Source organism: Pteronotus mesoamericanus, unplaced genomic scaffold (genome assembly GCF_021234165.1).
Source record: "Pteronotus mesoamericanus isolate MK-2021 breed Mesoamerican mustached bat unplaced genomic scaffold, CSHL_Meso_final scaffold_507, whole genome shotgun sequence".
NCBI lineage: Eukaryota > Metazoa > Chordata > Mammalia > Chiroptera > Mormoopidae > Pteronotus > Pteronotus mesoamericanus.
In genome coordinates this window covers 4604845-4735967 of record NW_026555319.1, presented here as the reverse complement: position 1 = coordinate 4735967, position 131123 = coordinate 4604845, and the positions used below count along the sequence as shown (strand labels likewise).

Genomic DNA, 131123 nt, shown 5'->3' with positions numbered 1-131123 from the left:
AAATCCCAAGAAGGTTTTTCACATAACCTGACAAACCCACCTTAAAATTCTTATGGCAATGCAAGAGCTAAGAATATAGCCCGGGCAAGTCTGAAGAATTATAAAATTATATAAAGTAATAATAATAATAAAGACAGTGAGGCTGAAGGACAGCCAAATAGGACCAGGGGATAAAATTAAAAGCCTAGAAGCAGATTCATGCAAATATAGAATGGACTCACACAAATAGATGTCACAGCTGGCATTACAAACTAGTGGGGAAAGGAAGCTTTATTTTCAGCCTGGTGCTGGGCCAACTAGCTGTGCATATGGAAAAAAATACAATTAGATCCCTACCCTCACACCATATGTAACAATCAACTCCAAGTGGAATTGCCTGCACACTGTGGATTTAAAGAAAAGAAACTCAACATCTTCCTTTCTATTCCAACAGCATAAAACATCTGAACTAAAAATTATGTCCTTATTAAGCTGATTTTACATGTCTGTTTATTGAAAAATCATCCTAATAGCTCTGGTCGTGTAATGGCCCAGGGTCCCGTTCAGAGCTAGATCAATAGCCAGACCAGGACTGAATTTTCTTGAGTACTCCTGGAATGAAACACCACTTAGCACTTGACAGCTTCCAGGAGATTTAGAAACATTAGCTAATTAGAGTTTCTAGAACTCCACTCCACACTGGCACAAGCTCTTCAGCACACAGCTCTGCTGAGCCCCGGAGAAATTGGCCCCAGGACAAGAACCTGCCTTTCAGTTCTGCATCCTCATTTTTGCAGCCAAGTGTGCAAACCCGACGGCAACGTAAGTCCTCAGAAACAACCACCACGGAATTCAGAGCACCCAACCAGAGACAGAGATATCTCCATCTCTTCCAGATATCACACATTTGACCTGAGAGGCCCCATTTGGCTTTATGCCCATGGGAGCACCCCTTCCTACATCAGCTCCCAGGATTATGAGCCCCAAGGACAGCCATAGGTCTTCCTGTGCTCTCAGAACAACCAAGCCCTCCGGCACCTCCCACCCACCCACCTAAATAAAACTCCACACGCTGGACCCCTTAAAGCCTCAATGAAGAGTGCAGACTGATACTGCAGGTTTTCTTCAGGGGCAGAGCATGGAGGGTTTAATGCCTTACAATCCTTTTTGCTTCTTTCTTTCCCCAAAGTTTCCTTAATTAAAGCAACCGCTCCAGTTTCTATTTTTAATTTCTCTCCTCTCAAACTGCTCATTCATCTTCTCTCACTCATCGCTCACTCTCAGTTTCTGTCTTTTCTCCAGATTTTTCTCCCTCTTTCTCCACTTCTGCACCATCTCTCCCATTTCTTCTTCAAATCTGAGGTTCTCACATTGTGTCTAGTCAGTAAAATACCACTGGGTAACCAAATAAAAAAAGAATTATTTTCCTCCTTTGGTAAGCTGGGGAGATGTGAACACGAGCACTTACATTTTTCTTTTTGTCCCTGTCCAATCATTCACCATCCCCATTGTCATAATGATTCCCTACTACACACCAGCGGCCTCACCAACACGCTCCTCAAAGCTCACATCTGTCACAGCTGTGTCCATTTTACAGACAAGCAAACTGAGCCTCAGGGAGACAGAACAGCTCACCCAAGTTCACTCAACAAGACAGTAACTGAGCATACTTAGGAAGCTGTGTGGGGAAAACATGCACAGTGTGTTAGTCCCACTGCAAAAGCCTTGACTCCAGCCTTAGCTTTTTCTGCTGCCTGTGCTGAGGGCAGGAAAAAAAGAGAATAAGGGTACTTCCAGAAGATGCCATGCATGCAAATCAGAGCCATGGGGGCTGTGTTTGCCATCCTGGCAACCGGTCCCCGAGTTACCATTCTCTCAGCCTTCTGGGAGCCTCTGATTCCTCAGCTCTTGGTTTTCAGGAACCAAAAGATGATTCGGTTGGCCCCCATAGGACAGAAAAATAATAATAATGATGCAGTTTATGGCCTGCTGGCCACAAGCTGAGCTCACTCTGCCCGTTATCTAATTTCCTCCTCGTAACAGTACTTGGAGGTAAGCATTGCCATTTCCTCCCTTTAATAGCTGAGGAAATGGGGTCTCAGAGAGGGTAAGTGACTTGCCCAAGGTCACCTAGCCTGTAAGCAACAGAGCTGGAGGTCAAGTCCTGTTCTATTGATGTCGGGGCTCAAGTTCTGAACTCTGAATGCCGCCCCTTCCCTTTCCCAACTGCCTCGAACTTCTCCACGGGGCTTTGAATTCCCTTCCCAGCCAGTGAGGCGCTGAGCCAGAGGAGAACCCTAAGCCAGCACTCCTTGTGCCCACAGTCCCCAACCACACTCTCCAGAGCTCTGGGAGTCTGGGACAAAGATTCTAGATCCTGCCCTTTGAGGGCTGGGGCTCCAGTCCTCCAACCACAGAAATCTCTGCCGACTAAAGAACTCAGGGCCAGGGGAGCAAAGCTCCCCCACCACAATTAAAGCACTCCCCCACCTGGGAAGCAAGTCTGGCCCTTCTCCCATGACCCTTCTTGCTCTAAATCCTTGGCATCCTTCAGGGTCTTTGGCCAATGTGCCAGGCTTCGGAGACCCTGAGAGGCCCTCTCTCCCAGCCCCCTGCCTCCAAAGCAGCCTAGGAAGGAAACTCTTTCCTCAGGACCGCAGGCTGGGGAGACCTACCATGTGTGTGCCACATCGCTTTTCGTACACACTCACACACATGTATTTGCACATATGTTCACACATACACACACACCTGCACTCACTGTTTGCCTATAAGCCTCTGTACACTCACATGTGTACACGTTTGCACATGCACACACATCTATTCATGAACACTTGCACACAAGCCACAGATTCTCTTGAACACACCTGTGTGCTCACACACATATTTGCACTGTCTGTGTGCATGTGTACATGGGTGAGCATACTATGCAGATACACACTGTGTGTGTGTGTGTGTGTGTGTGTGTGTGTGTGTGTGTGGATGCGCCTGGTTTTCACCTTTCCAGGGTGGGGCAGTGAGGCAAAGGCCCCACCTGGTGGACACTTGGTGTATATGCCAACATCCCTCAGAGCCTGAGTGCCCTAGGACTATGAGGGCTCTGGGCAGACCCCAAGTTGGCTGGCAATAAGCGAGCAAGCCAAAAGCTAGACTTTGGGGCACCCCCTGTCCCTTTAGGGCTCCTTCTCTCCTCCTATCCCCTTTCCTGGGCAGCAATTTCCTGGCCAAAGGCAGGAAAAAAAGCACTGGGTCCAGAGGCAGGGGTTCGAACCACAGGCTCTGCCACTTGCTGGCTTCCCCTCAAGCCTCAGAATGCGCAGCTGTAAAGCGGGGTTAACATTCCCAAGCAGCTGTTTGGAGGAAGCACAAATTCAATTGCTGTGTGTCTGAGGGACAGACGAGTCTGAAGTCAGAGCTGGGTTCAAATGAGGGTGCAGACTCTGGCGCTCCCCTTCTTAGATGTGTGTTCTTGGGCAAGTCACTCTGCACCCCTGAACTTGTCTTGTCTCATCAACTTTCAAATGGGGTAAAGCCCCCAATGGGGTGGTTGGAAGAAGCAACAACATGACGGAGGCAAAGTCAGTTACTCTCTATCTCCATTCTCTCAAACTAAACACGGACATAATTTAGGGGACAAGAAGCAGGGCTGGAGTCAGAGGGACCCCAATTTAAATTCAGATTCAAATCCTGGCTCTGCCACTTTTTAAATGTGACCTTGGGCAAGTCACTCCACCTCTTTGAACCCCATCTGTACAACGGGGACTTCAGTGTTCAGATGAGAATTACACAAGATGACGCGTACACAGACTGCCGTCAGGGAGGGCTCTGCCAACGCTGACTGCTGGCATCGGGCTGTCCACGGGAGACAGTGTTCATGGAGCAGTGAGTGACAGCTGACCCTGTGGAGCCCAACACTAGCGATCATACCATTATAATTTGTTGTAACTTAATCGTGTTCTAAGCACCAAGGATTATCTCATTTAACATCACAACAAACCCATGAAGGAGGCACTATTAGTGTTCCCAGTTTACAGATGAGGCACATGATGATGTCACTTGCCCAGGCTCACAGAGCGAGGGAGTGGATTAAAATCCAGGCAGGCTAACTCCCAGTCCTCTGGATTTCTCCCATCTCTTCTCTTCTGAGCTATTCTATCAGCTCTGACCTCCTGGCCTCTCCTCAGTCTGGAAAAAACTTCCCTAGGGGCTGAAGTCATTTTAAAGGGTAAGCCCCCTGCCCTAAGAATTCCCAAAAGTCCCACCCTTCCTTCTAATCCCCTGAGAGGCAAATGGCACATAAGCAACTTGTGTTTCCCAGAGGGCTATGAAATTAAGATAATCTCAGGGAAGCAACAACTGCAATGAAAAGAACACTAATTAAAGAGCATCTGCTAATCATGGGAGCCTGTGTCAGAAAACTTGCATCTGCTGGAGGTTGCAAAGTGGCACGAAGGTGGAGAGATCTTGGCTGCCAGGCCTCGCCCCACTGCTGAAGCATCGCTGCAGCACGGAGGGACAGATGGTGGCCCAGACAAGAGACAAATGTAAAAGAGAGATTAGGTGCAGGAAATTGTGTGTGCCACATTTTATTTAAAAGTCAGTCACTGGGAAATGGCTGCACGGTGATGCCAGTGAAAGGGGAGTCCAGTTTTGATGTGGCACGGTGTGCAGAAGCCTGGACTTGAGGACTCAACAACTACTGGGTTTGGATTCTGAATCTGTGACTGTCTGGCTGTGTGGCTTAGATGCAGGGGCTTAACCTCTTTGACATCAGCATCCTCCTCTAGCAAATGGGAAGAATAATATCTCCTGTGGTCAGTGGTGTCGTTGGCCCCAATTCTTTATCCTTCCCTCTATTCATGCTCAGTGCCATGGAACTTTACAGTGACCTTCCAACTGCAGGGAGCATACGTTCCTGCCACTGGACCCTGGGTTTCGCTGTAGGCCCTGCTTTGCTCAATAGAATGAGGTGGAAGTGTTGGTGGGCCAGCTCTGAGGCTACATCTCAAGATATGAGTTTCCACCTGCCTTCTTGCACTATTGCCTTTGCCATGGAAAGAGCTTGCCTGGGCTAACCCGCTCGTCTCAGGAGGAGGATGCAGGACACAAGGGTAGGAAGCAGCCAGCTTCCTGGCTCACACACGGAGGACAGCCTCCATCACCCAGGAACACCTGCCAAAGACTTTCCCGTGGCTACAAAACACACATCCTTCATGTTGAGCCACTGTGCACTACAGGCCTATTAGTTACTGCAGCAAGTGGATCTAGTGCTGTGCCACTGGCAGGCTGGACCCTGGACCCCTACCTGAGCCCATCCTGTGCTTTCACCAACCTCATTCCTCCTCTACCCCACAGACACCCAACTTCGACACCATAGGGCTTTTTACTCTCAGCTTGACCTAAGACCATGAGCTGCATGAAATCAGACCTTGGTTCTCCTTGAGACACCTGTAGGCCATTCTTAGGCCATCCAACTGCCCTGAAGGGACACACCTTGGCCCATGAGTGAGGTACCCTGGTCTCTAACCAGTCTTCCTGGTGGCCTCCACCACTGGTTCTGGGGTCTCAGCCAGTCTCGCACCCCAGAGAGCCAGAGTTTTGACACACTGTGGCCTCGAGCAAGTTACCTAGCACCCTCATGGCCTTACATTTCACATCTGTAAAAGGGAAGGGCTACTCCTTTCTTCACCCACACTGGCGGTAGGAAGATCCAGACTCTGCAAATTAGGGGTCCTCCAGAACTAGGAGCTTTCACAAGGTCCATCATTCGATGCTTGCTTTTAAGGGGCTGAGAGAAATAGAGAAGAATCCCACTTCCTTTGTCTTGGCCTCCCCTTAATTCTCACCCTGTTTCCCATCTTTGTTAAGGACTTGAATGTCAACTTCTTTGGCAAGTTGCTGCTTCAGAAGAAACAAAGACTTAAATATTCTAAGAGTGGTTCTGCCTGAAAAGATCCCTTTCTAAAGCTCCATGTGACAGCCCCAAATAGGCAGTTCACAGAAGAGGACACTCAAATGGCCAATAAATACCTGAAAAGCTGCTAGATCTCAATAATGGTTAGGAAAAAATTAAAATTAAAATTAAAATGTGATACCCTTTCACATTCATCAGATTGGCCAAAATTTTATTATTTTTTAAAATTTATTTTGAGAGAAACATCGATTTGTTGGTCCATTTATATCTGCATTCATTGGTTGCTTCTAATAAGTACCCTGAATGGACATTTAACCTCCAATCTTGGCATATTTGGACAATGCTCTAACCAACTGAGCAACCCGGCCAGAGTCAGATTGGCCAAAATTTTAAAGCCTGATAATACCAAGTGTGTACAAGAATGTGGAGCAACTGAAACCCTTATGCACTGCTGCTGGTGGTGTTAACTGGTACCAGTTTTCTAATTAGAGTAGTGACAGAGAGTTTCTTTTACAAAACACTTATTTAAAAAGTGAGCCAGGTTAGAGAAAAATATTAGGTAAATAATAATATATGGCACATAACTATGGCAAAAAATTGCACACCTAAAAGGAAAGGATTGAGAGGATATGTTGAGTGATGATGGCCTTGGCTTTGACATTAGATGTCCCAAGTTTAAATCCAGGCCACACTCACTATGTAAACTTGGGCAAGGTACTGAACTTACCCAAGTCTCAGTTTACTCATCTGTAAAATGGAGATGATAACAAACTTCATAACTCAGTTTATCCAAACTCCTCGGAACCAGATGTATTTTGGATTTAAGAGTTACTCAGATTTTTAGAATACCGTATAACTTATATGTAAGGCCTAGGCAGGACCATGTGACCCAGCCTGTTGCTATTTCTGCAGCAAAATGTATTACTGTTCACATTAAGCTTTTTTCTTTTTTGTTTTTTAAGTCTATACATTGCATAGTCCTGGGCAGATTTTGTAGCAAAATGAGTTTGCCACAAACTTGAAAATAAAAACTTTCATATCCCAGAGCTTTTGGAACAAGACTAGTGATACTTAAGCACCTTAGTCAAGTCCATGCAGTACCAGAGCAAAGAGAGCAAGAAGTGGCCAGAGCCAGGGAGGAAGGGTGAAAGAGACAAAAAGTGAAATGTGCATCAATCCCAAGAGAAATGATAAAGAGGATATTACAAAAGCTCCCCAAGATTTCTCAGGCATCTCCTTCCCTGTGACTCTGTCCCTTCCCTACCATCGCCTCTTCCTCCTCCTCGTCCTCTTCCTCCTCCTCCTCCTCCTCCTTTTTCTTCCTACTCTTCTGGGTGCTGCTCCTTCTCCTATTGTCCTTGCTGGTTATTGCATTGGAGTGAATACGTGACTAAGTTCTAGCCAATGAGATCTTCTTCGAAGATCTGATGAAGTGCTTCTGTGGACTTTTCTGTGCCTAGACCGTAATACCTGGTGCAGTGACAGCCATTAGGGGTCCATGAGGAGAAGCAGGCTGAGAGTAAAGGCCACACAGAGGATGACAGGAGTAGAGAGTTGATGCCATATAGCTACTGATGACACCAAACTCAGACTCACCTACTTCTGCACTTCTTTTGTAAGGTAATCTGTTATAATTTTAGCCACTGTGAATTGGAATTATGTTTCTCATAGCAGAAGGGAATTATTTTTTATATTAAAGGAAAGTATAACTCCAGAAGATTAAAAAACATGGAGAGTTTCAAGTTATAAGATCACATATAAGCAAGGTTGGATTTGAAAGATTTTAATACCAGTTAGATGGCACTATGAGCAGACAGAAGTGAGAGAGCTAGAATGGTGAGGGTGGTATCATGAAGGAGGTTGGAGCTTCCTCAGACTTCATGAAAAACGTCCCAGCTTTAATTCCATATTCTCAGCAGAGGGCAAATTATTCAGCTCACGCCCAGGAGCCCTTAAATTCCTTCCCAGGATCAATAACTGTTTCCTCCACCAGAAAAGAAAGCTGGGCTTCTCAGATCAGGAAGATTCTGAGTAGAAGCACAGCCTTAGCCGTGTTCTGGGCTCGTCTGGCCTTCAACGTGTGATTTCGAGAATTGGAAGCGAGAAGATTATAACTCAGAATGGCACGCGGGTGTGAAGCCGGCTGCCTTGCCAGCTATTTGCCTGTATTTAAAACACATATGGGTGATATTTTTAAATATCTTTGCTGTGTGACTGAAAAACATTGCAGTTGCTACTTCGTGGACGTGGGGTTTTATGCAAACCCAGGGATGAAATGATGAGTGTATGTTGTACCTACGTGGGTTTTGCTGTAGAAAATGTAAGGACAGAATGGCACAGCCTGCATAAATGTCGGGCAGAGAACTGGGGCTGGGCCATTCAACATTTCACTTGGTTTTGAGATCCCTCCCCTCCCCACTTTCCCTCTGAGGGGTTTGAGCAGGGCTGCTTCCCCCAGCTCTGGTAGTGGGCATATGACCCAGGCCTGGCCAATCAAATTATTACAACTCCTTGACCCCAGTGTTTGGTTGAGGGGCAAGCTCACGTCCCAAGGCAAGCCAGTGAGACATGACCTGTGGGACCTTCAGGAAGTACTGGGAAAGGAGCACTTCCTTACCACTCATGTTGCTAAACTGGGAGGGGATAAACCTGGAACTGACCAAGGCCATTTTTTTCACCGTTTGGGGAGAGACTGCTAGGAATAAAGCCAAGGTGGGGGAAAAAGAGCCTGAGAGATGGACAGAATCTTGGATCCAGCCATGCCTGAAATCTACCCCAGATTCCATATTTTTTTTACTTTAAAAATTGTGGTAAAATATACTTAATATAAAATGCCACTTTAACCACTTTGAAATGTACAATTCAATGGCATTACAGTCACAAAGTTGTGTAACTATCATCACTATTTCCAAATATTTCCCTCACCCCAAATGGAAACTTTGTACACATTTAGCAGTAACTACCCATCCTACCTCAGAACTCTTAATTGTATTAAGTTGAAATATACACACAGTAAAATTCACCCTTCTTACTGTGTGGTTCCATGAGTTCTGACAAAGACCTATAGTTGTTTAACCAGCACATCAACCAAGATTCAGAACAGTTCTATCCTGACCCCCCCCCACAAACTCCTCATTCTCCTTTGCAGTCTGCTCCCTTGCCCCGCCTCCACTGCCCCTCAATCCCGTGGCAACCAGTGATCTGCTTTCTGGTTGTAAAATTTTGTCTTTTCCAGAATATCATATAAATGAAATTACACAGTATGTAGCCTTTATGAATCTGACTTTTCACTTAGCATAATGGATTTGAGGTTCATCCCTGTTGTTGGTATATCAGTAATTAGTTCCTTTTTTATTGCTGCATAATAATCATATACTGTAGGATTGTACCTATTTATCCACTCACCTGCTAAAGGACATTTGTCTACTCCCATACTCTGAATGCACTTGAGTCTATGAATTCCTTTTTCTTTTCTTAAGCTGTTTGAGTCAGGTTTCTGTCACTGCAACCAAAATAATCCTCTCTATATCAGAGGAAGCCACTTCCCTGCTCTGAAATTACTTCTTTCATCTATAAAGTAGGAGTGTATTACTCAAGGTGGTTTTGAGTGTGAGAGTCTTGACTCAAAATTGGTTGAAGGAGACAACGTTCTCTCACATACCGGGGAGTGCTGTGGTGGAGACCTCCTGGTGGGTGACTGCGGAGGCTCAAGTTGGTTGCAGGCACTTCCCATCCCCTCTCTCTGTGGTCCTCAAAGCACTGGCCTCAGGGTTTGCTCCTTGAGGCAAAGCAAGATGGCGTCGTGTGTCCCCCAGCTCGAAATTCACACAAGTTTCCAGGTGGGGCTCAGGCATCTTCTCTCAGAAGCCGCGCCCAGCACGTTTTACCTCCCATCTCATTGGCCAGAACTGAGTCACATGCCTGTTTCGGACTGAGGGAAGGGGAGTCATCCTGACTGCAGGGAGACGGCTCAGCTCCACCTGAGGCAAGCAGCTCCACGGAGGAGGAGCAATGGCGCTGGAACCTGAGCAAAATGGGAGCAGGGAGATGGAAAAGGACGCTGGGCCGGCACCACTGTGTCTCCTCCAGAAGATAAGAATAGCTCGGCCACTGAACAGACTGTCGTGAGGGTCCACAGAGGCATCAGCCCCTGATTAGTCATCTGTGGAAATTTAGACACACCCTAAAGCTCTTGAAGACCGCAGGCAAGTGTGGTGCAGACCTTCCCACTGCAGGAATCAAGTGGCAGCTGCCCGAGTGAGAAACACTGGGGCACTTCTGGGAACATTCATAAACGGAAACCTCCTTTAAAATGGATGTTAAAATGGATGCTGGCCTCCTTTAAAATGGGAGTCTAGAGAACGCTCTCCTCCAGGTCACTCCGTACACCCTACTGGCCCCCACAGGAAGAGACCAGCCTCGAGTCCCCCACAGGAAGTGACACTACTTTACTGCTTCAAAAAGGAGGAAGAAAAGATTCCCCTTAGCCCGGTAACAGCTCAGCCAATGGGAGACCGCCACAACTCAGCCAATGAGAACTCACCATAGTTGGAAAGTTCAGTTCCTCCAATAGGCTCCTGATTTACAATAGGTCCTCCCAAGCTCAGGAAAGAGTGACCTTCTCCTTTGTTTCTGTGGATTTTCATCCCTGGTTTGCCATTAGACTGCATATCTACTGCAATTCTTTGTTGTTTGAAATAAACCCATTTTTCTGGAGAAGTATCTGGTTGTCTATTTGTTTGATGTCAACAGTTCTATCCAACGCATTTGAATAAGTCACATGCTTCTGGTTGCAATGATAAGAAACATAAATCAAATTGGCTTAAGTCAAAAATAGTTCACCAGATTATTTAACTGGAAAGTGTAACGATCCTTATGGGCTTCAAGCACAGACGAAGCCTCTGGGGTTGAATTTTAGGCTTTGTTTTTCTCTTTCTCTGGGCTCTGATTTCTTCTGTGCTGGCTTCCTTCTCAGTTAGACTTCTCTCCTCTGGGTGCCAGCAGCCCATACTTCATCCTTCTTTCTTAACATCCTTAGGGAAAAGAGAGCCTCTTCCTGGAGGTTCCATCAGAAATCCTGGGGAAGACTCTCATTGGTCCATGTCAGAGCATATGCCCATGCCAGAACCAATCCTCCTGTCTCTTTGCTAGACCAGGCCCAGGCTGCATATGGAATTCTACAGCTGGGCAGGGTGGTGTTGAGGTGTAAAGCCACAAGAGCATAAGCTAGCTAAAAGAGAACCAAGAGGCTTCTTTCACCAGAAAGGGGAATGGTATGCAGGCCAATGCAGCACTATTTCCTATAGTCCTAATTTTACTAATAGACAAACTCACACCCATAGATGGTAAGACCCTTGCCCAGGGTGTCACAGAAGTGGATCCAAGCCACGAACTCCAGCTCCTGAACTCTTCACCATTACACCAACCCCTAGTGAGAGCCAAGAGGGTGGGTGGGCCTGTGGTTCCCTGTAATGCCTACTCTAAACTCCTTTTCACTCCCTATCCTTCCTCTCCAAGGATTCTTACGCACTCTTCTCATCTTGAGGTTTGGTATACTTTGCAGCTGAAACACAAACTTTTAAGGGACTATTATGGACCAAATTGTGTCCCCCACCCCTGATTCATATGTCGAAGCCCTAATTCCTAGTGTAATGGTATTTGAAATAGTGACTTTGGAAGATAATTAGGTTTAGGTGAGGTCAGAGGGTGGGATTAATGTTCTTATGGGAAGGGACACCAGGCTTCTCTATCTATTTCTATCTCTATCCCTAAGCCAGGGAAAAGTGTGCCCACCAGACCCTGGACATCATGGTAACCTGATTTTGGACTCAGCCTCCAGAACTGTGCAAAAATAAATGTCTGTTATTTAAGCCACCCAATCTATGGTATTTTGTTATGGTGTCCTGAGCAGACTAATCCAGGGACAAATTTAGAGCAACAAGCATTGATTGAACACTTGCTCTCTACCAGACCCTGTGCAGGACACGAAGGTTCATTAGCTGGGTCTGAGACCACAGAGAGTTTGGGATCTAGAAACAATATTAAGACATTAATAAAGAAACCTTGCTAGTTTTTCTGTAAACTTTGAGATCCCTTTTATTTAAGAAAAGAAACTTCCAACTCAACCAATAACCTCCTTGCACTTTCCTCCTCTCTCCATCTGTCTCTGGAGACAGAATAGCATGTAGACCATAGAACTTTGCATCTATCTCTTTAGACTTATTTCAGTGCACACCAAGCCAAAAAAAAAAAAAAAAAGACAGCTATAAAGAGAGATGGCAGATGCTTTTAAGTGCCCTGTGTTCAGAGCTTTCCATGTATAAACTCATTAATTCCACGAGCCAGTCCGTGAGGCAGCCATTATTAGTCCAGTGTCCAAAGGAAGAAGCTGAAAGGCAAAGTGACCTGCCTAATATCATACAGTTGGGAAGTAGAGGTGGGATTTGAACCCAGGTTTCTCTGATTTTAATGCCCAAGCTCTTAACTTCCATTAAATTCTCTTGGCTAATCAGTACCATGGATAAATTCATAACATAGAAACTCATCCAAAGTTTAAACATTACAGTAAAGACAGCCAGCGCTGAGGAAGCTGGCTGTGATGTGGATGGATGCATTAAGAAACTTAGGGATAATAATGACGTTATGTTTGCTATTCACAAGAGCCTAGAGTTTTGAGCCTGTATTCTGTCCAGTCACTCCACAGGTTTTAACTCCTTTCTCTACGCCATCCTGTGAGGTAAGTCCTAGCATCACTCCCAACTTCAAGACAAAAAAACTGAGGCTCAGCAGAGCTAAAGCAATGGGCATGTGGATGAAATTTTAAAATCTCATCACTGTAAATCCTTTGAGAAAGGAGTAAATGTCTCAAATCCTTAAGGCCCTAGAACCTTCTGAGTTCATGTTCAAAGAGAAAGGAGCAAGATGGAAATTTAGAACAAAACTCTCCTCTCACAGAAGGAAGATTATGGCTGTCAACAGAGAGTTCTAAAGAAATGCCTTGAGCTCCTTCCAGGCTCCTGGAGTTCTGCAGTTGGATCTGGGAACCCAGGAAGTTTCCCTGAACAGACTCAGAGCTGGAATTGGGAAAGACCCGGTTTTCAGGTTCTCTCATGGGAAGTGTGACAACAGCAGCGTTGCACCCTCTGAGAACTGCAAACGGTGTCCTCAGTGAGAGGGAACGATGCTCAAGCTGTTCAGCCATGTAAATGTACATGAAGAAAAAAACTTGTATAAAAATGTAATAAAATGTGTCTATGAATTCAGCCTTAAAAATCATGTGCATCTAGGTTTTGCCTTGATGGAAAAAATCCCACTGACCAGTTTAGTGGAGCTGGAGTGGTTAAACACTTATTTGTTATTTGACTTTGCACTTTTCACAAAGATAATATATTATTAAAATTTAAAGCAATGTATCTGTAATGGTGTATCAGTTAGCAATGCTTCTAGATACAGGTAATAGTAAACTTAACCAACATTGGTTTAAAAGACTATTTACTGTTAATTACCAGGAAATCTGAATGTAGGAGGCTCTGGGCTTGGTTTAGGGACTCAATAATATCAACAAGAACTCAGATTTCTTTGCTCTTTCTGCCTTACTCTGCTCAGTATGTTGGTGACATCTCCCCTCATAGTCACGAGATGGCTGCCACAGATCCAGACATCGGGTCCTCATGTCACAGTTACAAGCAGCAAGGAAGGGGGTATGATGAGGCAAAAGAGAACCTTGTCTTCTTTTATTAAAGACAAAGGTCTTTTCCAAAAACTGTCCTCTTCCTCCACAAAGTTGGATGAACCTCTGTCCAAGCCCTAGCACTTCCACTTAATCTCTCTGAGCCTCAATTTCCCCATGCTGGAAATGGGAATAACAGCAGTGCCTTCCTCACAGGGTGTTGTGAGATTTAAATAAGAAAGCACTTAGTGCACAATGAGCACTCAGGAGGTGTGCTGGTATCTTCCATTTGTCTGTCTAAATTCTTCACCTTTGCCCGGCTTGTCCTGTGCCGCCCCAGGACTGCAACAACAGGCTCCTCGGCCTCTGCCCCTGGTTGATTTGGCCGCTGGAAAGCATCCGCAGGAGATCAGGAGGGAGGAGAGGGGCTGTGTAAATAGCCCTCTACCTCCTCTCAGTGGGACTGCCAAGGGAGGCCGAGCTGCCCTGCCAGTGGTCACAGCACCTCTCTCTTTGCCAGCTGCTGTCTCCAGGTCCCAGTAGCCCAGATGGTAACAGCTCCCCCGGTTGCTAGCCCCAGGCAGCTGCAACGTGGCTTTTTCTAAGCCTGCCCTCACCTTAATAAATAGTCTCCTTATTAAACTCATCTCAAAGTGTCAGTTTGAGTGTATCATCTTCTCCTGCAGGAGCCTGACTGATTCAAAACATTAGCTTTCATTTCAAGGTAAATTATTTGCAAACTTCAGTATTTTATTAGCAGTGACAAGTGACTTGTGTCACGCCTCATGATTAAGAATCACCAGTCCACTTGGTCAAAAAGTCGGTCAAGTAGGATGTTTGATTGAGTCGGCTGTCATAATAGTGAATTAATTCTAAAGCCTCGGGCTTCTGGCCATATCCTCAGGCACAATATCTTTTACGTGATAATGATTTGGGGGGGGGGGGAGACACAATTTCACATTCACAAGCCCTGAACTCATGACTGCATATTCTTAACATCCCTCAGTTAAATGGAAAACACCCGGTTTTAAAACTGTATTGATTTCAGCAGGCATATATTATTTTACTGTAAGTACCAATGTCTGTTGTACTTAATATACAATAGATTAATTTAAAATGCATTAGTTTAATAAAAATGCATAAAATAGAATAGAATTGCATTAGCTTCAATAAAAAATTCAATTTCATAAATATTATCTCATGTTAAAATGCATTGATTTCCAGGAAAATATATTGGTCAAAGGTAATTTACATTGGTTTGAATGGAAATGCACAAGTCCCCATACATATGTATTAGTTTAGTCAAACGTATCCAATTGTGTAAAATATTGGTTAGGCTGAAATGGATTCCGACCCTGTTGTTTTCATTGTTGTTGTTGTTATTTTATTCTCTTTGCTGAATAAATATCTCCCATGCTGGCTTTAGCATGGCCCGTTTCGCTTGGCAGGTGGGTGAGCCTGAGGAACATTCTGGTAACCCACGGGTTTGCGAGTGGACATGCTGGCATTGGCTGCAGTTAAGACTCCCTTGGTGGCAGGTGAGGTGTGCTCAACTTCCCCCTGGAGGCTGGGTGAGGGATATGAGCTGGAGATCCAAACAAAGGGCCCAGGAGCAACGCCTCCTGCCCTCATGAGGACTGACTGGAACTGCCCCAGAATAAGAAAATGGGTGTAGGCCTTGACTTGGGCAGGGGGAGCTGGAAGAGAGCTGTGATATGGGGGCAAATGGGGACGAGGACCAATGAGCTAGACCCAGAGCTCAGGGTCCACAGGACACAGGGTCATAGCTAGGTCTCTGGGGTCTAAAAGGCCTGAGTTCAAACCCTGAGCCTGCTACTTCCTGTGTGTCCTTGGCCAAGTCACTTAACCTCTCTGAGCCTCTGTTTCTCCCAGGCATTCTGAGAGACACTGCCCTAAGAGCTTTCCATGTACTGACTCACTTAATTGTCATCACCCCCATGGTCCAGGTAAGTGACTTGTTCCAGATCAAAAAGCTAGCAAGTGGCAGAGCTGGGATTTGAACCTCGAATCCCTCCGTTCGGTCACCAGATTGCCTCCAATAGTTGTGCTGTGGCTCCCCACGCAGGTATATTATGGTAATTAAGGGAGGTATCTAATCCCTGTTCTGCTTCCTAGTGACTTTGGATAAGTGATTTTGCCTCTTTGAGTCTCAGTTCCTTTATCTGTGACATGGGTGCAATGACAGCATCCACCTCCTAAGGCTCTCTGCACACCAGGGGCACAGTAGAGGCTCAAAAAACAATAGCCCCTCACCCCAACAAAAAGCCTTCAACACATGTTTGTGGCTGCAGGACTTTTCAGAACGTTTAATATGCTCTTGTGGGTCCTGAGTCTAAGAGGGAAATGAATAGGCAGGCAGAGCCTACTCAGGAGAGGCTAAGCTGTGGAAGTAAGAATTAAGAAAGGGAAAGAGATGGAGAAATTGTACTAAGTAGTTCCCCAAAGTGTGAGCCCCTCCCTCAGTGATATGTGAGCCGCTTTTACTCTCCGCAGATGGACGTTTTTCAAAACTTTTTATTTGGAAAAAAAATGTAACAGAAGAGTTGTGAGAAGAGTGCAACAAACTCCCTGAACTTCTCCAGATTTGCCAAATGTTGACATTTTGCCACATTTGCGTTATTTCTCTATGTCTAAATGTCTATATATATGGGTGTGTGTATAATATATATAACCCCTCAAACCATTTGCGAGTTAATGCAATCACTACCCTGATCCTTTATACATACAGTTCAGTATGTGTCTCCTAAGAACAAGGTCATTCATCTGTAATAACTGTGCAATTACCACATTCAGGAAACTTAGTATTGGTATAGTTCTATACTTGATCATAGCCAAAAGGCTGAGAAGCAACTATTGGTACAGTTCTAGAATCTGAATTTTTTTAATTGATTTTAGAAACAAAGGAGGGGGTAGAGAGAAGGGGGGAAAACATCAATTTGTTGTTCCAGTTATTTATACATTCATTGGTTGATTCTTGTATGTGCCCTGACCACAACCTTGACTTATTGAGATGATGCTCTAACCAACTGAGCTACCCAGCCAGGGCCTAGAATCCAAATTTTAGATTCCATGTTCAAAATTCACCAATTGGCCTAAAAGTGAACTATATTTTCCAGTCCAGGCTCTAATCCGGGATCACACATTGAAATTAGTCTCTTTTGCTTCCTTTAGGCTGGAAGTGACTATCAGCCTTTCTCTGTCTTTCTTGATCTTGACATTTTTGAAGAGTCCATTTTAGAGGACATCCCTCAGTTTGAATTTGTCTGATGTCCTTGCACTTTTGACAAGAATGCCACTGAAGTATTGCTGTGTCCTCAGTGCATGATATCAGGAGGTGCCTGATGTCATTTTGCCCCATTTCTGGTGTAGCAAACTCTGACCTCTTGGTTGGGGTGGTACCTGCCAGGTTTCCTCACTATAATTTTTCCCTTTGAAATTAGCAAGAAATCTGTGGGGAAGATGCTATAGATAAGACTGTGTCAAGTTGAAAATTAAAACATTTTAAAATTTAGCATTTGTTTATTTATTTTTATGTTATATTCTATAACAACATAAAGTTTCCTTCTCCAAAAAACATATTTAAAGTTATTTTAAAAGTGAGTCAAGCCCTGGCCAATGTGGCTCAGTTGGTTGGAGCATCATCCCATAAATCAAAGGTCACAGGTTCAATTTCCAGTCAGGGCCCATGCCTGAGTTATAGGTTCGGTCCATGATTGGGATGCATGCGAGAGGCAACTGATTGATGTTTCTCTCACATTGATGTTTCTCTCTCTCTCTCCTTCCCCTCCCCTCTCTCTAAAAATCAATGAGCATGTCCTCAGGCGAAGATAAAATATAAAATAAAATAAAATAAAATAAAATAAAATAAGCAAGTCAATTTGAAGAAAAGTATAAAGTGACAATAGGGGTGGTTTGTAGATATGGCAAAATACTATGAAGGATGACACTCAAATGGTGTTTTAGGGACACAGGACAAAGTAAGTTCCCTCGAGTTTTGAAACAGCCATAAGTGCAGAGATGGAACTAAGCTACGGGGGTGGGGAGGGGTGTTCCTGGGGTCCTCAGAGCTTCTGGGCGTCTTCTGTGGGGTCCAGTGTTCCCCTAGGCCTATAGACCCTGCATCCAGCCTCTGCCTGGTCCTGCAGGTCTGGGGAAGTGGGCTTAAGGATGGTCACTTTCTTTGCGGCCTTAGAAAGTTCTTATACTTTTTCAAGCCCTAATTTCATCTGTGCATTTTTTTCGTTTGCTCATTCATTCATTCACTCATACAACACTTACTGAACAATAACTAGGTGCCAAGCAGTGTTTTCAGCACTTTGCTTACGGTAATTTACGTGGCTCCCACAACAACCCTAAATGAGGCAGGTGCTGTTATCATCTTCATTTTATGCATGGGAACCTGTGGCCCAGGGAGAGGAAGTTGCTGCCCAAGTGATGCAGCTGGTGTCAAAATCAGGATTCGAATCTGAGCCATGGGACCCCAGAGTCTATGCTTTTAACATGTGTGGGCCAGGATTCCTCTCTGCAAATTGGGGGTGATGCTAACTCTTACCTCCTACGGTTGTTGTGAAGATTAAATGAGGCCCGGCCTTCGCGCACCTGGCACAATGCCTGGCCCTCGTGGAGAGTTCCCTATAAGGGAGCTGTTATTTACATTTATTATTTTTTCTCTCAATATACCTCTATTCTTTTGCACTTGACTCCCTTCTTTTCCGGCTCACTTCAGATTGTCTTTCAAGACTCCAGTTGAAGAGTCACCTCCACCAGGAAGCCTTCCCTGACTTTGCAAGGTGGGCTAAGTGGCTCTCTGCTGAGTTCCCACTGACATAAAGGCCCATCTGACATAAAGGCAAGGGCAGTGCTTTCCTCTTTGTACTCCTGGCTCCTGGTGTGGCCCTGAATCTTGTGGATGCTTGCTCAGGTCATGGGTACTCAGTTGTTCAATGAAATATTTTGAGCCCTGATAGTACATGTCAGGCTCCAGGGCAATAGCATGTGGGCTTGTTGAATAATTAAAAGACCCCTACCCATGTCTGTGCTCATTTGACCATCTCACTGTGCATGTTACTCCCCTGTACACCTGCTAAGGTGCCACCTTCTGGAGGATCTTCACACCCTCCTGGGAGTAGACCAGGGAAGGTTACAGGCCCGTGCCCTCCGAGTGTGCAACCCCTCCCCAGTTCCAAACGGTTAGCAGCCTGGCTTCTTTCCTGGTGTCTCCCTGAAGCCCCCATGCCTCCCCTGAGCCCAGCCCCTCTTCTAAAATAGAGTTTCTTGTGGCTTCACATTTCATCTCCCCAGAGCACAGTCTCATTTCTCCAATCTGCCACTGGATGCACCAACTCTCTGGGCTAAAAATACCCCTGACATTTTTGAAGGTCTGTTAGGGCTGAAGTTGCTGCTAGGCATTCAAGCTTACATCCTATCCCTCAAAAGTCCTGGTCTAAAGAGCGTACGAGTTTTCCTTTTCCAAAGTTCCAGCACAAATTCTGGAGTGGCTTTTTTCAGCCTGGCTTTGGACTCTGCCCTTTCACGTACCAACCTCTGGGGACAGGGAGGTAAGCTATTCTTATTAGCCAGTCCTAGGTCACGTGTCAATTCTGCAAGCAACTGTTGTAGCCAGAAGGATAGCAAGCTCTGATTGGCCAGGCCTGGCACCAATCATTGCAAGAAAATCGAATGCTCTGATTGGCCAGGTCTGAGTCACATGGCTATCAGGAACCAATCATTGTGTCTAAAAGGATAAAATTCTCTAATTGGTCAGGTCTAAGTTATTTGTCCATCCTTGGAGCCAAGGGTTGAGGTGGGCTTCACCCAAGCGCTTGGCCTATGGCGCGGGTGAGTGAGGGGTGCTGTCGGCAGATGCTGAAATGAAGGGAGGGCAGGTGGAAACAGCTGCCTTGGACTATAGCAACTCAAAGTAGAACAAAGCCCTTTGTCCCTTTCCCCCAAAACATCTCCTACTCAAGGTTGTCCTGGATCATGGCCTTTACCAGACATGACAGCTACAATGGGGGTGGGGGTGTTGGGCGGGGGTGGGGGGCTGTGTCACACCACACGCACAATAAAGATTAAATATTACATCCCTCTATTCTTTTTTTTTTTAAAGATTTTATTTATTTACTTTTAGAGAGAGGGGAAGGGAGGAAGAAAGAGAGGGAGAAAAACAGCAATGTGTGAGAGATACATTGATCGGTTGCATGCCACCAACTGGGGACCTGGCCTGCAACCCAAGCATGTGCCCTGACTAGGAATCTAACTGGTGACCTTTCAGTTTGCAGGCTGCCACTCAACCCACTGAGCCACACCAGCCAGGACCCTCTGTTTTTGTAAACTCTTGAGCCTTTCCCTCCCAGCATCTCAGAATGGCCTCAATCATCTCTCTTCCTCTGGCTTGTCCAAAGCACTAGTATGCTCAGGGACAGGAGACTTGCATTGTCTGTCTTGGGTCTATACCTGCATTCACTGTGTCAAGCCACGCAAAATGGATCCACTAAACAAACTTGCCTCTGCCTTACCCTGTCCCTGGCCTCATCTCCCTTTAGTTTCTCCTTCTGTGCACTGAGCAGCTAGTCGCTTGGCAGGATTCGTCAGTCAAGGCCCATTCACTGTGAGGGTCTCCACAACATGAAAAAGTCCCCTCACATCTTAGAGTGGGGGGCCGGGGTTGGAATCAGAAAGTTCCAAGGGAAATACTCCCACAGACCTTGGGCGAAGCCTCTCCGCTTCTCAAATCAGGCGAGCAGTTGTCTTATTTGATTAGGATTAACAGATTTTCCAAAGATAACCTATTTTAGTTTTATGACTCTATCTCTCCAGGCAGTGTTTACAATATGTATCTGCAGAAACAGAGAGATGTGTGCCAGGGATGAGGCCCTTTCTGGTGCTCACACAGTCTGTCATAAATATCATATTAGGATGATGCCTGAAATTAATGTGAATCATTTCCCAATAAATATAGTCAGTTAGGGAGGTGTTCCAGGACCACTGATGGGAGATATATTTTGGTAAAATATGTTTTTTCTATCAGTTGAAAACTGGAGGTGGGGGTGAGTGGAGGCCATAAATCTCCATGAAAGGAGTATCTTTTATGATTATTCAATTCCACAGTAGCTCTAAAAGCCTAAAGTAGATTCATATTTACTGTTCCTGGAAACACCTGGTTTTATGTACATTGGGGGAAGAATTAGAATCAGCGTCTCCTCGTGGAAAATCACTGACTGCCGTCCTTGGACAGCGGGGAGGAGAGGGGACCTCATGCTGGGGTACTCCGTGGGAATGAATTAATTTCATCTGCATTCAGGCGTGGAGCAAAGGGGGCTGCATGCCAGCAGTCAGACAAGAAGGGGCTGCTGAGAAGGTGGTCCCGGCTGGGCCGGGCCGGGCCGGGCGTAGGAGGCAGACTGCGGGAATATAGGGCAGAGCAGGGATGGGGGTTAGGGCTGCTGGGCTGGAAAAGGAAAAAGTGTGCAAAGGAGAGGGCTGCAGCCAGCTAATGGACAGTGGTGGGTGTGTATGCACCTGTCCCTGAGCGTTCAGGGTTAGTGAAAACATCTGCACCTTATCCCACCTACCCGCGTCCTCACAAAGCCTTGACAAGGAGGAAGGACTCCTGATCTTGTCATCGCCATTAATTTCCCTGCATGAGCCTTATTTATTAAATGCTTAAGTTATCTTTCATGGGTCTTTTCCCCCTTCAAACAAATGTGATACAAGTCCACAGTTCATTAGCCAAAATTCTAAAGTCCAAAAACCTCTGAAAACCGTGAGTTTTTACTGCTAATACATTTGGTGGCAAAATCTGATTTAAGCAGCTATGAGGCTATTTATATTCCTTATCCATCCCACTTTGTGGGAATATCTATACCTTTCACTGCAGAAATATTAATGTGTTTGATTACGGGAGGCTGCCCCAGACCTCGCCAGGAGTGTTAGATAAGGTGCCTGAACCCCGGTGCCTTTCCAGCAGCCAAACAGACTCTGAATTTTGAAACACATTTTCCCCAAGAGTTTCAGATAAAGGATTGTAGACTTGAACTTGCTAGCTGTAATAAAAAAAAGTGAAAGGACATAATGTAGAAAGTGAAGTCTTAAAGAAACGTAAAAGGCTTCCCACTTAAACAAAAAGTAGGCAAAGCATTTAAATATTCACAGGAGAAAAACACCTGGCCACTAAACTGGAAAGAATTCAGCTGCACTTGTAATTGAAGGTGGTACATTGAAACTGTCATAAGCTTTGCCTTTATCAAAATAAAAGGTGGGAGATTATCTGGTGTTGGTTGAGGATATGTGGGAAGATATTCACATTCACATGATCGGTAAATCTGGACAACTTTTTTGGAAGATAATTTGGCAACATCCATCCTCATTTTAAACATGTACACCCTGTGGAATAGCAATCCTGCTTCTGGAAATTTATCTTTTATTTTTAAAGATTTTATTTATTTTTTAGAGAGGGAAAGGAGAGGGAGAAAGAGAGGAAGAGAAAGAAACATCAGTGTGTGAGAGATACATCGATCGGTTGCCTCCCACATGCCCGGTCCAGAGACCTGGCCCACAACCAAGGCATGTGCCCTGACTGGGTATCAAATAGGCAACCTTTCGGTTCACTGGCTGGTGATCAACCCACTGAGCCACACCAGCCAGTACTGGGAATTTATCTTACATCTGTGCAGAGATAACTGTTCAAGGAGATTCATTGAGCCACATTTATAACAGCAAAAAAATAGAAACAACTTAAATGCTAAGTGTCCACAATAGAGGATTGGTTAAATATACTTGGCAATGGAATATCAGGAAGTAGTTACAAAGAATGGCACAGATTCTTATGAACTGACCTGAAAAGAGGCCCATGAAACAGAACTCATGGTCAGAGTGAGCTGAGTAATTCTACAATGCAGTTTTCATTTTCAAAAAGTACTTATATGTGTATTATCTGTTCACATGTGAAAGAATATACCCCAAACTGTGATTACGCTTCTGTAAGTTGTATAGGGGGGTCAGGGCTTTCTCTAGATTGAATATATTTTTGAACATTTTATAATTAAAATAAATTGTCTGAAGTAAGGGAAAGAAGGTAAAAATTTTCTCACAATTCCACCCTCTTACCCAGAGATTAGTTTTGTTTAAAAATGTGGTATTCTTCCCCTGTGTCTTTCAGTATTATTCACAATAGCTAAAGTGTGGAAGCAACCCAGGTGTCTAGCATGGATGAATGGATAAACAAAATGCAGTCTATACATACAGTGGAATATTATTCAGCCTAAAAAAGGAAGGAAATCCTGACATGTGCTACAACATGAATAAAATTTGAGGACATTATGTGAAGTCAAGTAAGTCAGTCACAAAAACAGGAAAACTGTATAGTCCCACTTATATGAGGCATTAGAGTAGTCCCATTCAGAGAGACAGGAAGGAGAACAGCATTGTCAGGGCCTGGGGAAGGGGCGGAGGTTAGCGTTTAATAGGCATAGAGTTTCAGTTTCACAAGACACAAGCATTCTAGAGATGGATGGTAGTGATGGTGGCACAATAGTACAAAATGTATTTAATGCCACTAAACTGTAGATTTAAAATGTTAAGATGGCAGATTTTATAGGTATTTTACCACAATTTAAAAAACTGGTGTTCTTTTAGAATCTCCTCCGTGAATACATCCATATTTACATGCATGCAGATGTGTAATTCTTTTCTATCCACAAGAATGAGCGTGTGCCATCCAAATTCTTCTGCAATTTTCTTTTCCCTCTAAAGCCACACACTGGCCATCTTTCTGTGTCCATGCCCATAGGTCTCCCTCCCTGGCATGCCACCACATGAAGGTATTTTTCTCTCTGTCACCAGCCACCCATTGATGGACATCTGGGCTGGCTCCAACTTGGGGACCTTATGCTTTGGGAGATTTTTGTTAACCAAACTGAATTTATTAAGTAATAATTAATTCGTTTCTCCATTCTTTATTCATCAAAGACACGCAAACTGCAGACCAGGACTTGCGATTAGCAGGAGGCTCTGGGCTGAGAGCACCCAGCCAGGAGCAGAGAGGCTGGGCGTCAGCAGGTGTCTGGGCGGCCTTACGCAAAGCTAGTGTGTGAACTCCCGTTGTGTGTTGGCTTTTTGCTTTTTTAACACAGCAGCAAACCCAGGCTCCAAGCAGACAGGGATGGCAAGAGCACCAGGAGCAAAAAACCGATACAAAGTCACAGAGTAAAGAAAGGTGGTTTAAACTCTGAGCACCTGTTCCCTCATCTGTGTGGTGGGGTAGTCTTTCCTGCCTCCTAGTAGGGTTTTTCTGATTATTCACATAGTGGCACACAGTAGGGCCTCAATAAATTCAACAGATACTAAAGAACAACTGAAAACAAGGCAACGCTGCCAACTGTGTTATTTCAGCGAATGGGTATGGCGCTCGCAGCTGCCTACAGGGAATGTAGAAGCAGCAACACCCAGTTCCTGTGCTCAGAGCTCCCGCTCCAATTGCCTTGTGTGTGAGGAAAGAATGACTCGGACAGGAAAGTGGGGCGTTCCAGAAAGGGATGCTGGGCAGCCCGGGGAGAAGGCAGACTGGAAGTGGCCAGAGGCTGAGGCAGGGGGATGTAGGGGGTGACTGCCTGATGGGTGTAGGTTCCTTTTGGGATGATGAAAATGTTTGGGAATTATGTAAAAGTGGTGGTTGCACAACACGGTGGGTGTGTTCAATGCTACAGAAATGTACACTTCAAAATGGTTCACCTTAACGTGACGTGAATGTCATGTCAATAAATACAAAAATCAACACAAGGCCCCTCAGGGCAAATGCAGGGACTCTGAACCCCAAATTCCTGGGATCAAGTCCCAGCCCCACCCTCCCTAGCTGTGCAAAGAGGGGCATGGTCCTTAACCTCCGGTGCCTCAGTTTCTTCATCTGCCAACTGGGGTTAATAAACCTCCACTTTATAGGGTTGCCAAGAGGATTAAATCAGGTAATAGCTGTGAAGCTATTAGCAGCATCTGGCCCATGGTAAGTGATCAACAAATGGCAGTTGTTGTTATTACTAGGGAGGGGAAAGGTGCCAAAGGCAAGGGGAACAGCGATGGCAAAAGCAGAGTGAAGCAGAAAGCAGAGACACAGCACAGGGCGGAGGTCACAATGTGGGCTGATGGCCGTTGTGTGTGTGAGGAGGCGCGGGGAGGTCAGCCTCCCTCTAGATCCCCGTGAACATGCTGGACGGGAATTCCAGGAGTCCTCAGATCTCACCTGACTATAACATGTATTGCAAAAAATAAATATGTAGTTTCCAGGTCATATTTCTTACCAGACAAGGGAAACAGCCATTCTGCCAGGAACCCAAATGTGCATGATGTTCTAACTGTGACAAGAGTAAGGTTTCAGATCAGTTGCAAATGTCCCATTGTTCCAAGTAACCTTTGGCAGGGCACATGAACTACCTCTATTCTGTCTCTACGGAAAACCAATTATGCATTGTTGTTTGTACAATAAATGAAAGATTTTTAAAAAGTACATATTGATGACTATTTTGTTGTTGAAAAAGGTATTACGATGCCTTTGGCTTCCCCGTCAGCTCCTGGCCTCATGAGGAAAGTTGGCAGAGCTCTTGGTTCGCAGTGCCCCGTGGAGGATATATCGAAGGTGCGCTTAGCCCCCATCGGTTATTTTTTTAATTACAGTTTACATTAGATATTATTTTGTACTACTTTCAGGTGTTCGGCCCCACTGTTTATTCTTAAAGGTAGTCAACTGGTGCTATATTCCTCCTGGGTAGCAGGTCTAGTCCTGCAGGGTGGGATTCAGGAATAGTGTGCACCAGGGGCCCTCAGAGAGAGTCCTCCAGGACACAAAGTGAGTAGGTTAATAATAGATGTTTCACAAGGAAAGAGTTCTTTGGTCAATTAAGCTTGGGTAACAGGGAGATCCACAAAATTCCAAAGGTTTCTTTCATGCAGAAGTTGTCAGAGCCTTTAGTAGTTTAAGGGTCATTTGCCTTTCCCAGAAAGGGATAGAGGATCAGTGTGTCCCAAATTGATTTGCTCAGGGGACCTTTCTCCCCAGAGCAATCTATAGAACTGGGGTTTCAGGGGTTTTACTTTGGGAATCACTTGGTTACAATGTTCTTTTCAAGGTTACTTCCTTAGAAGTGAAAGGGCAGCCTGATCATTCTGATTGGACTTAAATGTGTCAAAATACTGAATGAACCTTTATCATTGACTTACTGTGTTAGTGCTTGGAAGGCAGCCTGGGAAAGATGTAGTCCCTTCCCTCAAGGACAACATAGTCTAATAGGGAGAACACCAGCAATAATAACAACAATAGTAGTAATAACAATAGCCAGTGTCATTTATTGGGCACTTACTATTTCCTAGGCACTGTGCTAAATGGGTATTTAAATACCTCAATAGGCAGATGAGTGTTTTACAGGTGAAGACATGAGGTTCAGAGACAGTAAGCAACTTAGCCAAGGGCACACAGCAAAGAGGTGGCAGAGTGCAGCTGTGGGTCAGATTCTCTGGATACTGAAGCCACTGGCTTCATGTCATGTGCTCTGAGAATACCCTGGCCAGAGAAAAGCACAGGGATTAAACCAGAGCCCAACACATTAAGAAGGGGGTGGGGTAAAAGAGACCTCTGGAAACCTTCTCTAGTTTGTGGGATGAGATGTTCACAGCTTGGAAGGGGCTCTAGGGTGAAAAGGCCCGGAACTGGAGTGAAAACTGGAAGGAGATAGAACTGCGCACACCAACATCTGTAGGGAAAGCGGCAATGGGTGTGGCTTATCCCTGCAGGGGAGAGCTGGAGAAGGAACCGCTAGATGATGGAAAAGAGGAGGCCTGGAGGCACAGTGGCAGGAACGTGGACTGGGGACCCAGGATACCAGCCCATTCTCTGGACCTTGCTCCAACGTCCTGTGCAGCCTTGCATAGGTCACTTAACCTCTCTGTTTATCCAGGTCTCAGCATCACACCACTCTTGTACCAATGCTATAATTATGAATCTCTTCCTGCAAAAGATGGTCCCTTCCAAGAGTGAGCAGAGCCTTCAATTCGCCATCTTATTTCCAGTGTGTGGTGCGGTACCCAGCACATTGTGGGTGCTCCATAAATGTTTGTTGATTGAATGAGTCAATGAGAGAAACAGTAGGTGAAGCTGTAAAAGGAAGAGGTTGGATGTGGTTGATTTAAACTGGCACGGGAGTTGCAGCCCCTGAGACATATTTTCCCAGCTTTCCACTGAAATACCTCAGAAGGCAGTGAGAATGAAAGCTCACAGTGCTGACACCCAAGACTGACAGGCGTCTCATGCCAGAATCTGGGAGGAATTTCCATAAAATATAAGGCAGATGGAGCTGGGTTGAGATAAACAATTGGGAGCCTATTCAAGTTTTATCTCCTGAAACAGGGCACCCCTCCAGGGCAAAAGGAGGTAGGAAAATATTCGACTCCTTCCCCACTTGGAAGCCCAGACAGTACTGAGACTCTGAGCGTGTGTCAACCGGAAAACCAGGGTGGCAGGAGGGGACCGACGGCATATTCTCCACTCTATGGGGGGTAATTCTGTAGGCAAAATACTCCTCCTTCCTGCTGTGGCCTATATACTTTTGCCGTTTAGTTTCCAGAGGGGAATAGGTCAGGGGGCATGGAATGGAGGGAAGATTGTCAAAAGCATTTTGTATCCTTAGGTACAGGTGAGGGAGGACCAGAGACAGAGTGCATGCTGGGAATTGTAGTTTTTAATGTCCTCCCATAGCTCATTACTGCAAGAATCCCTTCTTAGTCTGTTGGATTAGGACAGCTTCTTCGTTCTCGGTTGCTAGCCCTATCAGGAGGTAGGAGAGATCCGTCTTTCTTTCTTCCTTTTAAAAGATTTTATTTACTTATTTTTAGAGAGAGGAGAAGGGTGGGAAGAAGGGAGAGAAAGAAACATCAATGTTAAAGAGAAACATCAATCAGTTACGTAGCATATGCACTCGGACCAGGGACCGAACCCACAGCCCAGACAGGTGCGCTGGTCAGGACATCGAACCAGCAACCTTTCACTTTGCTGCAGTATGCTCAGTCCACTGAGCCACGCCGGTCAGGGAAGGGATCTGTGTCTCTGAGGGGTAGAGGTGGGAGCCAACACTGGCCTCTTAGGCCAGCAGCCACTTATGGGGGGCGAAGGGAGACCCTCATCCCTCTGCCACGCCCACCAGCCTTCTTCTCTGCCTCGCTCCTTCCTCCTGTCTGTTCCTCCATTTTCTCTCCCTTCCCATCTGCCTTCCCTCCTCCCTCTGTCCACTTCTCTTTCTCTTTGTCCCTTTCTCTCTCTTCCAGTCAACAAGCCTGTAGGGAGTGTCGACTGTGTGCACATCACCAGGCCAGGCCCTGAGCGTGACACGATTCACCTGCCTGGAGGCCGCATCCTCTGTCTCCCATTGTCGCTTCCAGATCTGCAGAAATACGGTTTTACAGGAAAGGCATACAACAAGTTTCTGCAAGGCTAATAATTACCCTTCAGATACAATCACACAAAATTAGCTGGAAAACTAATCTGGTCTTTGAACTTTGTGCCTCCTCAGTAATTTTAACTCTGAAATACTGTCATTTACACTTAAGAAAGAGCGGGTGAGCAGGAGCGGCAACATGGCCTTTCAACGGGCCAGCGACAAGTAAGCACCCTCAGAAGAGGCAGCATCAGGCATCAGCTTTGCACGCCTGTTCCCCGTTGCCCTGGAGCTCATCCCTGATCCTGGTTACAGGCCAGGGTTTCCTCTCTCCACCGAGACCATGCAGGCGGCTGGGGCTTCTGTGAAGGAACCATGCTGCTGTTCCAGGACCTTGGGCCATGCCTGCACTTACACCTGTGTCTTTGAATTGGTGATAATAAGAACACCTGCTGTGTAGGATTAAATGAGATGAAGTCTGTAAGACAATATCGTAATGTCTGGGACTCAGTAGGTCCTCGATAAATGAGACTTAGTGTAATTATTTTTATTACCATTTATAATTATTCAGGATAATATTAAACATACCTAAAAGACAGCCAGTAGAGGGAGAGTGAAGAGATGGGAAGGTGATAAGTTCAGTTTTCTTTTTAGCAGAAGCTAAGAGCAAACACATGCTCCACCATATCCTTTTTCATCTGTCTTAAGACCAGTGATGTCCCAGATAGAGGCCATTCCAATGGCCTGGGTCCTAACAAGAGGATGACATGGAACAGAGCCACAACCTGCCTACGACTGACAGGTAACACAAGTGAGAAAGAAATCTGTGTTGATGTAAGCCATTGAGATTTAGGAGATGTTTGTTACTGCAGCATACCCAATCTCTCCTGTTTCAGAAAGCCAGTGAATTTCCCAATGACCCAACTCTGTGATGTCAACAAGGCTAAAGAAGGAAACCCCTACAAGCTCCTCCAGAAAGGCTTACAAATAAGACATGGCTCCAGCCTCTTACATCGTAACCACAATCATAGCCTCAGACTGTAGCACACGCCAAAGGGGATAATTTGGGTGGAGTGAGAAGAGGCTCTGTACCCAGTATTTTACTGTTAAGGGCAAATTTGCCGAGATTTAGAAAATTGGGTGCTGTGTAGAGTAAACACACTGAGCGAGTTTTCAGCTACAACACAGCTGAGCTCAGGGGAATGGGGTTTGATAGTTAGTGTCAGCACAACGGATTTTTTAAAGCATTCCAGAATATCTGCAAAACACTGTCAAGTTAAAAATTGTGCCTGCGGGTTCTTTTTTTTTTTTTTTTTTTACAAGCAATTTTCCTAGCCACTATGGCTAATAATATCTCATTTTGTTAACTCTCAAAGAAGGTCTTTTTAAAAATACTGTAATATTTCATTTCCTAGCTTAAGTTCTTTCAATGACTTCCCATGGCCTTGAATAACAAGTTGAGATTCTTTAACTGCCCTACATGGCTGGGCCCTGCTTACTTGTTCAGCTTCATACTTAGCCGATATCCCTTCCTGTGCTATGATTCCACCACTCAAGGACTGAAAATTCCTATGAACGGCCATGCTCATTCTTCCTCTGAGCCTTTGCATTTGCTCTTCCCTGTTTGGAACATTCTTCTGACCATTGCAAAAAGATTCAGTTCTGCAATTCCCTTCCCCCACCCAGGAAGCCTCCTGTGACTGCCATCCCCCATCAAGTTTAATAGCCTGCTTCTAGGTTACCAGAACCCCTGGTACTTCCTCCAAGGCCACGATGCTCATTTGCTAATTTTTACCTGGAACAGAAATTCCAGGAGGGCAGAGATGGCGTGAGTTACTGCATTTCCAACAATTAGATAAGTGCTGGGCACATAAGAGATGCTCAATAAACGTTTCACTGACTGGTAAAACAAACATGCACTTCTACCCCACTCCAACCCTGGGCAGGTTCCAGTGCCTGATTGGGGGCAAACTGACGTGGCTGGTTGCATTTAGCAATAAGTGTTGATTTGGTCACATTGCAGCATGTATCGGTACTTCTTTTCTTTCTAGGACTGAATCATATCTCACTGAATGGTTATACAGCATTTTGTTTATTTATCATCAGTTAATGGACATTTGGGTTGTTACCACCTTTTGGTGACTGTGAATAATGTTACAATGAACATTGGCATACAAGTTTCTATTTGAATACCTGTTTTTCATTCTTTTGGCTATGTACCTAGCAGTGGAATTACTGGATCATATGGGAATTCTGTTTCCTTTCCCACCCCCTTATTTCAAGTGACAAGGGTGTTGTTTCTGAAGCCCTGGTTTATGCCAGCACCATGTTGGGAACTTTATCTGCATCGACTCATCAGAGCCTCTGGCAACTTCCTGGTATATATGCATTTATTACCCCCGTTTTCTAGTTGGGGAAACTGAAGCCTAGATAGGTTCTGCAACTTTCCCCCATTACACACCTAGTAAGTGGTGGAGCAGGGATTTGAACCCCAGAGCATCTGCTACAAGCAGCCTTCCTCCCAAATCACATGGTGTGGTGGTTGGAGTGGGGAATGGAAGGGAGACAGGTAGGACCCTCCTTCCAAGAGTGTTGTTCATCCATTAATTATCAAGAATAAGGAAAATTCCTTGCTTGGTAATCCCAGAATTTAAATTCCGTTGAAGCTTTAATACTGTTTTGATATGGACAGCACTATTTGACTATTTTATATGAGAGAGGAGATGGCTGGTAGCATCTTATGGTAAGAGCAATGTACGTTACCAAAAACCAAAATGAAAACAAAGCAAACAAGCAAAAAGAAGAAATCTTCTAAATCTGTCTATAAACTCTGATTATTTTCTGGAAATAAATTCCTAGGAATAGAATTGCCTAGTCCAAATAAAACACCTTGCGAGCTTTTGATACTTTCTTAACCATGCATATTTGATTGTCAGGCATAGACACCGACTTGAAGTGACTCAAATAAAAGGTGGTTTATTAAAAGGACATGGGCCTCAGACAGAGTGAAAGCTGAGAACAGGGTTCTCAGCAGCCGAACTACCTGGGCTTTCAGCCCAGTGCTCTCACTGATATGGCTCCATCACCAACGCAGTCTCTGTTTCAGCTTCAGCCCGGTTCTTAAGAACTGGAATCTGCTTGGGGCAGGGAGCTTCACGAGCCAGGCAGAGGCAGGGTAGATCCATCTGGAATTAATACCTTCCTATCACATGAAGCAAATTTAAAAAAAAAAAATCCTCACTGGAGAATATGCTTATTGATTTTAGAGAGAGAAGAAAGAAGAAAGAGAGAGAGAAACATCGATGTGAGAGAGAAGTATCGACATGTCACCTCCCGTACACGCCCTGACTGGGGATCAAACCCCAGCCTTTTGGTGTATGGGATGGCACTCCAACCAACTGACCCACCTGGCCAGGGCTAAAGTGAATCTTAATAACAGTTTAAGAATAGAGACAAACTGGCCTCCTTTTCCTTTGTAAATGGATTGCCATTCTCAGAACATAGATCGATCAGAATTCCTGTGGCTGTGACAGAAGCCCAGCTCACACAGGCCAAAGCAGGAGCTTTGCACCGAAGTGTTAATGGTAATAGCTCCATGTGACTGGCAAGTTCAGGTTGGTCCCTCAATGACCACAGCTGGATCCAAGAATCAACAGTGTCATCAAGACTCTGCCTCCCCTCCTTTCTTCAGCAATAAGGTCACTGCAATAAGGGCTCTCCAGGGTGACGTATGACAGCCGGCCACCAGCAGATCCTGTCCTATATCTTCCCCCCTTGGCAACCCCAACAGGAAGCAGACACCCCTTCCCACCAATTCCAGCCAAAGTTCAAAAGTTTACTCCAGTTGGGCCAACATGATGGACACACTCACCATGGCCAAGGGAAAGGAACATTCTCATTGATCACGTGTGGGTGCTGGGCCTGGCCTGGGGCTGGCAGTGGGACTAGCCTCACCCAAACCAAAAGAAGAGGAGTGGGTGCTGAGCAGGAAATGCCAACCATGTCACCACAGAAACAAAGTGGGGCATTGTTTCTGTTTGTTTTTTGCCGGCAGAGGTGATAGATCCTACTGAACCATCCTGACTCTTTTCCTCATTTCTCCCAATGAGAAATTGGAGGTTTTGAGCTTGTTGAAAGAGGCGGCACTGTCGAGCAGAACTTTCTGTAACTGTGTTGCATTCACTGTCTGTGCTGCCCAGTACAGGAGCCACTAGCCACCATGTTGCCACTGAGCACTTGCAATGTGTCTAGTGGGACCGAGAAAGCAAATGTTAAATTTTAATTACTTTTAATTTAAGTAGCCTCATGAGGCTAATGGCCAGTATAATTGGACAACACAGAATCAAAGCCTGCTAAATTCTTCTCTTAGCATTGTATAGGAACATGAGATCTTCAGTGCATCTTGACTTCAGAAAAAGAAACTCTTGCCCTTGTCTGCTGACAGGGAAACTTTCTGAGTCTCAGGGAGTTTTTCCATGAGAGCAATGGGAGGTCTACGCCGTGTCCAAAAGACTGGCAGCGAATGTGGCGCCTTGTAATGAAATAACTGTAACATCATTGTGACTGTACAATCAAGGGTCTTCCTTCCTTATCTCCAAAGCGCCCATGTTTTACATGAAAAAAGCGTTTCTAATTAATAGGCCAGCCCCTCTTGAGTTTGATAAAAACAGAGGAGAAAGGGATTTGATTAACCCACGATCTTTTCAATTTGGCGTGTTCTGCATGAGTGAAGTGCGTTTTCTGCAATGGAGCCAAGCCCAGCCCGGCCTGGTGCACTGTGATAACATTCTTCCTTTTGTGCCACCAGTGTGCCCCTGCCTGCCAGGGGAGCGGACTAGGAGCAGCTCCTCAGAGGTGATCACCGGTGCAGCCTGCGGGGACAATCTGGATTCTCATACAGACATTGGTCCCCCCGAGGAAGGAAAAGATGACAAAGGCTTCCATTGTCCCCAAGGAAGAGAGTTTGCTCAGTCCTGAGACAGAAGAGGGAGGTTTGGGCTGAGCAGGATTGGGAAGATCATGAGGAAGGGTGGGTGACTCCAAGTCAAAAGGTCAGAGACTGAGATGGGGCAGGAGGGGGAGAGTCAGTTGTAATAATGTCCAGTGTGATGACTGGGCACATGTGGGCTCTCCCAGCTCTGGCTTGTGCCAAAGGATGCCCTTACTGCCTGGGGTAGAAGCAGGTTACAGAACAATATGCTCTGAGCAGGGAACCAACTTTGTTTTTCTCTTTGTCAATACAGGGATGAGAAACTTCTTTCTCCTTCTTGCTTAGAGGGACAGGCTGGGTGGCAGATAAGATCTGTCTAGGTGGGAGATTTGTGGTTCAAAACAAAACTGCGTGGATTCTTAGTTCTCCCACTGAGATGGTAGGCACGGGGTTGGGGGCGGTCCTCTGTTTTTTCTGCTTGAATCTGGAAGGGCTGGGTCTGGAGGAAGTGACACTGTGACTTCTGAGGCTGGGTCATAAAATATCATCAGCTTTCATCTTATTTGCTGGAACCCTCATGCTTAGAGGCTACTAGCCTGAGGTTACCATGCTGGAAAGGTCACATGCTGGAGCTTCGGTTAAGAGGCCTTGGAGGGGGCGCAGCCTTCCAGGCATCTGCAGCAAGACACTGGACATGAGTGTGGACCCTCTGAAAGCTTCTGAGTGTGATCCCTTGTCAGCATCATGTAGAACAGAAGAACCATCCAACTGAGCCCTGCCTACATTGCTGACCCACAGAATCATGCGGTTTAATACAATGTAATATAATGGCTGCTATATTCAGCCTCTAAGTTTTGGGATAGTTTCTTACACAGTGAGAGATAACTGGAACAATGGGAAAATGATGTCTACAGGTTCTTTTATTAGTTGGTCCTGGATGCCAACCACAGAGTCTGAATAAGGTGACTGGATATGTAATACACTTCCTCAAATGACACACTTTGTGCTTGAATTTCAAGGTGTTTTGATTCATAACGTCAAGTTGACGGACAGAAACAGCCAGGTTTCTGGGGCTGGGAAAGTATAATTCTGAGTAATAAAGGTAAGAAGAGAAGAATGGAGCAAAGGGAATGGAAGTTTCTCAAACTTGGTTCCAGTAGTATTATTGTTTATTTGATATTTTTCTTTAAACCTACTTCTTTTATTTTACCAAGCTACTTCTGAAGTCACAGTGCCCTTACTAATTTTGTCAGGGAACTAATGTGCCCAGCTAAAATTGCCTTCTCAGACTCCCATGTAGCTCTGTAGCTAGGAGTCTTCAGGGAACTTAGTTCTGGCCAATGAAATGTAAACGGAAATCTGTTGGGTAAAGTTCCCAGAAAACTCACTGCTCCCCTGATTTAAAAATTGATGATGATGATGATAGGCAGACTCTGCTGGTACAGTCTTTTCCTTCCTCGCTTTTCCCTCTCCCTGTCTGGAATGAGAATACAATGCCTGGAGGACAGCAACCTTCTTAAGGCCATGCGGATAAAAGCCTCATGCCAAAGATGAAAGCAGGACTTTAGAAGGAGCCTGGATCTTTGACAATATCCTTGGATAACTATACCAGATTGGACTGTTGATGGCTGAAAATCTTGTTAACAGAAAAAAATTAACCCCTTGTGTAAAGCCTCTGTTAGTTGAATTTTCAGTCATTGGAAGCCAAATGCATCTACAACTAATACATTTGAGTTTGATGGGCTGCTTATTTTTTTCTAGTTTGATTCAAGAAAACGCACAATTATGCAAATAAAATTGCTTTTGGGCACCATCTGAAATTGACTCATATAAACCAAGAGAGTTTGACACTTTTTAGAAATTCTGATCTTTATGTTGGTTGCACATTTCAGTATTTAATCAGATTTTCTTCCCTCTTCACTACAATTCCATGCAGTAGACAAGAAAACTATTATTGTCCACTTGTTAAACTTGAGGGAATGGAGGGGGCTGAGAGATGTTAAGCAACTTGGTGAGTGGACAAGCCAGGAGAACCTCCACAAATGTTTATTAAGCACCTACTAGGTGCCAGGCACTGTGGATACAATGAAAAATAAGAGTCCCTGCCTCAGGGAGTAACAGAGAAAAGAAACAATTAAATGAGCGACAGTAACCAAATATGAACAACGCTATGTAAGAGGAAATCTAGGGGTCTGAGGAATCACGAAAGAGGGTCTATGTCATAATTTTGGTTACCCTGAAAGCAGACCTGGGGCAAGAACTTGAAAGCAAATAGATTTTGGAGAGGTGACCCAGGAAGTGCCAGCAGAGGAGTGAGGGAATTAGACAGAGGAGGGAATATGTGCTAATAAAAGGTATGGTAACAAGCAAGTTTTACGCTGTGGGCAACTGGGGCTCCGCCCCCCCAGGACCCTCTGGAAAAGCACGTGGAACACAGCTCAGAGCTGCCCTATTAGGGGTGGGGAACTGGGGTATTTATTCACACCCTCCCCTCCCTTGTAGGTTGAGAGTGGCCCCTGGGGTGTTAACTCCCTGGCACTCTAGCCTATCCCATGCCAGGTCCACGCGAGCTTTGGCTTCTAAAGCGAAGCCCCCCGGCGGGCAGGTGGAAGAAAGCCTTGGACAGTATCAGAACTGCGCAGATGACCCCAGTGTGGGCTGAGGAGATGTGCACCCCAACCATGACGGGGACAGGCACCTAATCTTGTGAAGTGGGTTCAGGAGAGGCTGCGGAAGAATGTGACACAAAATCACACCACGTTTTGCCACATAACGCTGCAACGTGACAACATGAGACAGTCTGTAAGAAAGGCTGACTTAATGTAATAAAATGCCTAAATACCTTGCCATTTGACCTGCAGGCTCATCCACAAGGCTGATCTGGGCTGAATGAAAATCCCACCATGAGGCCCACGGTTGAGGCAAAATCAAAACACACCCCTTTCCAGAAGTCTCCTCAGGAACCTGGCCTTCCACGAGGGACCAGGAAACCAGCAATCGGTTTCCAACTTCGCCTGGGCTTCCTGCGGTGTGTGCTTCTGTCCTCGCTGGCAAGCTGAATGTTCTCCCCAAATTATTTCTGAGTTCTCCTGGCAGTGGCTCAGACTCCCCCGCCTCCCCTCCCCACTCCCGTTGGCAGATCTGTGTTATAAAATAAGAGGCTCAGGATTATGTCTGTCTGACAACTGAAGAATGAGCAACGAAGCAGATGCAGAGTCTTACAAATCCCGTGAATTATACATGGCCATCTGCAGCCTCGAGCCGTCCAGGATTTCCACCCCATACCGCGGCATTCCATATGGAGTCATATGTTTTTAGTATCGGAGCCATGCTGTCAACGTCCAGCAATCCGTCATGTGGCACATGTGTGATGCAAACGCCCAAATAAATGTTATATCAGGCCCAGGAGTGCTGAGCAGGGGAGCACAGTGGCTCCCTCAGCCTTGTGTTCTCAGAAGGGCGGCTGCCCGTAGTGTAGAGGTTTTCAAAATTTTAACATTATTAAATCTCTTTGCTATCACTAGCCTGGCAAACCTCACACCCTCCAGCTCACAAGTGCCCTAAGAGAGGCCTGATTTTAAAGTAAAATTTTAAAAGTCACCAGATTTTAGTCAAATGCTGGTGGATGTCAGTGGATTCTTTCGAGATGGGATCCTGGTTCTCACCTTTTTCTGCAGGAGACCTGGGACCCTCCCTATGGCTGGGGCCTGAGATTACATGATCCCATCTTGGCTGGAGTTAATTGGCTTAGGATGAGGCTCCCTGGCTGCAGCTGGACCACTCAAGTTCTCTTGTTTATGAATAGGATTCAAGGGTGCTACTCAGGCTATACTGAGATCTTAAAGAGAAGAAATTGGGGAAGCCTTGTTGGGCCATGTGCATGGGGAGGGGACAGAGTCCGGGCTGCAGAGAGGCCTAGAGAGAGAGAATGAGAGAGAGAAGTGGGGGAAGGAAGAAAGGGAGTATTAATGAATACGAATGAATCACCACCTCTTTGCCAATCCCTGTTCTTAGTCTCCCTCCCTCCTGAGCTACACTCTTGCCGCTGTGTCTAAGTTCTTCTGGCCAGAGGACAGTTTCTTGGCTGAAGGTGTGTGGTGAGAGAGAAGGAACCCATTGGAAGTCTCTTGGTTAACCAGTCAAAAGATGGTGTGCCTGGACAGACTCTCCTTGCCCCCCAGCTGGGATGGAGAGGGTAGAGGCCAATGCTTTCAGGATGCCAAGAAAGGCCGCTGAAGAAAAAATACCTTTGCGTAACCTCCCCTCTAAAACCCCACAGTGCCTAAGAAACTGAGAAGGTGAACAGCTCTTGATTGTTCTATTAACTGGAACATCTGGGTCTTGTGCTGTTTTGCAAATACCAACTTTATATCCACAGGATATAAAAGGTTGTTGCCTGGCCTCCAAGACATGTCTTTTCCCTCCTCTGGTAACAGCACCCTAATTTTCCTTTGGGAGACCACCCCCTCCCACTCTTGGTCCATGTGGGTTAGTTGGTTTAATAATGGTCCTGGGGAGGGACCTTTGATCTAATCTGGACCAATAAGAGTTGGCCTGGGACTGCCGCTGCAACCATTAGGAAAGAAGTGTTCTTTCTCCGCAGTGGTTGCTGGGATGCTAAATTGTTAGCCTGGAGCTGCTGGTGGGCACTTTTGCCATTGCAAAAGGAAAATGAACCAATACAGAAGAAAGGAGAGGAGAGAGATAGGAAGCAGGTAGAGAGATGAGTGAACGACAGTGGGACAGAGATGGCTTCACTCCAGATGACACAGTGTAAAGCCTGGATCCAGCTATGCCTGAAGTCCTTCACACCAGAACTTCTCAGTTACATGAGTCAAAAATCCCCTTTTTGTGTAAGCCATTGAGTGTTAGGGTTCTGCCACTTTGCAACCAGAGGAGTCATGAGTGATGCAGCATCAGATTCACCCTGGACCAGCACCATCTCCTTGAAGCTAATGAAGGGGAGGCTTTTGGAATAACCAGAGGATAGAGGGTTCCCTGAAAAGACCACTGAAGATGGTGGTTGGGGGGATGGGTGGAGAACCAGGCTGGGTCATTGATATGAGACTGAACTCTCCCACATCATCATGCAGTTCTCTTGGGGGCCTTGACCTCTCACAGGTGTGGATAAATGCCCTAAGAGTGTAAAGGCAGGTTCTCATGGCCCTGAGGAATATCAGTTGCTATGACAGCAACAGCCAAGAAGACAGAAAAAGGCCCATGTAGTTTTCTCAAGACCCAGGACAGGGCCTCGGAGGCCTCAAGCCTTGTGGTTGAGGCAGGCCTGGATTGGAATCTCAGTCCTACCACTTCTCAGCCCTCTTCCCTAGGCAAGTCCCTTCACCCCTCTGAGCCTCAGTTCCCACATCTGTAGAATGGGGATGATGAGGGAACCCACCTTACGGAGACATGGTGAGGTACAATGGAGATAAAGTATTATCACCCTGGCTATATACATAATTAGGGGGTGGACAGAGATCTATGGTTTTTATTTTGTTTTAAAGATTTTATTTTAGAGGGAGGGAGGAGAAGGAAGAGAGAAAGCAAGGGAAAGAAACATCGATGTGAGAGAGAAACAACGATCGGTTGCCTTTCACATGCCCGCTTATCTGGGGTCCTGGCCTGCAACCCAGGCCTATGCCCTGACCAGGAATAGAACCAGTGACCTTTTGGTTTGCAGGATGACATCCAACCCACTGAGCCACACCAGCCAGGCATGGTTTTTATTTTAACAGTTATGTTTTTATTTTTAAGGTTATTACCTGCTTTGGGCAAGTGATATTTGCCTTCCAATGATGGCAGTTATCTGAAGTTCCTTTTCAAATCATATTTATTGAAATAAAAAGGGAGTCAATTTAAAAGAAAATATTAGGTCAAAAATAGTATAGATGGAACTTCCAAAAACTTTGAAGGGAAACTGTAATGACTGTAGTTTGCTGAGTTAATGCCTGATGCCTGGCTCATAGTAGATGATCACTAAAAGTGTGTAGCTTGAGCTAGGATGGCATTTGTCTCTGGATGCAGGCAGCTGGGCCATGACCAGATGGAAACATGTGAGCGTTAAGATGCCAGAGGTATGTGACCTTGTGGAGTAGATGTTCCAATGTCTGATAAAAGGCCAGACACACACTAAGCGACTCCAGTAGTCCTTGAGAGGAAGCGTGAACCTCAGAGGAAATGATTCAGAGAGAAGTCAGCCCCAGGCAAGCCCTGGCACTTGCAGCAGCGAACCCTGACCCCCTCTTTGGGTCTGGAAAGCTTCCCACCTCCAATGCCTGACCCCTCTTGACTGCTGTCATCACACCCGGTGCACAGAAGGAAGAGGGAGCCCACAGAAGCCTGTCAGATGAGGCTTTTGGCCGCCCGGGGAGGCCATGGGGACTGACTGTGGCCAGGTCATCTTCCCTCTGGAACTTGGAAACACAGTCTTCCCTAGGGGGCAAGTCGGAGGGGTTCCACATTTATATGGCTCTTAGGGAGCCTGAGAGCAGAGTGAACACATAAAGCTGGCAGATGTGAATGAGGATCCTGGGACTGGTGCCTCACTGGAGAGGGCACCTGCCCCGTCCAAGGCAACAAACTCACAGAGTCACTTCACGGACCACGTGAGCTCCCACACCCAAGTGCTCACACACTGCCCGGCCCCCAGTGGCGCTCAAGAAACAGGAGCTGGGGTTGGTGCTGTTTGTCGACCTGAAGGGGAGTCCTGGACAAAGACGGCCAAGTCCCAAGGAAGTTAAGCACCCTGTCAAGTTCCTGACCCGCACTCCCATCACCATAAAGGACCCTGGGAGGAGAGCTGGGTGCTGGAAAGAAAGGGCTGTCCAGTGATTAGAAGTGAGTCTGCTGTCTTCCTTCTCTGACGATCTCCATGAGTCATTCTCCATCAGCAACAGAGAGATTAAAAATAAAAAACTGCCACCTCTGACTGAGGGAGGATTGAGAGGACAATAGGGTGGTGCTTGGAGCTGAGAAATAAATTAAGCTGATGAATTACTCAAAGTGCTTGATTATATTGAGAGTTTTATGTGACAGAGGCGATTGCTAACTCTAGGAAAAACAAAATGATATAGTCTTAGTGCACAAGGCCTAATTTGTGAACAATATAAATAAACATCATAATATAAGCATTGAATATTAATCCAATATTTTAATAGATTTCTTTTTAGGAAAGTCTTAGGTTTACAGGAAAATTGATAATACAATTTAGAGAGTTTCCAGATACTAATACCCAGATTCTCCTATCACTAACATCTTACATTAATATGGTAAATTTGATACAATTAAAGAGACCAATATTGATATAGGATCATTAATTAAAGCCTATAGTTTATTCAGATTTCCTTAGTTTTATTTAATGCCTTTTTCTATTCTAAGAAACCCACATTACATTTGGTTGTCATGACTCCTGAGGCTCCTCTGGGCTGTGACAATTTCTCAGGCTGTCTCTGTTTTTCATGACCTTGACAGTTTTAAGCAGTACTGGTCAAGTGTTTTGTAGAATGTCCCTCAATTGGGGTGTGTCTGATGCTTCCCTCATCGTTAGACTGGGCTATAGGCATTGGGGAGGAAGACCAGGGAGGTAAAGTGATACGTTCATCACATTGTATTAAGGGTACATACGATCAACATGGTTTATCACTGTTGATATTGACCTGGGTCACCTGATTCAGATAATTTTGTTGGTTCAATATGTTTAAAATATTAAATATAAAGTTAAAATATATTTCAAAAATTAAGTAGTACCAGAACTACACCTGGAAAATGAAATAAGAAAGTCTATATGTGTGTGTGGAGTAGCTGAGGGTAGGACTGAGGAAACATAAATCTTTACCTTCTATACCTGAGAGACAATAGACATATGAATAGGGCAAAAAGAAATAACAGGATAAAAATATTATTTAGTAAAATAGAGATAATACATACAGGAAAGGGAGGCCATTCAAAGAGCTGAAAGTGATCGCTACACGGAAGTGAGAGTTCATGGTGAGGCAGCTCGGGACAGGGGTCATGGTAGACACTGATGGGCGACCCACTCAACCCCCATCCCAACCTTCTTTTCCTTGCCTTTACTATAGAGGCCAAGAAACTAAAAAAGAAAACCTCTCATCTTCCCAGACTCTTTTGCAGCTGGGATTGGTCACACTTCTGGAAGATGACCAATCAGAAACCTGCTGGAGATTTCTGGAAAACACTTTGCCACCTTCCTCTTGCCTAGAATACAGATGTAACTGATAACTTGAGGAGCTGTAGCAGCCACTTTGTGGTCATGAGGGGAATGCCAAGAAAGAAACATTGACCTAATGCTGTTGAACAAATTAACCAATTGCTCACTTCTGGACCTCTGGTTGTGAACAACAACAAAACAATTAAAATCATCTTTCATAGTTTATGATACTAGCATTTGAGTTTTCTGTTACTTGTAGGCACATATAAGTCATAACAGATATTAAGAACTTTTATTTTTGTGCTTTTTTCTTTGACTTTTTCATCAATGTATCTGCAATATTTTGATAAACACTAAAATTAAATGGAAAAATAGGTAAACAGGCTGCTTGGAACTGGCCCCAGGGTCGCCAGGCACACACACGGTTCCCGTCATTTTTGGTCACAGCCCAGTCCCCTTTCTAGTTCCCCCACAGCTCATGGGCCACGTCCCCCCAGATCTTCAGTGAAACATTTCTTTGGCAGTTGAGAGAGAACATTGCGGATGTAATAGCCTCTTTGACAATCTCCATTACAGTCCTGCACTTCATATCTTGACATTTATAGATTTTACCTAATGTTGTAAATTAAGATAATTGTACTGAGGTCCAATCAAGTCATTTAACTTTCCAGGACAAACACAAGCCAAAGCTTGACAATGCGGCAGAAGTCTGAGTTCCTCTCTATTGCTTGGTCCCTTCTTTCTTATAAAGCCACTGCATAATGATCTCAAAAAAACTTTTCTGGGCCCTGGCCAGGTAGCTCAGTTGGTTAGAGCATAGTCCCAATAGGCCAACGTTACCCTGGTCAGAGCACATGCAAGAATCAACCAATGAATGTATAAATAAGTAGAATGACAAATTCTCTCTCTTCCCCCACCCTTTCCTTCTTTCCTTCCCTCCCCCGCTTCATCTCTCTCTAAAAAAATCAATTAAAAGCACTGTTCTGAATTACTTTCTACTCTACCTCTATTTCTTGAAATAGAGGTGAAATAAAATAGCCAAGAATCAGAGCCCTGCTGTCACCGTTGTCCCCTCCCTCTTCCACTCTATCCTCAGGTCCCATCTATCCTACCTCCTTGAAATCTCTCAAGACCATCTCCTGTCCGTCTCCCCAGCTGCCACCTTGGATCAATACAGTACGGTGGAAGTGGCTTCCACCCCTATGTCACTTCCAAAACTAGGTCATTATAGGTCATTAGAGAGGTGCAGCTTCCTCTTTGTGAGCTGGAACACACCCTGGAAGCCTTCAGCTTCCATGCAAGCAGCCTGGGTTCCCTGAGACCAACATGCTATGAGGAACCCCAGCTAGACTGTGCAGAGGCCACGTGAGAGGCCCTGGGACTCCGTGATGAGAGAGAGATGCCGGGTCATCATCCAGCTGCCCCCTCCTCCAGCTCCACTTGACTACAACTGCACAAGAGACTAAGCTCCAAACACATATCTAAGGCTGTCCCAGGGCCTTGGAGTCACTAAAAGCCTGTGAAGCTGAGAGGAAGATGTCAATGAGCTCTTAAGAAAAATGTTGCTGGAAACTGAAAGAAAGCGAAACCTTGTTATATGCTGGCAGAAAGTTTGTCACCTGCAGTAAAGCAGGAAAGAAGAAATTCACATAATGAACTCAATATATAGCAAAATATTGAGAGTGTAATCTGACTTTTTCTTGCTATTTATGATAAAATGCAAAAGGAGAGAGATGACTAAAGAACAAATTATTAAATATCAAGGAGCCAGGACCTGCTGGGCTTGCAAACAAAACTGTTTTTCATTCCCAGCCTCTCCAGGTGACAAAAAAAATCTCCAACTGAGAAAAGATCTCAGGCTTTTATTACCTGATTTTCAAGACTTACTATAAAGCTACAGTAACCAAGACAGTGTGGTATTGGTGAAGAATAGACACACAGATCAATGGAACAGAACAGAGAGCCAGAAACAGACCCACTCATATATGGTCAATTGATTTTCAACTATAGTACAAAGGCAATTCAATATAAAAAGGACAGTTTTCTTTTTTCACGAAATCATGCTAGAACAACTGGACATCTACACATAAAACAAAAACAAAACATCTCAACCCACACCTAACTCTCTAAACAAAAATTAACTTGAAATGGATAATAGAACTAAATGTAAAACTTAAAACTATAAAACTTCCAGATGACTTTGGAGAGAATCTCTGTGAGTGGAGTTAAGCAAAGATTTCTTATGTAGGACACAAAACAACTGTAAAGAAAACACTAAGAAATTGGACTTCATCAAAATTTAAAACTTCTACTCTTCCAAAGATATTTTTAGGTAAATGAAAAGCCAAGAAGCTACATATTAGAAGAAAATATTTGCAAAGCACATATCTTGTGAAGGATTTGTATCCAGGATAAGAAGATAAAAACTCTCAACACTCAATTTTAAAAAGAAATTCAATTTTATTATAAAACAAACCACCCAATTTAGAATGGGCAAGGACTATCTGTTCTCTACTGAATTGCCTTTGCACCTTTGTTGAAAATCAGTTGTCCATTTATGTTTGGGTCTATTTCTGGGCTCTATCTTGTTTCATTGATCTTTAAACCAACAGCACACTGTCTGGAATACTGTAGTTTTATGTCTTGAAATCAGCTAGTGTTAGTGCTCCAACTTTGTTACTATTTTTCAACATCATTTTCACTGTTCTGGGTCCTTTGCATTTTCATATGAATTTTAGATTCAGCTTATCAATTTCTATAGAAAGCCTCCTGGGATTTTGATCAGAACTGCATTGAATCTGTAGTTCAATTTGAGAAGAATTGACATCTCAACAAATATTGAGTCTTATGATCCATGAACAAGATACCTCTCCATTTATTTAGATCTTCCTTAATTTCTCTCAGCTTTGTAGTTTTCAGTCTACAACTCTTACACGTCTTTCTCCAGATCTATTACTACATATTTCTTATTTTTGATCTATGGTAAACGGCACTGTTTTTTAAAATTCAAATTGTCCATTGCCTGTATATAGAAATTCAATTGATTTTTGTATAATCATCTTGTATCCTGCCACTTTGTGAAGTTCACTTACTAATTTTAGTAGCATTTTTATAGATCCCATAAGATTTTTCTACATAGGTGATCATGTTATCTGCAAATTCTACTTCCTCTTTTCTAATAGTGGTGTTTTTTATTTCTTTTCCTTGCCTCATCAAAGTGGCCATAACCTCTAATACAATGTCAAATAGAAATGGTGACAGAAGACATCCTATACTTTGTTCTATATACAAACATTAACTAAAAATGGTTTATAAACCTAAATGTAAAAAAATAAAACTATAAAGCTTCCTGAAGAAGGAAAATTTTTGTGACCTTGGGTTAAGCAAATATTACTCAGCTATAACACCAAAAGCTTGAGCCATAAAAAAATTGGTAAATTGGACTTCATCAAAATTTAAAACATCTGCTCTTTGAATAACATTATTAAGAGAATGAAAACACAAGCTTCAGGCTGGGAGAAAATATTTGCAAATCATATATTTGGTAAACAACTTGCATCCACAATATATAAAGAACTCTCAAAACACAGTAATAAAAAAATAAACAACTCATTTTGTGGGAAGCAGACTAATGCCCTGCTCCCCCACCAAGGGTCTCCAGGCCGTCATCCCCAGCACCTACAGACGTGTTATCACATGACGTGGCAAAAGGGACTTTGCAGGTATGGCTAAGTTACAGATCTTGAGGTGGGGAGGTTGTCCTGGGTTTCCTGAGTGGCCTAAGGTAATCGCAAGGGTCACTGTCAGTGAAAGGGAGAAGCAAAAGAGCGCCAGAGTGATGCCGGCTGAGAACACCTGACTGGCTGCTGCGGCCTTTGAAGGTGGAGGAAGGGGCCAGGAGCCAAAAAGCCCAGCTGGCTCCTGGAAGCTGGAAAAGGCAAGGAAAAAGGTCCTGCCCTACAGCATCCAGGAATGCAAATGGGCTCTCACCTCGATTCTAGCCCAGTGAGAACCATTTGGGGACTTCTGACCCCCAGAACTATAAAATAATAAATCTGCATTATTTTAAGCCACTGCACTGGTAGTAAGTTGTTACAGCAGCTATGGGGAACTAACACGAAACATGTATCTATACAAAGACTTGTACACTGATGTCCACAGCAGCTTTATTTGTCATAGCCCAATAGCCATCAACAGGTGAATTAATTAACAAATTATGGGCTATCCATGCAATGGATGCTCACCATACATACCATACGATTCCCCGTATGTGGCATTCTGGAAAAGGCAGAGCTAGAGGGACAGAAAATAAAGGAGGGATTTCAGGGGCTGGGGTGGGTAATGAAAATGACTGCAAAGGTGTACAAGAGAGCTTTCAGGGGTGATAGAAACTCTACACTTAAATTGTAGTGGTAGTTACACAATTGTATGAATTTGTTAGAATGTATAGAACTGTACCCTTAAAGAGCATGAATTTTACTGTGTGTAAACTGTACCTCCATCAGTTGGACTTAGTAAAAGAAGAGGTGAGATATGTACCAAAAAGAAAAAAGAAAAAGGAAAGAAGGAAGGAAGGAAGGAAGGAAGGAAGGAAGGAAGGAAGGAAGGAAGGAAGGAAGGAAGGAAGGAAGGGAATAATTAAGGAAAGAAGAGCCTCAGATCAAATATCAGATCCAGGCGAGACTGCAAGCTCCCCTGTTAGACACCAGGAGGATCTAAGTCCATGCCTTATAGAACCCGTAAGTGAGCAAAAGCCCCTCTAAGAAGCCAAAGGCCGTGCCCCACAGATACCTTCCATTATATAGTAAGGCTTCCAGGAATCTTAAGGGCCTTGTTCTACTGTAACCTAAAAAGGAGCCCAAGGTAAAGAAGGGCTTGTCTTGAAGAGACTTGTTATTCTGACTTCTGTTTAATGGCGTGAACCTCTCTAAGATTCATAGAAAACCCTCAGAGTTTTAACAGAATTGTTCTGGTGAAAGCAGTGCCAGCTGGGACTAAAGGAACAGAGACGGTACAAAACGACACAAGGCCATTGAGCCCCCAAACTCCTCAGGGCAGGAAGCAAGCTGAGGAAACCGCTCAGCTGCAACTGGACTGTATTTTATGGGAAAAGAAGGATGGCTCAGAATCATATCTGGGGAGCAACACCGAGTCCTAACCAAGAAACTGGCAACACTTACCAACGTTTGTTCAGCAGGATTCGGGATTGCCGTGGGTAAGTGACTGCTGTATGGCTCCCATTTCCTCATTCTTCGAATGGGGAGCGTCACTATCAACTGCCCTATGCCTGTCTCCCTTGTATGTTGGGTCTGAGAGGCAGGCAACTTGCACAGACAACTTGCTCTGTAGTTCACAAGTCAAGAAGAAAGGTGCTCAAGGAGCTGTAACCAAGACGTTGTGTCTGAGAAGCCGCATCTGTACATGGACATGATTTAAATAACATCCTGAGTTTTTATTCCGAGCCCGAACAGTAATTGGATAAAACTTTCTGGAGGTCTTGAAGGAGCACATTTTGCCTGTGAGAGGAATGTAAATTGTTGTGGCCAGAGAACAGACTTGGAAGATTATATTTTCCAAAAATGGCTGCCACTTTATTTCCTATCCCATTTGCTCTTACAGAATTTGCAACTTCCCCATCAGGAGGGGGAGTCTATGTGCCATCCTCTTGAACTCTGGTTGGCCTTTATGACTGTCTGGACCCTACTGAGTACAGCAAAGGTGTGACTTCTGAGGCTGTGTGACTTCCAAGGCTAAACCGCAAAAATACCATATAATTCAGTCTTGGTGTCTTGGGAGGCTCATCCTTAAAACCCAGCCACCATGCTATGAGGAAGCCCAAAGGTCCTTGAAGAGGTTCTCATGGAGAGGAGCCAAAGCCCCCAGTCTAGTGCACAGCTGAGCTCCTAGCCAACAGTTGGCACCAAGATGCCAACCATATGGGTCTTAGAAGTGGATCTTCCCCAACACAGGTGGCTGCCTCCACTGAAGCCCCATGGAGCAGAGGCAAGCTGACCCCACTGAGTCCTGTCCAAATTGCTGATTCATGAGCCAAATAAACAATTATTGTCTTTTTCAAACCAGTAAGTTATGAAGTAGTATGTTTCACAGGAATGAATAAACAGAACCCTTACCTAGATATTTTTAAATACTATAGAAATGACACCGGAGCCTAAGCAATAAGAAAAGATGGATGAATATGTTAAACTGTAAAACTTCTGCATGTGAAAAAGGGTCATAAAATGAGTGAAGAACATTCACTTCTGGGATTAAATAACTGAAATAATTGAAAGTAGGGACTCAAACATGTTTGCACACTCATGTTCACAGCAACATCATTCACAATAGTCAAAAGGTGGAAACAACTCAAGTGTTCACTGATGGGTGGATGTGGTCTGCCATACAATGGAATATTGTCCAACCTAAAAAAGGAAGAAAATTCTGCCACATGCTACAGCATACATGAACCTTGAAGGCATTATGCTCAGTGAAATAATCCAGCCAGAAAAAGATAAATATTGTATTAGTCCACTTATATGAAGTTCCTAGAGCAATCAAATTCATAGAGACAGAAAGAATAGAGGTTACCAGCGGCTGGGGGAAAGGGGAGATGGGGGGTTGGTATTTAATAATACAAAGTTTCAGTTTGGGAAAAGAAAAAAAATTCTGAAATGGATGGTGGTGATGGTTGCACAACAATGTGACTATACTTCATGCCATTTCATGCCACTGAACTGTGCACTTAAAAATGATGACAGCCCTGGCTGGGGTGGCTCAGTGGATTGAGCACCAGCCTGCAAACCAAAGGGTTGCCAGTTCAATTCCCAGTCAGGGCACATGCCTGGGTTCCAGGCCAGGTCCCCATTGTGGAGCACAAGAGAGGCAACCACACATTGATGTTTCTCTCCCTCTCTTTCTCCCTCCCTCCCCCTCTAAAAATAAATAAAATCTTTAAAAAATTATAGTTGTAAATTTTATGATATATATTTCACCACAATAAAAATGAAATAAGTTAAAGACAAATAGAAAACTGGAAAAATATTTGCAATATAGTTGCAAAAATAACTAATATATTGCCAGTTTGTTCTAACATGGGAAAATGACAGAAACATGCAATGCAATATAAGAATGAGGATGAAGAGAAGGAAGAGCAATAAAAATGACTAAAAAGCACTTTGGAACTATATTCAATCTCTCAAGTAAGCAGTTTTAGTGAGGGTGTGGGATAACATCATATACAGCTGGTAAGTGTGTAAATTAGCATCTTTCTAGAAGGCAGTTTGGTTCTATGCATCAAATCTCTTTAAAAAGTGCCATTATCCCACAATTGCATTACTAGGAATAAATTCTAAAGGAGTAGTCAGATAAGACACAAGGAGAGCAATAGAGAATGGTACATCCTCAGACAAAAATCTGAATCAACCTAGAGGTCCATTAAGAGGGAGTGTGTGTAGAGATGCTGGTACCTCCACGGACTACACAGCCCTTAAACAGGATGGCATTCTGCTATATTCGCTGACATGCAGAGGTGTTCATGAGATATTTTAAGTGTAAAAAAATGCAGAATAAGAAGCAATATGTTACAGTATGGGGGTGGGGAGCGCATGTGTCTGAATACATTAGAAGTCTAGAAAAAATGTTAACCATCCTCATTTCCGGGTGGGGGAACTGCAGACAATTTTTCCTCTTTATACATGTCTGCATTTTCTCACATTTTTGCAGGCTATGAGCATATATTACTTCTATCAGAAAACTTTAGAAAGGCCCTTTTTCCCTGCAACTACAATAAAGCACAGATGTGGCTGGAAACTGAAGATGCTGCCATGAATCACACTGCTGTTCTCAGGTGAGCCATCTCAAAAACACATCACGAAACGTCTGCTGAGGTCTTGGCAGACCCTGAAGGTGCCTTGGTCAAAGTCGCCTTGCCCGGGGGTCTCCTTCCAGGAGGGTTCCGGACCCCAGTTCTGTGACCACAAAGCTCCCTCACAGACACTCCCCAAGTCCTTCCCAATCTGGTGCACGTGGAGGAGGCGAAGTCCCCGAGGACCCAGATCTCTTCCTGGCTTGGCGTCTCCCCCCGGCTCCGTGCTCCTACCGCCCTGTGCTCTGTTGCTTCTTCGTGCCTCCAGTTGGTGGCGCGCAACTGCTCTGAGTAGAAATGGTCAAATCGCGCCTGGAGATGCCAGCCTTCTCCGGGCAGAGTCTGACTCTGTTATTTGTACACCGGCATGCTGGCGCCCTGGGAGTGCTGGGATTCCCATCCTGAACACCCCAGGTATCTCTTCAGGACAAGGAAGGGCGCCGCGGGAGAGGCTGAGATGGGGAGCCCGGGAACAAGGTGCATCCCTGAGCAAGATCTTGTTGCCATGCTTGTGTTATGGATTATGTGACCCGGCTGGTGGCTCTTTCCTGCTACTTCTTTACCTGTAAAATGGGAACTTTGGACTTCTCTGGCTACTCACAGAGGCGAAAGAGCAACACGGATAGAAATGACACAAACAGGAATTCTTTGACTCTCTACTTCCTGAAAGCCTACTGTGTGCCCAACCCTGTGCATTTGCAGACATTGGTCACTTAATCTTCACAATGCCATGAGGTGGCGACTGATTGGACCCATTCGACATATGAGGAACCTGAGGTCAGGTGAATTGCCCGTAGTCTTGCAACTAGGAGGTGGTACAGCATGGGTTCGAGCCCAAGCTGCCTGTCCATGCTGGGACCCACCTCCGCTCTGCCCTTCCTCTGCTTCCCAGTTCCCATCTCACACCTTCCTCTGGTTTATTTCTTCCTTTGTCCCCACCTCCGCACAAGCCCTAAAATAAAGTGTTGTGCTAGGCACTCAGAGAACACAAAGAGGGGGCCTTTTTTCTTTACTTTTTTTTTAATTTTAGAGAGAAGGGAGGGAAACAGCGATGTGAGAGAGAAACAGTGATTGGCTGCCTTCCATACACACCCCAGCTGGGGATCGAACCTACAACCCAGGCATGTGCCCTGGCCCAGGGAGCTTTTGGTTTGCAGGACGATGCCCAACCCACTGGGCCACACTGGCCAGGGCAAGAGGGGGCCTATTAAAGTCTGTGTGCTCTCCCAGCCCTGTTCAGTCTGATCCTGCCTCCGAGGAGGCCGCAGACTAGAGCTCAGACATATTTCATGAATCACTGTTTGTAATGGCAGAACAGTTGGCTGTCCGTCCGTAGGGGATCGAAGAATAATTCAGGTGACTTCTCCTCAATGGAAATCTCTGCAGGCATTGCAAAGAACAAAGTAGCTCCTTAGAGCAGCGATTTTCAACCATTTTCATCTCATGGCACATAAACTAATTGCTAAAATTCTGCAACACACCAAAAAATATATTTTTTGCTGGTCTAACAAAAAAATAAGTATAATTTTGATTCATTCACACTGGACAGCTCTTGTTGTATTGGTTGTCGTCATTTTTAAATTTGACAACCAATCTAAAGGAAAAGAGGTCAGTGCCCCCGACTAAATAGTCAGGTATTCCATGTTTTAAAAGTTCTTGTGGCAACACCAGTTGAAAATGCTACCTTAGAGAACAATATCTAAGCAATATTGTTAAGAGAAGAAAGCAATAACAAAAGACATGTTTTAAGTGAGACCATTTTGTTGTTTTAAAATGTGTAGTATGATCTTAATTTGATCGATTGAATGATTGATTGAAGTTATGATAGTAGTCTTTTCTTAGTGAGGTAAAATTCACAAAACATAAAATTAACCATTTTCAAGTGAAAAACTCAGTAGCATGTAGTGTATTCACAGTGTTGTACAACTGTCACTTCTCTCTAGTTCCAAACATTTTCATCACCCAAAAGGCAACCCCCTTCCCATTAAATGGTCAGTCCCCACTATCCCCTCCTCCAGCCCCTGGCAATCACTAATCTGCTTTCTGTCTCAGTGGATTAACTTATTTTGGACATTTCATATAAATGAGATAATACAATATGTGACATTTATGTCTGGCTTCTTTCACTTAGCATCATGCTTTCAAGGTTCATTCATGGTGTATCAGGAATCAGAGTTTCATTATTATTTTTTTTAATAGCTGAATAGTATCCCACTCTCTTGGTAAAGTACATTGTGTTTGTCTCTTTATCAGCTGATGGACATGTGGGTTATTTCCCCCTTTTGCCGAGTGAGAATAGTGCGGCTATGAAAGTTTGAGTGCCTGTGTTCAATTCTTTTGGATATACATTGAGGAGTGGAATTGCTGGATCTTACACTAATTCTATGTTTAGCTTGTTGAGGAACTGCCAGACTGTTTTCCACAGCAACTGTATCATTTTCTGTCCCCTCCACCAACATACAGTTTCCAGTTCCTCCACATCCTCTCCAATACTTTTTATTTCTTTTTTTATTGTAGCCATCCTAATAAGTGAAGTGATATTTTTTTTATAGTTTTGACTTGCATTTCCCTAACAACTAACAAGGTTGAGTATCTTTTCATGTGCTTGATGGCCATTTATATATCTTCTTTAGAGAAATGTCTATTCAGATCTTTTGCCCAGTTTTAAATTGGGTTATTTGCCATTTTGTTGTTGAGTTGTAAGAGTTCTCCATTTGGGTTTTTAATTACATGCATGTTTATGTATGTTATTCATCCAAGAGCATTCTTAAATATTTATTGAGCACCTACCACGTACCAGCCACTGGATAGTGGTGGACAAAACAGACAAAAATGCTTGCCCACAAGGAGCTTCTAGTCTAATAGGAGAGACTGAAAATAAAGCAGCAAATAAATGAAACAAAATCTATACAGATTAGAATTAAGTATTAAGAAGAAAGTAAGGTGAAGGGAAGCGTGAGAAGAGGACTTCTTTCCTCTGAGTGGCCAGTGGCGGCCTCTCTCTCAGGGGGAACATCTGGGCTGAGACAGAGAGACAACAAACAGCCGGCAGCATACAGACCTGGGAGAAAGGTTCCAGGGGCAGGAACAGCTGGTGTAAAGGCCCTGAGGCCAAACAAGCTTGGTATGTTCACGGAGCAGGGAGAAGGCCATTGTGGCTGGAGCAGAGTGAGTGCAGGGGAGAGATGTGCCAATAAGATCAGACACATGGACAAGGGCTGGACCATGTCTAAAAGCTGGACACACAAATCCACAGTGGCAACTTCTGGGCACCTTCCCTTTCTACTTTACATACTTCTCCTGTGTTTGGTTTTTATAAAAAGTGTACATTTCTTTTGTGAGAAAAATTAATATAAAAAGCAATGCATGCCCCGAAATAAAAAATTTAATATAGAAATGCATAAAGAATAAAATTAAAATAAAGATTACCCATATGGCCAGCCCCTAGAGACAAGCCTGCAGTAGGGTATTGGCTTCTCCTCAGAAAAGACAATTTTGTACCAAGAAGCCTGTCCTTGGGCCCCTGCAGGGCCCCCTGAGACCCCCCTGAAGGCACTCTCAGGAAACACACAGCTCTCACGTATGAAAGCTCTCCAAGTGTGCACAGCAGGGCGTCCAGCCTTCCTGCTTACAGAGGCCTCCCCAAGGGAAGAATAGGATACTTGGACAACGTAAAAATGTTACAGGTATGGTAGCAGCACCTCCATTTATAATTGAGAAAAGAGGGAAACCACCTACATGCCCATTAAAGAGGGAGATGGTGGAAGAAAACACAGGACAACCATACAATGGAATTTTAATGCTCTTACAATAATGATGTGAATCAATAATTATTGGCAAGAAATGATCTTCTGGTTATATTAGTAAGCAAATAAACGGTGATAAAACTGTATGTATGTATGGCCTCATACATTTTTGTATATGTACATGTATATATAGAATGTATTTGTGTATCTTAAGCATACATGTGTATGCTTAAAAATAGACCACAAAAATATACATCAATATGTTAATAACAGTTGTTACTTCTGTGTAGGAATTACAAATGATATTTTTCTTTTTCAATATCTGATTTTCCCCAAAATAAGTGGATATTACTTTGTGCTTTTTAAAACTAAAACCAAAATAACATGCCAGCTCAGTCCCACCTCAGGACCTTTGCCCTGGAAGTTCCCCTCACCGGGAATATTCTTCTCCTGATATCCTACACTTTCTTCAAGTCTTTGCTCAAATGTCATTTTCTCCAGGACTTTCCCTTGCCATTCTATTTAAAATTGCCACCACATACCACTCTCTCTCCCCTCTTCCCATGCTGTATTCCCTCCTTTATTCCATAGACATTACCAACTTCTAACCTAATATGTAATTTGTTTATTTATCATGTGTACCATCTATCATTTCCTCCCCCTCCCCGATTCCTGCAACCTCCAGCAAGAAGGTCGGCTACAGGAGGGCAAGAATTTTTGTCTATTTTGTTCCCTGTTGATTCCCAGAACCTAGAACAGGGTGTGGAGCATAGTAGAAGTTCAATAAATATTTGAGGGATAGATGGATAAAATATAAACAAGCAAACGGTTTTCATTTACAAAGACTTCCATTCTCGTCTTTCTGATTTTCGAAAATGATGTGGATGGGATGGATCTGGCAGGCCATTGAGAGAGACAGGTGGCAGAAAAGATGTCCCTCTCCCTTTTCAGATTTCTTCTCCCTTCATTTGCAAGCAGGGAGACAGCTGTGCTGAGCCTTAAAGCAGCACCGCCCCCTTCTGGGAAATTGGAAGAACTGCAGGTAACATTTCAAACAGTTAAACCTGGGAATTTGGAAGGGAACCAACCAACAGGAAGGTTATTGCGAGTGAGGCCCCTTGTTTTTCTCTGCGCACCCAGATAAACCTGTGGAGGCCTCTTCTGGCTGAAAGGGAGGCTGAGAAGGAAATGGGCCCACTCTCTCACATGCGGGGTCCTGAGTTCCCCTTTCCCAGTGGGTGTATTTCTCCTGTTGAGAGGTTTGGCCCAGACTGAGCTTGGTAAGAGGTCCACTCTCCTGGGATCCTTTTTGGAACTTCTGGTTTCCCTGGGTCTAGGGTAGTTCAGGTCTAGGGTAGTTCTCGGGTTTTGTGTCTTTTATCACCCCACAAAACAAAAATTTCTAACCCAGATTTTACCCAGGCTATTAAATGAATATGCACGTTCAGTTACAGAAGGTGAAGTGGCCCAGCCAAGTTTGTTCGTTGACTCAGCATTTTCCCTGAGCAGTTGCTGGTTGTCAGGCACGGCTCTAGGTGCTGGGGACATGCAGAGAAAAAGACACAAGTCTCGGCCTTCATGGAGTTGATATTCTAGTGTGGGGGACAGATGCTTAACATATAAGTAAATTCAAATACGCATCTAATTTAAACTGTGCTAAGTGCTCTGAGGGAGAAGAACAGGGTGTTGTGCAAAAGAGTAACAGGAGTAGACTTCAATTTTGGGAAGTCCATATGAGGACATGTTTAAATTTGATTTTTTTCTCCCCATAGCTGGGGGCAACGTGGAGGGGAGGGAGGAAATTTCCAGGCTTTCAGCCTTGGCAAAGTACCTCCCCAGAGAGCACTGATTTGTCCATTTTAGTAAATGTTTGCTCTGTGGGGGATGGTATCTATAGCATAGTGGTCTACAATCACAGCCATGGGTTCCAGTCCTGGCTCTGCCCTCTTCTTTAGTTTCCATTTCCTTGTCCCATTGAGATATTATAAGGATTTAATGAGGTAATAGAGATAAAGCAATTGATACATGCCTGACAAGTAGTCAGTGCTCAATGAATGCTAGTTATTATCAAAGGCTCTGAGAAGTTCTGAAACTAAGAAACAATTTAACTAGGCTTGTTCTTTGACTATAGGAGCATTTTGTTTGCTGAACATTTTGTACTGTACTATATATTTTTGGGAAATATGACTTCAGCTATATTAGGGGGGAACAAGTAGACACTATTTGTTGCCTACCTCAAGTCCATTTGCCATGTTTCTTCTTGCTAACAGAACTCTGTTCAGGATGTGGTACATATATACAATGAAATACTAATCATTGCCATAAAAAGGAATGGAATCTTACCATTTGCAACAACACGGGTGGACCTTGAGGGTATTATACTAACTAAAAGAAATCAGACAGGAAAAAACAAATACCTGATGCTTTTGCTTATATGTGGAATTTTTTTAAAAAAGTAATTGAACAAATGAAACAGAAACAAACTTATAGATACAGAGAACAAACTGATAGTTGCCAGAAGAGAGGGGGATTGGGAGGATGGATGAAAAAGATTAAAGTGATTAAGTAAAAATTTCCAGTTATAAAAAAAGTCATAGAGATATAAAGTACAGCAGGGAATATAGTCAACAATATAGTAATAACAATGTATGGTGTCAGATGGGTACTAGACTTACGGGGTGAGCACTTCATAAGATATATAAATGTGTAATCATTATGTTTTATATCTGAAACTAATGTAATATTGTATGTCAACTATAAATGAAAAATAAATGTAGAAAAAGTACAGTATTTTGCGATGGATAATGCACATTTTTTGCCCAAATGTTTAAGGGAAAAATAAGGATGCGCATTATAAATGGTTGGTACCTGAAATATCTTGCATCTATTCTTGTGTTTTGTAATTATTTATGACATAAAATTTCTTGTACCATAATATGTTCCAAAATGAATTCTAAAATTCCTTTATAAATCTAACTCTAAATCAATTATCTAAATATAAATATATAAATAATTGAGTTAAAAAATTAAAACAAAAGATTTTTTTCCTGAAAGTTTGGGCCAAAAATGTGGGTGCACATTATACATGGCAAAATACGGTAGATGTGTGTGTAAAGAACCACCACGCCTGCCTTCCCCCCACACCTGGATCTGTGGAAGCCATCTTGGGAGCGTGAAGGGAAGTCAATAGAATCGTGGAAACACCACCAGGATCCCTATTCGTGTCCAGCTGCTGAACAACCCTAGAACTATCTGTTATTCCCAAGCTCTTTGTTATGAGAGAAAAATAATCTCCCATTGGTTTAAGCAACTACTAATGGATTTCTGTCAACTGCAGCCCAAAGAGCTCCTTACTGATCCAGGGGTCCTGGCTCCCTGTTCAGAATTAAGAAGAACCTTGCCTTCTCCGTTTGTATTAACACTCACTTGTTTGCTCTGAGCGCAGTCTCTGGGCATTGTACCAGGCAGAGCCACCCCCTTCAGCGGGCACCTCCCATCGTAAAAGCACGGCTCACCTCAGGGGCCCTTCTTGGCCTCACACCTTCATTCCAGATCGGATCCCATGATCCACCCCTCTTTGTCTTTCTCATCTCACCAGTCTATTTTTGTTCTTTCTAAAATGCCCTGGCCCCTGGCCAGGATACAGAGGTATTAGTACACACTCTCCCTTAATCTCTCCGGCTCCTGTTCCTTTGTCTAAAGTCACGCAGAACAGGGCAAACAGAGCTTTTTCTGTCTGGCTTTTCCTGGGGAAATGAAACTGCTCCATTGTGTGTCCCAACCCCCAAATTCTCTCCTATTCTCCTCACCACACATGGTCCTGGACTTTCTGTCTCAGGTCTCAGAGGACCCCTCCAAAGGAGGAGCAGCACATGCATGGCACCTGGCATGCACTCACCCCTTGCTGACCCACTGTCCATGGCAGACATTGCTAATCAACCACAGCTCAATTGGGGTTGCAAGGGAGATGATCTACATCCTTGATCTCTCTCGCAAGGTTGGGGGGAGGGAGTGAAGAGTGTCACCCACACTCAGCTCAAGATTTCTTTGATGCCTCCCACGCTGATGCTCCTGTACTCAGCCAGAGGGGGCCCAACCTGAAGGTAGAGGCAAGTGTGAGGAGCAGTGGCTTCCGCCCCCCAAGACACTGCATTGGAAGTTTGCCTAGGCCTTTCCCACCTGTGACCTAAACTCACTTTGGGACCATCCTCCATCCTTTTTAAATTCAGTTCCATGAAACAAGCTTATAGCAATGACCTACTATGTGCCAGGACTGAGAGCCCTAAAACGGTGAATGAATCCTGGCCTCTGTCATGGAATGTGACAAGATGATAAGGCAGAATGCAGTGAATGCAGCAGTAGAGCATCGCTCAGTCATTCAGCAAGTATTTACTGAGTGCCTACTGTGTGCTAGGCCTCGTGCTGGGTGCTGAGGATGGTGAGCGAGCAGGGCACAGTCTGCCCTGAGGCCCTGCAGCCGAGCAAGGGTCAGATGCTCATCAAGTCACCAGACACATGAACGAGAAATGCGGCTGTGGTGTGTGAGGATGAGAGGGGCCAGATGCTGGGGACCTTCCTCCAAGTAGCTGGAGAACTAAGCCAGTGGTTCTCCAATGGGGACTATTTTACACCTCCAGGAACATGTGGCATTGTCTTAAGACATTTTTTATTGTCATGACGGAGTAGCATCTAGTGGGAAAAGGCCAGGGATTCTAGTCAACATCCAATGCACAGGTCAGTCACTCCACAAAGAATTATCTGGTCCCAAATTTCAATAGTGCTGATGACCTCACTCTTAACATCACCCCCATCATGTCCGAGAGGTCGAGGGTGTCAGTTCATCTCTCCTGCCAACTCCAATAGAGCATGGCCATCTGTGATTGATTAGCAATGTCTGCCATGAACAGGGGGTTGGATAAGGGTGCGTGCATGCCATGTGCCATGTATGTGCCATTACTCCTTTCTAGGGGCCCTGACACCTGAGACAGAAAAGTAAGTTCTAGGACCATGCATAGTGACATTGAGAAACCCTGACCTACATAAAGAAGGGGAGGAAGGAGGGTCCAGGGGATGAAAGAGTTTTTATCCTAGCAAAGTGGGCAGCCATTTAAAAGTATGGGCAGTGACACTTGGCTTTGTAAAGGTCTCCCTGGCTGTCATGAGCCAATGGACTGCAGAGGGCCAAGGACCAGAAGCAGGAGACACATGGGGAGGCTGTTGGAGCCACCCAGGTGGGCGGCCACAGGGACGTGATCAGGTCAGCCGTGCGCTCCCTGCAGGCCTGCACTGAGAGGCCAAAGACCCAACACAAATGCCAGGGAGGAGTTTTGAATTTTGGTTACCAGTTGGGGCCAAGTATTCTAAATACTGAAGTGAGACAGTATTTGGGACTAAATGACCACAGAGTGAGCAGAAAAGCCATGAGCGAAAAAGGCTTGCCTGTTGCTCCGACGGCGGGCATAGGTTCCCCGAGGAAGCAGGATTTATAAAGACAGTGGAAGGTGAAAGCAAAGCTATGTTTTGCTCAGCATTACCTCAGTCCAGCCTCACCACATCCCCATGAGGCTGGTATTCTTAGCCGACCCATTTCACAGACGAGAAAAGGCAGGTTCAACAAGGAAAAGCCCCTTGCCCGTCATCAGCTAGCGAGTGGCAGCACTGGCATTCTATCCCAGATCTGCCTCCAAATTTGCCCCACTTCCCCAAGGCTAGGCCAGGAGACACTGGCAGAAAGGCAAAGGGTGTGCAGTGGACTTCAGCCCCCCTAACCATCTCAGACTCTTTCCTGGCAGGGAACCCATCTCTCCCATCCCAGTAATAACTCTCTGGGTCAGTGGTTCTCAACCAGGAATGGTTTCTCCCTCAAGGGGACAGCTGGCAATATCTGGAGGCACCTCTGGCAGGGGAGACGGGTTGCTGCTGGCATCTATAGGGCAGAAGCATGGTGCTCAAGGTCCTTGAAGGCTTAGGACCACCCCCGCCCCATAACAAAGAATGGTCTGGCCCAACATGTCAACAGACCTGAGGCTGCAACTCCTGCTCCAGGACCAGAGCCCTGTAAACACCGGTGTCTGAGCCAGGAAGCGGGAGGGGGCCAGGTCCTGCAATGCAGAGTGTCAGCTAAAGACAAGCCGAAAGATCCTTCGCCGGGGGACCTCAGGTCGGAGGACTTCTGAGTTGGGAGTGCGACCTTTACACAGCTCCAGAGCAGGGTTAGCAACAGGTTCAGCTGTCAGGGTGCCTCAGTCTCAGCAAAGGGGCGCCAACAGGCGGGAAGAGGAAAGCGTGGATGGGCTGGTGGGGGGAGGTCGGGGCTGCAGCTGTTGCTGGAATCTGAGCCTCACCAAGGGGAACAATGTCCCCGGAATGCCAGGCACACCACCATGACAGCTGAGCTGCTGGGGTGGGTGGGGGTGGCCAGGCAGGCACGCGAAGGGCACCAGGAAGAATGGAATTGTCTGGGTGCTTCTGTCCCCCACACAGGCCAGGCAGATGATCCGGGGCTAAAAATACCAGGAACAAAAAGGCCACCAAAGGGTTGCCTGGCTGCCTGGGGCTGATCCGACCCCTGGGCTCCCTGGGAGTGGCGAGATCTGGGGTCCAGGTCCCCGAGCCCCGAAACCCGATACCCGGGTGTGGAAAAGCCTGGCATTCTGGGTTCAAGTCGACAGGCACTAGCAGTGGGGCCCTACTGAGCGACCACTCTTCTGAGCCTCAGTTTCCTCATCTGAAAAGTGAGTCTAATACTAACATTAGTACCTTCCTCACAGTGTTGTGAGAATGAAAGAGATGATAAGGAAAGCACTTAGCACAGTGCCTGTCACACAGGAAGCTCTGGGTAAGTGGGGCAATGACAATTCGATTTATTTGGGGACTTCGGTTTGGTGAGCTCACAGAGCGCTGGCTGGGTGGTGGCCACAGTGGGCAGGTCTGCTCTCCCCAGCCCTCCTTACCTTCCCCGAGGATCCAGCACAAGCCTTAACATCCCCTCCCAGACTCAGCCAGCTTGTGTGTGTCCTTCCTCTGCCATGAAGGGATCACTGAAGTCAGGGACATCTCCACAAATGAAATGTATCCAGCAAGGGTCACAGAGCATCTTCCCAGGAGCTCTGCACAAGGGACCTGTAGGGTGAGGCAGGGCCAGAGCAGGAAATGAGGCCGGAAAAGTAACTGATAATAATAATGCACATACATGTGCACATGCATGTGCACATCGGCACACAGGACTTCACAGCACAGGCGCTCTGTGCCTGGCACTGTACAAAGCCACGTACACACACCGCATGAGCTACCACATGGAGGGTTCTTGGAACAGCGCCTGGCAGGGTAAGCACATGATAAACACTAGCTGTATCATTAGCATCACAATGATCTAGGTTTACTTTAAAGACAATCTCCCAAGGTGAGCACGGTTGTTTCTCCCATTTATCAAGTAAAAAAATTGGAGGTTTAGGATGGTTAAGTCCCTTGTCCAGGGATCCACAGTCAAGGAAGTAGCAGAGTTGACCTGGCAACCAGCTTTCAATTATTGTACCATTCTGGTAGGTCGGGGTCAAGTGGCAAAAGACCTTCACTGTCAAGCCTAGGAGGGGAGATTTCCTGAGGCAGTGGGGAGCCACTGAGTGTTCTGGAACATATGTGGGTCCTCATCAGAGCTGGGCATGGGGGAAGTATTTGGAGAATATTGGAGGCAGGAGAGGAGAGGCCCCAGACCAATCAAGAGCTACCACCACAAGCTGGACCTGGGGCGGGACAGGGTGGGGAGGAAAGGATTTGCAAGACATTTTAGAGGCAGAATAGACAGACTTTGTCACCAATGGGGCAGAGTCAAGGTGGCTGAGGTTTTGATCTGGGTGCCCAAGAGAGCAATGAGGTCATTAATAGAAAAAAGGTTTGGGGGAGGAAGAAGAAAGAAAACAAATTCGTATTTAACCATGTCATCCCTTTTACCCCCATCTCCCAGGACGTGGCTGACGGTCCACACTCTGGAATAAGCTGAGTTTACGGAGCTCTCGCTGTGTGCCCAGCAGTGTGCTAGCACCTTACACTATTTGTGAGCTCCGCTGACCCTCACAGGAATGCTGTGCCGTAAGGACCACTACTGTCCCCGTCTCACAGAGGAGGAAACCGAGGCACAGTTTGCTAACGTCGCACGGCCAAGTTGCACTTGGTATACAGCGGGTGCCCCATCAATGCGGCTGACCCACCCGCCCTGGGTACAAGGCCTGGCCCACTTACTGGAGGAGCTGCCTTTCCCACTGGCAGGCCTCGCTGACGCCTGGGGGCCCTGACACAGGGAGATAGGCACTATCACCTGATGACAGAGTCTATCAGCCACCCCGCCTTGGGCTGGCAGGGCCTCGTAGGCCTTTGTTCTGTGGGAGACAGGCTGACTTCACCACCCTCCTTAAAGGGGCTCTACGCCCCGAGGCAAGCAGACCCACTAAGGCAGTTACTTTCCAACGGCATCACAGCGAGCACCTCTATGGCACTTTCCTAAGTGAACGTTACTAAATTAAGTTTTAATTTACTAATATCAGTGCATGAACTCAGTTGATCTGCTGAAGAATTTTTATAAAGCAACTGTAGAGAGAAGGGTTTCCTTTTTACCTTACAAGGTAGTATATAATGACTTGGACTTGAATTCAGGAAACTGAAGAGGAAACAGTGTCTGCAAAGGAAAGAAGTTTTAAAAATGCCTCCAGCATCTTTAATCCAGCTGGAGCTGGATAAAAACTTTTAAAAGACCTCCAAACTGAAAAGATGTGGATTCCCACCTCCTCATAGGAAATGAATGATAAAAACAGTTTGAAATGGCCAAACCAGCACAAGACCTTCCCACAATGTCCCTATCTCCCTGTGGTGACCATGCTACTCTTCGGTAAAAAATATATCTAATCCTTTCCGAAAAAAAGTTTGTTGGGTTTTTGTTTTGTTCTTGGCACTCCGTTCAGCTGGTGCTCTAAGCACGTGTCAGCTGTGCCCCCTGGGAGACCTGGCTCTGCCACCAGCCTCTCACTCAGCAGCCAGGGAGGAGGGTGCGCATCCCAGGCGCGCATCCCATCCTCATGAGTGAGGTGAGGGCTCCGGACGCCTCCAAAGGTCTACAGGTGCATCAGTCATGGAGTAAAAGGGCCCAGGTGGCTGGTGTGTGTCTGTGTGTGTGTGAGTTATGATGCCATTACTGTGAAAAAGTGCATTTTTATGTACATGTATGTATGCATGTGGTATGATGGTTATGTGGGGAGAAAAGCATGTTTTTATGGGCAAATAGAGGGGGAGGAGTCAGAAAGTGCAATGTGGTATCCTGACTTATATCCTGGACCAGAAACAAAGATGATAATGGAAAAACAAACAAAACAGTGAAATCCAGGTCTGGACTTCAGTCAATAGTAACACACCAGTGTCCACCCCTTTCTCTGGTCCAGTGCCCCACAGCAACGTAAGATGTTAACATTGGAGGAAATCGGGTGAAGCATATGAGAACTTGGCAACTGTTCTGTAAATCCTAAAATTAAAATTTTACTGTAAAAATTCTGGAAGGGATTTTATAAAGTTCCTGAATGGCAGAACTACCTACGGGCTAGAGGTCAAAAAATGGTCCCGGGGCGGGGGCAGGGGGGGCGCTGTTGAGGGGGCTGGGCCGCCCGCGGAAGCCCTGAGAGCTGGAGCGTCCTGCGTCTCAGCTGGGGGCGCCGACCCAGGGGGTGCCCATGGAAAGCCTCACTGCACTGGGCACTGAAGAGCTGCCCGTTTTGCTATAGGTGTAGCTCCATTGCTTGGTCTTTTTCTTCAAGCACAAAGAATAAAAACTCTAGTCAAGACTTCACACCAAACCACAAACACAGGTTCCCCCCTGGGGAGGATTTGGCCAAAGTGACAGAAAGGAAGCTCTCTATCCTCAAACTACTTCTGTAACGTTTTAAACTGTTTCACGGTCAGAAGGTATCCCCACTCACGGTGTAGTAATTGGACTTTTCATGGACATGTAACACGCATGCAGAGAAGGACACAGATCATGAAAGTGCAGCTCGGTGAATCTTCCCGCACGTACAACATCAGGGCAACCGGCACCCAGGTCCCGCTACAATCCCAGTGCCCCGAATGACCCCCAACTACTCCTCGTTTTTCTCAAATTCCGATTTAACTGGCATTCTGTACACAGCTTTTTTTTTTTCCCCCCTAAGCCTGGCAACCCACCCCTGGCGACCCCCAGCATGTACTTCCTCCCACTGTCCCAAGGAGCAGGCCCGTTTTCGCCAGTTCATCCAGGTATCATTGTGAGATTTAAAATGTTAATGTTTACTTTAGGAAACCAGCGGGAGCGTGGATCTGCAAAGCGGGAATCAAAGGCTTACAGAAATGCAAAGCTCCTCACCTGTCTCCTCTCCTCCCCAGGCCTCCTTCAGTTCCACTGAAAACACCGTGGACTCAAGCAAAGGCGTCGGACCCAGGTTCAAGTGCAGGCACGGACCCTGAGACGCTCCGGGCAGGCTCCACGGGGTCGGTGGAAAGGGGCTTGTCCCCGACTGAGGGTTCCCCTCCGCCTGGTTAGGGCGCACGGTCCAGGCCTGAGAAAACGTTAGCCACTTCCTGGTCCCAAGTTGGTGGGGTGATGAGGGGGGCCTCCCAGGTCTAAGAATCAAGCACCCTAAAACAATCACAGTGGCTGGCATTTATCACGCGCTCACGCGTTTATCCGATTGCATCCTCCTGGCACCCCCACGAGGTGAATGCAGTTACGTCTCCATGTTACAGGCGAGGGAACCGAGGCTCAGAGAGGGGCAGACACCTGCCGAAGGTCACACAGATGGCCTGGGTTCGCGCCGTGGTTCGTCGGATCCCCAAACTCCAAGAAGCCACGCCAGGTCGTTTTGAGGAGAACGGAAAGGAAATATCCCCGCTGTTCTCAGGCTGGCGGAGGAGGGAGACCTGGGGGGCCTCGGATCCGTGCGCCGCAGCCCGTTCTCTGCGTCTTTGCGTCCAGCGTGACCAAGGGGAAGTCTGAGGCCGGTCCGAGTTTTGCCCCTGGAGCTACGTTCTGTCTGCCAGCAAGTGCGTCAGGTTGTCTCTTAGTCCTGGGAGTTCGTGAATTTTACCTGGACCTTGCCCGCGGTTTGTGTTTCTTCCTCACCCACGCAGCGTGGGAGTCCTGCAGGCCCCTTCTCTCCTCAGCTGAAGAAAATGTTCTTGTGTGACCGCCGACCCTTGAATAAGGCGGGTTTGAATGCAGGGGTCCACTTATACACGGGTTTCCCCCTCAAAAATACCGTTTGCCCCTCGTACCCGCGGGTTTCGCATCCGGGGATTCACCCACCCGAGGCTGGGAAACCGTATCTTCTCATTCGCGGCCGCAGATTCCCGCCTGCGGGCGGCCAACGCCCTCTCCGCCTGCAGTGTGTCGAATCTGCGAACGCTCAGGGCCGTCTGCGGACTCAGAAGTTACCCGCGGATTTCCGGCGGGGCTGGCCGGCACCCTGGACCTCACGTTGTGCAGAGGTCATCTTGTGCTGGCTTACTGTCGGCCTCTCCTTCCGAGCTGCTTATTATCTGCGTCTCTTTGTGATTTTGCTCTGCGGTATTCCCTGCACATCCTTGTTCCAGCCACTACGGGGCTTGCAATAGGAACCACTTTTTTGGGCAATTTATCTATTAATTTTTTAGTTCAGAAATCAGGTCTTAAAATCCAGAAAGTCATTTTTGGGTTTCACTTGTGTTTCCCTAAATTTTTTTTGTTTTCCTCTTTCTTAGAGGCATGGACTCTGGGCCCCGCACCCACGCCCACTGAAGGCGGCCACAGCTCGATGCCAAGCCCCAAGGTCTCACTCCCTGGACCCCACGGCTGCCTGCAGGCCGGAGGAGGAACACAGCCCGGGGAGAGAGTAAGAGCTACGCCACCTTGTGTTCTGAGGGCAAGCTGCCTTTTCCAAGGCTAAGGAGGGGCCGACTCTGGAAGCAAATGGGCCCAGATCTCCCAGTTCCACCGCTGCCTGACCCAGGGGGAAGCTCACGGCACCTCTCAGCCTCAGTTTCCTCATCTGTGAAATGGGAACGCAGGGAAACGGTGGTCCCTACCCGACAAGAGCGGTTGGAAAATTTGATGCGAGCCTAAGACATAGGTTCTTGATGACTGGCACAGAGCAAGCGCTCGGTGAGTTATTCTTTCAAGTGACAAGTACCTATAGAGCAGTTGCTTTGTGCCAGTCATGAGCTGGGAACAAAAGAAATAAGTGAATTCCACAGTGTATTGGGGGTGAGAAAGGCTGTGGAGAAAAACAGAACAGGCTGGAGTATAGGGCGTGAATGGCTGCTTTCATAGGGTGGCGGGGGCGGCTCACTGAGAAAGTGACACTGGAGCAAAGCTCTGAAGGCAGGGATGTCACCTGGAAAAGCATTCCAAGCCAAGGGAACTAATGGTGCAAAGGCCCTGAGGTGGGACCTGCACCTGATACCATTAGAGAATTTTCGCCCCCTCTCCCTGCCATTCTTGCTCTCACGACTGACAAGCACAAGTGTGCCTGCCCGAGCGCTGCAGACAGCATCTCTCCCCATGACCCAGCCGCCTGTCTCTTTAACCTTGAATGCCTTTTTGGGTCTCAAGTGTCACCAGGTGGTGAGTGAGCTGCCCTTACTTCAGAAGAATGGCACGGGGGATGGGGGGCCCTTAGGTGGCCTCCGCCTCACCTATTACTGCCAAAAGTGGTCATGGGGTTATTTTTAAACATGGGGAGGAAGTATTTATTGTTCCGGCGGCGGAGAGCGGGCAGCCTGGGGGATTGTTCTAGGGAAGCAGCGCTAAGTCCTTTCCACCATGGTGAGTAGCGGGGGGCTCCCGGAGGTGAGTGCTGCTGGGAGGGCAAGACGGGGCTGCCACTGGCAAGCCAAGGACTACAGGGAAAGGGGAAGGCGGCTTTCGAGGACCCCAGGCCCTGGTGGAAAAAGTGCTGCTTGCTGTGTGTGCACAGAGGAACCCCAATCGATGCCCTGATAAGCCACAAATAACAGCAGCTCCCGGGGACTTGCAAAAGCAAAATAAGAGAGTCGGCTTTTTTATGGCTTGTCTTCTGACCTCTGGAGGAATCGATAACTCCCAGGGCTTGCAAAATGGGATTGAATGCTTTTAAGGATCAAATTGTAAGTCTTTTCTCTTGTTCAGGCAGCTGGGGAAAAGATTTTTGTTTTCACCTTTTGAAGTTGCAAAATTAAAACCTGTCTCTGTGTGTTGTTTGGTTAGGTGTCCCCCTCCCGAAGCAGGAAGCCCCCAGATGAGGGGCAGCATCAGGGAGGGATTGGGGCACAGACTCCAGAGCCAGACTGCCCAAGTTCAACTCCAGCTCTGCTTTTTTGTGACTGTGTGACCTTGGGCAAGTGACCCAACGTCTCTGAGCCTCAGCTGCCTCCCCAGTAAAATGGTGCAGGAACAATAGCATCTACTTGGCAGAGCAATTGTGAGGATTAAATGAAATAATGTGTGGACAGTGTTTAAGCATTTGCTGTAACTATTTAAAGTCAGAGAGAAGAGTGTGGGGGGAAATGTTAACTCACTCTTCTCTGCAGTTTGCATGGTACAAGGCCAGAACATTTAGAGATTTTGCTGCCATTTGGATCAAGGGAAAATTGTGTGTGGGGTGGGGAAGCTGTTGGGTTTTAACACCCTGAAAAAGTGTCATTTCATCTCGGCATTCCTCATGGTTTAGTGAGCCTGACTTTTTCCCCCCTCCAATCAATTCTCCTTCTGTGCATTACTGAACTTTTTGTGAAATGCATCAGAACAAAAGTGGCTGGACCCATCCAGGGCTGATCTGAAAGTATGGCCTCGATCCTCGGAGACACACCTCCACTCCTCCGAGTTTTTAGGAGCTGCTGCAAGATCCACCATCTCTCGTGATCCACCAGAACCAGGGGCCTTCGAGAAATGTCACTTTGTGTCTTTGTATCCCACCAGGGTCACCGTTTTGAGAAGAGTGTGAACGCCATACCCCCGTTTCACAGATGAGCAGCAGAGGTTCACCCAGAGATTGGGCCTGACCCGGTTTTCTCATTTCCAGCTTCTGACTCTTTGAATCGATGCTTTTTCTCCCGTAGGCACCCAAGAAAGCCAAGAAGAGAATAGAGGGCGCCAATTCCAACGTGTTCTCCATGTTTGAGCAGACCCAGATTCAGGAATTTAAGGAGGTGGGTGCAGCTGCGGAACCATGGGCCTGGGGACAGACCACCTTCCCCATTAGGGAGCGCCTTCCCCTCCTTCCACGTTCCCTGCAGGGACCTCCTGCTCAGAAGTCTTTATCCTCCAAACAGCCCCAGATTCAGTCTGCATGTGCCTGTGCCCCACTTCAAAAAATTGTTTTTAATAACTTTTGCTAGTCATCAAAGCCATTTTTTGTTGAAAATGTAGAAAACATTTTCAGAAAAGCATAAAAAAAATACAAATGACCTGTAATTCTACTACCCAGAGGTAAAGCATCAGTTAAGATTTTGGTATATACCCTTCAAGTCAATCTGTTATATATATATATATATTTCTTAAACAAAATTACAACCTTCTGCACGTGCTGATTAGTGTGTGATAATTTTTCTTTGAGCGATTCAGTATCAATATTATCTATCATTTATTCCAATGGTGGGATGTAACATGTGTTTAGAATGTTTTATTTTTATAACTAACTCTGGTTATTTCTTTGGAGTAAAATCCTAAAAGCAGAATTGCTGGGTCAAGGGATTTAACAAAAAAAAAAAAAAAAAGGAACTAAAAACAATTAGAATCACTGGTCCAAAATGTTCTCCAGAAATGAGGTGCTAATTCCTAAGCCTACTGGCTCCAAGAGGAGAAAATGCTTCCCTCCCATATTTCTGTCAACATTGGGCATTAATAGTTGAAAATATTATTTCTGCCAATCTGAGAGATGAAGAGCAGTATCTCTTGGATTTCAGATTTTATACTCCTTGATTGTTAAAAACCAGCAGGGCCTGAAACCCTATCACATTCTCCTGGACTATGCCTTTTTAAGCAAACTAGGTACCAGTTAGGCAAAAGTATGCCACCTCCTGAAGGTTTTGAAGGACCGGCAATTAATTCTCTTTCCAGCAGTCGTGACTGGCTCACACTGAGTCAGCCACACTCCTCCCTGGCCCTTCAGGGGAAAGTGTGCTAAGCTACCCTAGACGCCAGTGTGTTTGACAGCAAGGGGGAAACCACTGGGACGTCCACATGGGATGCGCACACTTGTGCCATCTGTCCCCACTTACGTTCAGATCACAGGAATGTCATGTTCCAAAGGCCACCAGGGAAAGAGGAATTCCTGGGATGAAATGTCATATCTGAACTTGAAACAGCCACCTCCTCCCTCACCCCCCCCCAGTCTCTGGGATGAGACCAGCTGCTGGGGGCGTGAGCAGGGGCTGCAAATACTTGAACAATCAGCTGCAGCAGAGAACTCGGAAAACACAGAGATGGCACGACATTCGTAAAATGCCTGGGCGTTCACAGCGCACTTAGTGTTTGCCCACCTGCCAGCTGCGGGAGGTCACGAGCCCCCTCTGGCAGATGACGTGCACTGGCGAGTCAGAGGCAGACATGAGACCCTGGTTTTTAACTTTTTCTTTTCAACAACAGCTTTGTAGAAATATAATTCGCATACCACAAAGTTGCCTTTTTTAAGTGAGTGTACAATTCAGTGGCTATTTAGTATAGTCACAGAGCTTTGCGACCGTTATGCCCTGTCTAATTTCAGAACGTTTTCATCGCCCTCAAGAGCAACCTCGTGCCCTTTAGCAGTCATTCTCCACTTCCCTCCTCCCCCTGCCCCTGGGGACCACTGATTTATTTTCTGTCCCCATAGGTTTGCCTGTTCCAGACAATCCATAGAAATCGAATCACTCAATATGTGGCCTTTTGTGCCTGGCTTCTTCCCCTTAGCATCATGTTTCAAGGCTCACCGACGTGGTAGTGTATGTCATTATTTCGCTCCTTTTCCTGGCTGAATAGCACCCCTTTATAGAAAGGGACCACGTTTTGTTTATCCATCCCTCCACTGATGGACACGTGGGCTGTTGCAGTTTCAGGCTTTAATGAATTACGCTGCTTTGGACATTCATGTTCAGGTTTTTGTGTGGACACAAGTTTTAATTCTCTTGACCAGAAACCCAGCAAATGAATAGCTGGATCACATGGTAGCTCTATGCCTAACATTTTGAGGCATGGCTGGCCTGCTTTAAACCTTTGGCTCTGGGTCTAATGCCCTTCAGCGTTCCTTGAAAATCCCAGAATCTCACTTCCCCTCCCCCGCGGCCCAGCCTCTGGGGCTCCTCCCCACAATTTCTCCTCCACTGACCGGCCAACCGCCTCCCTTTCACAGGCCTTCACCATCATGGACCAGAACAGGGATGGCTTCATCGACAAGAACGACCTGAGGGACACCTTTGCTGCTCTCGGTACGTTGCCCCCTCAAGGGCCGGGAGATGGGACCATCACTAAGGGGAAGAGCCTGTCATTTTCCCAAGAAACAGGTCAAACACAATTGGCATCTAAGACAAATTTCAGAGGAGAGGAAAGGAGGGTTTTACTCTGTGAGTGTCTTCACATTTTTTTAATAACTTTTTTCTGTGCGATTTGAGTGCAATGCTTGTTCACAATAGAAAACTTGGAAAATTGAGAAAAGTATAAAGGAGAAAATGACATTACCCATTAGTCCACTCCCCCACATTTCAGCCTCTAAGTCTTTTCTTGGTGTATGGAGGAGGGGAGTTAATAATTGGAATCAGTCTATTTTTGGTGCCTCTTTTTTAAAGATTTTTTAAATCAAATTGGCTAAGAGATTTTGAGAGAAGGGAAGAGAGAAAGAAAGAGAGGGAGAGCAACACTGATGTGAGAGAGAAACATGTATTGGTTGCCTCTTATACGTGCTACGACTAGGTCCTGAACCTGCAACCCAGGCATGTGCCCTGACCGGGAATCGAACCTGCAACCTTTCGGTTTCTGGATGATGCCCAACCCACTGAGCCACACCACTCAGAGCTGGAATCATTTTATTTTGAATTCAGCCTTTTAAAAGTTTGCTTCTCAGCAGTGTGAGCCTAAGTACATGGAGCTGTTTCATAATATCCGTGTCCAACCTGCCACCGCTCACCCCCCACCCCTAGTCCCAGAACTCAGGGCCACCATGGACAGTGGCCCAGGTTGCACACTGCACAGTCCTACAGAGCAGCCACTGCAGGTTTTTATATTTAAAACATAAATGAGCTTAAGAAGGAGGATCTTTTTCTAATTTGCACAAAGGTACCACATGGGCCTGTGGTGAGGGCGGGAGCAGGCAGGTGTGCCAGCCGCCATGGCTGCATGGGTTACGGCAGGTAGAGCCTGAACAAGGTCCCTCCAGGGATTCTGACCTGCCTCTCCCACCTCCAGCTGAGAAGAGCTCATTTATAAGATGACCATTTCCTGTTTGAGTAAAATATTAACATATCTCTGTAAAATGTTCCAGGTTCTAAAGACACTATTTTAAAACTAGCCCCTCCTACGTCAGAGTTTGGGTTGCTTCCAGTTGTCTATTATAAATAACACTGTCAGGAACATCTTCTCACTTGAATCTTTGGCCTGCCCACCCTGTCTCTGATTATTCTTAGACTAGGTGCCCTGAAGTGGAATCACAAGGGCAAACGCCAGTGTCCTAATAGCTGTTTCTGTCCCCCCTCGGGGGCCCTGAGTGTGTGCTTCCTGTCCTAGGGCGTATGAACGTGCAAAATGATGAAATCGATGACATGATAAAGGAAGCGCCAGGTCCCATTAACTTTACGGTGTTCCTAACAATGTTTGGGGAGAAACTCAAGGGTAAGTTTGTGTGCACCTGTGTGTACCTCTGTGTGTGCCTGTCTGGCCATCTTTGTGTGTCTTCATCCTTGGGTGTGCATTAAAGCACTAGGAGACTAGACAGGGGTCACCAGAAGAGGGAGGCAGGCTTACAGGGCGGGGGGGAGGAAAAAAAAAACCCACCCAGCAGCTAACATTGCTCCGAGGCCTACCCTGAGCCAGACCTCGCGCTAAGCACTTTGTAGGCGTTACCCCATTTAATAGCACCTAGGAGGTAGGTTCCATCCTCCTCCTTAGTCTACAGATGGGGAACTGAGGCTCAGAAAGTCACATAGCTAACAAATGCTGGAGTCAGGATTCCAGTCCCAGTCCTGTAAATCTAGATCCACATTTGAACTTGGGTTTCGCTCAAAAATAATCAGATTCTCAGCCCACTCTTTTAAAATATCAAGGCTCAGTGCTCAGAGGAAGGCAGGGTCTCAGCAATATGGACTGGCTCTGGCCCCTGAGCTTGTGGGGCTGGGGCCCCGCCCCCTGGGGTGCAGCAGGTTCCCAGGCATGTTTCAGCTCTGACTTCTGTTTCAGGGGCCGACCCCGAGGAGACCATTCTCAACGCCTTCAAAGTGTTTGACCCCGAAGGCAAAGGGGTGCTCAAGGCTGATTAGTGAGTAGGGTCCGTGGGGGAGGGCGTGGGACCCCCTGCTTCCCCCTACAATCCTGGCGCCAACACCTGCTTTTCTCTCTCTGCAGCGTTAAGGAGATGCTGACCACGCAGGCGGAGAGATTTTCCAAGGAAGAGGTAACAGGGCCCTCTGGGCATGCTCTGCACCCCAGCTCCCTTCTGGGGACCCATCATCCTCTTTTCTAAAGCACTCCTGACCCCATGCTGGGAGAGAACCGCTATTGTTTATGGGACCCCTATCACATTTCATTTGCTCGGTCACCCCATGAGGTCAGAATGAGTGTGACTGTCATTTTATAGATGGAAAAACTGAGGCCCAGGGAAGGCAAGGCACCTGCCTGAAAGGACCACATGGGTGGCAACTGCCGGTCTGTATGACTCCAGCCTGCCTTCCGCCCAGTGCAGGGAGCCTGGTTCGAGCATCTGCGGGAGGACGGGCGGCGTGCAGGGCGCCAGGTGCTGTCACCCAGGCCGTGCCCTGCACAACCCTCCGGGATGCTGTTCTTGCAGTGTGCATCATAGGGCATGTGTGTGCTGCAGTAGTTTTGCAGCAGATGGCAGTAAAGCATATTGTTATAATTTTTTTTTTATCAGAGTATGTGAGTTTTCTGGCAGGTGGCAGTCATGTGCCCTGAAGAAGGGATACTTGATAACTCACCCAAAGTCCTAGATGAACAAGCAACAGTCCTGTCATTATTAATGTACCTAAGTAAGGAGTCTGTTTCAAATGGTCCCTTCTCAGGCCTGATTCCTTCAAGTTCCATATTTCACTAAAAATTTTATTTAGATTTCCCTCCAAAGCTTAAGCAGTTGAAAGAACCTGCCTTCACCTCCCACCAGCTTTGGACGTTGGACCAGCTCGTTAGCCTCACTGGGCCTCAGTTTCCTCATCTGTAAAGTAAAGACAGTAACAGAACCCACCTCGTTGTACACTGTGAGGGTTAAACAAGTTAATATGTGTAACGTGCTGACCTGTGATAAGGGCAATATTACACGTGTTAGCTATTAATAGTCTGAATGCTTTTTTTAAAAAGTAACCAGTCATTTTTTAAATGTGGAAATCACATGTTTTTTAAAAAAATCTAGATTTCTAGAATCAGATTCCCTCAGAGTCTGTCCTCCTTGCCCACGTGGCCACATTCAGCTGGCCCTCAGCCATTGCCACTTGTGTAAGCGGCCTGTGTGTCCTCATTTAGCCACGGTCCCCACCAGGCCCACCTTACTCCCTCACAACCTATTTTATCCATCACAGCTTGGGTTCTCCTGCCAGGTGGCCCTTGGGGTCAGTCAGCCTCTGGGAAGGACAAGGAAGCAGGAGGGCTCTGGGGCGATGCTGAGCTGAGATTCAGGCCCAAAGAATGTCCTGGCCATCACTCCCTGGGGTAGAACAGCTGTTTGGAGGAGTCCCAAGCTGAGCCCCACACTGCCCTGGGCTTCCCCAGGGAGGGCGTGACCTTGGCCCTGCTGCTTTCTGCTGCAGCTGGGTGACAAGGACTTCCTTAGGAGGGGGGGATCAGGTAGCGCATCTCCACGTCTACCACCCTTCACCTCCCTGACGCAACCCCCACACCCCCATCCCATCATTCTCCACTTCCCCTCCCATCACTCTCTGCACCTCTTGCTGGTTCATTTCAGATCGACCAGATGTTTGCCGCCTTCCCGCCTGATGTGACTGGCAACTTGGACTATAAGAACCTGGTGCACATCATCACCCACGGAGAAGAAAAGGACTGAAGGGAGGCACTCACCGCTGGGCCTGGGCCTGTCCTTGTGGAGAGGGTGGTCCCTGCTCCCCTCACCCTTGGCCCAGAAAGGCCGCCATGCCTGCCCCTGGCCTGTGAGCTGTGTGGCTGCCTCAGGTAGACACCTCCATCCCCGGCTCCTCAGTGCCCCGTGACCACGTGTTCTGCGGGTGGAAATCTGGGCAGGGGCCGTCTTCAAATAAACAGGAGGCCGTGTGTCTGTCCAGTCTCTCTCTGACAGAAGTGCCTGGGAGAAGGTTGGCCTTTTGCTAGTTCCCACAAAGGCAGTGTACAGCTGATGGTGGCCCTGCTGTCATTATTACTGAGTCTTAGTGACTCTTAAGACAAATCTCTGCAGCCACTCAGGACTACTGCTCTCCAAGGCCATGTTTGATGGGATGGTCACGAGCGGAGCACAGCCCTTCCTTCCAAAGAGCCCCCGCATCTTCAGGACCCAGCTTCCTGGCGGCCTGTCCTCCAGGACACCACCGGGGTGCCCCTCCCAGGTGCACTCCACAGGCCCCTGGTGCACAGGTTTAAAAGGAAGCGGCCTCCCATGCACAATCAGAATATGGCATATTTGGCATCCCAAAAAAATTACATCCGTTCATTGTAAGATAAAGTAGAACTTGTCTGTACTTCTCTCCTGGCAAATTAGGGGAGGGGTACTGATTTCCGACCCTGTCTGAGGCCCAGGAACTAGGCCTGGGCATGAATTCACTCTTGATTTTGAGTGATCAAAGTCACTGTTAAAGCATTTGGATTTATCTGGGCTGTAAATACCCCCATTTGGGAAACAAACAGGTTCACATAACTAAGAAGCCCAAGGGCCGCAGGCAGCCCTGCGTCCAGGGGCTCAGACGGGCCGCCGGTCCTCGAGGCGGCCTCGCCACTGCTCGGCTCTCAGCGGCAGCACATGGCTCCCGTCTCTCCTCTCAGCGACCTTCCTAGAAAGAGGGCACATCTCTTTCTCCCAGCTCCCCGTCGTTCCAAGAAGAGGGCCGATGGAGCACCTAGCCAACCTCAAACAGGGGTAGTGCTTAACCGGCAGACCTGGGTCACACGATGAACCCTCGTCCTGGGGCTAAAATCAGCCCTTTCCCCCAGCCCATGGCTGTCCCCCCCACCCCCTGCCCCAAAGGCAAATCCAGGTGCCTTTCAGGAGGAAGGAAAGTGAACACCAAGACAGTCATACGTTTTCAAGACAATCCGAAAATCTCAGGACACAGCCAAAGTGAATGATGGGGTGCGAGCTAAGAGCTGAAGCTGGGGGTGGAAGTGGCAGCTGGGGTCACCCAGAAGGCATGACGGGGGCCAGGGGCTGGGGGAGCCAGAACTGGGGCGAGTCCCCCAGGCTCGAGAACAACAGCAGAGGCCCTGCAGGAGGAGCCCAGGGTCAGCTCCCCCGCGCGAATCACGACCTCGCCTGGGCTCCTGGGACCTGGGCCCCGTCAAAGCCAACAGAGAGCTGGGCAGGCAGGGACCCGGGGCCCCCCACCCTGTGCTTATCCACCATATTCCACACGCTGCAGTGACCCACCTCCCCCATGCCCAGAGCCTGCTACCAAGGGCTCCTTCCTGCAGGAGCCCAGCCAGGTCCCAGGAGACCTCGGGGGCGCCCCAACTCTGGCCATTCAAGTGCAGCATGTGTTTCAGGGCACGGCGTCCTGGGCACAGCTCTGCAGTGACATGTTCATCCACGAGACACACAGACACACATGGAGATTCAGACACAAAGGTTACATGGCTCCCAGCTCCTGCCTGTGAGTGGCTGCTGTATCCGCGTGATTCTAGGGCATGAAGGCCAATGTTTTGGCTTCCCCTGACCCCTAGGCTCCACTCGTCCCTGCTTCATCTAAGGGAGTGTGTTGAGGGGGGACCTGTGCTGGGCACTCTCAGCACAGGTTCCCAGGGGCCATGGTGACCTCACACAACTCTTGCATCCTGCGCAGGCTTTGGAATGCAACCCCTGCTGCTCCTCCGCCCTTTTCAGAGCAGGGGTGGGGGTTCCCAGCACCCTGGCCTCCTGGCAGTAAGTGGGAAGAGGCACTGGGGGGTTACAGAACAAAACATTTATTCTCTCCGGCATTGGCACAGATGTGGCCCCCTCCACATCAGACCATTAACTTCTTCTTGAGCCTCAGGTCGTCCCCCTTTTCAGGGACGCTGTCCAGCTGTGAGTCCCTGTTTCGCAACTCTTTCATGGTGTAGTTGCTGAGCACCATCTGCTGAAGGCTGCTGTGGTCCAGGGGCTGGTCCACTGCGCCAAGAAGGAGAAACCCAATGCAGCCCACTTCCTCCTCAGGGCCCGGGCCTCCTGGCTGCATCCACGGGCGCCCAGGGCAAGGATGTCCGAGCCCGGCTGGGCTCCTCCACAGTGCTGGGGGTTGGAGTGGGGCCCTTCTCAAGGCTCAGGGAGGACAGGGGCAGGCTCAGGGCGCCCAGACAACAGCTGTTTCTTCTCCCAGGTGAGTTAGGTTTAAGCTCAAGGAGACTGGCCACCATGTGCAGTTGCTCAGGATGTAGACTGCACAGCGAACCGGGTGGGGACAGATGAGTGAATGGGCCGAGATCCAGCCCCCGCTTGATTGCCAAACCAGGGCTACCCTGATGGGGCACCTTTTTCTAATTAATGTTCCCAAAAGGGCTGCGTCTTCTAATTCACACATGAGAGCCAGAGCAGCTGTTAAGCTAAGAGAGCCCAATGCTTATCAACATCCCCGTGAAGAGTGGAGAAGACATCATCTCTAAGTTCGTGACCCTGGGGTCCAGGACCCACCAACCTCCTCCTTTAGGAACTCAAAGGGCCACAGGAAGCTGCCTTAAGGACATGGACACCTGATCCAGCCTTCACTCCTGTGAAGTTTCAGGAGCCTGGACTGAACCAAAGAGGAGGCATGTGCCCACGCACACATGCGTGTTGGCGGTCCTCTCCCCATCCCTGACACTTGAAGTGCTGCTCAGAGGATAGGGGCGGCTTTTTCAAAGTCTATTACTAATGTGACACAAGGTCATTGTACAAGGAAAATGCAAACAACACAGAATTGTTTAACCTAGAAATGTAAAGTTCTCTGCAAACTACTGCCCGGAAATATCCACTGTAAGTCAGCCTATACGCCTTCTTTGTTCTCATTTGCATAATCAAGATATACCCCCTTCTCCCTCCCCCCTCCTCCTCCTGCTCTTCCTCCACCTCTTCCCCCTCCTCGTCCTTCTCTCTCTCTCTGTTACCTTACAGACCTCTCTCCCCCGTCGCACATCCCTGTGCGCTGCAGGGCTGCAGCAGCATCCCTGGCCAAGCACACCCCTGAGGAGGAAGTCATGCTTGGTTGAGCACCACTGAATATACAGATCATATACATCATGTTATATACCGTTGCATTCTGCTTAGTGGCTGCCTAGTATTACACTGTACGTACGCGTGAACCGTAACTTATTAACCCATCTCTAATGGATGGGCATTTCACTCATTTCCAGTTTGGAACGTCCTCCTACCTTCACCTCAGACCCCTGAAGACGGTTTTCCTGAGGGACCAATTCCTGCAGGTGGGATTGCAGGCTTAATGGGTGATCCATCTCTCAGGCTCCTCACGCGTGCTGCCAGGCTGCCCTCCAGCAACCGGGGGACACCGATTTTATCCCCAGCTTCAGAGACCAGGGCTGGGTCCCCCCAAGAGGGGGAGTGTCATGAGTTTCTGCCTCCAAAAGGAAGGTCAACAGGCTGGTGCCGGAAGGGCCACAGCGAAGGCTTCTGGCGTGAACCCCATCGCAGCTGCTCCAGCCATGGGGCTGGGGACCACGAATGGGACAGGGCCCAGGGAGGTCATGGGCGGAGTGAGACTCAAGAGCAGAGAGTAAGGGTGAGAGATGAGGTCCGGGAATCTTGTGAGCCCGTACCTTGCCAATTTGGAAATCTTGGGACATTTTAAGGTTCGTTTTACATGGTCAAAAAAGTAGCTGTGAATTTTTTAAAATATCCAGGATAACAAAACATTAGGATCTGTGGCTAGGCCAAAGGGCCATAGGGAGAAGCATCCCTAGAGAACCATGTCACATGGCCACAGCCAAGATGGTACCCAGTGAAAGTGGTGAGCCCACAGGGCTCATAAAAAGGGGGAGACTGAGGCTGAACACTACAGACCCTCGTGAGCAAAGGCTTCCTGGGAACCCTTAGCCCGGCGACTGGGAAGGGTCTGGGGAGAAAGGGAGCTCACCTTCGTCCAACCTGTCGCTGAAGGGGTCGGCCCCAAGCGCTGGGGGGTTGACCTTGATGGGTTCCACATTCTTCAGGAGGGCAGTGCCGCCCCAGAAAGGGTTGATGAAGGGTGCCGGTTGCTCCGCCTCCACCCCTTCCTTGTCCAGGATCCGCTTGTAGGACTCTAACAGCAGCAGGTCGTTGGTCTTCTTTTCAATGATGGCTGGGAAACACCAAGGTGAGAGAGATTACTGCCAAGATCTTGCGAGCAGTCTCGGTCTCGGGGTGGCACCCCCTTCCCGCTGCAGAGGAAGGGGAGGAGCAGGAAGGGGGGTGGGTCATGAGCTCCTCTAAGGACACCGGCTTTCTCTGGGGTTACACCATGCCTTCCTGAGGGGGCAGTACCACCCCAAAAGGATAAAATTTGGTTCTTGAGAGGCAAAAAATACACTGACTCTGTAAGGAATAAAGCACAGATATACATACAGGGTATAAACAGCTATGCCGTGTATCAACAGTATTAAATTTTATAAGGATGGGGCAATTAGAAAAAAATGTCTAAAAAGGCTCCTTAGAAAGTTGAGAAACACTGGGTTTTCAGTAAAAATTGGAAGCTGTGGGCTGCCCTGCTTTAAACTACTGATTTTTCCCCAGTGCTCACTCTATCTCAGGCGCCCATACTGCTCCTTCTGCCTAAAATGCCTTTACCTACGCCCTCCCCTGGCAATCCCTCCTGATGTTTGAAGACTTAGGTCGGGCCGTGCCGCCTGCAGGGATGTTTCCCCGACCTGCCTAGACTGGGGGAACTGTGCTCCTCGCTGTGTTACACAGTCGCATGCAGTCCCCAGAGTCTGTCTGTCTGTCTTCCTTTCATTCATTCATTCATTCATTCATTCCACAGATAAATTATTGGATGCTTATCATGCCAGGCACTGTGCTAGAGACTGGGGATGCATGGGAGAAAAAAATCCAATAGCAAACCGGCAGCCCCTGCCCTGATAAAGATCATAGGCTTCAGTGTTTATGGGGAAATGGAGAAAAGGACAAGTTCAACAAATAAATACATGTACCCCTCACTACCCAGATGCTCATTATCTGAATTCAGTTAATGACTGGATTTGGCTAATTTAAGAAAAATAAACCTCACAGTACCTGTATTGCTGTTGTTCTCACTGTAAATCAGGGATCAAAAATTTGCATCTGGAACTGGGTGTCAGATCTCAAGAACCTCATAGATTCAGACAGTGCAAACCACCTAGAGACAAACTGGGTGAATGTTCACTAATAGGCCTGCCACGAGAGGAAATCACAGTGCAGGGCAGGGGGAAACCAGCTTCAGGTGGGGCCGTGGGAGGAGCCCTTGCTGGAGAGAGGACATTTGAGCTGAGATCTGAGGGTGAGGAGGAACCGAGCCCAAGACAGCTATTCCAGGAACAGCCTGTGCAAAGGCCCAGAGGCAGGAGTGAGCTGGGGAAAGGGCTGGAAGTATAGAGAGGAGAACGGTGTGACTGGAGGTGGTGAGCAAGGAGGGAGAGCAGGACAAGAGATGAGAAATGTAAGTTGGGTCCAAGTTCTGAAGAACCAGATAGGCTGTGGGCAGGGAAGAGTTAACACAGGTGTCCTGGCCACTCTCCTTTCAGAGGCCCTTAACTGGCATGGGGGAACTTGGATGTCAGGAAGGTACCTGTCACCATTAGCCAATAATGGCTCACTCTGCCTAAATTATGTGCACAAAAAAGATGTGGTGCTTTATGCTAAATGCCTGCTTCCCTTCCTGGGGGTCTGGATTTGGGTGTGTACTAGTCGCTAATGAGCTTTCCTGGTTGACAACATTTCACATGTTTTGTCACAAGACATTGCTGGAGGCCTGTGTCCTGTGTGACCCTCCTGGGAAAGGACCCTTGGAGGCTTGTTCCTTGTTTCTTCCAGAGCTCACCCCAGGCGCCTTTCCTTTTGCTGACTTTGCTTTGAATCCTTCTACTGTAATAAATCATAGCCATGAGTACGACAATATGCTAAGTCTGCGGGTCCTGCTTGCACTCACCGAACCTGGCAGGAGGGGTCCATCTTAGGAAACTCCCACACACCAATTGTATTATTAAGAACCTTAGGTTTTATTTTAAGAGCGGGGGAAGCCATTCATCCCAAATCGTCATGATCTGTGTAGGCTCATCCCTCCCTCTCTGTGCTGAGCTCAAGGCCTATGACTAGAAATGTGTGTTCTAGTTAATAGCCGTTGGCTACATGCCAGGCACTGCTCTGAGAGCTTGTACTTCCTCCTGTCCAATCTGTAAGCTTTTCATTTCTTTTTCTTGTCTTGTTGCATTGGTTAGGACAACCAAGACAACATCTAATTGGAGTGATAAGAGAGCAGACATCCTTGCCTTATTTCTGATCTTAGAACAAAAATATTTAGTTTTTTACCATTAAGTATGAGGTTTTACTGGTAGGTGTTTTTATTGTGAGTGAATGTTGAATTCTGTCAAATACTTTTGTTGTAATGATCATATAGTTTTTCTCTAAGAACTATTAATTTATTTGGTCCTCCCAAAACCCTTACAAGGTAGGTATTGGGTTTACCTCTTATATCTTTTCTTTCTTTTTTTTTTTTTAATGGAAAAAACTAAAGCACAGAGAGGTTGCGAAAGTCGCCCAAAGTCACACAGCTTGTAAGTGCAGAACCAGGATTTGAACCCAAGCAGTCTGGCATCACTGCCCACATGCTTCACCACCAGACTCACTACCACCAAAAGAACAAGTCCTTGTGCCTGGGTACTGAAAGCTCTGGAAAGGGTTCCTAAGAATTCAAGAGGCCCCAGCTGGACTCACCCAAGTACTGAGACAGGTTGGTATTGGTGATTTCCCCTGTCTCCCCTAACTGCACCAGGATCTTGGTGGCATCACAATTTATCTTCTTAAAAAGATTCTCCACTGAGCTCTTGAGGGTCTCCAAGGTCTTGCTGACCTCCTTGTAGCTGTTCTCGTACATATCCGCCTCCTCGCTGGTCTTCTTCAGTTTCTCCTGGTGGCAGACCCCAATTCCCACCCCTGGTCAGCCAGGCTGCCACCCTGGGGTCAGCCCGCCCCTTCGGTGGGGATGAGGGTTCAGGACCCTCCAGGGCTGGGGTCTCCAAACTGCGGGTTTTCAAACCTCAAAGGGGGCGGGAAATCAATTTAATGAGCCTCAATCAGCATTTTTAAAAAAGGAATTAAATAGAACAGAAGATAAAGGAAGAAAAAAATACTAGTATGCACTGCAGGTAATAAGGGTAAGTATTGTTTAAGGTAGGTTTTTCTTACTTACATATATGTATGTATGTTTACATGTGTACTGGATTCATTTTTTTAATTAAAAGCTGGTGACTCATTTTTTAAAAATTGTGGCCCACAGGAAAAAATACATATTACATTTACAGCCTAATACCTACCTACCTACATACATACATGTATGTGTTTATATATTATCTAATCAAATGAATTTAAAGTTTCACAAGTCAATATTCCTGTTATATGTTCTAATATTTCCTATTCTGTTCTGTTCCAGTCTCTTGTTATTTTTAAATGCCAATTGCAATCCAACAAACCGACTTCAGCACTCTCAGCTTAAAACACATTGCTCTGGCCCAGGGGTTCTCAATGTGGTGTCCCAGGACCAGCAGCGCCAGCTTGAATGGGGAACGTGTTAGAAATGCAAGTTATGGGCTGCAGCCCAGGCAGAATGAACCAAAGGCTCTAGGGCTGGGCCCAGCAACCTGTGTTTTAATGACCGCCCCCCCCCCCCGCCCCGCCGCCGAGCTGGTTCTAACACACAATGAGGTTTAAGAACCTCTGTGAGTCCACTGGATTGCAATCTCGGCTTCAAGTTAATAATATCCCCCAGGAGCTTTAAAATGGTTGCTGCCCAGACCTCAGAATCGGAGATTCGGAGCCGCTGGTCTCGGCTGCAGCCTGGGCAACGGGGACGGTAAAGCCCCCGTGGTGCTCTGACTCGCCGCCTGGCTGAGGGTCGCTGTTCTAGGGTGAGAGCCCCGATGCCTCCTGCGGCTCCTCTCGAGCCCTCCCCTTGCTAAGGTGAGCCGGGCCCTGCAAGGACTGACCCTGTTCCCCAGGGCTCTGTCTCAGATCATGATTCCAAGGGGTCAGGCCAGTCCACACACCCATTTTCCAGGTGAAGAAACTGAGGCTCTGAGGCAAACAGCCAGGATTCAATTGTCTCTCAACCACTACACCAGGTAGCTTCCTGTCCCAGATGCATTTTCCTCATAGGAAAGCAAGAGCTGCCTTCTCATTCTAAAGGTGCATCAGAAGTTCATATGATTAAAATTAAAAAAAAAAAAAAAGCCTGATGTGATGATGATAACATGGGTCCAACACCTAAGATGTTCCAGGCATTTTATATGCATCATCTCATGTCATCCTCACAACTGCCCCAGTTTTCAGATGAGGAATTTTGAGGTCAAAGAAAAAAAAGTGAACTTGTTTTTAGCTTCCCTGTATCAAGTTGTCTAGCTACCTGACCTTCAGCTCAACTCTTTACTTGGACAAAGCGAAAGGAACAATCCTGTGAAATGAGAACAATTATTATCCCCATTTTACAGGTGAGAAAACTGAGGCTCAGAGAGGTTGAATTACTTTCTCCAAGTCACACAGCTAGGAAGTGACTGTTCTGAGAGTCATACCCAAGCATTTGTTCCCAGGGCCTGGCTGCTTAGCTCCTGTGCAAAACCCTCCCATTTAGAAACTGGCCCCACCACTTCTCCCAGAGGGGCAGCAGATGATGAAATGGAAGGTCTGTGGAAAGGGCCCCAGAAAAGAGCAGATGGAAGTGATCTTTAGCAGGAGCTAAGAAAGCATCCTGTGAGCCTTTGGTTATTAAGACAGATTCTTCTGCATAGAGTATTTGCCTTTGAAAAGGTCTCCAGGAGTTCCACCAAATCCAAAGGAAGGAAGAGCTGGTAGTGGGAGAGATGCTTGGGGTTGCCTGGTCAGCCTTCCCGACGCAGCCTCCTTTAAATAAAGTCCCGAGATGCAGAGCAGCACTAGCCCCAGCCCCAGGGAAGCACATGGACACTGAGCAACCGTAAGCTGAGGACGTGGGGCCGCAGGCCTGTGCCCAGTTTAGGGAGTGTCTCCTTGAGCTTGGGCCCTGCCTGGAAATCTTAATTCCTCACACCTGGACTCCTGGGGGAGGCCTCTCTGAGAGGCAGCAGCTCAATGGGCGGCATGTGCTTTGCTGCCCTCCAGTGGCCCACCAGAGAATGGCACCGCCAAGGCTGTCTATCAGGTGCATGCCAACAACAGAAAGAAATCCCAGAGAAGGGAAGGGAACGGACCTAGGAACACAGTTCCTGGGCCAGGAACTATTAAATTAAAACAGGGCTTTGCAGTCAACTCTCTGAATTCACATCTTTGGCGGGTGTTGGCTATCCATTCTCCTTTATACCTGGATAACAAAACCCTGATTGTATTTAGGGTGGCAACGTGCCCAGCTAGAAGTTATGATTCCAACTTTCCTTGGTAGTAGGGATAGCCAGTGCGGCGTAAACACAGAAGTCACTGGCTGGGATTTCAGGGGAAGAACCTTTAAGCTGGCTGACTCACCAACAAGGTCTTTTTTATTTTTCCCTCCCTGACTTTCTTCCTGTCTGGAATGTGTATGTTATGGCTGGACCATCAGCAGCCATACTACAACTATGAGGCATCCCTGGGAATGTAAGCCACACACTAAGGACGGCAAAACAGAAAAGGGGAGCCTGGGTCACTCATGATGTCATGACCAGCCCTGAAGTGCCATCTTTAGACTTATTTCTTAACAAAGTAAATAAACTTCTTTTAAGATTTTGTTTATTTACTTTTAGAGAGAGGGGAAAAGAGGGAGACAGGGAGAGAAACATCAACGTGCAAGAGATACATGGACCAGTTGCTCTTGTACCCCCAACTGGGGACCTGGTCCACAACCCAGGCATGTGCCTGGACCAGGAATCAAACCAGTGACCTTTCAATTTGCAGGCCAGTGCTCAATCCACAGAGCCACACAAGCCAAGGCTAAACTTCTATCTTGACTAGGCCACTGTGATTTTGAGTCTCTGTTATTAGCAGTTGAATGCAATGCAAAGCTCATACAGTATCCCAGCTTCACGGTGTTGGTCAAGCAACTTTGCCTCTCTGAACCTCAGTCTCCTCACTGTAAAATGGAGAGATCGTAGCATGTACCTCCTAGGGCTGCTCTGAGGATTAAAAGAGATAGTGCAATCAAAGCACTTAGCCTAGTAGCACTATGCAGTGGCTGCTCAAGAAATGCCTGCAATGACGATTACTGACTGAGAACAGGCCACGGCCAGGACAAGGGGGAGAAGGGAGAAAAGCCCAAGGCCAAGATCTGCCTGGAATTTGCCAGCCTGGGATGAGTTTACAGGGGCATGACCCAGGGCTGAGCTCTTTGCAGTCTTTAAAATGGACAAAGAGGCCCTTGGGACAAAATTCTGCAGCAGTACCTGCGGCAAAGGCTGCCTGTGACAAAGGGTCTAAACATGTCAAGTCACGACTCAGGCCAACAGATAGTCACAGGGCACCCCGTAACTCCAACTGACAGGCTGCCTGACAGACAGACAGGCAGACAATGGAAAATCCTGCATCCCTCCCCGTCCTGGTCTTACCTCCAGCTGTCTCAGGACAGAGCTGTTCTCATCCTGGGACGCTTTCTGCTGGGATTGCAAGAAGAGGATCTCATTCTGCTCGGGAGAAAACCAGACAGTGAGGAAAAGTGGGTGCTTCCCTCCTCCCAACACCTGAAAAGGAGCCTGTGCCTCAAGGAGTTGAAGATTTAAATTATCCAATCCAAGAAGCCCAGAACCCTGGAGCCCCTATTATGTCCCTGGATGTTTCCCAGTTAAGAGAACAGTGAGGGCATGGGAGGGTGGGTGTCTCATTTTTTCTGGACGTCTAGAGCAGTACGGTCAATAGGATTTCCTGCGATGGTAGCAGCGCTGCCTGCACCACCCAGTCCTAAAGCACTAGCCACACCTGGGCACTGAGCACTTGAAATGCAGCTAGTGCCACTAGGGAACTAATTTTTAAATTTAATTTAAGTTAAATCACCACCTATGTCTCGTGGCTACTATCACAGGCAGGTGGCTCCAGAGCAGGGTTCTCGAGCTCTGGCATGACTCGGAATCACTTGGAAGCCTGGGAAAACACAGAGGGCTAGGCCCCTCTCCCAGAGGCTCTGATCCAGCAGGTCTGGGGGGCTCGAGATTGTGCATTTCTACAAAGTTCTCAGGAGATGCTGCTGCTGCTGCTGCCGCCGCTGGTTCAGAGGCCAGATTTGAGAATCACTGGGCTGGACCAACATGTCCGGTATAAAAGATGTGCATCCTTTGACTGGTCAAGTCCATGCCTAGTCATCTGTCCCATGGAAATAGTAGGACAAGTGGGCAAAGGTGGTCGCTCAAGGCTGTCCACCGTGTTATTATTTATAATGGGCCCCATTAGGGGCATCCTAAATGTCTACTGATAGGGGGTCGGATAAGCCAATGATGGTACATTCATATCATGAGGGGGAAGGGGCTCAAATAAAAATATGGTTAAATGCAGAGTCCTGGCCCCTTCTCAGAGAAGCTAGGTTTGTAGGTATGGGATAGGGCCTGGGGAAAATGCATGTTTAAGAACATCTTATGATTCTACTACAGAGCATCCAGGATCCCCAGAGCCATTAAAAAGAACATAGAAGGTGTTGGGAGGTATCTAGGATGAACTGTTGGGGAGGAAAGCTTACATCCATCCTAATGCCAGAGACAGGCTATGTAGCTAAGGGAGGAAATACCCCTATGGTGATCTAGGTCCCTTCTGTTCGGGAACCATTTCCTGGCCAAGTCAATTTCCAATGGGAGTCCTCAAATCCCTCTCTATGGCTTGACCCTGTGACTCCACTGGAACTAGTAAGGTGCTCCTTCCTGGAAAATGAGAATTTGGGGTCCTGCCAACTCCCAAACCATCCTTCCATCATTCCTTCAGCTGTTTGCAAAGGCTGTCCCTGCAATACTAAATATGGCCACTAGAGGGAAGTGGCGAAGCACGTAAAGGAGAGCCCTAAACTCAAACCCAGCTATTGTGCATCAATGAGGCGGGCGTGGGGAGAGTTATGGGGCAGAAAAACTGAGCCAGAGTCCTCAGATCTGATTTTCCAAGAGAAATCAGAAACCCAGAGTTTCATGTGAAATATCTTGATTTTTCAATACTGGCAACAAATATATTTAAAATTTTGAGGGTACAGGAGAACAAGCAAAAGAATGAAGGCTGCATATGTCCAGTTTAGGGCCCCTAATCACAGACCAGCAGGTGGGGGTGAAGTCAGAGGTTAGAATCCCAATTATTTTCAATTTTTTTTTTTTACCGGAACCCTCGTTTGAGCAGAGGCGCCACAAGAAGGCAGAAAGGTAGGGCCTCAGACACCTCTCCCCTCTGCCCCTTCATCTGGGTCTGCTCCATTTTATGTGTTTTATATACACGTGTTTCCTCATAACCAGTGTTTAAACAAAAACGTTCTACAGATTTTTTTATAAGTTTGGGAAGTATGGCTCTAGTCCAAGTAGTCACGCTACAGATGAAGAGGCTGAGGCCCAGAAAGGGCAAGAACTTGGCCAGTCCTTCATCCCACGTTCATCCCAACGTCAGAGGCAGTCTATGTAGCAAATGGAGGAAAGGGGAGTACCCTCAAGGTGAATGGGAATATCAAGGTCAATTAATGTTCGGGAACCATTTCCTGGTCCCTTCCACAGTGTGCAGGGCCTTCCTGGGCATCAGGGATGCAGGGGGAATACACTGTGAGCTGCACCTTCTCCATCTGTCCCAGGATCTACCCACCTCCCTTCCCCACCCCACCCTCTGCCCCAGGCCAGGGGCTTCCTTGCCCTCCGCTTGGGTTGGGCCCAGCCAATGAGACACACCAGCCACGGATTCAAGGGCAGGAGGAGAGTGAGGTTGGGGGGATGCTTGCCTACTCCTTGGCAGGTCACCAGCTGGGCCACATCTCTCTGGAAAGGACACACAGACAATTTTCTCCACACACCTCTCTCCTGATTCCAGAAAGCATCCCCTCCCCAGGTCTGGAGCCTCTCTTCTTGCTGGTCTGCATTCTCCCTTTTTAATTCCCTTAGACCTTTGTAAATAGTCCCTCTTAAAAAACTTACTGCAATTTGCCCATTTTGGACATGCCATCTGTTTCCTGTGGCAGCTCTACCTGACACAGCCACCTCCACCTCTCCCATTTTTGCATGCCACCTGTACTATTATTAATCTGTTGTTGCCTAGTAATGGTCCTTAAGTCAACAAAACCTTGTTTATATCAGTATGTTGCCCATTATTTGTTTACTATTATTACTTACCACACTAATAATATCCAAGTCACAAGTTTGCTCTCAAGCTATATTCTTCCTCATCCTCATTATATAATTAATTCATCACCAATAAACTAAAAGTTCCACCTATATATTCTAGTTACTATCTGTGTGCACGTAGCCAGCATACAACCCCAACACTCAGGAAACACATTACAAAAGGAAGTGGCTCCACTTGTCACATAAACAGAGCACTGGGACCTCAGAGGAACAATCACTCCCCAGAGGAGGTGACACTTGTGCAGGGAGAGGACTAATGAGTGACATGTCACCAGAAGAAAGGCAGGAGGAAGGAGGAAAGAGCGCAAGGAAAGCCTCAGAGGAGGGGAATGCATGGGGCTGACCACTGCAGGGGGTGCTTGGGGCCACAATGGGAGCTGAGCCTGCAGGGGCAGGTTGAAGCCAAATTTTGAGGAGCCTGGAGTGTCACCCTGAGTTTAGACTCTGTGCTTTGCAGACGTCCCAAAGGCTGTTTTGGGGTGCTCTGGGGAGTAGGGAGCCCGGGGAGCCAACTGAACTTGGGAAATTACAGGCTCAACCAAGGCCAACAGGTTTTTACCACAGGACTTATCAGAGCATTTACTACGTCCGTGCACATCAAGTCTCTCCAAGATGAATTCATTGACTGTCTCTTCTCAATTCTGGAAGCTGTTGATCAACAGAGATCAGCAAGCTTTTAAGGCAAAGGGCCAGATAGTAGATATTTTAGGTTGTACAGGTCACATATGGTCTGTCTTACATATTCCTCTTTTATTTATTTTTTCTTATACCCCTTTAAAAATGTAAAAACCATTACTAGTTCATGGGCTCTACAAAAACAGGCCAGGGGCCATATTTGGCCATGGCTAGAGTTTACTCAACACTGGATTATAAATGTCACTTGAAATGAGGGGACATGACCACATTAAGTGTGTATATCAATTGAAAGACAAATAGCAACTTCGGAAAGGTCAAAATGTAAGGGGAGCACAGGAAACATAGTGCTTCCCAAACCGATTGGACCTCGAGGCGCTTCTGCTGCAGAGCATCTGCGGGGGACAGCGCTCTGAGGAGCCCCTCTAGGGAAGGGGCTGCTGGAGCAGGCGGGCCTCAGGCCAGGAAAGAGGAGCTGCCCTGACCTGGATTTTCTCGATCTTCTTGTGCATCATCTCCATGTCGTTGTTAAGCTCTGTGACGTACGTGAACCTGGCAAAGTTCTTCTCCTCCTTGGCCAGAAATTCCTTCATGAACTCATTTAGGTCACCATTCTCAGTCAGCTTCAGCAGCCGGAGGTGGGCCACCTCATAGCTCTCAAAGCACTCACCCTTGCTCTTCTTCCTGGACTTCTTCACCTTGAGAGCTGGAAAGGAACAACCAGCAACAGTGAGTCTGGAAAGGAAGGTGCTCCGTGCGGTGCCCAGCAGGGGTGGGCTGTATGTTATTATAGTTGTGCCTTGGGGAGAGGCTAGACTTTCCCAGGAGATGGGGCAGGAGCTTCACTCCTTAGTTGTTTCACAAATAACTAACTGAACGCCTACTATGTGCCAGACACTGAGCTGGGGTCTATGGACACAAAATCTTTGCCCCACAAAGCTTTGGTAGAGGAAATCAAACAAAAAGAAAAAAGACAAAGAGACAGTCAAGTAAACAGAAAAAGAAATCCATCGTGGCCTGAGCAATGGAGGAGACCCAGTGGAGGTGCTGTGCTGGGTCAGCTGGATGCGCAGGGAAGTCCTCTCAAAGGAGGTGACATTTGAGCAGGATGAAATTCAAGGAAGCCCTGGGGACAAAGGGCCTGAAGCTGGCTCAGAACTTGACAAATTCATGGAGTTAGAACCAAGAAAGTTCTCCAAACCTAGTTCTCTCCAGCCTGGACACCTGCAATAGCCAACTATCCTGAACTCAGCCTTCCCTTTCTGATATGGCTCCCATGGGGCAAGTAGAAGGCTCTTTCTAGACCTTTCTAAGCACATCTGCCACATGACCCTTTTACATGCTGTGGCTTTCCACTGTCCTTGGGATGAAGTCAAAGCTCCTCGGCATGGTTGAGGATTTGGTCCCCTCTACTCTCAGGAGGGTGTACCTTCTTCCTTTTTGGCCTGCTCCTCGAACTCCATGCGATCATTCAGCTTGATGAGCAGGAAGGATTTGAGCTTGGTCTCGTGGGCGTAGATGCGCTCCAGCTCTCGGATCTCCAGGTTGTACTGAGAGATGTCCTTCTGCTGGCGCTCCTTCATGGCTGCCATTCGAGCCATGGCTTCCAGTCTGGGCGAAGGGGGCACAGGGCCTGAGTGCCCGGAGGACCTTCCCGTCGGCCCCCATCTCCCTACCAGCCCAGAGGGACTTCCCGCCAATGATTATCACTTCTTTTCATCAGGGGGTGCAAGAACAACCTTCTTTACCTGAATGACAGGAGCCACCAGCTCTAGACCACCTCCAGGAAATTATCTTTCTATCACCACCACCACCCTCATCAGCAGCGTCGTCACCAGCGCACACATCCCCATCACCTTCGCCACCAACACCATCCCCACCACTTGTCCATTACTGTGTCACAGCCACCCCTTGATGCACAAATATCATTTAATCCTCACTACCGCCCAAAGAGGTCCTACAATAATGCTGGCGTGTTGGAGCCAGGATTTAAACCCAGATTTCGCTGACTCTGAAATGTGCTCTCACAGCTAAACTGCACGTCTTTGCCCCTGTGAGCGTGAAACCAGGAGACAGCCCAGACTGAGAGAGGCTCCCAGACTAGAGGCCGGGGCACCTGGAAGAGACAGGGCAGCAAGAAGATGTGAATCTCAGCTCCACCATATCCTCCGTTTACCTGGGTCTCAAGTATTTTGGCATCTCTAAGCCTTTACTTCCTGGTCTGTAAAATGGGAATATAATTCCTACAACACTTTTAAGGGTTGAACTACTGCCCAAAGCATCTGGCATCATGCTTGGCACACGTTCAGTGCTCAGAGTTACGACGATGATTTCAGGTGCCTCAATACATAAGTAGAGGAGGCAGCGGTGGCCCAGAGTAGGAAGGTACATGCTCAGCAGGGGGCCCCTCCCATGGCCTACCTCTGCCCGTAGGCCTGCGCAGACTGTTCAATGGCCACGTTCATGGTTTTCTTCTTCAACGACAGGCGTCGATGGAGCTGTTGGTAGACGTTGTCATAAGCAGCCTTCTCATACCGTAGGTCCTCAATCTCCTTCCGCAGCTTAGCATTGGTGGTCAGCATCTTGTCAAACTGCACAGTGACCTGTGCCGGCGGTGAGGGGGGGAACTGTGCTTTAAAACAGAGCTCATTCCTCAGGCCTAAGATAAGCATCCAGCCAGAGGGCTGGAAGGTCTTCCCCCCCAAACCCCACTGCGGGCCCACAGAACAGCGGTTAGGAGCGCTGGATGAGAGGCTTCAGTTGGCCACCAACTAGCTCGGTGGCCTTTGGCAAGTTATTTTTTCTGGACTTCAAATTTCTCACATACTTTCATACCTAACTTCTAGTTTTCAGTAATTACTAGCAGGGGAGAGGGGAACAAGCTAAATGACACCATGAGGAACAATAAGCCAAATGGAGAGAGCAGGCCTTTCTGCAGGACCACCGACCTGGACTCCCCAACAAGTGGATGGCATGAAAGAAGTTGGGGTGGGGCTGCTTTACTGCCGGGCCTCTCAGACTTGGCATCGTGAAACCTGGGGCTGGGTGGTTCCCTGTGCGGGGGGGCGGGGCGGCGGCTGTCCAGTGCTTTGCAGACTGTTACGGAAGCAAGGCACTACTGAACTGGCTCAGGAAGAAACAGAGAATCTGAATAGACCTCTGACAAAAAAGCCAACCTCCAGACAAGCCATCCTTAAACCATGATGCATTTATTCACTCATTTGATCAACCAGTGTTTGGCTGAGCATCTATTCTGAGCCTCACACTGTGCCAGGCATTAATGATTCCTAGCTAAGGGGACCTTTAGCCCCACTGGGGTTGTTAGTAACAGTGCAGACACCTGTGTACAAGCCTGGGCGGCTCTGATTCAGTGGCTGTAGAGGGGACCCGCGAACCCGCGTTTTAACATGCATCCCAGCATTCTGATGCCTGGCTGCAAATCACTGTGCAGGGATTTTAAGGAGACACTGCCCTGCCCTCCAGCAGCTTCCAGGCTTCTGGGGGAGGCAGAGAGAGATCAGGTCAAATTTGCTTCAGCCACCCCTGGTTAAAGCTGGGTGGTCAGAGTTTTGACAAAGCTAAGAGCTTTGTATAGTGAGTTAGTGAACGCTTCTCTCCAAATCAATTCATTTTCCTTCTCTTCTGAGTCAGGTCCTGGGAACCACAATTTCACAAGCCAGACCAGAACACACTGTTCGTACCTGCCCAGCATGCCTTTACCCTTTCTTCTTGTTTTTATAGGGGAACCACTTCCACCTGACTGAGACCGCACAGTTTGATAGTGCCACCCTCCCCAACTTGGAGAGGGGGGCAGTCAAGGGTCGTCACATGACTCCAGTCCACTACTCCATTCTTCGACCACAGTGATTGGTTCAGGAATGGGCACATGACCCAAGCTGTCCCAATGGGAACCCTGGGACTTGTGATTGAAATCTCAGGGTAAAGATGCTCCCTGTCTGCCAGTGTTCATTCACACTGGGGGCCACCCAAGAATGAAGTCCACCCAGAGGACAGATGGACAGTTAAAGTGTCCTAAAGACAGATTTGGAGCACCTAGAGCCACCTATGCCTGAAGGTACCACTTCTCCCCTGAATTTCTCACTTTTACTAACAATACATGACCCATTTTTGCTTTAACCAGTTTGCACTTGAGTCCTGCTTAATGCCAAAGTCATGATAGATTGAAGGTGATCAAGAGACACTACTTCACAACTTTTCTTTTTATCAAGTTATGCATGTCTATGCCTAATATTTCTTAGAAACACCAACAACAACCAAAAGTTATTAGCTCTAACAGAAGCATGAGCAGGTTGGCATGGGGGAGGAAGGTCTAACTTACTCTGCCTGGTGAAGGATAATATTTGAGCTGCTTCTTGAAAACAAGTAGGAGTTTTTGAAGCAGGGAACTGAGAGTAGGCATCCCAGGAGGGAGGGGGTTGGTAGAGGGTGTGCAGACAACAGCAGAGAACAAGAAGGAGAAGGACACCTTGGGTAACCATGGGCCAGCAAGAAGGATGGAATAGAGTGGGTGGAACACAGTGAGCGGATGGTAAATTCTAACAGGCAGCATGGTCTAGACGGACACCATTAGTTCACCACCCCCCAAGTCCACCCACTAAACGAGTATGTTCTGCTAGGGCACCCCAGACATCTCCCTTTTCCCTGAGCAAAGAGAGGCAGAGCTGTTTGCAAAGATGCAGAGAATACTCTACGTACAAGATTCAGACGAGTTTCTAACACGTGGATCTGTTTTTGCAGTTTCCGGGGACTATTGGCCTCCTGTATTTTTGTGAAGATCTGTTTTTGGTTTGTTATTTTTTTTTCCATCTGAATAATCTGAAAAAGAAAGAAAAGAAAAGAAAAGAAAAGAAAAGAAAAGGAAAGGAAAGGAAAGGAAAGGAAAGGAAAGGAAAGGAAAGGAAAGGAAAGGAAAGGAAGAAAGGAAGAAAGAAAGGAAGGAAGGAAGGAAGGAAGAAAGAAAGAAAGAAAGAAAGAAAGAAAGAAAGAAAGAAAGAAAGAAAGAAAAGAAAAGGAAGAAAGGAACAACCCAGCTGCGTTAACATCTGTATGGGTACAGGTTAAATAGTTCGCTCACTTGACCGTGCTAAAACAAAACCTGCTACGTTCTTTCTTTTCCCATAAATGGAATTTTAATTTCTCTCTTCGATGCATGCTCAATTCAACTTAATCTTAGCCAGTTTAGGGTAAAATGAGGCAATTTAGAGTTTCTGCTCTCACCTGTGTATGTAAATTTCACTGTGGGTGTAAATTCCACCTTACCCTAAAGCCATGGTTTCCAACAGGTGTTTCCCTCAAAAAGTCTTCTGTAACCTTGTGGAGAGTTTTTGGGCTCTTGCAATGATGGGACACTAGTTGCACTTAAAGGGTGAGTCATGAAATGTCACACATCCTGCAACATGTGACACAGCACCAGACATCCAAGAATTGTCCCCCATAGACTGCCCAGTGTCCCCTGGATGTTATGCAGGTAAAAAAAACTGCTATGATTTTCTGTACCTAGAATCAAACTGTCTTCTACATAAAAATACACAGTATTTTTCATTCTTTTCTAAAAGATACTATATTATCCAGGAAAGTAGTCACTGTATAGATCAAAAGAAGGCTCTTTGTTTGGAACTTCACCAAGAGTTGGCCACCATTTTGGAAATCATGTGACCAGCAAAACATGGCCCACGTTCTCTGAGCTGCGGATACAATAAACGTGAATCAGTCTGCGGCATGGAATGCTCAGGGATTCTGTGAATATCGATAGCGGACCTCTGACTCTATCTTCTAGATCAGCCCCTTGGCCAAATCCGTCCACTGCCTGTTTGTATAGATAAAGTTTTATTGGCTCACAGTCATGCCCATTCTTTATCTATTGTCTAGGGCTGTCTTCCTGCTACAAAGACAGAGAGAAGTAGTTGCAACATGGTCCACAAAGCCAATTATTTGCTACCTGTCCCTCTGCAGAAACAGTTTGCTGGCCATGTTCTAGATAAGTCGGGCCAGAACATTCACGTATCAAAATACATCGTTTTACATTTATTTAAATAAATAATTTTACTATAAGTAACTTGTTTATTTCTCCTTTATATTATCATTAGAGCATCATGATGATTTAAAAGAATAAGGGTAAAGGATTACACTGCCTATGAATTTTATTTAAGAATTGTGAAGGAGGTATTACAAAGTGTTCACTGTCAAAAAAGGGGTGCTGGCAGATGCAAGGCTGAGTGGAAGAAATCAGACACAAAGAGCACAACCAGAGGGGTCATTTATATGCAGTTTTATGTGCAGGCAAAACACGTCTACGATTCCAGGGTCGGGAGATGGGCCCCTGGAAGGCTGGGTAATGGGAGGGCACCAAGGGAGCCTTCTGGGTGCTTGAAGGTCCTATATCTTGATCTTGGTGATGGTTACACGGGTGTATAAAAGTGTAAAAATTCATCAAGGTGCACCCTTAAAATGTGTGCCCTTGCCTGGGCATAATTAATAACTCAGTGGAAGGAGGGAGGGATAAGGGAGGAAGAAAGGAAGTGATCTTAAGAAGAAAGGAACAGAAATGGGTGTTGAGAATGACAGGTTTAAGAACCACTGTCCAAAGGGGACCCATGGGGGGGCTGTGTATGTGGCAGGTCCCTTCTTGCAGGAGAGATGAGTCTTCACCAGCGGTTTCGGTGGGGAAGGGGGCGGGGAACACTGCTGTGACCACGGGGAGAGGTACCGGAGAGTGGCTACCCAGGTAGGGAAACGGAATACAGACAATTCCTTCCAGATACGTCTAGAAAGGGAGAAGCTGCCAGTAAATTGCAGGAGTGTTGTATTTTATTTTGTTTTTTTTGGTTGTGTTTGGTTTTTAGTTGTTTTTTTTTTTTTTAAGAGTAAAGAGACAAAGAGAGGGTGACAAAGAGAACAATAAGGGTGGTTGCTGATAAAGCCATGTCTTCATGGCGGGGGGGGGGGGGCTGTGGGCGCGAACACAGGAGGGGCCTGGCCTTGCAGAAGGGCAACGGCACCCTTCCTCTGAGGAGGCCGGCTGAGCGGAGGTGAAGGACGCAGGCTCAGAATGCGGAGGAAGGCGTGGCCACCACAATCTTCTAAAGCAGGTGAAACAACCCTGAGGCCACCTATGTCCAGAGGGCTTCTTGCTCAACAGAGGATAAATACGGTATCCCAAACGCAACGCCACGTGATGCTTGGCCCCTGGGACAGTGAAGGGACACTAATGAAAAACCTAATGAAATCCAAATCAGGTCTGTCGTTCGGCGAACAGTATTGTGCCCATGTTCATTTCTTAGTTCAAATGGATAAGGTAAGGTGTTTGCCTCAGGGGAAACTGGGGGAAGGGTATACGAAAACTCTGAACTATCTTCATAACATCTCTGTAAATTTAAAATGATTTCAAATTTTAAAGTCTATTTAAAAATAATCGATAAGTACATATCCTTTTAGTCCATGCTCCTCTTGGGTATTATATGTTACCAGCAACCAGAAGCATTCCTGACACCCCATGGACTATCCATAAGGATAATGGATTCTGACTTCAAATAAGTGAAATACACCCTGCTTCAGCCAGCAAGAAAGAATTTTAGTGTCTCTCTCTACCTTTGTAACGCCAGCCAAGTTCTCTGGGCCCAAACATCCCCTGTCACCTTTCCAGGGAGCTCACTTCATTGTTTCTCATACAATCACTGTGGATAAAGTCATTTCCAAACACTGCCAAGAGTACGCATAGCTAATTCGTGGTGCACCTCAGTCCACACGAGGCAAACACCTATAGTATCTGCCAGCATTTAGCCTCCTCTAGATAGCTGGCTGATGCTAAGTCCTTAAGGTTGTAGATAAATTTATAGAACCATTATTGGAAAAAAAGTAACCTTAAGAACAGGCGAGTGCCAGGTTAAGCATATCAGAGGTCCTTTGTATTCTTAGGGTTGGGGCTGAGACTAAGCTCTGAGACTTTTTTTGAAGCCGCAGTGAGTACAGGCAGCAGGGGGATGAAGGGAATACTGTCATTTTTAAACAACCCAGTGTGTTCCTGTCTGTCTAGATGTAGTGGCCCAATTCACCTCTGAGGACAGTCTGAAGCCTAGCTTCTGCTCTGGAATTGAGACGAGGGGGGTTACGTGCTCGGTGTGATGCACTGTAAAGTCTGTAGCCACAGGGAGGCCAGCTCTAGCTGGCGGGAGGAGCCCCCGTGCAGAGCTTAGCTGATGAATTCTGGGAGCAGTTGCATCTGTGATCCTGTGTTAGCGTCCCTGAGTTTTAATTCCCTTCCGTTATCCCCAGGCCTTCAGGAAAGTCTGTACAGCACAGTCTCAGCCATCAACGTGGGACACTAAAATATATATCTACGCATAGATATATGCATGCTGTGGGCTGTAGACTGTGACCAGGCGGGCGGCACAGCAGCATGAACTGTAGTTTGCTGCCCCTGGGCCACCCCAAACCAATTATGGAAATTCTACTTCCTTTTGCCACTGATTGGCCTAGAAGTGGGCATATACCTTAGCCCTGGCTAATGAGGGAAAATCTACTGGAGGGATTTTCTAGCAAAATCCGTAAAGCAAACTTTGTAAAATAGTCTCTCCCTCCTAAAAAGAGACTATCACGTGAGAAAATGTCCCATCCCTTCTTCATATCTGAATGTGATTATGTGGGAAGCTATACCAGCTAAGCTTTGGCAGCCGCCTGTGACCATGAGGAGATGGCCAACCAAGAGGATCAGAGAGAAAAGGACCAACCCATCAATAGAGAGCTGTTAGACCATCCATGGCATGGCCTCTTTCCAAGCAGACATCTTATTATGTGAGAAAAACAAACCTCTCATCTCCCAGCTGCTTCCAGTCAAGAATTCTGTTACCTGCAGCCTAACACATTCTCACTGACACAGTAATAGCAAGATGGCAGCTCAGATGATCAGACATCAAGGGCACCAGCCGTTGGGCCTCGCACAAACTGGTGAGGCAAATGAATGGTGTTTGTGATCGATAAGCGTGTGACTTTGGACTTTACCTGGAACACACGTGCACTTCCTGCCACGTTCCCTCAGAGCAAGAGGAAAACAAAGAGTGTCATCAGCCCTGACAAAGTCAGGTTCAAGTCACGTCAGGTTCCCTATTCTACTTTGTTCTCCTCTCCTATTCCAGGCAGCATCTCACCACAAACCGCCCCCCAACTCACCTGTGAAATAAAACAAATGACAGGTTTAAACACATGGGAAGACAGCATCTCCAGACTGTGGGGTCGCCTGCCCTGAAGGGGTGCCCTTCCCTGCCAGAGCTGACCCCAGAGTCCTCTGGCTGCAGCTCCTTGTCGAGGAAAGCTGTGGCATCAGCATCTCCTGGGGGCTCTCCTGACTGAATCGGCCCTCTTTCCCTGTGGCGCCTTTAAGTCAGAGGCTGCTTTTGTGATGCTGAGAGCTATTTGGCCTCCACCCAATGGGAGCCATAATCCAAGGCTGCGCTGACTGAAATGGATGGTCTATACAAGATGCTCTCCCCCAGCAGGAAGGCACACGTTTGTTATTTGTTTTGTGAGGCCAACCGGGGCCATGAAGGTCCCGGCCTCCAGTGACCTCTTGCAAGGACAAAGCTCTGGGCACTGTGAGGGAGGCACAGCAGAAAGGGATTCTAGGATCTGTCCCCCATGGGATCAAATTAGACAAAAATGGTTTTTGCATTAGGCATGAGTGCCATATTCTTTGGAGGATCCCAAAGTAGGCTGCCTTTTCCTAATGTTTCTGAGGACCTGTGTCCCTATCTTATCTTCAGTTTTCCTTTTCCTTTACATATATCACCTCCTTTCTGACTCACTCACTCACTTATTCGTTCATCAGTGCTTATTAAACACCTGCTCTGTGCCAGACAAAAGATGCCTGACAGTCATCAGGACAGCGGATTCCTGCCTTCAGGGGCTTCACAATCCAGGGCTGGAAACAAGCCAGGAAGCACCATCAGCTCCCGGAAAAAGGGAGAAAAAGTGCTGTGGACTCGCACAGCAGGGACACCGCACAGGAAAGACTATCCCCTGCAGAAACAGCATTTGAGCTGAGACCAGAAGAATAAATAGGAGTTCAAGCAGAGAGGACGGGGAAGAGTGCTCCAAGCAAGAGGGAACAGCATGTGCAAAGGCCTGAAGTGAGGGAGTGCTGCAGTCCATGAAGGCATCCAGCGTGGATGAACACAGGGAAGGGGAGACCTGGAGAGAAGGTGGGAGAGACAGGAGGGGCACAAGGCAACGAAGCCAGCAAACCACACTGGGGAGCTTGGCCTTCGTCACCAGAACAACAGAAATTACCGAAGGGTCTGAAGCAGAGGAAGGATGCCATGGGATTTCCAGATTCAGTAAATACTTATTGAGGACCTTATGTTCTGGGCACTAGAATAGATACAGGACAACAAAACCAGCATGGTCCTCGCCCTCATGGAGGTGACAGGTTAGGGAGACATTAGATGACACCAATGTCAACTACCACTGTGAGAAGTGCTATGAAGGAAGTGGCATGTGGTGTCATGAAGAGGCTAAGGAGGTGTGCTGGGATCTCCTGTTTGCACCCCACTCCAAGCTCTGTCTCCACCCTGCTCCACCCACCCTGCCCTGTGCCCCGAAGGCTGGCCTGGAAGGAGCCCATGATGACACCTTGCCCTGGGGAGCAGAGGGTAAGAAGGCAGAGAGGCTGGGGCACTTATTCCCCCTGGCTTGCTCCTTGTCTCCAGGTTCCAGACTGCCCCTCCTGTCCACTGTCACTAACCCTACAATGCTTCAATGTCCCTGCTCGGAATTCATATCCCCGTAAATCATCCTTTCATAAAATTCTTCTCCAAGTGCCTACTGAGTGTGCTGTTTGTTCCTGGCCAAAGGCTGGCTAATACAAGGGGGACACACTGCAAACTGGAGAGATGGCACAGAACAGTCCTCCCTGAGAAAGCCACATCTCAGTTGAGACCTAAAAAGCAAGTAGCCAAGGTGACTGGGGGCAGGGGTAGCATGTGCAAAGGCCCTGGGGTGAGGAAAGACTTCACATATTTGAGGGGGGAAACAGTCTTTGAGGTAGGGTGAGATGAGTGAAGGGGGAAATGATGTGGAATGAGGCCAACGGGCAGACTGGGGCTAGATCACACAGGGCTTTTTAAGCCATAAGAAGGGGTAGAGTTATTAATGCTACCCAGCAGACATCTCTCATTCTTTGTCTTCCAAATCCATGGGAGGGCTACATCCACTGGACTCTTTTGTGGATGGCTAGAGTTGACCAGTTTGGGGTGGGTGTTTGGGGTATTTGTGGATTTGCTAGACTATTTTGAGCCAATCAGTCATGAGCAGAAGTGACACACATCACTAGAGCAATCCATTGCCAGCGCGAGGCTGTCCAGAGCTCTCTTTTTTCTACCACAACACCTGGCAACGGTCAAGGTGGTGGCCATCCCATTGGCCTGGTCCCTGGATGAGAAGATATAAGAGTCCCTAGCCAATCCCTGATAGACAGGAAGTATGAATGAGGAAGAAGACTTTATTACTTTAAGCCACTGAGTTTGGGGGGGATGTTTGTTACTGCAGCATAATTAGACATCTCCTGACTGATACAGTGAGAATTTGGGGATTTATTCAAAGTGCATTGGGAAGCACCGGAGGTCACAGTGGAGAAATGGATCAACAGAGCTGGGAGAGCGGGGGTTACAAGGTAGTGGAGACAATGACTACAGTCCTAGTTAGGAAAGTGAATATGGGGGATGGCAGATCTGGCCTAAGGCATCATGGGTACTTCCCCCACCCCTTCCCTTTGCTCTGTGTTCTGGTTAGCCCGTTAAGAGAGAGACCATACCTTCTCATCCAGTTCAGCCAACAGTAGTTTCATCGATTTAATCAAGGCCTCGTAGTCCTCTTTGGTTTGCAGCAGGAAACGCAGCTCCATGTAGTTTTTCTCATTCAGATCTAAGTTCTTGGAGGACTTGATGAGACTCAAAAGCAGGGTGATCTCGTCCTGCTCCTCTTGCAGGGTCTTGATTTCCTTCCTGTTAGGGAAGCAGTGCATGATTAACCCTGAATGCTCGAGTTCACCTTGATCAGACGTACCAGATTCCTTCATTGTGAAAGGGGACTTGGAGAGGTACATTCCACCAAAGCAGTGGAAGGGACCTGCCCACCTGCATCTTTGATCCAGGTCTAGAACTCAGAGCAACTGCGATCCAATGCAGCTTCCACTGCTCTACCTTTCTCTGAGGGGCAGTTTTTTTCCTAGGGAACAATTTGCAGCTGTGCCTGTCAAAACCCATTACCCAGACATGGTGAGAGCCCCCACGTTTTCTTTTGCCCCCAGCTCGCTGGCATCTGTCTGATTTTGCAGACTTTCTTTCTATACTTTACAGCCAATTATCTCTGATAATGAGAGGCAAACCCATCAGGCAGAATTTTTCAATTTTGCATCAACACAGCAATGCACAGTAACCTCTAACCTCCACCAGTTTCTCTACCCGGGGTGCTAATGATTTGTTAAATTGGCGGACACATGCGTCTCCTGCTTTCTCTCTGTCTACTCTGGAGAAGAGAGAGGGTGGGGGATGTGGGCATCAAGAATTTAGAAAAGAGAAAAAGCTCATGACGCTGCAAGACAACTGAACAATAGAAAGTGGCACAGAGGCTGAGCTTCTAGCCAACTCTGGGCACCCTCCTCCTACGCCTATTGCTCAGTGTGGTTTGCAACCAGCTGCATCAACATCCTCTGGAAGCTTAGAGAAACGCAAAAGTGCAGGTCCCAACCCAGGACCTACTGAATCAGAACCTGCTTGGTAACAAGATCCTCAAGTGACTCACATGTCCATTAAAGTTTTGGAAGCACCACACTAGAACAGCAAAGAATGTTCTAAGGTAAGCATCTGCAAAGCTTTTTCTATAAAGGACCAAAGAGTAAATATCGCAGGCTTTTCCCGCCAGCCGTCTCTGTTGCAACTACTCACCAAAGTAACCATAGGCAATGCATAAACAAATAAGCGTAGCTGTGTTCCAGTAAAACTTTATTTACAAAAACAGGCAGCCAGCCAGACTTGCCCTAAGGGACGTCCTTTGCTGACCACTGTCCTAGAACAGCACCATCCAACAGTACATTTTGCAGTGAAGTGGTCTCTAGCTGCTCCCTCTAACAACATACACCAGGCACGTGTGGCTCTGAGCACTCGAAATGTACCTAGTGCAGCTGAAGAACTGATTTTTAAATTGTATTTCATTCATTGCAAATGCAAACAGCCACATGTGGCTAGGGACCACCGGTGTGTACTCCCTGTTCTAGATTATCTAGTCTTCCAAACCTGGCAGCTCGGACTCTTCTTTCCCTTTAAGCCCCTCTTGGGAGGGAGTCTTTGTAAAGGTGAAAAGACAGAGAGGGAGCACAAGAGTCTCCCCAAGTCAGGCTTTCAGAGGGAGGGGCCAAAGCAGAAGGCAGGCCTGTCTCACAGGCAGGGCTGGGACTGCGGTGAGGGGACGTGAGGCACACAAAAGTTTAAGGTCGTCTTCCCTCTCAGGGTGGTTCAAGGGCAGGGGCAGCACTAGGGAAAAGCACTTCCTTAAATGCTGCACCCTGGGCAGCTTACTCACCGCACCTCTGTTCTGTGGCTATTTACAGGGGTTTCACTCTGCAGGGTTGAAAATCTCTGCTCTCCCACTCCTCCCGCTCTCAGCTCTATCACAGTGACACCAGATCAAAAGGACTGGGGCGGGGCAGGGCAGAACGAGGTGCAAAAGAGCGATTCACGATAACTGTCAGAGGCATGCCAGGGAAGGGACAGCGGGGCCAGGACTGCCCGCTCGGATGTGGGGGTAGGGGACTGTGCAGCCCCGAGAGCGCTGTCAGCTTGAAAAAATATCTCATTGATTTGTTGATCTATTACGCTTTTCAGGGAGACACTTTTATCTTGTTCTAATAAAATCCCTACATAATAACAATGTTCCCAACAGATGGCAATAAAGTGTCTTGAAAGAGGGTGCCTTTTCCTTTGCCTAAAATTATATTTTATTGATTATGCTATTACAGTTGTCCCAATTTTTCCTCCTTTGCCCTCCTGCACATAGCACCCCTCCACCCCCTCAGGTTTCCCTACCCCATTGGCCATGTCCACGGGTCATGTACATACAAGGTCTATCCAGCAAAAGTCTGGTCATTGTTATTATAATGACAACAGTTTACATGGCATTGATGTAAGCTGGCAGCCAAGGAGAGTGGACTGGAATATGTGTGTGTGAACAATGACGACTTCACTGTACTAGTCAGTGGAGGCAGTAGAAGCCATTAAGTAAGCGTGTGTACTGTGTGGTCATCACATTCAAAATGACTGAGTAGAGCAACGTGTCTGCATCAAATTTCATGTTAAGCTTGAACATTCGTCTGTGGAAACTATTCAGATGATTCAGAAGACTGCAGGGGTGGGCAACTGGTGATTGGCAGCTTCATCATGACAATGCATCCGTTCGTGCATCATGTCTTGTGCAGTTTTTTGGCAAAACATGCGGAGCCAGCCTGCCGGTTCTGTGGCTCTGTGGGGGAGGGCTCAGAAAAGGAACAGTGGTCTCTCCTGGCACTTCTGTCTGGGATACAGCTGCTCCCCAGTTCTTGCCCTGATGCTGGACAATTCAGTTTTTCTTCGTGTGTTCCTAGTGGTTCAATCTGCTGCCCCTGCACTGGAGCTCAGAGCAAGTGAGTGTAATTCTGTGCATGGGCCCTTTAAGGGAACTTGCAGGGATTCCAGCAGTTTCTGTCTTCCAAAATCTCAATCCTAGCTGGTTTTTTCAGCCAGAAGTTATGGCAACTTTTTTCTTGGCACTGGAACCCTGGGCTGGGACACAGGCCATTGTGGGGCTAGGATCCTCCAATCCTGAGATATCCCTCCCGATTTTTATCCGCCATGTGTGGGCGTGGGGCCAGCTCATTCCACATCTCTGCCCTTTCTCCCAGTCACGATACAGTTTGTTTTTTCATTCCATAGGACTTCCATTCAGCTCAATTTCTGATGGTTCTGAATGATGGTTGTTCTGTAGTTTGCTTGTATTTTTGATATGGTTGTGGGAGCTGTGTTTACCTACACCACCATCTTGACCAGAAGTACCCTGCCTTTTTCTAGCTGACATGAGGATCCCATACGGACTAGCCATGGCTGTGAGTGAGCCAAATCCATGGAAAACCTAAAGAACCCCTTTTTCCTATCCTCTGAATTTCACACATCATCTAACAATAAGATTTTCTTTCTAACAATGGGCAGTTTCTGCCGGTACAAACATTATGGATGGAGCTAAGGAATTATATTCCCTTGGAGGGAATCTAAGAATATCTGTTTGTTTGTTTATTCATCCCTGGGGAACACCTTCCTACTGCCCAAAGACACTATACACACCATAATTCTAGGGCAACCCAATTTCAAATATTCTATCTTGCAGATCCCATAAGGATGCGCAAGCAGGAAGCATCCTTTGGGGCGTCCATAACCTGGTGATTTCCCCCGCTCTGGGCACTCCCACCTCCAGTGCCAGAACCACGGGAATGATACCCACGGCCATTTTGTGTCCTGTGCCCCTGCCCCACTTCTGGCCACAGCTGACTGTTCCAGGAGCAGACACCTGACCCAAGCTGCCCCATTGGTTTCTCCCTCTTAGGAATTCAGGACTGGAGCTGATTCACAGCAGTCTTTCTGTGTGGCCCTTGGTAGCTCAGGAGTGGAGGCAGCACCTCCAACCAGCCACAGCTGAGATTCAGAGAGAGAAAGCCCACGTGGAAAGCACCAAGACCTGCAAATGGTTTTTCATTAGGGTCCTTGCCTGAGACACGGGGGCCCTGCTCCCCCCGGAGTCCCTGAGAATAAATATCCCCTCCCCACTTGGGTTTTCCCAAGTGGTCCCCAGATTGAGTTCCAAAGTGGGCCCCTGGCCCGAGGCCATATGAGTAAGCAAGGCCCATGAAACCAAAACCAAAATTTTCTCCAGGTTCATTTAGTACAAAACCCCGACCATCACTTACTGCTGGTACGTGAGCACCTGCTGGGAGTGGAAGTTCAAGGATTTCCGACTTTCCACCATCTTCCGGAACTGCTGTCTCAGCTTCCGAAGCTCCGCCTCAACTAGCTGCTCTTTTGCCTTCTCTGAAAGTTCCTGGGGAACGTCGGAGTCTTTTCTCCTGTGCTTCTTCGACTGGGTGAGACGGGGGCATGAGCAACAGCTTAGGTGACTGGAGAAGCCCGTATTTCAGACCAAGGGCAGAGAACAGGAGGGGGTGCCTGGGGCGAGGCTGAAGGTGCAACACCGCCCTTAGTTGATGTCAACTGCTTATCTGTTACCTCCCTGATGAGGATGCCAGGATGGAGAGGAGACTAGGCCTCTTTATTGCACACTGAAAAAACAGGCTTGCTGTGTGATCTTGGGCCAGTCACTAACATCCCTGGGCCTCTGGTCTCTCATCTACAAAGTGGGCACCCATAAACTGGTTGTCCGGATTAAATGGGCTGACACATGCACACTGCATGGCGCAGTGCATGACCCACAGTAAGCTCTCTCTACACAGGAGCTATTGTTACCTACCATTGGCATCTTGAAGGAATTGTCCTTTCCCTCTGCTCAGATATCAGACCCAGGGACGTCAAACCCAGCGACTGCTCCTTCCTCTCTCTCTGCAGCGCCCTGTCCATAGTGGCAAAAGGGAGCGAACTTGTGAGCCACCTCTGCTGACGGTGCAGGATCCCAGGGGCACAGCCTCCCTTCCCCACCCCTCACAGGCCCTTCCTCCTCCCACAGCTTGGCACACGAGAAGGACACGGCAGATGGCTGCCCGGGTGTGAAAAGAGGCTTTTTTTTTTTTTTAAAGCAATGTTTGCCGAAAACCTGTTCCTCTCTCATGATTTATTATTAGGAGCCGGGCAGATGGTTCCAACGTGTCCGTTAGCCTCCTGCTCCCTGTGTTCCCAAAGAAGGGTGGCAAATGGCAACAGGGTAGCATGTCCTCCAAGGGGGTCAAAGCGCTACTGATCCAGCTCCAGCTGTGTGGGCCCCCATCTTTCAAAGCAGGAGCTGTTGGTACTGAGAGGCGTTTTTATCATGTCATATCTTGGAACTTATTTGGCCTGGAGGTGTTCAGAGGAGGGAGCGACAACTTCACCCTTACAAGCCCTCTGGGGCTGTGCGATCCCCTGCCCTCTACTCCCAGACCCCAGGGGCTAGATTCCGAAGGCAGAAACTTCCAGCTTTGCCACCCATTAGGGGCCCTGCAGGGCAGGGGTTAAAGCGCTGGGTGCGTCCATCACCAGATCCCAGCGAACATTCCTCTTTGGCCACTTACAACCGTGGGCAAGGCCCTTGAGTTCTCTGGGCCCACTCTGTTCCCTGAGAGCAAATCCACCCATTCTCACAGCTAGGCCTCCAGAGGGCCCCACAAATATCCTGGCCCCTGGCACACCCCTGTCCGGTCTCCTTCAATGGTCTCAGACCCAAGGCCTCCAGGGCAAATTCAGCCTGCCTTCAGTTTTGCAAAGCACTTAGCAGGCAGTCCATTAAAATGTGAATGTGGGTCAAGCGCTCACTCTCCTGGCTGCCAGCTCCACTCCTTCCTACTTATTCCTCCTTCCCCCAATTCCACATTTCCTGTAACTGCCTGGAGCCAGCAGGAATTTGAGTTTGCAATCCTTAGGAAGAGTCTCAAAGCTGCCCACGTCTGGGGAGCAGTAGTAAGAGACAGAAAGTGCTGAGAAATCCAGAGGTCCGGGTCAAGGAGAATTGTGCAAGTGCCTCTCCCTGGGCCTCAGTCTACCCGCTACAGCATCTGCAGTGTTGGGTACGTGATAAGGTCGTAGCAACCACTGTTTGAATGAATGAAGTCTGCTCTCAGGTGGGTAGCATCTTTACTGTCTAATATTTAATTAGCCTGGTTGAGGAGGCTGGTTCCTTCTCTGCTGCTAAAGTTAAACAATCTGCCTTTAAAAGAAAAGCCAGACCTTTGATGGGCTCTGCGGGGCCCCTGGGAGGAGCCACTGCATGAACTATAAACGCCAGCTCTGCGAGAGGAGCCGGTAACATCAGAACCAGGGCTGCAGAGCCTGGCGGAATGTTAAACATAAACTCGGGTACTAGCCACGCGGGGTTGCATGCAGTAACACCCACAAACTAAAAACAAAACTGGGGGATCATTACGGGGTGAAGTGGAAGTTTGCTCGGCTTTCTTGGGGTTATTTGACACATTGTAATTTATGTTTAAGTGAGGGGGTCATGTATTTTCCAAGTTTAGGGCAGCCCTAAGTCAGAATGGGCTGCGGACAGTCATATCTTTGATTTTTTTTTCCAGTAGGGGGAGCTGTGGAGCAGCAGGTGCAACCGCATGGCGCAGGGGAAATTTACCGGGGCGTCCGTAGAAGCGCTCTGACGGCGTGTCCCACGGCGCCCGGAGGCCTCCCTGCCGCGTGGCCCGCCTGCACCAACCCCCCGCCGCAAGTTCCGTTGTTTTCAGGCCCCTGGAACAGGCGCCTTTGTGACCCGGACAGAGGGGGCATTCTCCCCTGGAATGCGCTGGACGGGCACAAGGCTCTTCGGCACCGATCACAGAACAGCTAGTGAATGGGAAGTTTTGGGTGGGGGGAGGGTTGAGGACACGCTTCTCAGCGACCCAAGACTAGCTCGAACCGCATGACACTAACTCTTTGACTCAGTCGATGCTCAGCTTCCCTGACCCTGCCAATCACACCGACTTCTCAGTTGCCATTCACTGGAATCTCCACTCACCATCTCCTAACCCCGCTGCCCTACTCCCTCTCGCACTCTACCTGCTCGGTACTGCTTTACCTGCGCGAACTCAAAGAAGCCAAAATCGTCTTGCTCTGCAAAATGAGAGAGGGAGAGAGGAATAATTTAAGAGAAGTTCACCAGTGCAGGGGAATCGGCGCGTGTTATCTTCAGGAGCACCCACCCTCTGTGAGCATGAAACCAGGAAACGGGAACCCAGTAGGAACCAAGTCCCCTTTGACTCATGGCATGAGCATTTTTCCCTGGCCTGAGTTTGGTAGTTTAAAGACAAACATTTTTTTATACAAATGGCCCTGGAATATTATACAAGCCAACCACTTCCTCTGGGGCTAAACTCAAGAAGCAGCCGCATTGCTGAAGGGAAGTAATTGGTTTTCTAGGGTAATTTTGATGCCGTGTGATTTCCACCCTACCTCCCAGCTGTTTGAGTGAACTGTAGCTCACTCATACTAAGATTTGCATTCTCTTGTTCCTAAAATTTTGAGACAAATGTGTCTTAGAACTACCATATTTTTTGGTTTCAGGGAGGTAATGTGGTGCAAGAGGAGGCCTGTTGTCTCTGATGTTGCTGTCAGCCATACTGTAACCATGAAGGATGTTAGTGTGAAAGTATATTTATTACCTACGTGGTTTGGGCAACTTGTCAAAATCAAACACAACATTTCTGCAAAGAAATGTATACCTATTAATACCAATAGAATAAATAAAGATTACGAGTAGCCTCATGTCAGGCCTTGATGACTCACACAAAGTTGTCAGCAGAAGTTCCCAGTCTGAGGTGCAGAAATGGAGACTCTTTATTCAGGTTTGGAAACCCAGGAACATACAGTCTCTGGAGGAAACCAAAAGTGTGCTCTCTACAAAAGGCAAGGGGGAGCCCACTTGTTATAAGAAATGTTCCCACCCTGTTTCCTGATTGGTCCACTTTATGCAAATGAGGAATCCAAATTGGCGCAGTCTGATTGGTCCAAATATCACTGTCCTGATTGGTCAGAACAGTTCTGATTGTCCAGAGCAGATCTCAGTCCATTGGTTCAAAGATGGCGCAGGAACGCCGTGCAGGAGGCTGCTAGCCCAGTCTGCGGCTTTTCCCTGGAATGCAGGGTGGGTGGGAGGCCTCCATCAGCAATGGCTGGTAGACTCTGGTTATGAATTTGTGCCCAGTCAATTACAAGGAGTCTTTTCTTCTCAAGATCCACAAGTGTTATAGGATAAGTGTAACCATTCTCATTTTAGAGATGAGGAAACTGAGGCTTAGAGAAACAGAGGGACATTTGCAGCAAGTGGAGGAGCCAATATTTGAACCTACGACTCTCTGTCTCTAGAACCCCATGCTTTACCATGAACCTGAGTGCAACCACAGCTCCAAACCTGAGTTGTTCTTCTGGAAGCTGATATCTACCATCTCTCTGATATTTAAAGGGCCACTCTAGCCCTCAGCTCCATACATAGCCCAGTGACTCACACATTTCAAGTGTCAGCAACTCAAAGATGATTAAGTTCAATTAGGTTCAGAACTTGTTAAAAATAGGATTTCCTCAGAAGAATTTACTCTCTCTGCCTATATGGGCATAGATCTCAGCATCCCACATGCAGAGAAGTGCAAGGCTTTTAAAATTAGAACATGCCAGAATCAATTCTGCTAAAGGGATCTTTAGCTCCATCCGTGGGGCTTGGAGCAGAATGAGATGTCAGCTTGCCAAAACGATGAGCTAGCGGTGAGAAATGCTGGCAATAGCAGAGGCTGCAGAACAGAGGAGAAAATTAGAATCAAGCTGCAGAGGGGCTGGACAAAGGCATCTGGCCACAGACCAGGAAGTTGATTGTCCAAGGACTCCGTGACTACAGTGATCAGAAACTCACTCGAAATAATTCAAAGTGATTTTTCCCCCCTCTCAGCATCTGTTTTCCCATCCTCCTTCCTAGAGGATCCCAATTTATTCAGGTAACCATTCTTCTCCCATTCAACCTACATGACCAGGAGAAGTTTTATACACATCTCCTTACGATTGAGAATCGATAGATCGGGATTGCTCCTAGCCAGTCACAGCCATCCCTTGCCAATGATTGGACCTAGACCTAAGTTTAAGCCAATCGGTGCACAGCCTTCTCCTAGAGACTACAACTGGTCCAGGAAATGGCACATAACTGACAGTAGCCTAATCAGACAGAAAAGAAGGACTTACAGACCAGGATTGAAGGGGAGATGCTTTTACTAGTCCCCATGGATGGGAACAAGGAAGTATGTTGCCTCTGTTGTTGCTTGGCATCCTCCTTGTAACCATGAGGAAAGCCAGTGTGAGATCAGTCTACCCATTATGGAGGGAGGAGTCTAGAGAGATTTGCAGAACAATGTAGTTGGAACTCTGATCATACATGCCTGAAACCCACCTTGGCTCTGCACTTGTTGAGGGAAGGAATGTTTTCTTATCATTTAAAATAGTCTGGATTGCAATTTCTGTTACTTGCAACCAAAAGCATCCTAAATTATATGAAGACTAGGGTTACTGCGTGTAAGCTGGAGGCAGAGCCCCCTGAGGAACAAGAACCAAGAACTAGAAAGCTGTCAGAAGCCAAGGCAGCGCCTCTCTCCAGCTCTCTCTCTGGAACCACCTGCTCTCTCAACCTGGCATCTTATTTTCAAAGACTATTTTCTCTGCTCTCCCTGCTTCCAATCAGCTTGCTTTTCATGAGTCCCCATTTTGGAGCCCAGTTTTTAAAAATCACTGTCCTAATTTCAACTTCCCAGGAAAGAGAATCCAATTCACCAAGTCTGGATTTGATGTCCACCGTTGGTACCATCATGTGGGCCAGGGGCACATGATCAGGTGGCACGACAGCCCCTCTGCAGGGACTGTGACAATTATTCTCAAAAAATGGGACAGCCGCAGGCAGGGAGGGCACAATGTTATAAAGAGACCACTGGACAAGGTATTAAGATATCCAGGTTCTAGTCCTGGCTCTGCCACTGATTTGCTATGTGCTCTTAGGAAAGTCAATTGACCTCTCTGAGCCTTAATTTCTCAGAAATTAAGAACTTTACGGCCTGAAAAAAAGAAGAGCTTTAGAGCCTGAAAAGACTAAAATATGGCACCCCATCTCTGGCATTCAAGATAAGAACAGTATTAATCCACAGATAAAGGTCAGGCAATACAACAGGTTTCTGACTTCTGCCATGATACTTTCTAAATGAAATCAAATTATTTGGGGGTTAAAGCTTTGGGATGCCCCTACTTTGCTGGTGCCCTTGGCTTAGTTTGTCTTAGGGTAACTCAGCAAAGGAGGCCGCCCATGTGCCAGGCCTGCTCCATCTCCTCCTGCCCTGCCGGGTGGCCCAGTCTCCCTGCTGGCAGCACGTCGCGTCACCCAGTCCTCCCTCCTGCTAGGGCTGATTGGACCAGAAGAGAGCACCTCACCCAGCTTAGACCAGTCGGAGCCTCTTTCCCAGGAAATAGAATTTGGACACAAAATTCCCTGGGAAACAAAAGACTGATTAATAGGCGTTGGGTGTTGGAGCCGAGAGACTGTGTGAAGCCGGGGCAGGGGCAGAGATATTTTTCCCGAGTATATACCCCCCTCAAATGTTGGCCACACACAAAACCCTACCTCGTAGCTTCCTTACTAGGAATATCCTGACTTGTGTTCCAGAACTGAGTGGGGAACACTGAATCTAGTAGAAAGTGAGCCCGTCTGAGATCTTGGGGTGACCAGTGCAAGGGAGGTGGAGGTCTGCTGGAGAATTTTGGGATGGAGGTGCTGCCTGAATGTCCAGTCACAGAGCCTAGGAGCTGAAGTGCCTGGGGCTCATGGGGAGCGGGATGTGAGTTCCTTGCTTCCGCATGGCGTCTTGGGCGGCAGCTGCGTACCTCCTACCTCGACAGCCTCCACTCCTGTCCAGGCAGCCCTCTCCCGGCTCCTGCCCCCACCGGGCTCCCATCACACTCCTTCCTTCCCCTGCCCCTCCCTCCCTTTCCTGTGGTAATGGCTTCCCTCTGTTGCCGATCTCTTGGTGCCTCAACCTCCCTTCTTCTGATCCTGTAACCCTGCCCACCTGCTGAGAGAAGTCCCTTCTTTAAAGTCCCTTGGCCCATCTGAGCTGGATTCAGTTTTCTTCTGGGGTCCTGATTGTTGCAGCCCCTCCCCACCTTCCCCTGCGACAAGCCAGTGACCTTCCTGGATTCACCGCTGCAGACGCTCTGCCCTCTGCAGGAGATGGGAACCAGCCTGGGAGTGCAGCCAGCATTAATTTCCATTTGGCACCAGGAGCCAGGCCAAACGCTTCCGTCTTTTCCGAATAAGTAACTGGGGATAGTCACCAGAAAGACCAAGCCATGATCAGAAGCTTGGCATTCTCAGTGTCCCCGCAACCCCCGCATTTTCCACAGAGGGGCTGGAAATGGAGTTAATGGTGGATTGTGCCTAGGGCAGCGCTTTGCAAGTGGCGTGCAGCCAGAATTTGTAAAACAGGCAATACCTGACTATTAGTCAGGAGCACTGACCTCTTTTACCTTAGATTGTCAAATAAAAAAATGACAACAGCCAACACAACAGCAGCCCTCCAGTGTGAATGAATGAAAAAGTTGTGTCAATATTTAAGATATTTCTCAACTGCCTGAGTATTTGCCATTAATATGATTACTAAAACTTGGATTTCCAGATTTACTTCCCTTGAAAGATTGGAAGATCTGGCCACCAAGGACCTACATTCTTATTTACCTATTCATTTAGCAAATGTTCATATATAGTGCTTTTTACTACCTTTCAGGCGCTCTTCTAGAAATGCAAACACTAGTTCATCCATAACATCTCCATGAGGTGTATTCTATTATAGTCCAATTTTATAGGTGAGGAAACAGAGGCTTGGGGAGGGGAAGTGATTTGCCCAATGTCACAGCAGCAAGGAAGAGGCAGGCAGGACCCAAATCCAGCCCTGCGGGCTCTATGTGGTGACAACCAGCTAGCACTGGGTCCTAACTGCCATCTTGAGAAGGGCACGAACGCCCCCATTCCCCGCCCCCGCCAAGATTCTATTTCCATTCCTCCCAAGTTCCTTTGAGCCCCTCTTTCCCCACCCACACACATTCCAAGGGGTTTCAGCCACAATGGCAGCTTTCCTAAGTGACCCCAGTGAGCAGGCCTGAGGTCACCAAGTCCAACTTTCATTTCTGGGATCCCAGAAATTGCCCTCTCCTCCGAGAGATTTAGATTAATCCCCTTATCCAGTGGCTCAGGATCAGGCGGAGTCAGGTCACCTGCTTCAGCCTAGCCAGGCTGGATTACCTGCCATGACCCCAAAATTCACTCATGCACACCTGCTCCTGAGACGTGTGGTGATTAATAACAGCAGGGAGTTTGGAAATGGAGTGTTTTTCCACCTTCTGGGAAGATCTCTGGCTTGAACACGGATGCCAGTCTCGCCCCCATCCACGCCAGCTACCCACCCTGCCTGAATTTGCACCGTTTGAAGGTTCCACCGTATTCCACATAATTTAATGTCCCCAAAAATAAAAGCTGATCAAGTCAATGGTTGTCAAAGAATTTGAAAGGGGCCAGAATGTTCTGAAATCACCCTGCTCAGGGCCATGTGATAAATGTCTGCCCCGTTTTCCTGCCTTCTTGCAGTGAGAGCGGCCCGCTCTCTGTCCGTGAGGTTTGGAAGGGTGCCCCCATGCTGTCTGGATGCAGGTGGCCTGGCCAATGGGAGCCGCATTCCTCTGCCTGCAGCCCAGCCTCCGTCTCAAGGCTACAGCTCTTGACGGGTTCCAGAACAGTGTCTCCCCTCGTTCCTGCAGGACAGGGGTCCCTGCTCCTGCCAGTCCCAGAGCATCGCCATCCGCCTCTGGCTTCCTTTCCCCTACACAGAGCTCTGTTATGGTCCCCGCTTTAATGCTCACCAGTCCCCTCACATCTCCTGTGGGACCCTAACTGACTGATACACCTGGAGGTAGACACCCCAGTAGCACTTGCAAGAGTTGATCAGCCCTCTCGCTCCCAAATCTGTTTTCTCAGCCCCCTTTACATCTTTATCTGGGCCCAAGGACGCACTTGCTGTTCCTTCACTGCAAACACTGCTGTGACCCTCTCTTTCAGGGTTGCCTTCTCACGCTTCGCTTCACAGTGGGGTTCACGCTCCCCGCCACCCTCCTCCACAGTGTTCTGAATCCTTTCACTGTGCACCAGGCCTTGTGCTTGGGATTGCACAGGTGAGTCCTTTTGCCACATGTCCTTGAAGAGAAATCCATGTGGGCAAGTTACACAGCTTCAGCAATCTCCCAAAATTTAGTCGCGGATAAATCTGTTTCCAGATTTGGCATATTGGCGGGGCGCAGGAGGGCATGCTGGCTACAGGCTTGCACCGTGGAGTCAGGCAGACCCCAGGCCAAACCCCACCTCTGCCATGCAACTTAGGCAACGGACTTAATGCCTCTGGGCCTCCGTCTCCTTACGCGGGCTGCCCAGCCCACAGCACCAGGCGACACCACTCACGTGGGAGCACCAGGCAGTGCCACTGACACTGACCACAGAGTGAAGGTTCCCCTGCGTCCTGCGAGGAGTGGTGTGACCGAGCCGCCTCCCTGGGTCACTGTTGTCAGGCTTCAGTCAGCAATCGCTTCAATAACCCTCCCCCATTTTATGGAAGAGAAACCTGAGGGTCAGAGAGGCTAAAAGATAGGTCCCAGGCCACATATTCAAGAAACGACTGAGTCAGGATTTGAACTGAGTCTCTTTTCACCCAGAGCCGGTGTGCTCCTCACCTGCTGTCACCCCAGAGACCTCCGGTTTGGAGAGCTGCTCCACCACCTGTTCCCAGCCCCAGTCCACTTCCTTCCCTCGGCGCACACCTCCAGCATTTTCCGTGAAGTGCAGATGGCTACCTCCCCTTCCTCCGTTCTCACTCCTGCAGAGCTCCTGGCAAAATCCCCACTTTGCTTTTATCATCCTCAGTCTGGCCGCCTCAAAGGCCTTTCCAAGCACACTTCTGCTGTCTCCCGCTCAAGACCTGGCAAATACTTAGTTCTCCAGGTCTGATCCCATGGCAGACATTACGAATCAATCCTGGCACTTTTTCTCTGAAGATCCAAGATGCAGCAATCCAGCAGGCAGCCTTACCCAAATGATTGAAACTATCTGTCCAGGAAATAAAAAAATTCTATTCCTTCCCAAGACTAATCTCCTTGAGAGCAGAAGTAGAGTCTTAATAAGCTCTGCTTACAACCTGTCCAAAAATAGTAGTAAGTTTCATGTATTAAGGACTAGGGAAATTTGTGGGTGGACAAATTTGGCTTTCCTTTTCACTAGCATGTGTTTGGGTAAGTCCCTCCCCCTTTCCACTATGGAACAGAAATGGAAGCCCAGAAACACGAACAGACTTGCCCAAGGTCACAACACTGATAAGAAAGGGAACAAAATGATGTCAGAGACAATAGGATCTCCTTCACTAAATGCCAGTGGAGACGTGGATCCACGTAAATTCCTATCACACTGCTTGGCACATAACACCAGACTTCTGTTCCCTGGTTCCAGCCTTGCATAATACTGTCCTCTGGGGCTCTCTGGTCAGAGTCCTTCCTTGATATGAGAACACAGACGGTCCCAGAAATCCCAGGGTACTGGCTCACAGACTTGTGAGAATGCACCACCCTCTGGAACACTGGAGCAGAGTAACCAAGTACTTTCTAGAACACACTGCTAGATTCAGGTGCTATGAGATCATACTCTTGAGACCTCAGTTTGCTCAGATAAGAAGCAGAGTTCGGAATGTTGATCCCAAAAGGCCCCTCTGATATTCAAAGGCAGCCTCCTCCCGTTCCTTCCCTGCAGCCCAAAGCAAGCTGATGGGGGGCATATAAGGAGCTTCCAGCATGCTGTGCAACCCTAGGCTGCCACATAGCCACAGGGACCCAGCTGGCCAGGCCTGGCTTTGAAACAGACAACTTCCAGGGGGATCTGACCGGTCCAGGAAGGCATGACCTCTGAGGGGCCACCCTGATGTGAATCTCAGTTCTTCCTTCCTTTCTACCTATTTTCCTTCCTTCTTTTCTTCCTTCCTTCCTTCCTTTCTTTTTTCTTCCCTTCTTTCTTTATCTCTCTCTCACTCACTCTCTCTCATTTTTTCTAACCTACTCATAACCTACTGATTAAAAACATGGTTCAAATCCCAGCTCCACCAGTTACCAGCTGTGTGACCTTGGGCAAGCTGCTTAAACTCTCTGTGCCTCAGCTTCTTCAGACAACAGCAGTAACAACCTTCACCGGATAGCCTCATAGTCCCTGGCTTCACAAAACCTGCAGCCCAGGAGAAGAGACCAGCATTAAATAAATAATTATATAATTAACTGATTAATTAATTATCGGTGGGCCAAACACTATGAAAGACTGTGAATACATCTAAAGGGGGTTCCTGATCTCTTCTTGCCAAAGGGCAGCAGAGTCAGGGAATGTTTTCCAATGGAAGTGGGAGTGTGCAATTGTCTCTGTTGGCTTGTCTCTTTCACTACTTTGTAAGCTGAAAGAGGGCTAGGATCATCTATATTCTATTTACCAATGTTCACCTGGCATTGGAAAGCATTCAATAACTATGGATCAATGGATGAATGACTGACATTCCACTGCAGACCAGAAAGATGAATAGGAGTAAACCAAGTGAAGAGAATGGATGGAAAGGTGTTCCAGGTAGAGGGAACAGCAAGTACAGAGGCCCTGTGGCTGGAACAAGGTTGGAGTGTTTGAGGAGACAAAGCAAAGACATAAATCGGGGGCAGGCAGAGTGACAGGAAGAGTGGGGCAGGCCACACAGGGCCTTGGAGCTACATGGTAAATTTTCTCCACCAAGTGCCTAGCCAGGGCTGCAATGAGGGCCAAGTTGGGAAGTGTCAGAGAGGCCTGGGATCAAATCCCAGCTTCCCACTTTCTGCAACATGACAAGTCAATTAGCCTCTGAGCCTCAGTTCCTTGTTTGCAAAGGGGAAATAATAACTTACTGCATGTGTTTTGGGGTGGATTATGGAATATAAAGGACTAAGACCAGTGCCCGGCACACAGATAGTGCTCAGGAAACGTAGCTGTGGGTATTATAATGTCAGCCTGGCTGGTGTGGCTCAGCGGATTGAGCACCGGCCTGCAAACTGGAAGGTCACAGGTTCGATTCCCAGTCAGGGCACATGCCTGGGTTGCAGGCCAGGTCCCCAGTTGGGAGTGTGTAAGAGGTAACAGATCGACCTCACACATGTTTCTCTCCCTCTCTTTCTCCTTCCCTTTCCCTCTCTCTAAAAATAAACAAATGAAATCTTTTTTAAAAAAATGTCAATAGGATCGACCCAGGTCTCCCCACTGTCTTTCACTGTCCTCTAAAATTAAGTCTTCCCCTTAATGAGGCTTTTAATCTCCAGAAACCGCCCCCACCCCAGGGCATAGCTGCTCTGCTCTCCTCACTCATCCAGGCTCTGGCTTCCTCAGGCCCTCCTGGGGCTGTTCTCCTTGAAGTTGCTGCAGTCAAGATTCGGGAGAGAAGGTTCCCTTGGAACAGGGCAGAATCTGCATCCACGTTGCTAAGCAACCATCCCCGCCATCCAGTTGCCAACTGCAGCCCAGAATGAGCCTCAGCACCCTGGGGAGGGCCTCCTGGGATGTCCCCAGCAGGGCTGTGAAAGGAGGGAGCCAGGGCAGACAGCTCACTGAGAGTCAGCATACAGTCATGGGAAGCCCGTGGGGACAAGGACAAATCCAAGGGTGTTTAGACCCCAGCTCTACAATTTACCAGCTGTGCCACTTCAATCAAGTCTGTGAATCTCTCTGAGCCTCCGTTTACTCATCCCCACAACAGGATGCAGACCTAACAGATCCAGCGTGAGAATTACATGCGATGATGTACATGAAAATGCCCAGCACATAGAAGGTGTTCAAAGAATCCAGAAATAAGAACCTTTATCCAGGGATGAATCTACTGATCTTGTTACCCATCAGTGGTAATGAAGTTCAAACTCTTAGACTGCCCTGGTCCCCTAAACTGGTCCCCAATTTTCTTCTGTCAAACTACAAATAATTACCTATTAGTCCAGGGTTCAACCTCCGCACTACTGACTTTTTTTTCTAAGCAGCTTTCCTGCCATATAACTTCCATATCATACAATTCACCCATTTAAAGTGTACAAATGAATGCTTTTTAGCCTATTAATATTTCCTGCTAAAATTTAGATTTCTTTTACTTTAGAAGAGGGAAGCTTTAGAATGGGGACTGGGGGCCCGGGCTGATGTGGCTCAGTGGATAGAATGCTGGCCTGTGAACCAAAGAGTTGCCAGTTTGATTCCCAGTCCGGGCACGTGCCTGGGTGGCTGGCCAGGTCCCCAGTAGGAGGCAACTGAGAGGCAACCACACATTGATATACAACAGTTTTTGCCACAGCTCTCCAGGCCTCAATTTCCCCTTCTGTGAATTGGGGGTAATCCTAGTTCTCCCTCATAAGGTCCTTGTGAGAATTAAGTTGATGGGTATACAAAGCTTAGTAAATTGGCAATAAATGCTAGCGATTATTATAATGATTAGTAAAACATCCCAGTAGCAAATAAGAGGGAAGAAAAAGAAGTCTGCTTTCTGTGCCAAGTGGGGTGTGCCCAGGTTCACTGGGTTCACTGATTGGGTAAATGACAGGGAGCTGCCCAGAAAGAACATTGGGACCTGCTTTAACGCCCAGAAAGCAGTCAGAGGTAAATTAGTGTCGCCCTTCGCTTCTAGGAAGCAAGCCAAAATGCTCAGAACAAATTGTGCTCCTAAGAGGCCAAAGGTGAGCCTTGAAGTAACTTGCACAATTCACTTGCTTCTCCAGCCTGTCTTCGGAAGCCTGCGCAAAGCTAGCCTGGCCTCCCCTGAAACAGGGCAGGGTCTGACAGTGGTAAATAGGGGTGGGGTCCGTGGGCACTGCCAACGGGAACGCCCTCAGCAGGATGGGAATCTGGGCCTTTTCAGGGGAGCTTCAATGCTTGGGCTCTGATCCTGGGCAGGAAATCCCCTCTCAGGACCTGGGAAAGTTTTTCTTGGAAGAGGGCAGTTTACTTTTCTGATTTCAAAAGTAGCAAATTGGCTTGGAACTCAACCCACTAGCTAGGACCCAAAAGGACCCAAAGTACCCTGGAATTCTGCTGCAGGGGAGGGGCTCTCGTGATTTAGCAGGCACCTGGGGCTTGTTAAAAATGCAGGTGGCAGAGGCCAGCACCAAGAATTCTAAATCAGTAGGTCAGGATGGAAAGAGGAATCATTTTTTTCAATACTATCAGAAGGAAAACGCTTACATGGCATTCATTTCGTGCTGGATTTATGACAAGTCCCAAAAGCAGTAGGAATATATGACTGGAATCTGACCTAGTTATGGAAGGCTTCCTGGAAGAAGGGACACTTGAGCTGAGATGGAGAATGGGTGTTACCAAGGCAAACAGCAGGAAAGGTATCCCAGCAGGGAGTTAGCTGTTAGGTAGCTCTGCTGGCTGCCCCTTTTACTCCCCCACTGGGCCCCGCCAGGAGAGGGAGCACAACTGGAGCTGAGGTCTGAGACAGCAGGGACTGGACAAGGCAGGTTTGACAGGCTGCAGTAAGGATCTTAGTCCTCATCTTAGCCAGTGAGAAGCAACTGAGTGACGTGATCATATCTGTGAAGACCATGTTGGCTGCAGTGTGATGGGTGGACTGAAGTGAGGAAAGAGTAATGGGAGGAGATGCCTTAGAAATGACAGGAGTGTCAGCAACTAATTCCCATGGATTTCACCTGGATATCCCAGGTATTTCAGAACATCTCAGAGCATCCCAGGAAGAGGCACCTCCACGAGCCTAAAATACTCAAACATCACCCCTCTTGCCCCGCCCCCAGTCACTCTCTTACCTCTTTCTCTGCTTTGTCTCGTTTTTGTTTTCATTGCTGTTATTCTTCTCTGCTATTATATATTCATTTGTTTGTTGTTTACATCTCTGCTGTCTATCACCTCCCCACTCACAGCATGTGAGCTTCATGAGAGCAGGACCTTGTCTTCTATTTTCCTTGCTACAGTATAGTCCCTGTACCCTGCATAGTGACTAACATACAGTAGGTGCTAAATAAAGGCACTGAGTATGTGTGTGAGTGAACAAGAACTGGGGGTGTTCAGATAGCTTATGGCAGTGAGCTGGACCCAAGCTGACCCTCCAGAAGATGCTGGAGTTTAACAAGCGCTCTTGGCTTGATCCCAAAACATAAGGACTCAGAATTCTCAAGGCCAGACAGGGTTAACATCCTTCTGAGAGGGTCTGAAGGCCAGATAGTAGGGAAAGGACTCCGTTGGCCGATGAGGACAAAGAAGTAAAATGAGTCAGCAGGGACCAGCTCAGACCCAGGCAGCAGGGAGAGACCTGAACTCACCAAAAGTGCTCTATTTCTCAGCCCCACACACCCGGGAGTTTGCAATAGATAACAAGTTGCTGATGATAATGAACATTAATGTAATACACTATTTACCAGATGCTGTTCAGAGCATTTTACTATGTTAACTCACCCCTCACGACAGCCCTATGAGGCAGGTAATGTGGTCATCCCCATGTTACAGAGGAGAAAGTTGAGGCACAGATAGGTCAGGAAATTTGCCAAGGTGACAAGCCTCAGAAGTGGCTGAACAGGGGCTGGAGCCAGTGATCCTGGGCATTGTGTCAGAGCAAAATACCTTGTATCTTGCCACCCAGGCAGACAAAGTGCCACCAACAGCTTCTGGTCTCCCATTTGGACCACAGATTTACTTCCATGTATTGTTCCCTGGTGAGAGGGCTGCCGTAAGGGTCAGTCAGTCTTAGGTTCAAATTCCAGTTCAGCCACTTCCTAACTAAACGAAGAGGGATAAGTGGCATCACCTTTTTGAGCCTCACTGGTCACATCTGCAAAATGGTGCTGATGATGTTTCTCCCAGGGGACCAGTTGCGAGGACTGGGTAAGGAAACACACCTAAGTGCCCAGCTGCCTGCACATCCTGCACATGGTGGAAATGTTGCCGTGTTTCTTCCCATCGGCCTTGACTTCTCTGCCTCTTTCTGCTTCCCCGCCAAGGGCCACCTCCCTCCCCAAACCTGCAGCCAACTGGAGGACTTTGCCTTCCAGAGGATCAAAGTTGGAAAAATTAAAGGCCCAGCAGGATCCCTTCAGACTCCGCCAGCTTAACAACCCAGGCAATTAAAGAAATCACTCGGATTTGGGTTCCAAGCAAATTGTATCTTTAAAAAAAAAAGAAGTCCCAAACTCTAAACCCCACAAGGAGCTAAATCTGGTACCCCACAAAGCTATTTTTTAGAAAGTTCTTTGGGCACCAGCATTATTGAAAGGTAAGAGTTTTGAGTATTTGCATCTTAGGGCTGCCCAATCCTCTCAAAGGGCTCAAGATCAAGAGAAAAGTAAAAATACAAGTTTCCAGACAAATGCAAATGGACTGACATTAGTCTGAACAACTGGTCTAGATGCTTCAAAATGTCAAGGTCATAAATTACCAAAAAAAAAGGCCCTGAGGAATTGTTTCAGGTTAGATTAGAAGGGACAAAAATAAATAGATAAATAAATAATTTTAAAAAAAGAAATGACCATGAAAAGCACTGTGTATTCTAGATTATTTAAAAAAGGAACAATTAGGGAAATTTGCTACGTACTGTGGCTTAGATATTAGTATTGCATCATATTAAGTATCCTAAATTTGATAATTATGCTGCACTTATGTAAGAGGATTTCCTTGTTCTTAGAAGATAACCACAGGTAAAGAGGCATCATGTTTGCAACTTCTCAAATGATTCAGAAAAAAAACAATATGCATATTTATATTGGAAAGAGAGAAATGATAGGCAAACATGGCAAAAAATTGGGGTAAAGGGTAGACACGAATCCTTTGCACTAGTCCTGTAACATTTCAGCAAGAATGGAATTATTTCAAAGTGAAGTTTTTTAAGATTCTGATTCCCAAGGCCCATTCCCCAGGAGGCCCCAGCTCACTGGATCATTGGCAAGGCCCAAGGGTCTGCATTTCCAGCAAGCCCCCCAGAGGACCCCAACACACAGGAAGGCTGACTGCAGTTCCAGCTCTGCAAAAGGCTGGGCCCTGCCTTCCCAATCACAGGGCAGAGACCCAGCCCCTGCGGTTTCTACCCTCCTTACACTGATGTTTCAGGCAACAATCAAGGAGCCACTAATGGAGGGATTTGCAAGCTAACAGCCTGAGAGGTTCCTCCAGATTTTTCCCAAGACCAGAGCTTACTCCAAGCCTCTAACCCACTTATAATTACATGACTTAAAATACAATTGCTAAAGACAATCTGCTGGGGAAGGGAGATAGAAATACACACGGGTAAAGACGGAGCCCACCAAGACAGGCTAAAGGGGCACCCGGGAGGACCAGAGGGCTCCTGCATGTGTGCTTCATCAGGGATAATGATGGCATCACTTGGCCCTAATCCTCCTTAGTCATTTTCATTTGGGACATTGGCAGCAGCTGCCTTTTCTTAATGCATGGGAGGCACCAACGGCTCACTCGGCATTGGTGTTCAAATACGCGGGGGGCTATCTCACCGAGACAGGGTTGCCTCTCACAAATGGATCCTCAGAAAAAGTGGCTACACCCCAAAAGGCAATTAGAAGGAAAATTCAGGTGGAAGTGCAACACAGCCTAACCAGAGGCTTGCAAGCTCTTTGCCCAGGACCCACAATGAGGACAAGCACCACAATTTGGTTCATTCTGACACACACACACCCACCCCCGCACCCTCCCCCCAAACTCCTCCAAGGAAGGCTTTTTTGCCCTCCTCCTGGGAGTGCTGTCTGCAGAGAGCCTCCAGCTGTCAGTGCCTTCGGCTGAGTCCCTGCCTCACCAGCAGGGAGTCACCTTGCCCAAGGTCACACGTCTTTCCTGGGGCAGCTCATGACTGAGGGGAGGGTAAAAGCCTAGCTATCTTAGTCCAACTCAGGACAATCCTGAGTTCCCTGTGGGATTAAACAAGGTCATTGCTGAGCCTCCATCCCAGCTTGACCTCTACCCCTGCCCCCTCCTGCTTCCTTCACCTCTCTGCCACAGGAGTTGATCTCAAGGACACTCCTTAGTAAATCTCCCAAACACGAAATTCTGCCTCAGGTCTGCTTCCTCAGAGAAACTAACCTACGACACACATAATTAAGAGTTTTGCAAAAACAATATTTCATCTTTCTATGCATTGTGCATTCTCATTTCATGCTGTTACATTTTTTTTTAAATGTTGGTCATGACCTACTGAATTGATTTCATGATTCTGCCAGGGTTTGAAAATGCTACCATGGATTACACCCATAAAGCATGGAGGATGGTCAGTGTATTCTTTGGGCTGTCTTTGGTTGCAAGTAAAAGAATGCTTGACTAAACATGCATTGAATAATAAGGTTTAGTTTTTACATAACAACAGATTTAGCAATAGGTGGTTCAGAGTTTGTTCATAACTCAGCAACCTCATCAAAGACCCAGGTTCTTTCCAAATTTCTTTACTCTCCTTAACACATTGGCCACGTTTCCTCACAATCACAAAAGAGCTGCCACTGCTCCAAGCATCAAGTCCTCATACAACCACCTCTAAAGGAAGTTGGGATTAGAAGCATCTCTTCACACACTTCTTTCAATTCAGGGAGAAAAAATTCTTCAGAAGTCCCAGAAGAATACTTCCCCTTATTTCTCATAGGCCAGAACTGGGTCATTGTTCATGTCTAAATCAATCTCTGTCATCCAATACCTAAGGTTCCATTAGGAAAGACAAAAAAGCGAATGAAGGTTGGTAAGCAACCAAGAAGGTCTGCCACGGTCCATGTCAGGTATCCCATTCACCCCTTATTTCTTTCTGGGGCCCAATGTCAAAGACGCTGAAGTGGGGGCAGTCACAGATCTCAAGCAGATTCACAGCAAACATACCAGCACTCAGCATTCCAGACCCATGACAGGTATCACAAGTAGATCACAGCAGTCTTTCCCACTGAGCAGGAATGTGATTTCACAACGTATCCCAACAAAGTACTTCATGCACACATTACCAACCTGTTAGAATTAGAACCTGAGATAAAATCTGGTTCCTGCCTGGGCCTCTAGACCAGAGGATAACAATGAAGCTGATATGAGGATGATTAACCAGTTTTTGTTCTGTATTTTCAGAACTCTCTGACGCACACTACCCACTCTTCCCTCCTCACTTGGAAGATTTCCTCCTTCTCTTGGCCAATCTAAATGTCACTTGTTACCCTGGTCAGTGTGGCTCAGTTGTTTGAAGCTCCATCCTGTAACTGAAAGGTTGTTTTCGAACCCAGTCAAGGCACGTACCTAGGTTGCCGTTCAATCCCCTGTCCAGGTTTGAGCACATGGTGCGACCTTCAGTCAAGACATATAGGATCTCCGGTCCAGGCGATGATCCGTGTGTGTGTGTGGGAGACAACCAATCGATGCTTCTCTCACATTGATCTTTCTCTCTCTCCCTTCCTCTCTCCCTTTAAAAGCAATGAAAAAAATGTCCTTGGGTGAGGATAAAAAAAAAATTAAATAAATCTCACTTGTCCTTGAAGGAGGTCCAACTCAAGCCTCCCTGGCAACTCAAGGTATCTCCACCTTGTCTAAAATTATTAGCTGAACCCACTAAATATCAACTTTAACAATACAAGAAATATGAGGACTAACATGAAACAACACATAGGAGATAATTAGCAAAAATTTAGAATGTAAGAAACTAAAGAACCAATAACCTAGTGTCTTTAACAAGTAAATGACATTTTATAAAAAAGGGGAAATCTTAAATATAGATTTGCATCAGTTATCTGTTTGCCACCACACTAGAACATAGCTGCAAGGGAGGCTGGAGATCTAGCCATATGCTCAGGAAGAAGGGGATTAGTGAACACTTAGCATTACCTCTGTCACAGTGGCCCTCAAGTGACTGAAATTTGAGAAACTCCATTCTAAAAATGAATCCGAAATGCTTCATTTTAACAACATTATTCATCATGTTGTTATAATTAAGATTTTTACATCTTGTACTATAGACAGCAAGGATCTAAAAAAAAAATTAAAAAACAAAGTGAAATTATATTAAAGTATACAAAGTTTAAATATATTAACATCAGAAATGTAAATTCAGTAAATGTAAAATTAGCATATTGGAACATACTACGCTTTTAAAAGCTATTTGTCTCCTAGGATATATTTTCTGTTAAAATTAAGTGATCTATTAAATTAAAATTATTTTTGAAAACCAAAAGGCAAAACACAAATATAAAATTAAAATAACATTTACAAATAAATTACTTAAATTTTAAATTTAATTAAATTCTAATACATATTTAAAAATACAACTACTAACTATCCTAGAATTCAGTATAGATAGTAAAAGTAAAGAAACTTACCACACATCATTCATTTTACATCTGGATCTCTGTATATTCAAATTTAAGGGTAACATGAATCATTTTATATTTCAAAGTGAACCTCTGTTGCTATTATATGTTGATGTGTAACAAATTACCACAAATTTGGCAGTTTAAAACAAAATAGATTTACTATCTCACAGTTTCTGTGGTCAAGAATTCAGAAAGGGTTTAGCTGAACTCTGCTTCAGAATCTCCTATAAAGCTGCAAGCAGGGTATCAGCTGTTGGGGGAGCAGATCTTTTCAGAGACTCATCTGTGGAAAGACCTGCTTCTAAGCTCAGTCAAGGTTCAGGACTCAATTCTTTATGGGCTGGCTGTTGGCTGGAGGTCACCCTCAGGTTCTTGCCATGTGGGCCTCTCCATATGGGAACTTACTTCATCAAAGCCAACAAAGGAGAGTGTTAAAAAGGAGTTATCTTCAAGCAAGACAGTAGTTACAGTCTTATGTGAGGAAATTACAGATGTGAAATCCTATTACCTTTGCTGTATTCCATTAGCTAAAAGCAAATTACAGGTCCCACTCACACCCAAGGGAGAGGATTACACAGGAGTGTGAAGGTGGAGATACCCCCACAGCTGCCATGTCGCAAAGCTGCAATTCACAGGAATGAATACACATGTCGCAAAGCTGACATTCACAGGAGTGTGAATGTCAGGAGGCAGGATCATTGAGGGGCATTTTAAGGTCTGTCCCCCACAGCTGCAATTGTCGCAAAGATTGCATTCATATGTGAGTACCTCTGGAACCACATATTGGGACACAAAGAAAAGCCTGAGAGTTCCTTATGCGTTGACGCTGTCAGTTAATTCGTTTGTTTTTTACTTTACCTAAGTACTTCCCTCTCTCAAACTATCCCTGCACTAGAAGCATGTCCATCTCAGATACTGGCAGCAGCACAACCTATGAAGTTTCACTGCATTTGGACACAAATGTTATTTTTGAGGTCATAGTCTAAGCGATGTGGAGAAGCTGATCACTGGGGACACAGAACTGGGTCACATGCGTGTTCCCTGACCTCCAGGAGCTCCAGCCTGGAGCAGAAAACTACCCCAAACATAACCCACATGTGGTTCAGACCCCAAGACCTAGCAGACGCCAGTTTCAGCACATCGTTCCACCCCAAACCATAAACCTAACCTCCAAAGCCTTGACGTACAGCAGATTTTGCTGAAGTTTCCAAGTGGAGACCAAGGATGGTATCGTACCTCATGTTACAAGCCAAATGTTCCCAAACTTCTATATTAAACATCTCTCTCCTCAGGCTCTATAATTCAGGGTGTCTCTCCCACTCCTCCCCTGCTAAATATATTTATTAGTCTGGAAGTTCTTTCCTGTTTTCATATTCCACTTGGCAAAACAAAAGCCTCATGAGATACCAAACCAGCATGGACGTGGGTGGATGAGAGGTTTGCCTCCTTGGTTCCAAGGCAGCTGCCCCTGAGCCCTTGTGACCTTGAATGAGGTACTTGCTGTCCCAGTTTCCCTGCCTGCATTCTGGCAAAGGCCCTAAGGGGAGGCGGGCAGCTCCCTGGGGACTCCAGCCAAGCTTGTGAAGTTCCTGGAGGAAGGAGTTAGGTAAACAGCAAATCCAGGTAATGCCATCTGAGGACCTCTTCAGAATGAGAACGCTGGAGCAGAAAAGTCAAAAGCCCCGAGGACAGCACCTAAGATCCAGCTTCCAGAACATTGCAGTGTCCCAGCCACGGCCCCTCAGGACCATCCAGGTTTGAGGCTGAGCTGCTGGATGTCCTGGTCAGCATTCTGGAAGCCAGTTCCCCACCCTAGGTGACTTGCATCCTCATCACTCCACGGCCTGCCGAGGAAGGGGTCTGTCTTCGTTGCTTCCCATACAATCTCGTCCAGCCTCATGACTTTAAATATCATCCATATGGTGACTCATCAGCCTCCTGCCTGCCTTTGCCCCTGAGTCCCAGGCTCATTATCCACCTGCTAACTGATAGATCCACTGGGATGCCTAGTGGGCACAGCAACTTCCTGTGTCCAAAATGGAACTCCATTTCATCCTCCTCACTCTGTAACCACCTTCACCAAAACCTACTCCTCCCCCACCTTCTCTGTTTCAATAACCGGTTCCATCGCCGTCCACCCAGTTGCTTCAGTCAGAAACCAGGCAGTTAGCTTTGATTCTTCTCTTTCTCCTGTCTCCCAACTATAATTCACCTGCAAATTTTTCAGTTCTCTTTTCAACATGTATCCTCAATCGGTTTTCTTCTCTGTCTCCGCGGTTCCCACTTTTTGTCCGGGAGATTGCTGTCTCAAGCCAATCAAACCAGCGGCCTCTTCGTTTGCAGGGCGATGCCCAGCCCACTGAGGTGCACCAGCCAGGGCAGTCAGCACATATTTATTGAGCGCTTACTGCTTAAAGACTGAGGGAGTACAGGAACACAAGAGTAATCACAATGTCTGATGTAAGCCCTGGCTGGTGTGGTTCAGTGGCTTGGGAACCAGCCTGTGAACTGAAAAAGTCACTGGTTTGATTCTCTGTCAGGGCACATGCCTGAGTTGCGGGCCCGGTCCCTCACTGGTTGAGGGCACAAGAGAGGGAACCCATCCTGATCCATGTTTCTCTCTCACATCGATATTTCTTTCCTTGTTCTTCCTCCCTTCCCCCCTCTCTAAGTAAATATTTTTTTAAAAAGATGTCTGATGTAAGTGGGTTCAAATTCAGGATTCACCATTGCCCAGCTCTAACTTCTCCTATCCCAACCAGCCTGTTTCTTCATTCATAAAATGGAAACAACAATGTCTACTTGGTGCGATTGTTACAAGAATTAATTTGTAGTCCTGACCAGTGTGGCTCCATCCAGTGTGGCTCAGCTGGTTGGATGTCTTCCCTGTAAGTCAAAGGTTTCCAGCTCAATTCCCGGTCAGGGCACATGCCTGGGTTGTGGGTTCACTCACCATCAGGGTGTGAATGAGAGGCAACCAATTGATGTTTCTCTTTCACATGGATGTTTTTCTCCTTCTCCTTCTCCCTCCCTTCCCCTCTCTCTAAAATAAATAAAATCTTTAAAAAAAAAAAAGAATTAACTTTTAAAAAGCTACCCGGCAGCCTGGTACATAGTAGGTACTCATTAAATGAGTATTCTCATCCCATGACGAAGGGTGACCCTGTCTGCCAGAAGCTGTGGGCACAAGCCTGGGGGCTCTGAGACAGACATGGAACAGCTGGATGCCCACGTGGGAGAGAGATCGAGGGCAGAGGTAGGCAAGAAGACCCTCAGGCCCACTGGTGACCTACTTGGCCACAGAAACAAGAAGGAAAGGACTATAAACTAGCTAGCGCAACTTCCCGGAACCACGAAGAGAGTGAAAACAGCCTGGGACCACAGGATGTCTCCTAGAGGCCCCCCAGCTCCAGCCTCTGAGACTGGCAGTTGGGCCAAGGAACATTTCCAGACCTCAGAGCCCTACCTGCCACCAGCCCACGTAGGTGTCCACCAGCCAGGAGAAGAGAGTCCTGCAGGGAATGGAAGATGCTAGGTTTAAAAACAGAAGACTACAGCCACTAAAAAAAGAATGAGGATGCTTTTTATGCATTGATATAACTGGTCTCTACAAGATGCTGTTGAGTCAGAAAAGATGAACTTTAAAAGGACTAAATAAAAATAACATGTACATGTGTTTGCTAATATATACCATCACTATCTCTGGAAGGATGTGTAAGAAGTTAGAGACAGTAGTTGTCTCGCTGGAATGGAAATGAGTGGTTGAGGAAACAAAGGCTTAAAATTTGAAAAGGAAAATGCAGCTGCCACTCACCTTAGGGAATGGCTTAATGTCTCTTCTTCCACCAAAGGGAGTGAGGGACAGTATACTCCTTCCAGAATGATCTATCTAAAAAAGTAACACTGATCCTATAGGTACTCCTATGTCACTCCTCTCTAAATTCCTTCAGTGACACAAAGCTGAGCATATTGTATCAGCTCAAAAGAAGTATCTGTTGAATGAGTAAATGAATAAATGCATGAATGAACAAGATTACATTTTATCTCTTGATATTTATGTATTGAGATAGAAAAATGTGTTAAGTGGCAAAAAAATATTGCAGAATATTAAGTCAAGACTTACCCTATTTTTGAAAAATAAAATAATTACATGTCCATAAGCTTATATTGAGTATTAGTATATCCATGTGTATATATCCATATATATTAGTGTGTGTGTGTGTGTATATATATATATAATGTGCATAATTATTGATCTATAAATAAAAAAATTCTAGAAAGACCCCAAACTTGCTTATTCTGTATCTTGATCTCAGTGGTGATTACACAAAAGGAAAAATTAATCAAGCTGTACTAAAAAATTGGGCACTTTCCTATATACAGTTATAGCTCAATCTTTTAAAAGGAAGAACTGTATATATACCCCGAAATATTATTAGATCTCACCTCCTAACACAGTTGGGATTATGGGAAGTCTTGATTTCCAATGTATACCTGAATATTTCACAATAAGCACACAAGTATGAATCTTTTTAAAATAAATATATATTCTTTAATTCATATTTTCAGACTCTTAGGTTTAGCATACAAAGCCTTCTACTTCTGAAACTGCCTACGCCCTTCATTCCAACCACATTCAGCTGCTTTTGTTCTTCAAATGTGTTGTGTTTCTCACAGCCAGTTCTTTACCTTTGTTGCTCTCTCTTCTGGAGACACCCTCTCTCACTTCCTAGACTCCTCCCATCTACCTAATGTGCCTAGCCCTTTAAGTCTCAACTGAAGCTTCCCTTGACCTTCCCAGATGGGGTCAAGTGCCCCAGAAACACCTCAGAGTGGGCCCTATCACAGCCCTTGACCCGCCTGTCCATCCCATCATCCCACCATGAGCTTCTGAAAGCAGGGACTGGGGTGATGTAGCCACAAGCTTCAGATCAGCTGGAGCCACAGGAAGCTGGGAGAGGCAAGGAAGGCTCCTCCCCACTGCAGCGTCAGAAGGAAGCCTTGAACTCAGCCTGCTGATGCTGATTTCAGACTTCTGGCTTCCAGAAGAGTGAGAGAATAAATTTCTGTCTTAAGCCACCAAGTTTGCGGTAATTGGTTACAGCAACCCTAAGAAACTAACATAATTAGTACCTCCTTTCTGGAAAACAATTCGGCAAAACCGAATTATAAATTTGGTTATATGCACAACAATGAGCCAGCAATTTTCTTTGGTATAAGCCATATAAAAATACTTGTCCATGTTCAGCAGGCGACACGCACAAGAATAGTCCTCGTATCATTGTTTATAATGACAAAACCTAGAAACAAGTCACATGTCCATCCACAGGAGAATGCATAAACTGTGGTATGCTCACATAGGGGGATATTATACATCAGGAAGAATGAACAAACTACAATTATTTGCAATAACAAGCATAAATCTCACATCCTGAAATTCAGTGAAAGAAGCAAGTCACAACAAATACGAATAGCATGAATGCATTTATATAAAGTTCAAAAACAGGAAGACTTAACAGCGTCTTGTTTTGGTATTTAAACTTCTAAAGAAAAGGCGGGGGGGGGGGTAACTAATGCAAACTTCCAGAGAGTGGTTACTTGAGGGAAAAGAGGGTCTACAGTGGGGGGGCGCGTGCACACAGGGGGCTTCTGGTAAGGTGTCCATACATTTTACTACCCCAGCGGCACATTTCGGGGGACGAAAAGTGGTGTGCCAGTAAGAACTGCCATAGAAAACGACTACAAACCAAAGCCGTCCCACACAAATCACAACATAGGATAACCCTACTTCTGAGGCATAGTAAATTGTAAACATGGGTATTTGTTTTGTTAGTGCTGTTGAAATCAGACAAATACATTTTTATGTAGTAATATGATATATTTCATAAGAGTTTTTCAACCAATAAACGGGGAAGGTGAGTTCCAGAATCTATTCAGTCTTTAGTGGTAACTCCGGGCACAGAGTCACATTTTGACTAAATTCAGCAGAATAGGAATCTATTACAGAGAGAGCGGTGAGTTCACACAATTGCCAAGAAGTCTGGAGAATGAGGTCGCAAAACAGGCACCGAGGGCAGGCACCCGCGGGGCACGGCCGCCGGAAGCCTGCCCGGACCAGGCCGCTGGGGATCCGCCTCCCACCGCGGAGCCCGGCCTCGGCGGGCTGGGCCCTCGGCCCTCCTTGACCTCGTGCCGCTCCTGTCCCGGGAACCTAGCTAGTGTAGCCGCTTCAACAACACCCCCCTACCCCCAAGATTTCTCCCTTAACCTGCTGCGTCACCGCCTGCAAGGTTAAAAATCCTCGGTGGCTGCGTCTAATTGGTCAACTTGGCTGCAAGGAATTCTGAGAAAGCGAGTTTCTGGTCACTTACGCTTTTTTGGGGGTGGGCGCTGCCTGCCATGACCTGGGAGGTACCAAGGTCGGGATGGGGACACGAAGGCCGAACAGCTGAAGACTGGGCCGTCCGCCGCTTTGGCCAGGCCTCCCGGAGACGGAGGGCCAACACCAAAACAGCCCTGAGTGGACGGAAAGGATCGCAAAGGTGACCGAGTTTTAGATTCTAGAACTCCCCTCCCCAGCAGTGCTCAGGTAGAGCAGCCTTGGTGTGAGGTCTGTGCAGTTAACATTCGAGTTGGTGCGAAGGCTGCCGTTACGGAAAGTAGCCACAATGAAGGAAAAACAAAAATATTCACTTGCTTCACTTGCTCACCTGCTGCTCCACACCCTTCCCTGGCTGCACTCCAGACCAGCTGGATCTCTAATTGGGCCAGGCTTGGTCACCTGGCCCAAAGCTAAGGAACCCATTGGCTGGCCAGGAACCAATGAGAGCCTTCTGCGCATGCGCGCGCGCAAAGACATGCCCAAACTTCCTCAATTAGTGGTGACCTCGTGCTTCGGTGGGCGGCTTTAGGATGAAAGAAATACCTCACAGTTCCATTTATTAAATTGTTAGGTCCAAACAACTTAAATCTTTATGGCCTAACCACTTAGCAGGCGTTGAAATGGTAAATTGAAAGAAAAACATTCTAATTCATTCTTAAATGACCACAATTGCTATCTAATGGGATGTGTGTGTCTGTTGGGCCCGCACCAGTTCTCAAACCTCGGAAGCAGATTGGACAACACCTTATTTACTGTCCACGTTTATTTGTCAAGTAATTGCTTTCAAGTGTGTTTTTAGTACAGCAGCCACAGAAGACCCAGCTGGGAAAGATGGGGCATCATGGAAAGGAACATCGTGCAATCTAATGCTGAAACTACCTTGAGCTAGCAGTTCACAAGGCACCTGAGAGGCATCAACTAGCGCCCTACATGCCTTGAAGATGTGAAGTATTCCAACGTGCCCCTGTGAGTTTGCTGTGGAGCCCCAGGCTGCCTTGGTACACAATTGAAATTACTACTCTAAAGCATAAAATGAGACCGAAGGAGTGGTTGGTCAAACAGTGGTGGAATCAGAGAAGGGCTGGGTGTTTTGCTGAGGCGTGTTGAAAACATAATCACCCCTGGCCAGGTTGCTCCCTTGGTTGGAATGTTGTCCAGTACACCAAAAGGTTTTGAGTTTGATCCCTGGTTAGGGTGCATAAGGGAGGCAACTGATCGATGTTTCTCCCTCACATCAATGTTTCTCCACCTCTCTTTCCCTTCCTCTTTCTCTAAACTCAATAAACATGGGAGAACATATTTGCCAATGAGACATTAGGGAAGGGTTTGATCTCCAAAATATTTGAAGAGCTCATCTGACGCAACACCAGGAAGACAGGCAATCCAATTAAAAAATGGGCAAAGGACCTGAGTAGACACTTCTCCAAGGAGG

At 46.9% G+C, this 131123-nt stretch overlaps 2 protein-coding genes across 2 annotated transcripts; one reads left to right on the top strand and one right to left on the bottom strand.

Annotated features, from left to right (window-relative positions):
- The first annotated feature begins 65455 nt into the window (after positions 1–65455).
- Positions 65456–73158, top strand: MYL2 (myosin light chain 2). The gene is made up of 7 exons (XM_054594012.1): positions 65456–65518; positions 66790–66879; positions 69060–69135; positions 70427–70531; positions 71096–71174; positions 71261–71309; positions 72828–73158. The coding sequence occupies exons 1-7, from the start codon at positions 65516–65518 to the stop codon at positions 72924–72926; spliced, it is 501 nt and encodes a 166-aa protein (XP_054449987.1). The 5' UTR covers positions 65456–65515; the 3' UTR covers positions 72927–73158.
- A 1890-nt stretch (positions 73159–75048) lies between these two features.
- On the bottom strand, positions 75049–103231 carry CCDC63 (coiled-coil domain containing 63). Its single transcript, XM_054594011.1, has 10 exons — positions 103158–103231; positions 98982–99171; positions 91874–91993; positions 89579–89760; positions 88587–88768; positions 87643–87863; positions 83786–83860; positions 79959–80151; positions 77149–77352; positions 75049–75194 (listed from the first exon to the last, which is right to left on the bottom strand). Exons 1-10 carry the CDS (start codon positions 103214–103216, stop codon positions 75049–75051), a joined length of 1572 nt encoding a protein of 523 aa, XP_054449986.1. The 5' UTR covers positions 103217–103231.
- Positions 103232–131123: the final 27892 nt, after the last annotated feature.

Bases quoted from the DNA above. Each gene is read 5' to 3' on its own strand.
- MYL2 (XM_054594012.1), top strand. The intron at 66,880-69,059 runs GTGGGTGCAGCT...TCCCTTTCACAG, and splicing joins AGATTCAGGAATTTAAGGAG to GCCTTCACCATCATGGACCA. The intron at 71,310-72,827 runs GTAACAGGGCCC...GGTTCATTTCAG, and splicing joins AGAGATTTTCCAAGGAAGAG to ATCGACCAGATGTTTGCCGC.
- CCDC63 (XM_054594011.1), bottom strand. From the start codon at position 103,216: ATGGTGGAAAGTCGGAAATCCTTGAACTTCCACTCCCAGCAGGTGCTC. The intron at 91,994-98,981 runs GTATGGTCTCTC...TTTCTTTTTCAG, and splicing joins TGGCTGAACTGGATGAGAAG to ATTATTCAGATGGAAAAAAA. The intron at 89,761-91,873 runs GTACGTAGAGTA...CCGCCGGCACAG, and splicing joins TAGAAACTCGTCTGAATCTT to GTCACTGTGCAGTTTGACAA.